Source organism: Cornus florida, unplaced genomic scaffold (genome assembly GCF_030987335.1).
Source record: "Cornus florida cultivar Cherokee Brave unplaced genomic scaffold, ASM3098733v1 CherokeeBrave_3.0.0_Hap2_Chr01, whole genome shotgun sequence".
Taxonomy (NCBI): Eukaryota; Viridiplantae; Streptophyta; class Magnoliopsida; order Cornales; family Cornaceae; genus Cornus; species Cornus florida.
This window is the reverse complement of record NW_026775571.1, coordinates 103,881,223-104,003,118: the sequence shown is the minus strand read 5'-3', so window position 1 is coordinate 104,003,118 and position 121,896 is coordinate 103,881,223. Positions and strand designations below refer to the sequence as shown.

General features: G+C 36.0%; 9 protein-coding genes and 3 non-coding genes across 29 annotated transcripts in view; 5 read left to right on the top strand and 7 right to left on the bottom strand.

Annotated features, from left to right (window-relative positions):
• Positions 1 to 2,579: 2,579 nt before the first annotated feature.
• Positions 2,580 to 32,411, top strand: LOC132311005 (carboxyl-terminal-processing peptidase 1, chloroplastic). 10 transcript variants are annotated; one of them, XR_009482798.1, is made up of 13 exons: positions 2,580 to 3,054; positions 4,783 to 4,902; positions 6,078 to 6,215; positions 8,340 to 8,444; positions 8,548 to 8,716; positions 10,975 to 11,051; positions 11,823 to 11,867; positions 30,016 to 30,099; positions 30,907 to 30,945; positions 31,032 to 31,094; positions 31,223 to 31,490; positions 31,623 to 31,917; positions 32,116 to 32,411. XR_009482798.1 is itself a non-coding variant. In XM_059808740.1 (13 exons), exons 1-12 carry the CDS (start codon positions 2,677 to 2,679, stop codon positions 31,481 to 31,483), a joined length of 1,404 nt encoding a protein of 467 aa, XP_059664723.1. In that variant the 5' UTR covers positions 2,582 to 2,676; the 3' UTR covers positions 31,484 to 31,490; positions 31,736 to 32,045. The 10 variants fall into 10 exon arrangements, 9 of the variants coding, with proteins under 9 accessions (XP_059664709.1, XP_059664711.1, XP_059664710.1 ...); XM_059808740.1 differs by lacking the exon at positions 32,116 to 32,411 and having other exon boundaries at positions 2,582 to 3,054; positions 31,223 to 31,352; positions 31,428 to 31,490; positions 31,736 to 32,045; XM_059808733.1 differs by lacking the exon at positions 32,116 to 32,411 and having other exon boundaries at positions 2,582 to 3,054; positions 31,223 to 31,352; positions 31,428 to 31,490; positions 31,623 to 32,045.
• Positions 32,412 to 33,370: 959 nt separating this feature from the next.
• LOC132311060 (cold-regulated 413 inner membrane protein 1, chloroplastic-like) lies at positions 33,371 to 37,702 on the top strand. Its single transcript, XM_059808775.1, has 6 exons — positions 33,371 to 33,697; positions 33,798 to 33,914; positions 35,560 to 35,655; positions 36,688 to 36,752; positions 37,235 to 37,304; positions 37,397 to 37,702. The coding sequence occupies exons 1-6, from the start codon at positions 33,558 to 33,560 to the stop codon at positions 37,560 to 37,562; spliced, it is 654 nt and encodes a 217-aa protein (XP_059664758.1). The 5' UTR covers positions 33,371 to 33,557; the 3' UTR covers positions 37,563 to 37,702.
• Positions 37,703 to 40,703: 3,001 nt separating this feature from the next.
• LOC132310973 (PLASMODESMATA CALLOSE-BINDING PROTEIN 2-like) lies at positions 40,704 to 43,358 on the bottom strand. Its single transcript, XM_059808723.1, has 4 exons — positions 42,920 to 43,358; positions 41,714 to 42,253; positions 41,298 to 41,340; positions 40,704 to 41,213 (listed from the first exon to the last, which is right to left on the bottom strand). Exons 1-4 carry the CDS (start codon positions 42,978 to 42,980, stop codon positions 40,982 to 40,984), a joined length of 876 nt encoding a protein of 291 aa, XP_059664706.1. The 5' UTR covers positions 42,981 to 43,358; the 3' UTR covers positions 40,704 to 40,981.
• Positions 43,359 to 45,574: 2,216 nt separating this feature from the next.
• LOC132310989 (large ribosomal subunit protein eL32z-like) lies at positions 45,575 to 49,736 on the bottom strand. The gene is made up of 4 exons (XM_059808724.1): positions 49,620 to 49,736; positions 49,409 to 49,516; positions 45,964 to 46,145; positions 45,575 to 45,856 (listed from the first exon to the last, which is right to left on the bottom strand). Exons 2-4 carry the CDS (start codon positions 49,496 to 49,498, stop codon positions 45,727 to 45,729), a joined length of 402 nt encoding a protein of 133 aa, XP_059664707.1. The 5' UTR covers positions 49,499 to 49,516; positions 49,620 to 49,736; the 3' UTR covers positions 45,575 to 45,726.
• Positions 48,587 to 48,672, bottom strand: LOC132284447 (small nucleolar RNA Z196/R39/R59 family). The gene has a single exon (XR_009472278.1). It is a non-coding gene; the product is annotated as a small nucleolar RNA Z196/R39/R59 family (small nucleolar RNA).
• LOC132284433 (small nucleolar RNA Z195/SNORD33/SNORD32 family) lies at positions 48,762 to 48,839 on the bottom strand. Its single transcript, XR_009472270.1, has one exon. It is a non-coding gene; the product is annotated as a small nucleolar RNA Z195/SNORD33/SNORD32 family (small nucleolar RNA).
• On the bottom strand, positions 48,967 to 49,047 carry LOC132284599 (small nucleolar RNA U31b). Its single transcript, XR_009472321.1, has one exon. It is a non-coding gene; the product is annotated as a small nucleolar RNA U31b (small nucleolar RNA).
• Positions 49,737 to 80,207: 30,471 nt separating the features above from the next.
• Positions 80,208 to 92,221, top strand: LOC132310889 (uncharacterized). 3 transcript variants are annotated; one of them, XM_059808719.1, is made up of 7 exons: positions 80,208 to 80,313; positions 81,469 to 81,712; positions 82,795 to 82,916; positions 84,786 to 84,888; positions 85,795 to 86,355; positions 86,604 to 86,941; positions 91,878 to 92,221. In XM_059808719.1, exons 2-7 carry the CDS (start codon positions 81,553 to 81,555, stop codon positions 91,884 to 91,886), a joined length of 1,293 nt encoding a protein of 430 aa, XP_059664702.1. In that variant the 5' UTR covers positions 80,208 to 80,313; positions 81,469 to 81,552; the 3' UTR covers positions 91,887 to 92,221. The 3 variants fall into 3 exon arrangements, with proteins under 3 accessions (XP_059664702.1, XP_059664700.1, XP_059664701.1); XM_059808717.1 differs by lacking the exon at positions 91,878 to 92,221 and adding an exon at positions 87,470 to 87,992; XM_059808718.1 differs by lacking the exons at positions 80,208 to 80,313; positions 91,878 to 92,221 and adding exons at positions 80,326 to 80,432; positions 87,470 to 87,992.
• Positions 91,878 to 95,041, top strand: LOC132310946 (membrane protein PM19L-like). 2 transcript variants are annotated; one of them, XM_059808722.1, is made up of 4 exons: positions 91,878 to 91,926; positions 94,232 to 94,451; positions 94,588 to 94,633; positions 94,723 to 95,041. In XM_059808722.1, the coding sequence occupies exons 1-4, from the start codon at positions 91,896 to 91,898 to the stop codon at positions 94,810 to 94,812; spliced, it is 387 nt and encodes a 128-aa protein (XP_059664705.1). In that variant the 5' UTR covers positions 91,878 to 91,895; the 3' UTR covers positions 94,813 to 95,041. The 2 variants fall into 2 exon arrangements, with proteins under 2 accessions (XP_059664705.1, XP_059664704.1); XM_059808721.1 differs by lacking the exon at positions 91,878 to 91,926 and adding an exon at positions 93,613 to 94,148.
• An 887-nt stretch (positions 95,042 to 95,928) lies between these two features.
• Positions 95,929 to 99,704, bottom strand: LOC132310925 (uncharacterized). 2 transcript variants are annotated; one of them, XR_009482771.1, is made up of 5 exons: positions 99,421 to 99,704; positions 97,989 to 98,917; positions 97,766 to 97,864; positions 96,177 to 96,293; positions 95,929 to 96,063 (listed from the first exon to the last, which is right to left on the bottom strand). XR_009482771.1 is itself a non-coding variant. In XM_059808720.1 (4 exons), exons 1-3 carry the CDS (start codon positions 99,509 to 99,511, stop codon positions 97,772 to 97,774), a joined length of 1,113 nt encoding a protein of 370 aa, XP_059664703.1. In that variant the 5' UTR covers positions 99,512 to 99,704; the 3' UTR covers positions 95,929 to 96,293; positions 97,766 to 97,771. The 2 variants fall into 2 exon arrangements, 1 of the variants encoding a protein (XP_059664703.1); XM_059808720.1 differs by having other exon boundaries at positions 95,929 to 96,293.
• Positions 99,705 to 104,410: 4,706 nt separating this feature from the next.
• LOC132310857 (SH3 domain-containing protein 3) lies at positions 104,411 to 113,773 on the top strand. The gene is made up of 11 exons (XM_059808716.1): positions 104,411 to 104,694; positions 105,849 to 105,971; positions 107,371 to 107,440; positions 107,598 to 107,743; positions 111,407 to 111,508; positions 111,660 to 111,857; positions 111,951 to 112,013; positions 112,103 to 112,192; positions 112,591 to 112,665; positions 113,310 to 113,449; positions 113,555 to 113,773. The coding sequence occupies exons 1-10, from the start codon at positions 104,635 to 104,637 to the stop codon at positions 113,427 to 113,429; spliced, it is 1,047 nt and encodes a 348-aa protein (XP_059664699.1). The 5' UTR covers positions 104,411 to 104,634; the 3' UTR covers positions 113,430 to 113,449; positions 113,555 to 113,773.
• A 280-nt stretch (positions 113,774 to 114,053) lies between these two features.
• The window catches only part of LOC132310784 (ABC transporter B family member 9), a 9,318-nt gene continuing 1,475 nt past the window's right edge, over positions 114,054 to 121,896 (bottom strand). For 2 of the 5 annotated variants that reach the window (XM_059808709.1, XM_059808711.1), the window contains exons 2-12: positions 119,667 to 119,721; positions 119,052 to 119,227; positions 118,637 to 118,858; positions 118,295 to 118,533; positions 117,548 to 118,073; positions 117,042 to 117,315; positions 116,292 to 116,943; positions 115,971 to 116,199; positions 115,534 to 115,800; positions 115,178 to 115,441; positions 114,054 to 114,989 (exon numbers count right to left, since the gene is read on the bottom strand). In XM_059808709.1, coding sequence (XP_059664692.1) covers positions 114,348 to 114,989; positions 115,178 to 115,441; positions 115,534 to 115,800; positions 115,971 to 116,199; positions 116,292 to 116,943; positions 117,042 to 117,315; positions 117,548 to 118,073; positions 118,295 to 118,533; positions 118,637 to 118,858; positions 119,052 to 119,227; positions 119,667 to 119,721 — 3,546 coding nt within the window. In that variant the 3' untranslated portion in view covers positions 114,054 to 114,347. Of the gene's footprint in view, positions 114,990 to 115,162; positions 115,442 to 115,533; positions 115,801 to 115,970; positions 116,200 to 116,291; positions 116,944 to 117,041; positions 117,316 to 117,547; positions 118,074 to 118,294; positions 118,534 to 118,636; positions 118,859 to 119,051; positions 119,228 to 119,666; positions 119,722 to 121,896 lie in introns of all 5 variants that reach the window. The other 3 variants (XM_059808713.1, XM_059808710.1, XM_059808712.1) reach the window with 3 other exon arrangements.

Here is a 121,896-nt window from a genome sequence, read left to right as displayed (position 1 = left end):
CCTTTATTCTATTAGTTGTTCAACTTGTTTGGGCCAGGCTTGGCCCAAATATTGTATAGAAAGCTATAAATTGTAAAATACAAAACCCTCATTGTTATTAGTTTATTTCTATTACAAAAATTTAGAAACGGGAAGTCACAGGGGAGGAGGCGGTAGTGCAGAGGCTCAGAGAAAGCAATCGGATCCATAATTATTTTAATACAATATATTATTTTATTACTTTTCCTTTTTTAGCTAAGCATCTTTCTTCACTGAAAAAATAGCAAGTAAATTTTTTTTTTTTTTTCAATATATAAAATTGCTTCTTATCGCTACCTTATTTTATTTTGTTCTACATTTTTTTTTTCCCCTTTTTCCTTTTTTGTTACTATTACTTAGGTCTCAATTCTCAAGTGCCATAGGTCACCTATTGTTTATATATATATATATATATATAATATATAAATAATACACTAATATGCAAACAATTAACTGAAGTTACTAATTTATTCTATTCAACTTCAAATCGGATTCCATTTGCAACACATCCACTCAAAGTTTGAGGAAAAGAATAATAGATTCACTTTGACAAATAGATCTATTTAATGAATATTATGACTCATAATTAAAATTTAATTTTTTTTCTTAAATTTAAAATTTAATTTAATTAAAGCTTGGAGTTAAATAATGATTTATGGAATGAAATTATTACATACGTGCTATCAATCATTTAATTGCCATTGAAAAGTAGTCAATGCAGTCCCAATTCAACCTTTTTTGAGGTTTTTTATTTTATTTTTTATCTATGTATTTTTTGCTCCCCTAATAATAAAATGCTTCATAATAGAAATGTGAACGAGGTTTTTTATTTTTTATTCATCTATATAATTTTTTTAAGTGTAATTTTAATTGTGCACAATTTTGGAGAGGGTAAAATAATTTGGAGGAAGTCGTTTTACTTATTCACGGGGCAAAAAAATATTTCTTAAATGTCAAATTTTATTCCTTGATAGGCTATGTTGAGGTTAGATATATTTAGTTGTATGTTTTGGCCTTATTTTTGTTATTTTTTACACATCTTATTGTTTAAGAAGTTAGTTTTAATTGTTTTTTCACAATTTGGTAGAATTTTACGATTCACGATCCAATTCCACAAGTCCGATTCTACCAAAACCAAAATGATTCTATGTAAAATCTCGATTTTAATAACCTTGGATTATGGATGATGGCATGAAATGGTAAAATAATGGATCAATTTGGTCCATTAAAAATAGTTAGAAAATGGGCATTCAGGTAATTTCACGATCAAAAGTAATTGGTGATTAATTAAAAGGTATTTAAGTAAGTATTTTTTTTAGGTCGAAAGGGGGAAAGGGGGTGTGGATGCAAGATTTTAAAACCCCAAGGGGTGTGACTGCAAAAAAAAAAAAAAAAACTTTGACTTGCATCTAAGTGACATTGACCAAATTTTCAGGGATTGTCAGTGCAATTAACCATAAAATAAAACAATACTTTCACATAAGCATGCAATATGCATAAATACTTTGAATTTGATATGAAATACCAAATAAAAATAAAACTATGAATTCTATATGCCACCCAATCAGATTCTTATAGGAGATTCTAATAAGTCATAACTCATTGGTCATTATGGGCGTTATTTAATAGTCTAGTTGATAGAGTACCTAATTTTTCAAATGGGTGTATCTATATTCAAGTCACCTCCCCCTATTTTGCGAGGGGATTTTTATTTTTACTTTTTCACTACTAAGCATCCTATGTTATGTTCGATGTACAAAGAAGATAAAAAATTTAGTTATGATAATATATATAATATTAAATGTAATCATGCTTGGAAAAAAGAAGATGAAGAAGAAATAAAACTATTTTAATAAATTTGTCACTAGATATTTTCATATTTTAAAAGCCAAATATATAAATAAGACGTGATAAAATAGATACAAATAAATTACTATGACAACTACCTCTTTTTTCCGTTTAGGAGTTTACGTGCACGATACACAATTATATCAAAGTGCAAAACACTTGTATCACAAAATAGAACGATTTTTAAAAATTACATGGCATATTCATATCAAGACGTAGCACTTGTGCAACATATTATATGATAAAATATAATTTTAAAAATTTGTTTGCATTGATAAAATATAATCGTGTTGATAACAATTAAACATAAGATGATCCGTGCTCCATGAGATTAACCTTAGGATTACTTTAATTATAGAAGAGGATCCAAGGGCGGATCTATGTTGTATGTTTAGGTGGGCTAAGTCCAAAAAAAAAAATTTACTATAACTAATTTTAGCTTAGTCTAAATTTTATTTTTATTTTTATTTTTTATTACTAAGCATTAACCCATTCAAATAAATACCAACTCACCTCATAGCAATTTCTGTATCTCCAGAGGATCATTGCCCCAAGAAGAGGTTAAACTAGATTAGTGGATTGTTAGCGGCTATATAAACATAAGTTTGTTGGAGTATTATCAGAAAAAGATTCATTTTTTCTATTTTCCCTCCTAGTTATCCAAACACCGTTTTTAAGCCATGAAATTCCCTCAATTTCATTTCATGTCCACGCAACTCTACAATCCAAACACATTCTTAGTCTATCACGTACACACTATGTGAGGAACAGCCAAGTACACTGGGAGGAGTGGAGGACACTGGAGAGAGGATGAAAAGTTTCCTCTGCAACTCCTCAACTCAATTTCATGCACCACCAACCACAGTCCCTCACCACAAATATACAGTTACCAACACTCTCAATTGGCCTCAGAAAACCCTAATTGGTTCTATTGCTGGGACTATCTCCTTTGGGCTCCTCATTTCTTCGCCTAATTCTTCCATAGCGTTCGAGTCTCCCTCGTCTATCCAGAGCTCATCTTCTTCAACGACGACGGAGTATTGTCGCGAAGAGGAGATTAGAGAAGAGAGGTATGAGAAAGCTCCTGAATTGGTGACGAATGAAGAGATTGTGGAGGAAGCTTGGGAGATTGTCAATGACAGCTTTCTCGACACCGGTCGCCATCGATGGTCCCCTGAGATATGGCTGGTGACAACCTCTCTCATCCTCCTTTTGTGTAATTACACATGTTATATATATATATATATATATATATATATATATATATATATATATCATACTTTTTTATCCCTTGAACCTGATGTTATGAACGATGAATTGAACCGAAGCTGGCCATTTTGCATGCTTGAGGTTTTTGTTTTGATTAATTATTCCAGCCAATGTTGAATGACCCTTTTTTTTTTGTTCCTTCCCTTTCTTGCTCAGAATTGGTTCACTCTAGGACTTTTGGCTCTGGTTTACTCCATGTATCCATTATCCTGAATATGTGGGTTTTGATTTATGGTCATTTTGTTTATCATGTTCATTTTTTAGAAGCTTTAAAGCAGTAAACATATTTATTTGTGATTCTTATGTTCCAATAATTGTCCAGGGAATAAGTTGTGGCAGTCTATGGGTTACCTTAGATGCCTGGGGAATGGGTATGTTGAAATATGTTCTCTCTCCATTAAAGAAGAAGATGTTAGGATATCCTTCATGGTGGTTAATGTCGAAGTACCTAGGTTGACATTGTATTATGTTTGCTGTTATTTGTTTAGTAAATTGCACCAAACATGTGAAGTCTGGGAAAGGCAAAATTTTGGTTGGCATAGACCAGTAACTAATTTCACTTGGTATTGTGGAGGATGTTTCCAGATTCTGTTTGCTTGGTGACTTGGTCTGTTAATTCTTTAGGTTTTCCCAAAAGACGCGGGGATAAAACATCTACTTGGATAACTAATTAAATATTATAAGTGCTTAGGAAAAAAAAAAAAAATTATAAGTGATCGTTGATGTGATATAGATCAAATGAAGCAATCTTGCCATATATATATATATATTTTCTTTCATCATCATCATCATATTATCTTTTGTAATCTCACTTTTATGGTTTCATGATCTCTTCAGCATGAATTTTTGATAATCTTCTTCTTCTTATTAATCTAGTTGTCTCACAGATTCACTTTCAATTTCTTTTTACCATGTTTGTCAAGAAGTGTTGATGTTAGTACGGTAACTTTAGACAAATCAGAAAATAATATAACTTATGTGAATTTTTTACCGCCTCTTTGTCATTTTTTGTTGTTGTCGATGATGGTGGTGTTGGGCCTCTTATAGCATCCCATAGTTCACCACCACACATATAAAGACCCCCTGATCCACATGCACCGCGAACTTACTGGAAAATTCCCTAGGAGTGGTCCCAAAAGGATTTGAAACTCCCTAACTCCAAGATGTGAGGTTAGAGCCTTGTTGCTACCCCCTTGGGTTGCCTTTCAGTCAGATATAGTGTATATTTGGAGGGGAAGCCAAGGTTTAAACACCGCTATTGATTAAAATTATATATAACTAACAGTATGAGGGCGAGCCTTGGTGCAACAGTAAAGTTGTTCCATTGTGACCTGGAGGTCCCGGGTTCAAAACAAGGAAACAACCTTTCTGCATGCAGAGATATTGCTGCCTACGTCTGACCCTCCCCAGACCCTACAATGGCGGGAGCCTCAGTACAGTGGGTTTGCCCTTTTTATACCGAACAATACAAGTTTAAAGTTTAAACCTGCATTACTATCTTTTATTCTCTTTGGTTGTCATTTCACATATAGGCATTGCCATCTTGTTATTAATTTCAAGTTCTTGTTTGTCAGTTCTCATTGTCTGGCACTTTCGGGTTGCCCAATACTGGACTATTTATGGTATATTTGCCTTCTCTACTTCCAGCAAAAGAAAGAAGATATTTTAGGCACGTCCATTCAGACAAGATCAAAAGCTCATGATATTATCCGGCGGATGTTGGCAAGCTTGGGTGACCCTTACACACGTTTTCTTTCTCCGCCGGAGGTAATTAGTCTTCAATTTTTTATTCTTTCGTTTCCCTTTTTTTTTTTTTTTTTTCCCGTGCATTTTTGTAATTTTTTGCTTCATGTAAAGTCAAATATAGCCAACTTGTTTGCAAATGCTTGTTCTGATATAAAAAATTTCCAAATTTCATATTAAGGCAACCATTGAATTGCATGTTTAAAAATGGAAGAATTTCATAGCTATCTGTCCTTATAAGCTGTTCCCTATTCTGCACTTGAAGCCAAGTGGTTTTCTTTGTCCTGTGGGAGAATCTGTATTTTTTTTCCTATTTTACGTCATTTTTGTTTTCAAAATTAACATTTCAAAAACTTGTTTGTTTCTTATTGACAACTTTTATTCCTCTAGTTCTATTACTTGGGGTAGTACAAGCCTTTTAAATAACGGCCAGACCTTCAGTGAAATACTCCTTAATACAACTAAACATTCCTCTGTTGCTGGTCCTGCATCGCGGGAGAGGAACATGCAGAATTCCAAGTAGCTACATTTCTTTTGTCGGAGGATTACAGTCAGGTTTAGGAAAAAAGAAAAGGGAACATTGGAGTGGAGTCTGATATGTTTTATCTTTCATTTTTTTAACGACTCTCATATGTTTTTATAAATTATTTTGTTGTTGTTGGTGTAAGGCTAGTTTTGATGATTATGAAAAGTGCAAGTCTAAGGTCTAAGATGAATTTGGTCTTATCGAGATATACTTTCTCTCTGGTTGCTTCGTAGGGACAAAGAGGCGCATCTCATTTCTTAGATTTTTTATCTTTTTTGCTTTGCCTTCTTTTTTTTTGGGTGTAAAAACCTTGCATGTACTGTTTAAATGGGCTTTAACCTCTGGAGTTTTGTTATTTCATCGGGAAAAGAAAAAGAATTGTGCTCTTAAAAAGGTGACTAGCGGGACGCACCGTACCACAATTTAGAAAGACGATAGTTATTCCTCACAGTTTACAGTAGTTCTCTTCCCCTTGTTGTTCATGCGATCCATTAAACATTACGATATAGGCTAGTGATTTGCTTTTAGAATAGTGACAGTTTGCTGATGCTAGATCACTCCTGAACTCTTCTTTTGCACCTGACTTTGATCCCTTATATCAACATGTTGTTTTTACTTAATAGACTTTGCAGTGTTCTTATTCAGCATATGTTACTTTTATCACTATTGAAAGTTCTCCAGGATGGCGAGGTATGACATGACTGGAATTGGAATAAACCTCAGGGAAATTCCAGATGACAATGGAGCTGTGAAACTAAAGGTTTTAGGGCTAATATTGGATGGCCCTGCCCATACTGCGGGTGTGAGACAGGTAGATGAAGTCAAAACTCAGATGCAAATGCTAATGTTCGTTATGCTTTATCCCTATCTCTGTGCTAAGCTAAATGTTTCTATTTAGCCACAAGTTGATGTAATGCTACAAATATTTCCGTGCTTTAAGTATGACTGTTGATATGTGTTTTCTTGGGATGGCTAATAGGCTGTCTTGTTATTTTCTTTTAGTTCATCTGGTGTTTTGTGTCTACAACCATAGCCTGTGAAGGCCACTTTAGGAATCTTTATTTATTTATTTTTGTTAATTAGTGAAAGAAAACAGCAGAACGAGGGCAAACTAAGGCAACCCCACAACAGAATACAATTTTGTGAAGACACTGAGAAAAACCTAACAAAAATAGCCTAAAGTGGGGTAAAGAAAGGACCAATTTTCAAACAAAAGAGAGACCAAATTGAATACACCTATTAAATAAACTGAACAGAGCTATAAAGCAGCAATAAGAACCTGAATTTGGAATATTCATCAATTATATATATTCTTTTGGAGATGACTTATCTTATGTTGCACTCACTAAAGTATTTTTTGGTGATTTTCATTATTCTCAAGGCAGTTTTCTATCCATGGTTAAAGTTATTGGCTTAAAGTGAATCGTAGTGACCAGTATTGATGTTTTGCACTGAGTTGGGCCACTATATTGGGGTCCTACAGTCCATCCAAATCGAACTGCTACGAACCAAGACAGTGGCAACCTGTCTGATAGGACATTTAGGGCATGGAATGGAATGGATCCATGTAAATTATGAGTCCAGATCCATGAGTTAATGTTAAGATCTGTATCTAGATCCTAACCTGAGTTGGATCATATGCCCATGATCTATACCAGGCCCACATAATCCAAAGAAGCCTAACATGGTAAATGGGGTTATTTGGATAGATAATTGGTTTAACCAAAATCCAACTTTCTTGATTTTGGTTCTGGTTGGATCTCAGGACAGACATGATCAAATTTCATGGCATAAGTACATGTCACATAGCACCTCTTATACCATGGCTTGAGTCATATTTCCAGTGGTGGCATATCTAGAAATATGATCAAGAAAATAGTGATTCAGAATTTGCCACCAATGGATCATAATGAAGTGAGGTACTAAGATCATCTTTACTATTTCGGAGGTTTAGCACGAACATGTCTTCCTGGATTGCTATATATATATATATATATATACACACATCTATATTTATTTATTTTTTATTTTTATTTTTTTACAAAAAACTAGGAACAAGTGGAGGGTCTGGTCTGCAATCTTGCCTTTGGAAAATAGCTACTATCTTGTTTGCTATCTTAGAGATGGATAACAGGCTTTGTGTATTGTATTCTGTAGATGATGGTAACATTGTTATTTTGCCAACTTCTCATGCAGTTACTGCCCCTTCACCTCAAAAGACTTACAATTTTGTTGCTTTAACAGTTTAGCCCATTCCTGGTAAACCTAGTTGAGAGCAATTCAATGTTCCTATAAATTTAATTTACAGTCGTTGGAAGACATGTTTCAGTTCAATCAAACACTGTGCTGATGTGAAGATAGTGTCAGGATTCAGGCCTTTGTGGGAGCAATATCGCAACATCATGACTTTTCTGGACGTGTTTGCTAATTTAGTTTTTCCCTTGTATTCTAAGCCGTTGTTTTCATATTTTGATCTTTCTATCACTTTGATCAAGTGGATGTAGACTACAAGGTCAAACATGGAACATAGTGTGGCATGGTATTTTCAACACACAAACAAACTCTTTCATGCGCACGCATAAACAAGAACATGTGTGCAAATTCAGATTCAGAAAGCCAATAATCCCAACTATTTGGTCAACATGGTTGAAGATTTTTCGCAATATTAAGTTTGACATGACTAGATGGTGGTCCTAAGTAATATGCATTACCACTATGCAAGTTCCTTTTTTGTCCCAGAAATAATGGTAATATATGTGACCTGAATTCTAATGATTTCGTCTTTCATCTGTATCAATTGTATTCCTTCTTTTTTATGTGTGTGTGTGTGTGTGTTTATCCAGAATCATAGATATTTACATATTCTATTATCTAATGTGATTGGGTTTATGAAATGTTGTAATATGTTTTCTTGCTTGTTGTCTTCTTCTGGTAGGGAGATGAAGTCTTATCTGTTAATGGAGTGGATGTGAGGGGGAAATCTGCCTTTGAAGTCTCTTCTCTATTACAAGGCCCCAATGAAACATTCGTGACCATGAAGGTTGTGATTTCAGATCATTCACAAATATGGAGCGTTGTCATGTTAATTATTTTTTCAATACATTCTCAGTATTGGTTCATAATACTCATTGATGGCTTTTTAGGTCAAGCATGGAAACTGTGGGCCTGTAGAATCTATTGAAGTTCAGAGGCAGCTTGTCGCTCGGAGCCCTGTCTTTTATCGGTTGGAACAAATGGACAGTGGTGCAACTTCTGTTGGTTATGTTCGCCTAAAAGAGTTCAATGCATTGGCTAGAAAAGATTTGGCTACTGGTACATGTTCACCTCGTTTAGAATTATTGTGCTTAATTCATGATAATATCTAACGTTTCAGACCGTGAATGCTTATTCTGTTTATGTAGATTCCAGTTTCTAAACATTAGTTGAACTCAATGGTATGCATGAAAGAGATGGTGTTCCATCACTTTATTTATCCTTTAAGACTTAAGAAAAGTATACACTCTCCTATCACTCTGTCAGAATTGCCTGAACCAGTGTCCTAGTGGTGATATCTCCAGAAAATGTTTTTTCCCCTAAATTTCTACTTCTAAATTATTCTCTATACATTGAGTCGTTAACATTCACCTAAATCATCAAAAAGCCACTAACACATCTTCTTGTGTTGGAAAACAAGTAGGTGTTTGATGCGAGACATTTGGAAATTCCTGCACTTCAATGAAGATTAGGGTTATCATTTCTGTAAAATAGAATATAAATGGTCAAAAATTGGTAGAATAGGGGTTTGGAAAGAGAAGTAAGGTCCATGGCCCCATGCAAATGTTCTTTATTGTTGAAAGTGCGGTATGAATATAAAGACGACAACTTTCTTCATTGTAGAGAAATAATGGGAGTAGAGGTAACCAAGATTGCAGCACTTGAATTCAATATTTACAATTACAACTCCTTTCCTAAACTTTAACCCTAAGAACAATTAATAACAAACAATAATTCAAACCAATCTCAGCACCTAACTAATATTTAAATTGAAGAAGGTCAGAAAGACAATAACAACTTCACTAGTTTATTCCTAGTCTGCTATTAAAGCATGACTAGTATTGCTACAATTTCTGTTTAGTGATATGATACATTACTGTTACTTTCCCAAAAGAAGGTATAATACATAATTGTTAAAGTAATTTGTTACCGAATCCATATAGTAACTTAAAATTATAATACTCCAAAATATAAAATGTTACTAATAAATAAAATTCTGCAGATAGGTCAACATTAAAATTACTAGATGGCTGAAAACTACCCAATAAATAAAGTTCAGCAGATACTCAACATTGAAATAAAAAACTACCTGTGGATTCTCTCTCTCAAAATAAAGTAAACTTCTAGATTAGTGTGGAACCTAAATCGTTAGTAATAGGCCTTAAGAAAGGGTATGTCTTCTCTGATGAAGGAATGTCCATGGGAAGGTTTCTTTCTTTCTTTCCCCCAACTTATGCTGTCAGAGGTATTATTTGGCTTTCTTTCTTCTCAACTGATGGGGTTAGGTTATTTCTTCTCTCCCTCCACCCCAAACAAAACCACTTATAGGCCTCCAAAAAGAGCATGTGATAAGAGACATCATCGCCTTCTCACTTGTCTTATTTTTTGACATGGTTTGAATCACTTCAATTTCTTATACTTTGGTTGGTATAAAATCATTTGAGGTCAACTCGGTTGGTTTAAAGTTCATATAAATTCGGCTAAAAAGATTCACGTAGTTGATCTAACTAGAAACTGTGGTGGCGCAACCAATTTCATTTATGCTATTATAGTCAGATATGAATAGTTCCCTGAACATAGCTCACTTGAGAGGCTCCAAACCTACATTTGATACATTGGGATGCTGCCTAATTGCCACTGCAACTCTGGGAAAAGGAGTTCTAAAGGAATTCAATTTATATTTTAAGTAGGATAACTCATCAAATGGTAAGTGAAAAAGAAGAGTTTTAGATGAGAGGTAATACCACATATAAATTTGAGCATGATCCAGTCTTTTCTGGCTTTTCATACGAGTTAAGTTTGAAAACTTGTTTTTAGTCTCAGATTCATCTCAATAATGTAAGAGAGCACCTGGATGTGCTTAAACTACCAAAATCACAGTTGGGATTCTCCACAAATTTACCCTTTTTTCTCCTTACCAGAAAATTTATGAATAAAAGAAAGAAAAGCTTCTTCTATAGTTGTGGAAACATGAAACAGATTAGATACTGCTTACGGACATCATTAAATACTTGTCTTCCACATATGTCAGCAGCTGTATCTTTTTTTTTTTTTTTGCAAAAATGTTAACATTAATGCCTGTAGTTATTGGGTGGTGGGTGCTACCTCCTCTGTGAACTTTGTTGTATGTTAGACATTTTATTCTACAAGATCACATTTGGTTAGCTGGTCTTTTTGATTTTTTGCAACAAATGATAATTTTGCTCTCATGTTGGAAACTCTCTCTCTCTCTCTCTACATATACATATATGTAATACTAGCTATGTTTCTCTCTTGCTTTTATGGTTGAATTGGTAATAAAAAAAAAATGTTTGTAGCAATGAAGCGACTTCAAGAATTGGGAGCCTCATTCTTTGTTCTTGATCTCAGAGATAATCTCGGTGGACTTGTACAGGTTTTTTGCTTGATCTGGCCTACATTCTATTTTTATTGGTGTATAAGTTTGATTTAATTATTCCATCTGCTTCTGGAGTTCACTTTATTCATTGTGATAGAAATGGCCAATTGTTAGCTTTTGAGCCTTGTAAAGATAAACATCCATTGTAGATGCTGCTCCTTATTCCCTTTTGTTACTTTCTTTTGTCCATATATGCTGTGTACATGGTTTCACCCAATTTCAGCAATTTTTAGAAAAATCTAGCAGGTCATCTTTACATTGCCTCTTTGTTTTTGGTGAATAGTCTCACATGCTCTTCTTAAATGAATAATTTCTATTGTAGTATAGACCATAACTTTCTCAATTATATAATAGAACCTGATGTAATATCATCATCATCTACGAATCTGTATGCGATCCTATTATGGAAGATATAGCATTCGTCTTATTTGTCCTAAGTCCCTATTTCATGTATTGGCTTGTGTTTAGATTTTATTTCAGGTTTTTACTCTGACACCAATTTGATTCCCCTTGTGAAATTCTACCTGGTTATCCTTTTAACATGGATACTATGCATAAATTTACGTGTTAACCGTATATGACTTACCCTTGAAAAATACATTAAGGAAAAATATTTATTATACTAGGTAGCTGATTTCGCTCCATATATATATGAGAATCTATACTCTCTCTCTCTCTATATATATATATATATGCATACTCTTCGTAGACTTTGTCAATGTTGAGTTTTTCAATTTTGTGAATTTGGCTGTACAATTTTGTTTTCAGGCTGGCATTGAAATTGCTAAGCTCTTTCTAAATGAAGGGGAGACGGTATGTGAATCCAATCATTACATTATATTGAAAACTGTGAAGTGTATGTCTTTACTATTTACTGCTATTCTTTTTCTTTGACGTATGCCTTGACCCAAAGCATGTTCCTTTATGTTCCCACCAACCCCTTTGTGCTTTGTTTCATGTTATTATTGACTCCTGAGAGTTGTTCGCTTGTCTATTTTTTATTTAAAATTAATAGTTTGAAGTCTGAATCTTTCCGTGGCCAGGCAAAGGGTTTGGAGTTGGGTCGAAGGAGGCCAACTAACACGGAGTTTAGTCTAAACTGCATAGTTTAGAAACATATTTTTACATGTTTAAACTCACATTAAAATTATGGGGTTTTAATAGTTTATGCTCTTCAATTCTGGACATCTGAGCTGTTTAGTTTTTTCATCAAAGTAAAGTAGTATAAAAGCATCATTTGAGTCCCCCCCCCTCTATATATATATAAAAATCTTTTGGACATCTTCACGGGCTTATCCAAAGAGAGGACAAAGATGCATAAACAAAATAGTGGGTACGGTTATATGTAAATATTAAATTTTATTTATATACGTCTATGATTATATTAGACAAGTATAAAGCCTTTTTTTTATTTTTTATTTTAAAACCATAAAGTTCTATGATAATAATAAGCAGTGATGGACCCAGGAAATTATGTCAGGGGGGGCGGCCTTTTAATAACAACTAGGATAACAAATTGCAAGTGGATACTATGTTTGTGGGTGTCGTGTATGTGAGAGGGAGACATGGATTGCTGGATGGAGGTGTTGGAAACGGGGTAATTAAAAACATAAACTTTGGATGAGATTTTGAATAGATTCCGCTAAGAATTTTTTGCGGATCTATAGACGAGTGCGTTCCTCTCCGCAAGGAGATGAACTTGGTATATTTACTTTTTCAAATCCATTTCCGGGTGAATGAGAAATTAGCTTCAAAGTGAGGTGTTTGATATGCCTAAATGGGTTTGCAATACGTGGGAAATGCTTGTCCCACATCGGAAAAATATTAAAACCATTTGAAGTATAAATAAGCCTAGTATGGGATTTGGGTTTGGGCCTAAAGGCACCCAAGTTTTTAAGAGGGGGAGGACCTAGGCAAGCTTGTGTCCGAACCAACTACCACATACGCGCGCGCTGCCCGCTCGACCCGGTCCGAGCTTGATTGTGATATATATTTAATTTTTTTATTAAATGAAATTAGGCTTGTGTGATTGGTTTTTAATTTTATTTTTGCTGGGCTTATTTAGATGGGCGAAATTGGGCCTGCTTAATGGGTTTTTCAAAAAAAGGTTGCACCCATTCTCTTTAAACTGAACCAATGCATTCAGTTTTTTAACCACCTAACCTGAACCATCACAACCCATGCAAGTGATGGTTCAGGCCATCCGAAAAGGCACCATGAGGCCTATATAAACCCCCCCCTTGGGTTCATTCCAAAGCACTCCAATTCAGAATATTTCTCCTACTTCTGAATTCTCTCCTTCTTCTATAATTGTCTGTGGGTTCGAGCCATAGTCTTTGGGTTCGAGCCTTGGTCAGGGGGTTCGAGTCAGAGAGTACTACACTGAGCCGGTTCGCCTATTCCTTTGGTTTGCAATGCTATTACCGAAGAAAGTAAAAGTCATTGTATCCTGGGAGATAGACGCCACTGAGTCCGTTAGCACCATAGCGGGGCGAATCTGTCTTAAGGACATAGAATCAAATTATAGCCTCGACTTCTAATCAGGTTCTTTTATCTTATAGTTTTATTTTATTATATTAAACTATATAATATAAGAAATTATATATATATATATATATATATATATATATAGTTATTTTATAATAATAATTATACATATATAATCATTATAATTTTACATTATATTTAAATAAATAATACTATAGTATATGGTATATAAACCACATATTTTGGACAATAATCTTAAGATAGATTCTGCTTATACTATAGTTTAATTATTTAAATATTGTTGTTATTTTATTTCTGTAAATTTGACTGTGGTCTGTATATTTAATATAAATCAGATGAATGGCAAGTACAAGTACTACTATGCCTAATGTTCCCGTCAGTTATGGGGAGAAGCCCGAAAAATTTAATGGGGTGGAGTTTAAAAGGTGGCAACAGAAAATGATGTTCTACTTTCAACTTTAAATCTAAGCAAGTACTTAATTGAGACTTCCCCAGTGCTAGATAAGGGAGAGACTAACATTACCAAGCTAGGAGCTGTTGATACATGGAAGCATGGAGACTTCCTATGCAAGAACTATATCCTCAATGGATTGGACAATACTTTATATAATGTGTACAGTCCAATAAATATTGCTAAAGAGCTCTGGGAGTCACTAGACAAGAAGTATAAAACAGAGGATGTTGGCTTGAAGAAGTTTGTGGTCGGACGATTTCTGGACTTCAAAATGATAGACTCCAAGATAGTCATGAGCCAAGTGCAGGAGCTCCAGCTGATCCTATATGAGATACATGCTGAGAAGATGACTTTGAGTGAATCCTTTCAAGTAGCTTCAATCAATGAAAAGCTGCCACCTACCTGGAAAGATTTCAAAAACTACTTGAAGCATAAGCGCAAGGAAATGGGGATCGAAGACCTGATCGTCAGGCTAAGAATTGAAAAAGATAGCCGTACATCTGAAAAGAAAACCGGGAATTCTTCAATGGTGTCAAAGGCGAATGTAGTTGAAGCTGGATAGAAGAATAAGAAGAGGAAGTACTTTGAAGAAGGTCCCAGCCAAGGAAACTACAAGAGGTTCACTGGGAAGTGCTTCATATGCGGCAAGCTAGGACACCGATCTAAAGACTGTTGTAGTCGCAAAGCACAACATAACCCCAAGAAAAAGACCACTGAGGTGCACATTGCCGAGGAAGATAAGTTGATAGCTGATGTGTCAGAGCTAAATCTTTCAGCTGTGGTTTCTGAAATTAACCTTGTGAGCAACAATAGAGAATGGTGCTCAGAAAAGATGATGTTCACTACCTATGAAGCTATAGATAATGAAGAACAACTCTACATGGGGAACTCTTCTACAACAAAGGTTGAAGGACAAGGAAAGATCAAGCTACCAATTTGAGAAAAAGAGATTTGAAAAGGAACAAGATATCAATATTTTACTTACACAGCTGTTGATATTACTACATTTTTTCAGTTATATGCTCAATAGTTCATCATATGCCAAAGTATGAACATATATTGTAATAAATATAGGTCAGATACCTAGCAATGAATAGTAATGTCGTGTCATGAGCTGGTGGTAGGGATGCGGTAGGAGTCTTCTACTCCGACCAGTCTCCGGAGTCACAAACTCCGGTGAAATCTTTTGCCACTTTTCTTCTGTTTTCTTTTGATTGAGTTGTTTGTTGTTTCTGGAGTGTGCTTGTCTGTGTTCGTTTCATCTTTATCATGCGCTCGTTCTTGGAGGTTGCCAGATTGCCTCGATTGTTTCAAGGTGGTGTTGCGAGATCTGCAAATCCGTATAGGGGACCATCGATTTTTTTGGATGACGACTCGGTTGGAAGGAGAAAAGAAGACCTTAGGTCGTGTTTAGTGGGTAACTTTGATAAGGAAGTGGGTGATGGGGCTCAAATTATGGCGTGGGCTTCGAGAGCTTGGAAGGTATCCTCTGGTGTATCGGTTTCGCCGCTGCCGGACTCGCTTCTTTTGTTTCGGCTTCCCTTTACGGCCGAAGCAACTCGTGTCCTTAAAGAGGGTCGACGAGACTGGGGGAAGGCAACTCTTTGTGTGGATGCTTGGAGCTTTAGGGTGGGGTGTTCGGAGGTCTTGAAAGAGAAGTGGTTGAAGAAGGTGACGATTTATGGTCTTCCCCTTCACCTGTGGAGCCATGCTCTATTTGTGACGGTTGGCGATTTATGTGGCAGGTTTATTTGGGTGGATGCCAATGAGGCCATTGATGCAGAAAGAGTTCGTATTACAGTGTCTGATGGAAGGGTTTGTCCACCTTTTGTTTTCATTCGTGACGATCGGTACTGTTATAAGGTGGTAGTTTGGGAGGAGAAGCACCCAGAGCTTGTTCCGACGACGTATAGCTTGGAAGGAGGTGATGGTTCGCATCTGCTAAAGGAAAAAGAATGGTTGAGGTGGGAATCCATGGGGAAGAAGGGGATGGCAGAGTTCCAGAGATGGAAGATTTGGAGAGATGCGCTGTGGATCCGTAATAAGGAATGTTTTAGAAGGCTTTTTGTTCAAAAACGTAGGGATGGGCTGTCGTCTTGGTTGAATTGTCGTCGGCAAGAAGGTCTCCGGCAGATGCAGTGGAATGGAGGCTCCACTAGGATTGGTCGGCGGCCATTTTTGAAGCGGTGGGATCAGAAAGGGTTTCATGGTGGTGTTCACGCGCAGCAAGCGCGTGGGAGTGGGAGGGGAAGAAATGCTGACCAACCACATGGTTGGCTCCCAGGAGTTACCCGTTCACAGTGGAAAACAGCTGTATCCACAAACTTTTCAAATTCTGGTAAGTTTGATTCTTCACTTTCTTGGGTTGGTAAGAATTCGAAGCCCACACGCGATGATGGGCCTGGCATTGGGCCGGGGAATGGGGCTTTAGTTGTTTGTGAGGGTTGCACTTCTTCTGGTGGTCTGTTGAGAGGCATCCGGTTATTGGAAGGCCCGTTAGCTGTTTGAGGATGGATGGTGGAAGAATCAAGGAAGATCGGCGATCAAGGGATCTGGTGCAGCGAAGACGTTTGCCTAAGAAAAAGATCTTTCTTCCTACTTTCCGCAAACGTTGGATACGGAAGGATAAGCAAAAATGGGTGGCGTCCGTGCAGTCGGATTTTGATCCGGGTAAGTCCACTGTCGTTTCTGGGGCACCTCCTCCTTGCTTCTTCTCTCCCTCTGCTTTTTCTCCTTCTCAGGGGGGTCGAGTAAGTCCTTGGGGTTGGTGAAGGGTGGGGCTGACACTAGGGATGACACTGTTTTTTCCTTGGCTCCGGCAGTGGAGAAGGAGTCGGAGTTGGAGGGCATTCATGATGGGGGCTTTGTTAATAAGGTGGGTTTCTCTCGACCACGTAAAAATAATTGTAAGGGGGTGACGGTTTGTGTGGGACATGATGTGAAGGTGAACATTAATGATGATACGGCTAATGTGTTGTTGAATGAGATTCGAGATTATTTGAGGTTGAAAGGTGTTCAGTTTGATGCTAGAGGTGTGCTGTCTGAGGAGGAGATTGATACGCGTTTTTGTTCACAATCCTTTTCTGCCCTTGATGATTAGGAGGGCGCTGCAGGTTCCTCCATGGATGGGGAATCGGGCTTGATTCCGTGGGAAGATTTAGAGCAGGCAGTGAATTTGGCAGTCCTGTTGGCTGCTGTTCTTCCGGAGGGGGAGTGGGTGAGCGGCCAGAATGATGTCGATTCAGGGCATGACTCTGAGGAGGAGTGGGTGAGGGAGAATGGTATGGATGTGGGGTCTATGTTGGGAGTGTCATTCGAGGGCAGGGAGGCTGAGACAAGGAGTTTTTTCACTAATGTTCTCGATTCTCATCTCAGGAAAATGGAGGGTGGTAGGGAAGGGGTGCAGGAGGAGGTGGAGGAGTTAGTGATGCAGGGATCCAATGATTTTAGCACGTATGAAAGGAGGAATAGGGGATCCAGGGAGAGGGTTGGTGGAAGGAGGGGTGGGTTTGCTTCTTCAGCTGTTTCCCTATGAAGCTACGCATCATTTCATGGAATGTTCGGGGTCTCAATGACCCAGTTAGAAGAAAAGTGGTGAAGTCGGTCATTCGTAAAGGGGGAGTTCATGTGGTTTGTTTACAGGAAACTAAACTTGCATCGATGTCAGATAGGATGGTGCGAAGCATATGGGGAGGGAGAATTGTGGAATGGAAGGCTTTGGATGCTGTTAGGTCTTCGGGGGGCATTCTGATCATGTGGGATAACAGATGGGTGTCTCTAGTGGACTCTCAGGTTGGGAGTTTCTCTGTTACTTGTGTTCTTTCTCTATTGGAGGATGGTTCTCATTGGGTTTTCACTGGTGTTTATGGTCCTACGGAGGATAGTGAGCGCCATTTGCTTTGGGAGGAGTTGGGGGAGGTTAGATGTTGGGTTCTACCGTGGTGTGTTGGAGGGGATTTCAATGTTGTTCATTCTCCGTTCGAGAGATTTACGGGGGGGAGGTGGACTTTTGAGATGGGAGTCCTTTTCGGAGTGTATTGATGAGTTTGGGTTGGTGGATTTGCCTTTGGTTGAAGGGCCGTTTACTTGGTCTAGTGGCAGATCTCCTCCTACCCTTTCTCGGCTTGAGAGATTCCTTGTGTTGGGGGAGTGGGAGGAGAGATTTTCTGATGTTGTTTAGGCTACGTTAGCTCGTCCTATCTCTGATCATGTTCCGTTGATGTTGGATTGTGGTGGATTGCGTAACAGACGTTCTCCGTTCAGATTCGAAAATATGTGGCTTCGGGCTGAAGGTTTTTTGGAGAGGGTTCGCCTTTGGTGGGAGGGATTCGGGGTGGTTGGCATCCCAAGTCATGTGCTTGCAGGCAGTTTACGTCTTTTAAAAGGGGATCTTAAGATTTGGAACAAAGAGGTTTTCTGGAATCTGGAATGGAGGAAAAATCGGGTTCTTGCTGAGATTGCTAATATTGACCGGATGGAAGGCCGAGGGGATCTAGTGGACTCTCTGAAGGTCAGAAGGGCTGAGTGCCAGGCTGATTTTGCTGAGATTGCTATCATGGAGGAGATCTCGCGGAGACAGAAATCTAGAGCTTTGTGGCTCAAGGAGGGGGACAAAAACACAATTTTTTTTCACAGATTGGCCAATGCTCATAGAAAGGGCAATCATATTGGGAGAATTCAGGTGGAGGGATTGATTCGTTGCAAGGAAGATGAGATCTGCAAGAGATTTGCTGAATTCTTTGAGAAGTTATTCATAGTGTCTGTTGGGTGGAGACCTTTGCTTGAGGGGTTGCAGTTTGCCACTGTTTTTGGAGAGGAGTGTTCGGGTTTGGAGGGTCCCTTCTCTGAGGAGGAAGTCTTGATTGCTTTGAAGAGTTGTAATGGGGATAAAGCCCCAGGTCCAGATGGGTTTACCGTGAGATTCCCTTTGGAATGTTGGGAGGTGGTTAGAGGGGAGGTGATGGACTCTTTTCATGCTTTCCATGCTCAAGGGTCTTTTGAAAAGAGCTTGAATGCCACTTTCATTGCTCTCATTCCGAAAAAAGGGGAGGGGGGGGGGGGGGGGGGGGGGGGGGGTTGGATGTTAGGGATTTTTGCCCTATCAGTTTAATGGGATGTTTCTACAAGTTGTTGGCGAAGGTTCTTGCTTCTCGACTGAGGAAAGTGTTGGATGGCATTATTTCGAATTCTCAGAATGCTTTTGTAAGAGGCCGCCAGATTTTGGATTCAGTCCTTATTGCTAGTGAGTGTGTGGATTCCAGGTTGCGTGGTGGGGTCCCGGGAGTTTTGTGTAAGCTTGACATAGAGAAGGCTTATGACCATGTGAGTTGGAGTTTCCTTTTTTACCTTATGGAGAGGATGGGGTTTGGTGATAGGTGGAGGTGATGGATTTTCTTTTGCATTTCCAGTGCTCGTTTTTCGATTCTTGTGAATGGAGCTCCTTCCGGTTTTTTCTCTAGCTCGAGATGCTTAAGACAGGGGGATCCGTTCTCTCCCTTTCTGTTTTTGTTTGTGATGGAGGCCCTTAGCAGATTGTTGAGAAGGGCGATTGAGTTGGGCTTTTTGAGAGGCTTTCTGGTGGGAAGGGATGTTGACTCCCAGTTGGAGATTTCTCATTTGATGTTTGTTGATGACGCTTTGATTCTTTGTGATGCGAATGTGTCCCAGTTTAGATATTTGAGATGTGTTCTGATTTGGTTCCAAGTTATTTGAGAGTGTTTTGGTGCCGGTGGGGGAGGTCCCTGAGTTAGAAGCTTTTGTTGACATTCTTGGTTGCTGCACGGGCTCTTTTCCCATCTCTTATCTTGGGTTGCCTCTGGGAGGTGTGTGGGGGTTTGGGACCCAGTGGTGGATAGGTTTGAGAGGAGATTGGCGGGGTGGAAAAAGCAGTATCTCTCTAAGAGAGGCCGGGTCACTCTGATCAAGAGCACCCTATCATGCCTTCCCACTTATTTTATCTCTCTTTTTCAGATTTCCTCTTCTGTTGCGGAGAGGATTGAGAGATTGTAGCGGAATTTTCTGTGGGGGGGTAGAGGAGAAGAGTTCAAGTTTCATCTTATTCATTGGGAGCAGGTTTGTAAGCCAATTTGATTTGGAGGTTTGGGTCTTCGTAGACTAATGCCTTTCAATCAGGCCCTCCTTGGGAAATGGCTATGGAGGTTTGGTGTGGAGAGGCACTGGCTTTGGAGGCGGGTTATGGCGAGCCGGTTTGGGGAGTTGAGAGGTGGTTGGAGCTCTTTGGAAGTGAGGGGGTCTCGGGGGGTGGGGATTTGGAATTTTATTCGGAAGGGGTGGGATCTCTTCTCCAAACATGTTCATTTTTGACTCAGAGATGGGAGGAGGATTAGTTTTTGGGAGGATGTTTGGTGTGAGGATGTTCCTCTGGCCCGTGCTTTTCCTCAGCTTTACAGAATTGCTTCAGATAGGCAGGCCTTGGTGGTCAACTGTTATCATCTTGATAGTGGAAGACTGGTTTGGGATGTTCGATTCAGGTGATTGTTTAGGACTGGGAGATTGAGAAGGCCATTCATTTCTTGGAGTTATTGTATCACCAGAAGATTGTGGTTAAGGAGTCTGATAGTTGGACTTGGACTGCCAACTCTCAGGGGCGGTTTGAGGTGAGATCTTTCTTTAGGTGTCTCTCAGATGATCCTAGAGTTTGCTATCCTCGGAAGTCTGTTTGGCGCTCTAAGGCTCCTCTCAAGGTGGCTTTCTTTGCGTGGACCTTTGTTTTGGGAAGGATCTTAACCCAGGATAACTTGAGAAGGAGGAACCAGGTGGTGGTCAATCGCTGCTATATGTGTCTTTGAGATGAGGAAACAGTGGATCACCTTCTTATTCATTGTACCATGGCTCGTGATTGCTGGGAATTAATGATTGGGCTGTTTGGGATGCTATGGGTTATGTCGGGAACCGTTAGAGGGTTTCTCGAGGCTTGGAGAGGTTGCCAAGTGGGGCCCATATTCGGGATGCCTGGAGGGCTACACCTCTCTGTGTGTGGTGGTGTTTATGGCTTGAGAGGATTAGAAGATATTTTGAGGGAAAGGAGATGTCGAGTTCTTTGCTTAAGTTTTCTATTCTTTCTACTCTTTTTTGTTGGGTTTCAAGGAGAGATCATAGAACTTTAGAGGAGATTATCGATTTCCTGGCCTCTTTGCAGGCTTAGTGGCCCTTTGTGGGTTTTTGTATTCCTTTTGGGTTTCGCTCCTCTTCTAAGTGCTTTTATATGATATTACTTATCAAAAAAAGAAAAGAAGATCAAGCTACTAATGACCTCAGGAAAAGAGTTCACTCTTAATAATGTGCTGCATGTACCAGACAGGAAGAACTTGGTCTCTGGGTCACTCCTAAGCAAGAATGGGTTCAAGCTGGTCTTTGTATCTGACAAGTTTGTGTTGACTAAGAATAGGGTGTATGTGGGCAAAAGGTATCTAAGTAATGGACTATTTTAGTTCAATGTAATGACTTTTGTACCCAAAACTATTAATAATAATAATAAAGCTAATGCTTCTTCTGCTTATATGATTGAGTCATCTGATGTGTGGCATGGTAGGTTAGGACATGTTAATTATGATACGATTCGTAGATTAATTAACATGGATTTTATACCTAAATTTAGTATTGATTTAAATAAAAAATGTCAAACATGTGTAGAAGCAAAATTGACTAGAACCTCATTTCACTCTATAGAGCGAAGTACTGAACCTCTAGCATTAATTCACAGTGATATCTGTGACTTTAAATCTGTGCCAACTAGAGGTGGGAAAAAGTATTTCATTACTTTTATTGATGATTGCACAAGATACTGTTATGTATACTTGTTAAGAAGCAAAGATGAAGCCTTGGAAATGTTTAAGAATGAGGTTGAGAATCAACTTGGCAAAAAGATAAAGGTGTTTAGAAGTGATAGAGGTGGTGAATACGAAGCACCATTCGCTGACATTTGCTCAGAACATGGTATTATTCATCAAACTACCGCTCTTTATTCACCTCAACAAAATGGTGTTGCTGAATGCAAAAACCGTACCTTAAAAGAAATGATGAATGCTATATTGATAAGTTCTGGTTTAACCCAGAATTTATGGGGGGAAGCTTTGCTTTCTGCTAATTATGTTTTCAACAAAATACCTCAAAAGAAAACAAATGTGACACCTTATGAATTATGGAAAGGTAAAAAACCTTCCTATAAATTCTTAAAAGTGTGAGGGTGTCTAGCTAAGGTTGCGGTTCCTTCTCCTAAGAAAGTTAAGATAGGACCAAAAACCTTTGATGGTACTTTCATAGGCTATGCACAGAATAGTAGTGCATATCGTTTCCTTGTGCATAAATCAGACATTCCTGACATCCATGTCAATATAATTATTGAGTCAAGGAATGCTTGTTTCTTTGAGGATATATTTCCTTGTAAAAATCCTCTTAGAAGAATAGCAATATACAAGAGAATGTAGACCAAGAGTCTATAGATGATGAAAATAAGAAAGAACCTAGACGTAGCAAAAAAGCTAGAACGTCTAAGTCATTTGGTCCTGATTTGCTGACATATATATTGGAAAATGAGCCACAAAGCTATAAGGAAGCTATGTCTTCTCCCGAAGCTCCTTTATGGAAAAAAGCCATAAATAGTGAAATTGAATCCATCATGCAAAAGCATACTTGGGAGTTGATGGATCTTCCTCCTGGTATTAAACCTTTAGGGTATAAGTGGATTTTCAAGAGGAAGATGAAGCCTGATGGTTCAATAGATAAATATAAAGCTAGGCTTGTTGCCAAGGGATACAGGCAAAAAGAAGGCTTGGATTATTTTGATACATATTCACCAGTCACAAGAATAACATCCATTAGATTGTTACTAGCTATTGCGGTATTGCAAAATTTAGAAATACATCAAATGGGTGTTAAGACTGCATTCTTGAATGGTGAATTAGAAGAGGAAATCTATATGGAACAATCTGACGGTTTTATTGTTCCAGGAAAAGAAAAGGTGTGCAAACTTGTAAAATCCTTATATGGATTAAAACAAGCATCTAAACAATGGCATGAAAAATTTGACAAAGTGATGTTGTCAAATGGTTTTAAAGTTCATGAGTGTGATAAATGTGTTTATGTGAAAAACACTCAAAATGGATATGTCATTGTGTGCCTATATGTGGATGATATGCTAATAATGGGTAGTAATGGTGTTATAATCAAAACTACTAAAAACATGTTGACCAAAAATTTGATGTGAAAGATTTAGGCATAGCTGATGTCATACTAGGAATCAAGATTTCTAGAACATCAGATGGTCTAGTATTATCTCAATCTCACTATATTGAGAAAATATTAGAAAAGTTTAATAAAGAAGATAGCAGTCTTGTAAAGACAGTTGATGTAAATCTTCATTTATTGAAAAATACTGGTCCTAGCATATCACAACTTGAGTATTCTCGCATTATAGGAAGCTTAATGTATTTGATGAATTGCACACGACCAGACATAGCATACTCAGTTAATAAATTGAGTAGATATACAAGTAATCCAAGAAAGAACCATTGGACTGCAATAATCAGGGTTCTAAGATATTTAAGATATATCATAAGTTATGGATTACATTATTTTAGATATCCAGCAGTACTTGAAGGATATAGTGATGCTAATTGGATATCAGATACAAAGGATTCTAAATCCACAAGTGGTTATGTTTTTACTATTGGAGGAGGTGCCATATCTTGGAAATCTTCAAAACAGACTTGTATGGCCAGATCCACTATGGAATCTGAATTTATTGCTTTGGATAAAGCTGATGAAGAAAATGAGTGGCTTCGTAATATCTTAGAAGATATTCCAAATTGGCCTAAACTTGTGCCCGCTATATGTATACATTGCGATAGTTAATCAGCAATTGGAAGGGCACAAAGTAATATGTATAACGGTAAGTCTCGACATATACGTCGACGATATAATACCGTTAGACAATTGCTCTCAAGTGGGATAATCTCAATAGATTATATCAGGTTAAAAGATAATTTAGCAGATCCGTTTATAAAAGGTTTGACAAGAGAGCAAGTGTATATAGTTCATCGAGGGGAATGTGATTAAAGCCGAAAGCTAACGAGTCATCTTAATGGAAACCCAACCTAGTTGATTGGAGATCCCAAGATTTAGGTTCAAAGGGACAACAGAAATTCTGAATGGCTCATCAGAAGCACTGGGAAGATTTAATCTCCTACCTATTACTATGATGAGACAGTTTTACCTACAACGATGAGTAGGATAAGCTGCCATGCTTTTAATGACTCTTATACCTTGAAAATTCAAGTGGGGTATAGTTGGATACTCTTAATAAGAAGTCACCTATATGAGTGTGAAGTGGGGCCGCTTCTATGAGAACTTCTAAGGCTAAAGTTTCTAGAGCACTAATGAAATACTAGGAGTTGTTTAGGGCCATATGAACACAACCGTGAGCATAGTTGTTAAAGGCGTCGGAGGTGCAAGGTGCCTATAGGCGCCAACTTGTCGCCTGGAAAGGCTTAAGGTGCTTAGGTTGAACAGGGCGCACGCCTTTGTAGAACAGGCACAAGGCCACAGGCGTATAACATGCGCGCCTGATTGAAAAAGGCATTTTTTTAAAATTGTTTTGTAATTATTATTATTTTTTGTATAGTTTATTATTACTTTTTTATTTGTTTATAAACTTTACAAAACTTACAAGTTACAAAACAAACAAAAAAAAGAAAAAATAAAACCAAAAGCGAAAAGAAGCAAAAGGAAAGAAGAGACCGAGGCTAGGGCAGTGAAGGCGAAGGCATCTCGGATTTGCAAAGCAATCTGCCGGATCTCTCAGTCTCGGATCTGCCGACTTCTCTCACGACTCACGGTAAGTCCTCCTTCTCTTCTTCTTCTTCTCTCCTCCTTCTCTTCTTCTTCTCTCTTCTCTTCTCTCGTCAGATTTTTTTTTTTTCCTCTCTTTTTCTTCTTTTCTTCTTCTTCTCTCGGCTCTCTCGAGTCTGACAAAATTCTTTTCTTTTCTCTCTCTTCTTTTCTGTCTCTTTTTTGGTTCTTTAATTCCATAATTGGCCAAGGAAAATATTTTTCCTAAAAGACCCTTCTTTAATTCCATAATTGTAATGTCTGTGCTCGCAAAAACGTTTATTTGTGTTTGTAGAAAATCAGATTGATTTGATTTGAAAATGTAGCACATCCTTGTGGTTTTTGCAAGATAAATTCATAATTTCTATTTAATGCATCCAAACATGGTGCTTGCAAAAACGTTTTATTCGTGCTTAATGAAAATTAGATTTGATTTGACTTAAAAATAATAATAGCACATCCATGTGATTTTTGCAAGATGAACTCAAATTTTCTATCAATTAATGCAGCATCCAAACATGGGATAAATATATATATATAAGTTGAGATCGAAATAATTTCCATATATTAATAAATAATATTCTGCTCTCTGCATCAACATTGCTTTCCGCATCAACATGGAGTCATGGATAGATAGATGCATTTTTTATTTTTGCATGAAATAATATTCTGCTTTTTGCATTCTGTCAAAGCTCTGTATTTTTTTTTTTTTATCAGAGTTGTTGCAGACACTGATTATATGATGCTATTATTTTGTTATCTTGAATTTGATTGTAGTTTGTACTTTAAAAGATGCCTAGTGATGGCTCAAGTACTTGATTTAGTTGGCTTTGGCATCTTTATGTTGAATATTGAACTTAAGTAATTCATTTAGTTGACTTTGCATCTTTATATATACTATTGCATCTTTAATACTTTATTGGGTGGGTTTTGATTTTTTTTTTTTTCAATGTGCGCCTTGCTTTAGTCGGGCGCGGGCCTCGCCTTGCGCCTCAGGTTCCAAGAGGTATTTACGCTTTGTGCGCCTTGAGCCTTTAACAACTATGACCGTGAGAACGGATTTTGTGCGGGAAGGAACTGTGTGTTTGCTATTGTCTTGGTTTACATCAACGGCTGAATAATTCAAGACATCATGTTCACTGGTTAGCCAGTAAATCCGACAGTAATACACTAGGGAAGGTTCAAGGTCAAAAGCTACCTATCCCGATGCAGTTACTTTTCAATAGTACTCTCTCAAGTGTCTGTATCTTCTTCATTTGTAATTTACGCAAATTTCCATTCATGTGGGGGATTGTTGAAAACGGGGCCATTAAAAGCATAAACTTTTGATGAGATTTTGAAAAAATTCTGTTAAGAATTTTTTGCGGATTTATAGACAAGCGTTCCTCTCCGCAAGGAGATGAACGTGGTATATTTACTTTCTCAAATTCGTTTCCAGGTGAATGAGAAATTAGCTCCAAAGTGAGGTATTTGATAAGCCTAAATGGGTTTGCAATATGTAGGAAATGCTTGTCCCACATCGGAAAAATATTAAAACCATTTGAAATATAAATAAGCCTAGTATAGGATTTGGGTATAGGCCCAAGGGCACCCAAGTTTTTAGGAGGAGGAGGACCTAGGCAAGCTTGGGTCCGAACCAACTACCACACACGCGCGCCGCCAGCCCGACAAACCCGGTCCTGTCTGGGCTTAGACTGGGGCGGGGCGGGGCTTGATTGTGAAATATGTTTATTTTTTTATGAAACGAAATTGGGCTTGTGTGATTGGTTTTTAATTTTATTTTTGTTGAGCTTATTTAGATGGGCGAAATTGGGCCTGCTTAATGGGCTGGTTTTTTTAATTTAAATTAAAAACCAGATTTCAGTTTTTTCAATAAAGGGTTGCACCCATTCTCTTTAAACTGAACCAATGCATTCAGTTTTTTAACCACCTAACCTGAACCATCACAACCCATGTAGGTGATGGTTCAAGCCATCCGAAAAGGCACCATGAGGCCTATATAAACCCCCCCTTGGGATCATTCCAAAGCACTCCAATTCAGAATATTTCTCCTACTTCTGAATTCTCTCTTCTTTTATAAGTGTCTGTGGGTTCGAGCCTTGGGCAGTGAGTTCGAATCAGAGAGTACTACACTGAGCCGGTTCGCCTATTCCTTTGGTTTGCAGTGCTACTACCGAAGGAAGTAAAAGTCGCTGTATCCTGGGAGATAGACGCCACTGAGTCCGTTAGCACCATAGCGGGGCGAATTTGTCTTAAGGACATAGAATCAAATTCTAGCCTCGACTTCTAATCAGGTTCTTTTATCTTATAGTTTTATTTTATTATATTAAACTATATAATAAAAGAAATTATATATATATATATATATATATATATATATATATAGTTATTTTATAATAATAATTATATATATATAATCATTATAATTTTACATTATATTTAAATAAATAATACTATAGTATATGGTATATAAACCACACATTTTGGACAACAGGAGGTAGGGGCTAGTCGGTGATGGAAAGAACTGCCAAAGCCTGAAGGCTGAAGCTATATTGTCTGATATATCATATATATTTGCGCATGAGCCAGAGATGAGAGAACCAAAGTGTGAAAGAGGATAAAATAATATTTTGAGAACTTATATAGTGGGGGGCATTTGTGAAATTTCGCCCGCGGGGGGGGGGGGGGGGGGGGGGGGGGGTTGATGGTATAAAAAAAAAAAAAAAAAAAAATCAAGTATATAATAAATAAATAAAAAAATTCCAGAGGGGGCATTCGCCCTCCCTAGTCCCCTTACAGGTCCGTGGCTGATAATAAGGATGAATTACTCTAACACCCCCTCAGGTTTTCTATTATTACTTGCAACTTAAACTTGTAAAAAAAAAAGTTGGTCAACCTCCCTTGAGGTTTGGTTGACTTGACTCTATCCTAACCTCCCCTTCAGTTAACTAAACCTCAGTCAAGTTAGAAGTGAGTGAGATAACAAAATGAAATGCCCAGACTACCCTTCTTTATTGTTAAGTGACCAAATAAGCCTTGCTCCCCCTCTCTCATTAATATCTTGGGTTTAGTTATAAAGTGCAAATAAGTTAGTATAATATAAATATTAATCAATTATTAATTATTTTGAATGTGAATATTAATTATATTAACCTTACTAATATTCCTTTTAAAATGATAATTTTATACATTATATTAAAAATAAATTACGGAGTAGTATAGTTTATTTATTATTTTTTTCCCGAAAATTACGGAGTAGTATAGTTTCTCCCTCATCTCTTTACTCAACTGGGATTTATGGAAACTTTTCAGCACCCAAAGTTCAAAGCAAAGACGTAATTAGGGCTGGATTTTAATAACCGTAAATGGGTCATTAAAACCCAACGCAACAAGATTTTAATGTCAATAGTGAATTACAGGAAGAGGGCAGAGCGAGTGTGAGAGACAGTTAAAATATTAGGGTTCCTTTTGACAAAAAAATATGAAGTGGTGAAGACTTGATCAGTTGAATTTGGTTGCAAATAGGGCTTGATTTGGGAGAATTAGGGTGGAAAAAGTTGATAGTGTGAAATAGGCTTTGAATCGGGTTCATGGGATGGGAAATGTTGTTACATTAGAAATTGTGTATTTGTGCTTGGCCAAGGATCAACATATCTGAGATTACCCATCATCAATTGCTTCATTGCCGACAACCATGGTGGCAAAATAGTGGAAGAAAACCCCCATCTTAGCAAACCAAAAATCAGTGCTTGCAATTGAGCATTTCTGCGACGCTTCCCTCCGCTCCACCACCATCGCCGACCTCCGACGCTGCCCTCTACTCCACCACCGTCACCGATCTCCGACGCTGCCCTCTACTCTGCCACTGTCGCTGACCTCTGACGGCTGCCCTCTGCTTCGCCACCGTCTTTGAGCTCTGTCAATCCACACTCTCATGAGTCTCAGACGAAGAGTGGATTTTTTAATTTTTTTTGAAAGGTTGACGAAGAGTGTGGATAGAGAGAGGAAGAGACTGTCGTGTAATTTCCTTTTGGGTCTGTTGTGTCAGCATTTTGCATATTTCTTATATAAAAATGAGTGTGTAATGGTAAAAGCAACAACATAGTTAACAAAACTAACTTCGTTAAACTCTGATAATAATTGTGTAATGTGTGAGCAAGTATCATGCATAATTTTATTTTATTTTGACTTTTATTATTCTTGTATTATTTTTTGTTCTATATTAAATTTTGGCCATTGCAATATTGGTTTGGCCATGTGAATAAATATTATATTTTCTTAATTGAAAGAAAGATTGGACAATTTGGGGTGTGTGTTCATCTTCTCTCCAAGATTGTTGGACATTGCTCTCTTTAAGATGTATTTGTACTGCATAAGGCATGGGTTAGGAAGGAATGCGTAACATGTGTTGGCCAAGTGTCTGAAATAATAATATTTACTTCTGAATTATGGACATGTCTATGAGGTGCAGATATGTGTGTTGAAGTGTCCATGAAGTTTTAGTGTCCAACATGAGCACGTCATCTTTGTAGAAGTATCAATGCTTCTTAGCTGTGCATTACGGAAGGAGCAGAATCCTTTGATCTTGATGATGGTTTGAGTATCACTAGTGTTCTCTCAGGTTGCAAGATTCATGCTCTCTGGTTTGAGGCTTTGCCAAAGAGATATTTTGCCATTTCTGATTGCAAATTTTTCTTTTTTCTTTTGTGATTTAGTTCTTCTTATTAACACACACATTTCAAGATGACAATAATAATACCAATGGGCAATGGTTTAGAGCACCTTTTCTTGTCTTTGGGTCTTTCCATCTTAGATGCTTAGGAGCTTGCCCTTCTTTCTCATTTTGCCAAGCACTCTTTCCTGTTAATAACCTTTTTTGGTTTCTTTAGAAAAACCACAGTAACTTATTTTTTTTAATGCCCTTCTTTATTTTCCCCACAGTGTGCAATTTGTTCTTGCTTTTAGAATTATTCAATTGTCATGGAGTTAAAATGTTCTTTACCTCAACTGTCTCTACGTAGATAATTTATACGTGATTAGAGAACTGTCAGCTAACTTCTTAATGAGTTTACAATATTCACTATTGCTTTTGAATTCCAGAATTCTTGCCATTTTAATCATGGTGCTTTCTTATAATTGCCTTACGGACAGGTAATTTATACAGTTGGAAGGGATCCACAGTACCAAAAAAAGATCACTGCAGAGACAGCACCCCTGATCACCGCTCCCGTCATTGTAGGGATACCTTCCTCTCAACTACAAATACTTTTTGTCAGTTTTCTTAAGTTCTATATTTAGGCTTTCTACTGTAGGAATTGATGGGAAACTCTAATGCTGGAAGCATAGCTGTAATTTTGAATCAAATTGAGGTCTCTGTTAATAAGGACATGTGATAGATACATAGTAGTGATCTATCACACACCATCTGCAATACCTTCCCAAAACCAGAATGCAGTACAACAAGCATGTTACACTCCAAATAAAGGGCTGAAATGGGACTCTCCTTTTCCTTTGTTTGTAATGAAACCTAAACTGCTTTTGATCTAGTACTTTGTGCATACATATTGATTTAAAATGGTTGATCCAGATGAGCCTCATGTGCTTAACTAGGTTCTAGGTTTGAGAAAAGTTTTGATAGGGGTGAATATGTGCCGGTCCAATGAGAGTGTTGGATTGGTTTTTCAAAAATAAATTGTTGTTAGTCAAATTTGTTTCTCTTTTTCTTTCTCAATTGCTGAACAAGATCAACTTGGTTGCAAGTCGGTTTCCCAAAAATAAATGAGCGATGAGTTTGATAGGATGTGATTCATGTTACATGCATTATGTTCAGATGATATAGGCTCAACCTGGACAAAATTGCACTCCTATGTACAAGCATGAAGTAACCTGATGTTGAGACTGATTCCTTATAATAAATCTAAGAGTACTTTTAAACTGGACAGATCTTATTAGTTTGCCATATAGAAAAAAGTTGCAAAGTTTTCTGTGGCCATGTTATTCTCGAATGTACTGGACTTTCTTACACAGTTACTTCCAATACAGGTTTTGGTGAACAAAAATACTGCTAGTGCAAGTGAAATTGTGAGTTGCTTAGATTGTTATTTTACATGTGATCTATACTCTGGTATTTATGACGATATTGTTGTAAGCCGTGCTTCTCATTTCAGGTCGCTACTGCACTTCATGATAACTGTAGAGCTGTTCTTGTGGGGGAAAGAACTTTTGGCAAGGTCTAAATATCTGCTCATTCCTGAATTTTTATTTTTATTTTTTATTTTCTTGTGATGGTGTAGTTTTTTCCTATTGTGCTTTTTCTATAAATGGTGTAGCAAGATAAAACTTAGTCAACCTGTAACAGGGCCTGATTCAATCTGTATTTGAACTTCATGATGGGTCTGGTGTGGTGGTCACTATTGGGAAGTATGTAACGCCAAAACACATGGACATAAATGGAAATGGAGTGGAGCCCGAGTTTCTTAAAGTTCCTGGTAAGAAACTTGCATGCTTTTTTGCCAGAGAAATGAAATTGGTTCCCACTAATCTACATAACCTCCCATTTGCAGCTTGGAATGAAGTCACGAAGCATCTGTCTGAATGCCATATGCAACAACAGGGATAAAACAAAGGTTTGTGCTACCTCGCTATTTCAGTTATGCCTTTGCTCAGCTAGTCATGGTTTGCCACATATTGTTGCATATTCTTACATGTAGCTATTTACACTGCCCGAAAGTGACTCTAATTTTTTTTTTTGTGAAAAGAGAAACATGTGCAAATTTGGTATGTGATTTATTCAGCTTGCTCATTGGTGCTCTGATTCTGAGCTGATATTTGGCTACGATGACCTGATTGATACATGTACTTCCGTATTCAGTCTTTTGATCCTCCTCTTTCCTAAGAACCAACAACGAAGAAAATACGTTGATGGATTCAGAGTCTGGGGAGTTCAGTCATACCAGCACCGACCAAAAAAAGAGGATTGAATATTTCATTAACTGATTCAATGAAATAATTGTAAAAACCATCCTAGTGTATTACAAGAACCATTTAAAGAAGGTATTAGGTGTATATCTTCATACGTGTTGATACAAAAACGTATTTTCTTCTCGACTGTTGTCTTTATCAATTCCTCACACTTGATATCTTGTACATATTCCTCATATCTGGGTCATCATTTTTTTCCACGATTGATTGGTTTTATAGGAAGAAAGTCGAACTGAAAATGATCATTTTTCTTTCTTCTTGTTGTTGCAGGTGATACTAACTTTAAAACCCAACAAACAACAATTGGTTCTATATTCCAGCACTTTTCTAACCTGGTACTTGAGTAATTTCAATTTAGCCGAGGAGAGCAATGTGATGTATAATGTACATTCGTAGTGCATTAGAGTTATAATAGTCTGACTAGTTGTTATCCCATAAATTTGAACATGTCATTTTGATATATATCACGTGTCTAACCTCAGGGGCTTCATGGATTTGAGTTCCATTTAAGTTTAATTGGATTTTGTAAAGTAAGATGCATTCATCAATAAATTTCAGTTCTGACACGGAATATTGGAGTCTGAATCACAAATCGTATATACATACATACTGTTTTATGGATCACCTTACTTTGATAAATAAAAAAAATAAAAAAATTTCTTAGAACAATTTGAAATCGAAATTCAAAAACAATTTGTGATCATAAAAACAGAAATGCATGAATTGTTCAAGTTCTTTTGGTTAAAATGCTTTTTTACGTAATAGAATAGAAAATGAGAATTCATGAATTTTTTTTATAAACTTTTAATCATAATTTAATGATAAGGCTGGATTGAGTAAAGCGCAAGTATTTAAGGAATCACTAATTCTTCTCTCTCTATTAAACCCTTCGATCCGTCGTCGTAGGATCAAGAACGCAACACGTGACTTGTGGAAGGATTAGCTTTTGTGAAGCTCAAATATCAAGAGGTCCAAATAGTATGTGATGAAACAGGTGAAGTTCAGTCAACGAGAGCGCAAAATCAACTACATGCAGGATCATCGTCATCAGAATAACTTACTACACATTGGTGCTTATTCAGAATTAATTCTTCAATTTCCCTGTCATTATTCTATATATATATATATATACACACACTGTGATACACACTAGTATGTATCATAAATTTGACAATATGACTAAAATTTTTCGATTTGTTGATTCCTCTTGGCGAAAATAGGCTTGCTAGATTTGCCAGCCGACAGAAGTTTAGCAAAACTAGACCCAGCACTGACACATCAACACAAGCGAACAATTGATCTGGACTAATAAACAATTGATCTATGCAAAAATAATGAATCGGTGGACTTTTCACGTAATCACGATAAAAATAACCATTTTTTTACTAAATCGTGGATCCCACCGTACATCGTCTCAATAACAAATTCCAATAATGCCAACAGTTTAATATTACACACTTCATGCGGATCGAATTGTACACTTCTTCATGTGTTCGAAACTTGTATCGATTAATATGTTATTAGGTTACATTTCCAAAAAAAAAAAAAAAAAATTGTATCTATTAATTTTTACGGCTGATTTTTCTGCATAGAAGTGAAGTGCCTTCTCTTCTTCTACCTCCAACTCTCTCTCTAGATATTTCTCCATAAAGCTGCTGGTCTTTCTTTGCCGGGAAAACACAAGGACGTTAGAGAACAAAAAAAAACCGGAGATGCTGACTCTTTCTCTCTCCTCCGCGTACTCTCCCTCTTTCCACAACAGACACACTCTCTCTCTACAATCTCCGCCTCCTCAGAGTGGGCTTCTTCGTCTCACTCAAGACACCCCCTACCTTCGCTTCAATCCTCCTGGGTAAGTTTCACTGTATTTGATGAAAATCGTAACCTAATTTTGAAGGATTTTTCAGTGTTGTCTGATCAGCGTTTATGATTTTTGGTTTTTTTTGTTGCAGAGTTTCGGTTAATTGTAAGGAGGTGATGAAGAGGAACCGCCGAGGGTTTGGTCCTGTTTGTTACTCTGCGCCTCTCACTCCTCGAAGCCTCCAGTGGATCTCCACCGTTTCTTCTGCGTAAGCCTCTCGCTTTCTCTCTCTAAATTGTATTTCCAAGTGGCCTTTCTTTTTAAGATTGTGTGTAACACAAAAGGCTTACATTTAAAATTCCTTTTAAAAAAAATTTATATATATATATTTAATTAAAATTTATCAAAATTTACTGATGATGGGAAATAATATTTTTAAATGTTTTATTTAAATTGGATGATTTAATTCACTGGATCAAAGCTAATAGGTATGACATCCTTAGTTCCAAGACGACTCCTTTTTTCAGCATCGGGGCAATAAACGATGGCTTAAACTATTCTTAAGAAAATGATGGCTCAAGAAATGTATTTGAATTCCAACTTTTGGTTATTTTGATTTGGAGATCAAGTTTTAAAGGTTAATAAAGTTTGATGACTCTAGAAGTATCTTGAATCTGTCAAAAACAAGGTTTGAAGTTGATTTGACTTTTAAAGTTGCCTATGGCCGGTATTAGGGGTGGTCACGGATCGGATTAGGCATCAATCCTAATCCGATTTGCTCCCAACGGATTAGAGAATTTTTAATTCGCCACCGATCCGTTATCCCATGGATTAGATTGGATCGGATCCTTGTAATAACGGATCGGATCGGATTGAATCCACGGATTAAGTTTTATTTAAATTATCTATTATTATTATTTTTATTTTTATTTTTATAAGTAATATTATTTATTATTTATTTATCTTTTAACCCTAACCCAATACATAAAATTTTAATTTATTAATATTAATTCATATATTTAAATAATTATTAACTAATATACATTAAATTATCAGTAACTATTTAAATTAACTAATATATTTTTTGAAAATATATATATATATTTCACGGATCAGATTTTTAACAGTTCAATCCGTGAGCTACGGATTTGATTTTTTTGAATCCGCCACTGATCTGTGGGAGTAGCAATCTGATCCGATCCGTACGGATCGGATTAGATTCGCGGATTCACGGATTATTTGCTCACCCCTAGCCGGTATGGAGTGGAATTTAGTTGTCGGATATAACAGAATTTAGGATCATCAAGGAAACCCCCTGTGATAGGTTTTGCCACAATGCAAGGTAGAGTCGGTTGCAAAACTAAGAGTAAGCAGGTAAACCAGCAAAAAAATTGTAATCTATCATACATGCCAATGTGCCATTAGGTATTGCTAGACTACTAGTCCTGCCTACGTGGGACATTAGAAAGGTAGACTTGAGACAGGTCTAACCTTCGAGATTACTTTGCTCAAATTGGCTGCAAGCAGGCATCCTGAAGCATATCAGTGTGAATTTTACCATTGCACTAAGCAATGACTAAACTGTAAATTTATCATATAGATTAAAAATGAAATAGGGCTGGAAAATAGCTTATTCACTAAAGACTAGGCATCTCAATTTCCAGTTGCCTGTTAAACAGCTTGTTCTATTTTTCACCTGAAATTCAAATTGATAAATAATAGTGTCATGATTCAGTCTTTTAAAGTGAATAGGTCAACATTAAAATCTTAAGGGCCTTTCCAATTGGAACTTAGTTGTATGCCGCGTATGATTCATATAGAAAGTCTTGCATTTAAACTTAAGTTGGTATGTTGTTCCAAGAATTGATTGATTATACTATGTACTCTGATTTATAATTAAATTATTTTTCCAGGGTTTTACTGCTTGCTAGGGGAACTGGAGTTCAGAAATCCTTTGCTGTTCCTTTATTTGCCCTACAAGCGCCTGCAAGCCTCATCTCATGGATCAAGTAAGCATTTTATTTTTTATTTTTTTATTTTGATTTTTATACTGTCCTAGGAAGCACGGACACTCCTAAAAGGGCAAAAGAATCCGTGTCGGTGTTCTGTGTCAGACACCGACACATGCGTCTACACGCTACCGTGTCCAAATATTTTATATTTTTTTGAATATCTGGATGCGCTACGGACACGCCATGGATATGTGTCCAACACGTGTGTCCCATTCTTTGGGGAATTTTAAGAAAGTTTTAGAAACAATGTTGAGTTGAAGTGTAAACATTAGGAGTTGTTTAATTACATAATTACTTAAAAACTTTTTGTTTCATAAAACAATTTTATATTCAAACAATTAGATATTTATTCTTATATTTTAGTTCAAAGGTTTGATCTCTTGCACGATCGTCTTTGACTCTCTTGTTGTCCCTCCAACCAAGCTTTGCAACCAGTGAATGGTCTCTCTATCTCTATCTCTCTCTCCTCTTTCTCCTCTTTTCTCTCGTATTCTTTGTCCTTTTTGCTTTCTTCTTCTTGTTCTTCACAAACACTAAATAATTCTTTTTTTCCTTTCACAATAAATTTCTTTTAGTCTCTTTTTCCTTTTTCCTTTATTCCCCATGAACTTTTTTCTCTTATATGGATTCTTATCTTTATTTTTAACTAAGGCATAATTCTTTTTTCTAACAAAACCCTAATCGTCTTTGTCTCTCTCAGTTTTTTTCCCCCCCCTCTTTCTTAACCCTCTTTCTTTTACCCAGCAAAACACATATTTTTTTTTTTTTTTGTCATTATGAGATTGTAAAAAATAATATTACTCTTAATTTCTTAAAGTACAATATCATATATATATATATAAAATATATTTCTTATTTGCCGTGTTGCCATATCCGTGTTATGTCGTATCCGTGTCCCGTATCCGTTTCCGTGCTTCTTAGATACTGCCTTTTCGTTAATCAAATAATCATAGTCATGTTTATAGATTCAGCATAAAGTTTTAGTCATATTTCATGCCTTAGTGATTCTTATTTAAATTTGTTTTGCAGGGGTGAATATGGTATTTGGACTGCATTCTTGGCTCTTCTTGTTCGTCTCTTCTTCTCTATTCCTGGTAGGTTCTCTAGTTATCAGTATAATTTTCAATGTACAGTTTGATGAGATTATTGTTTCTTTTGTCTTCTGGATTTGGTTTTTAATTGCTTAATTCAACTAATTTCTGAGTAACTAACATTTGAACTTTTTGCATTGTTCTTTTGTTTATGTTTTCTGGATTGTTTCATAGTTGTTGATATCAACTTGAATCCTATGTGAAATAGAATTATCTAAGAACCCCAAGGGACAGAGAAGGTATCTGTTTCCCCTCCTGAAACTCATGAGTGCTTCTGCCATTTTCTCCATAATTATAACCTTCAACCTATGAGGAAAAGCGGAAAACGTAATTATGGAATGTAAAACAAATAAACAGTGGATTGGTTTGTTGTGATTATTATTGTATATCTCTGCAACTTTGCCCTGTATTCTATTTTCTGCTATAATAAATTGAGCATGCTAAGAATCTCAAGATATCTTATCTCGTGTCTTCTTTATATATAGGTGAACTGGAGTTGCCGTTTATAGCATTACTGTTGGTGATTGTGGCTCCTTATCAGGTTTTGAACCTAAGGCAAGTGGATGTGTTTACTAGATAATTGACACTTTTTTTTTTCTTTCTTTTATGAACTAGTTTTCATTATTCCCTTTAATCATTGGTGGCAGGGGTACAAAAGAAGGTGTCATGCTTTCGTTGGTGATTGCTGGGTATTTGGCTTTCCAGCATTTCACACGGGCAGGCAGCTTGCGGAAAGCTTTCGACCAAAGTTCAGTTGTTGCTACCTTGGCCATTATTTGTATCGTTGCTGTGTCATGCTTGCTTTTGATCTGACTTTAATACTGTAAAGAGCATTCCTGTTAACCTTCTACAAAACACTAAACTTGTGTGAAGAAGAAGGTTAGAGAATGACCGTCGTATCTAAACATTTCTTTTTCTTTGCTTAAAAACTTTAACTTATATTACTTTTGGTATTCTCGTTCCCTATGCATTACCCCTAAATGTGGATCACTTCATTCTTCCTCTGGTGTAGTTATTGTTCCTCACTGCACATGGCATCAATGATGAATAATTATCTAAACTCAAATTTATGGGCTCTTTAGAGGTCTTGGGATTAGTTGTTGGGATATGGGAAATCTTAGAAGTCCTTTGGATGATCAAGTCGATTAAAGAAATATATCAAAATCAGAGATTATGGCTCTTTGATTCTAGGCTTAGTTATCCTGTCATCTGGATATTTTTGTGAAGCATTTTTAAGCCTAATCAAATGTGGTGTCTATGGCAAGTTTAATTACCTTGTTTGGATGTTATGGTCTTATGGATTTTATATTCAACAAATCATCAAGTCAAGGATGTATTGTAATTTATAGCAGTGATTCTCTATTATTAATCTTATATAGTAGTGTCCATTGATGGCCTAGTACAACAAATTGTCATGTTCCTTCTAGCTTGCCCTTTCTCCTATGTGAAATCTAGTCACCATTACTCAAGGCTGTGGTTAGGTCAGAGTACGAATATTTAACTAGATATTATTTGAAACTAACCTTTTAAATTTCTGTTGATTCTTATTTATATTTCAATTATTTAGTTTGATTTCGTAAATAGCAATATAGCATGCATCTATGCAAACAAATAAAGCAAAAAATAAATAGAGTAGAGACACCAGATTTTTACGTGAAAAACTCTAAATAGGAAAAAAAGCAATATATAAATAATGCAAACAATTATTTAGTTTGATTTCGTAAATAGCAATATAGCATGCATCTATGCAAACAAATAAAGCAAAAAATAAATAGAGTAGAGACACCAGATTTTTACGTGAAAAACTCTAAATAGGAAAAACCATGGGACCTTGTCCAGCCATGAACAAATCCACTATGGAAAAGAGATAGTACAACCAAGTTACCAGATCCCCACCCTAAAATCCCCTAAATACCTCTTCCTCCACCGAGTCTTCAGGTTGTTTGCTTCGTTAACAGATCCACTCCTCATGCAATCTGCTTCTCCATGGTCTCTTTAATCTTTCTGCTCTTGTGTCAACATGTTGAATTGATCTTTGTTGGTAATTTTTATAAACTCCATGTATCACATAATAATGTCGCTGTAGGAAATCCTAGATTGAGAAACAGGGGATTTTTCTCTCTCTAAAATAAGGATTCTCTCTAGACCTCTTAGAGTTTTAATTAGTGACTCTAGATTGGCTATAGCCCCATATTTATAGCCAATATAGGAGACCAATGTAAAATGGCAAGTAAAATCCATTTTAGAGGTCTTATTTGAGAGAGTTTCCTATAAATAAATTGTTGCTGGGTTAAATTGATTGAGCCATTGATCGACACCTACTCGGAAATCCTCGATCGGTCGAGCCTTTGATCAAGGCGTACTGGTTTTCAAAACAATTTTAAGCAAAGCTTTTGATCTATCCATCTATCAATTGAGGTTTTCTAGAAAACATTCAATTGATCGATCTCTCAATCAAGTTTTAGTGTTTTTCAATGTAACCTACTTTTAAAATCTTTGAGAAAACTCAAGTTCAAGAGTCAAATATATATATATATATATATATATATATATATATATGTATGTATATAAAGAAAAGATCAAAACTATATAAGATAATTTGAGCCATTTCAAGAGCAAAATTAGACCATTTAAGGTATCTACAGTCTCATTTACCTATGTCCTAGGAATGTGATTGAACCTTGAGAGATTTGCGCCGTATTTTATGGTAATCTTTTTATTCAGAGGTTGTAGACAAACAACTCATGACATTTTGCATACACAACAATCCGTGTTTTAAACAGGAAATTGTCAACCCTCCCTCTACCTTTGGCAATTTTTATATTTATGTTAATCTGTAGAAGATGTAAATTTTCTAAAATTAATGATAGGAGTTGCACTAGGATATCAGCAGTTGATCACCTATCATTCAGATATAGAATCACACCAAATTTTCAATAAAAACCTATGTAGTTTATAATGTTTAAGTATGACATAACTTGTTCAGGGGCTTACCATCTTCAACGTTCACAAGGAGGTGCCTTTTAGATGGATGTCATGCAGAAATTATTTGGTTTGTGGAAATTGAGCTTGGTGTATGATTTTTGGGGATAGCAAGTCTGTGGAACCAACTTCTTAGAAGTTTGATTTTGACAGGTTCTCAAGTCCTGCACATTTTACTGAATGAAAAATAGAACAATGAAAAATAGAACAGAGAGAGAGAGAGAGAGAGAGAGAGAGAGAGTTAGTTTAGGAGTCATAAATATATTTTCCTGATGAAACCTACTTTTTTAGTTTTAATCACCTTTAGGTAACTCACAAGTGACTATAGTGTTTCAATTGAATGACCTCCCTAGGTTTACTTGGGATCATAATGCAGTGCTATCTTTGTGCTGCTATATAATGGACAGATCAGCGAGTTGAAGTTTCATTTGATTGATAGACTCTAAAAGTAGTTACTGGTTTTGAAAAGAAGTGAATTTCAGAATTGCTACATACGAGGAAATGATATATCACATGTAGCAAAATGAAGTGATTTCCAGTTTTATGAAACGACAAATTAAAACCTCTCCAATATAAAATCCATAAATTCGTTTTTCGGTGGGGTCAGGAGTGAATTCTTTTTTTTGAACTCTGGCTAGCAAAGCTATTTATTTAGTCATTGAAAATTTGATTAAGTTTTTATATGGCTTGGTGGATTTGCCTAATTAAACGGTATGACACAGGCACGTCACTATCATAATGTCTCATAACATACATCCATAATCATCTTTGTTATTGTCCATACTTGTTCAACTATTTAGCATCGCCCTTTCCATATTAGTATATTAGGGTGGTAGTTATAATAAATTTATCTAATACCATTAATCATGTCTAATGTTGAATGCAGTAATTTATTACTATTCTGGTCATTGAGTCAGTTCATGGCTATTGTACACATCTCTTCACTAAAACAGTCCTATAACCAGATAGGTGTGTCTAAAGATTTTATTTTGTTAAGAGCAGAAAGACTAGCTATAAAGAACCCACTAGATTACTTTTCTCTTCTTCACTTTCCTCTAGCTTCTAGCTGAACTAAAAGGCGCAAATAGATGAAATACATTAATGGTCTTGTGGTAAGAATGAGGTCTTGAAATTTATATCTTGCTTCTTATCCCAGTGCCTCCTTTAAACTGTGTAAAGTGTTTCTGGTGATTTGAGTGAACCGCCATCTCATTGTGGAGAGAGAATGACTTTACTTTGTTCCCATTTGTTTAGAGATAATTTGCTGCAAGAATCGAGAAACAACTTGTGGTGATGATCAGCAGTAGGTTGAGCGATGCAGAGTATGCTGAGTTGGGGGTCCCCGTTGGTTCTGCACCATAATCTGTTGGTACGCTTGGAGTGCCAGGATATATCGATGAGCTTGGGGTGGTAGGAGATGTATATAAACCTGGGGGTGGAGGACTATTCATTGAACTTGGAGGACTGTTCGATGAAGTTGTGCTGTCAATGAAAACACGGATACTTTTTTCAGTTGCTTTCCTTTTTGTCAGGAGAAATGAAATTAGAAGTGTTTTGGAAATTTACCTGGGTGTTGTGGTGGACATTGCAAAGTGACAACTTCCAGAACCTGCAATAATGGAGTAGTAGTTTGGAAGTTAGCCAAATTTTACCATATTTATTTAAGAACAAACATGTAATCACAGCTATAAAGTGGGGATCTTAAAAATATTCAGTGTGAGGATTGTTGAAATTAATCTGAAAAATATGGTAAAGTTGAGTAGTTGAAAAGAAACTAATTGATCAAATAGAAGCATAATTTACACACTAAGTACTCATAGATATTTTGAATCATTCAGAATCAACAAATTCAGGATATATAGTCACAATGATATAAATGATTACTTGGCGAGTAATCAGTAAATTAGTGATATAGAATTAGCAGAAAAATAAATAAATAACTAAATAAAAAGTTGATTTAGAATTTTGTGGACATATCTTACTTGGATCAGTGTTGGTAAGCTGTGCTGTTCCTCCAAAAACACAGCTAGTTGGAGATGGGTTCTTCTGGTAGTAGTTATTGAATGCATATGAAGCATGGTCATGAAGTGTGTTTGGATTATAACAACTTGCACCTGGTTGAATTGCTGAACAATCTGCTCCTCCATAGCCGCAAGCATAGTCAAGAGCTACCTGTAAAGCGGTTTCCGATGCAGATGGGCTCGCAATACACCAAGACCCGCCCGATGATGCAGGGGTGGTGGTTGGGCTTGGTTGCGTGGTGGTTGGGCTTGGTTGTGTGGTGGCTGGTGGTGGGGGGCTTGTTACAATAGGAGTCATTGTAGTCGGAGAACTTGGAGTTGTTGTAATTGGAGAACTTGGAGTTGTTGTTGGAGAACTTGGAGTTGTTGGGATGATGATGGGAATGGTTGGGGTGGAATCCCTTTGGGTGGTGAACTTTAAAGATGAGAAAAGTATTTGGTTTTCCAGTTCTCTCTTCTGTTGGATTGCTTCCGAGGGAGGTTTCTCTGCAATGCTTGCTTCTGAAGAAATCCAAATCAAGGTTAGTCATTCTTTTTCCTTTTTCCACCTTTCTCTTGAAGAATGAGAATTTATCAAGTTTGAATTGATTCTGTATAGTCATGATAAGCCCAGAAATTTTTACAAATAGCACTCTGTTAAAGTTATACAGATGTATGGTTTTAACAGATTAGTCTTATCAAATGAAGAATGATAATAATGACATAAAAATGCATTGATTTGATTTGGAATCAGCATTGAACAGGAGAATATGATAATTGAGAAACCAAAACACAATCTTGAAAAAATAATTACTCTATCCTTTATGGCAACATATCAATTCTTCAGGATATTGTGGGATTACAAAACCTTTGTTTCATTGCTAAATTTTTCCACAATATGTTAGATTTTCCATTGTTTGATAGAAATTCCTTTGTAACTATAGATGTTTCTAGTTAAAAACCAATCAGCAGCCGTAGAAAGTGAAGATTACAAAGTGCTTGCATTGCCTATTTGAAGATAAAACACATTGAAACTATTCAGGAAATTCAAATATGAAATACACTCTTTAGAATTTTTAGATTATAAAATTTGTTAACCACCGAATACAAATGCTCGGAATAGGAGGAGAAGCATGCGTTTAGCTGTAAACACTTCAAATCGAAAACTTTAAAGACAGTGAAGATTACCTGAAATGAGGAAAAGAATAGAGAGGAAGAACATGGAACAGTGAAGAACTCTAGAACCCATCTCTCCGAACTACTTCTACGAGCTAGTTCTGAATTTTCTTCTTCTTTCGTGGGAACAATAATCGGAAAGAAATGGAGATTTCTCTGGTAAGAGAAGCACCAATGGTGGGTGTCTCTGCTTAGAAGAAATTATCTTTTGTTACCCTTATTAGGTAATATATATATAAAGTTTGAAGAATCATAGCTTTCTTGAGAAGGAAAGGGAGGGGAGGAATATGAGAAAACTTGAGAAAGGAGGCATTTAGAAGTTGGGAAGTGCAAGCAAGAGGAGGAACTACAATAGGGGAAAAGGTGTATGAAGTGGAAAAGGGAAAAGAGTGATCTGCCTGGAATTAAATCTGATGTTTGTGCTGCTGATTAACTTGTAGTTTATTAATATGATGATACTGATGTGGTGGAATTTCCCTTTCACTTTTCTCCCCCATCTTTCTACTGTTTCATGGGACTAAATCAAAAGCTAAAGGTGTGTGTGGAGAGAGAGAGAGAGACTGTGTGTGTGTGTGTGTGGTCTTGAACCAAAAGTTTCCTCTCTTGTGATGTCTCTCTCTCTCTCTCTCTCCTCACTGGGTATGTCTTTTTTTATTAAGAGCTTGCATAGATGCATACTGCCTAAAGATATTACTGATTGCAGGGAGAGGAAACATATCAATATCACATTGCCTGATCTTTCCCTCAAGAAGTTCCTTTAGTTCTTTTACATTATATATTGTAATGCCCATTTGCACTTTTATGAATTCGCATACTTATGTATGTTTGTGTGCGCGCCTCCATATATGTATATAGTATAAGCCGTCATATTCACTCGGAAGATCAGATATCAAACAAGAGAGTGTGACGGTGGGTTCCACCATTGCACAATTGTGGGGGGTCTACAACCCTCTCTCTTGTTCGAGATTCGGCTTTTAGAGTGAGAAGAATTTTCAATATAATATTGACTCACCCAAGGTACATTTAGTACAAATTTTCGAATAGGAGAATTTGAACTGAGTGTATTTACAACACTCTCTCCTATTCAAGATTCGGCTCTAGACATTTTCATTGTACATGTTTTTACCGTCCCTTTATTTTGCTCCGACTATTTTTTTTTTTTTTTTTTTTTTTTGGGGTTCTTACGAGCAAGGCCCTCAATTTTGCATTTTCCTCGAGATGTAAATCAAACCAATCCCGATGTGGTTGTGCTTTCATGGGCTAACCTCTTTCAATTGGTCAAATATCAAAGGATTAAAAGACGTTTAATCGAGAACGGAGTCCCACTATAAAACAACAATCTTTTCCCTCACCTTTGTTCAATGTTGACAGGTCACCTTTTACTGCCAACACATTCTTCTCTTTGAATATATATGGTCGGGTCTCCGATTGGCAAAGATGATCAATGTTTATTGAAAATGGCGACTCCTATGTACATCAAACATGGCCTCCCATCAACAAGATGAGCTCTGAGCTACAATTTATGAGCTCCCATTTCAAAATCCAAATCATGAACAGACATGAAGTTTGCCATCGAAAGTGACATCTGATCAATGTACATCTATCGCCAACAATGATCAACATACATCCAAGATGGCCTCCAACTGTATTTTGATCCCTTCTCGGACTTTTTTTAAAGATACCCTTTAAGCTCCCTTCTCGGAATTTTATCTTTTTTGTTCTTACAACTTACAAGCAAGGCCCTCAATTTTGCATTTTCCTCCCCCCCCTTTTTAAATCAGTTTTTCAAACAAGGCTCATACTAGATGTAAATAAAACCAACAATAAATGGGCAGAGTACACAAGAAATGTTCTAACCTCTTAATATCAAAGGATTAAAAGATGAAAACCAACAATCTTTTCCCACATTGATTCAATGTTGACAACCAGGTCACCAGTTACAGGCAACGGATCTCCAATTGGCAAAGATGATCAATGTACATCAAAAATGGTGAGAAATATAATCAATGTACATCAAAGATTATCCAAGATGGCCTCCCATCAGCAACTTCAGCTACAAATGACGGTCCGTCCAAATCAAGATTAGCTACAATTGACAAGGTCGTCCATCTCAAAATCAAAAGCATGAAGGTTTCTACCTGAAGTGACCTCTGATCAATGTACAGCTAGTAAGATGGTGGCCTCTGATCGCCAGATGATCAACATACATCTGCAAAGATTGCCTCCAATCAACAAGATGAACTACAATTGACAAGGTCTGCCCATTTCAAAATCCAGATCACGAACAATGTGCATCCAAGATAGCCTCCAATCAACATCAGGGCTGTCCATTTCAAAATCTAGATCATGTGGAGCGAGGGGAAGGAGGGGGTTTAATCTGTTTTAAGTACTGTTGTCCATCTCTTGCCCACTCATTTTCAACTCGAGATATTCATCAATCCTCCGAAGGCTGCCTCTGATTGGTCAAGAAAGAAAGATGATCAATGTAAAGCAAAGATGAGCTACAATTGTTGAGAGCTGTCCGTTTCAAAATCCAGATCATAAACAAGCGGCTGAAGAATTTAAAGGGGTTTTAGTCCGTTCAAGTACAATGACAGTATCTTTTGCCATTATTGACGCTCATTAAATCCTATGCACCCACAAAACATGTAGTGTCTCCATAGACAATTATCAAGCAAATAGCTCATAACAGAGCCAAGGATCAAAATTATATTGTCGATGACATAACAAATAAAAATGATCCAATGCAATAAGATTGCATTAACAAAGAAGTTTACTACCAAAATGTAATGTGAAAAATATCTCAAAAAAAAAAAAGCTCATTCATCTTCCTGGCTGCGCAGCCTGGCAAGTTTGTTGGTAACAACTACATCAAGCTGGGCAGCTCGCTCCACGATCTCTTTCCTCTTCCTTGTTGACACATTGTGCGCAATCTCTGCACAGTAAGTCCTGCATAGCAAATATGAAATGTGAAGAGAGCAAAATTCAAGGGATTTTATAATAAAAAAATAGAAATAATGAATGGAAAGCAGAAAGGATTTCCTTAGCATTTTTACCTATTGTGCATCATCAGAAGTTCAAGCTCTTTAGCATTGTGTACAACAAATTTCTTGAAACCGTTGGGAAGATAATGGCGGGTCTTCTTGTCAGAACCGTAGCCAATATTGGGCATAAGGATGCATCCCTTGAACTTCCTTCTCACACGAGAATCAATACCTTTTGGTCTGCGCCAGTTCGGCTGACATAGACGCATTCAACCACACATTATTAATCCACTCAATAGAATGTCAAAACAATAACAGAAAAAAGGGAGAGAAGTAAACTGAAAGAAAGAATCATTACAATTTCTTTCAAGAACAGACAACTAAATTAAACATTAAACTCAATAAATGTAAGCAAATGTAAGCAAGCATTAAGTAACAGAGAGCTTATGATATAAGAAGCTAACTGTGTCGCAAGTCCTGTTTATCTTTCAATTTATGCCCTTTAAACGAGAAGTCCAGCAACAGAAATGAAGTATGGACATCAGATACCATGGGCAAATAAACTTTTTAAAATGTTTAATTTTTCGGAAAGGATAAAAAAAAAAAAAAAAAAAAACCACAAGTAACCATAATGCAAATAAAATATATACACTGATCCACCGCAGCTATCTCAGCCATAACAGCATTCCACCAACCATACAAATGTTTTCTTTTTTGGAAAGGAAAATAACCACAACCATAATGCAAATAACACACACACATATATATATATACTGATCCACAGTGGCAATCTCAGCAATAAGAGCATTCTACCAACCATACAGATGTTTTCTTTTCGGAAAGGACAAAAACCACAACCATAATGCAAACAACATATGTATACTGATCCAGAGCAGTAATATCAGCTGTAAAAGCATTAAACCATACATGATTAATCCAATCAACATAATGTCAAAACAACAGAAACAGATAGATAAAGAGATAAAAAGTAAACTGCAACATTACAATGAAAAAGTGAATCATTATAATTTTTTAAAGTACAGATGTCTAAATTAAACATTATACCAAATATAGAGAAAAAACATATAATGGAACAAAAATAATATATATAGATCCCAATAAATGTAAGCAAGCATAAAGTAACAGAGAGCTTATGAGCTAAGAAGCTAACTGTGTCGCAAGTCCTGCTTATATTTCAATTTATGCCTTTTAAACGAGAAGTCCAGCAATAGGAAATAAGCCTGGACATCAGATACCATAGGCAAATGAACTTTTTTCAATATTTTCTTTTTTCGGAAAGGAAAAACCACAAGTAACCATAATGCAAATGACATATATATACTGATCCAGAGCAGCCATATCAGCCGTAAAAGCATTAAACCATACATGATTAATCCGATCAACAGAATGTCAAAACAACAGAAACAGAGGTAAAGAGATAAAAAGAAAACCGCAACATTACAATGAAAAAGTTGATCATTATAATTTTTTTAAAAACAGATACTAAATTGAACATTATACTAAATATAGAGAAAAAAACAGATAATGGAACAAAAAAGAGGAAATATAGATCCCAATAAATGTAAGCAAGCATAAAGTAACAGAGAGCTTATGTATAAGAAGCTAACTGTGTCGCAAGTCCGGTTTATATTTCAATTTATGCCTTTTAAACGAGAAGTCCAGCAATAGTAAATAAGTCTGGACATCAGATACCATAGGCAAATGAACTTTTTTCAATATTTTCTTTTTCGGAAAAGAAAAACCACAAGTAACCATAATGCAAATGACATATATATACTGATCCAGAGCAGCAATATCAGCTGTAAAAGCTTTATTAAACCATACATGATTAATCCGATCAACAGAATGTCAAAACAACAAGAGAAACAGAGATAAAAAGAAAACTACAACATTACAATAATTTTTTAAAAAACAGATGACTAAATTAAACATTATACTAAATATAGAGAAAAAATAGATAATGGAACAAAAAAAGAAAATATAGATCCCAATAAATGTAAGCAAGCAAAAGTAACAGAGAGCTTATGTATAAGAAGCTAGGTGTGTCGCAAGTCCTGTTTATATTTCAATTTATGCCTTTTAAACGAGAAGTCCAGCAATAGGAAATAAGTCTGGACATCAGATACCATAGGCAAATGAACTTTTTTCAATATTTTCTTTTTCAGAAAAGAAAAACCACAAGTAACCATAATGCAAATGACATATATGTACTGATCCAGAGCAGCAATATCAACTGTAAAAGCATTAAACCATACATGATTAACCCGATCAATAGAATGTCAAAACAACAACAGAGATAAAAGAGATAAAAAGCAAATTGCAACATTACAATGAAAAAGTGAATCATTATAATTTTTTAAAAAAGAGATGACTAAATTAAACATTATACTAAATATAGAGAAAAAACAGATAATGGAACAAAAAAAGAAAATATAGATCCCAATAAATGTAAGCAAGCATAAAGTAACAGAGAGCTTATGTATAAGAAGCTAACTGTGTCGCAAGTCCTGTTTATATTTCAATTTATGCCCTTAAAACGAGAAGCCCAGCAACAGCAATTAAGTCTGGACATCAGATACCATGGGCAAATGAACTTTTTTCAATATTTTCTTTTTTGGAAAGGAAAAAAACAAGTAAACATAATGCAAATAAAATACATATGCTGATCCACACTAGCAACCTCAGCCGAAAGATGGTGTTAATTGTATATGATAATCACGAGATAAATCAGATATGATACAGTCTACATCACAGATTGCTAGAGCGGAAATTTAAAAGATTGTAAAATAAAAGACTATGCAAATGAAAAAAACGAAAAAGCCAACTTAAAAATATCTTGAGATGTGTAAAAGAGATCAGATGGTAGTGCATGTTTTATATTCATCATTCAACTGCAGAATAGATGGATAAGCATCATCACACCTCTTTTTTTTGCATATCTCAACTAAATACAAACCATAATTTTTAATTTTAAAATGTTTAAGAATCATAATATCATATTATAAATTATAAAATGAAAATAAAAATTTGAGCTTCCACTCAAAAAATAAAATGGAATCAGATACAAAATGTCCATCACCATGTTGCATCAAGAGATACAAGTAAGACTGGGGCGACAAAATTGTCATCATATTCCTCTGCAATCCAAATGGGATTGAAATATTTGGGAGGTTAAATTGAAAAAAATTGCAATCCAACAGGTCAAAAACTGCATAACAAAACCACGCAACACAAAAACAAATTAAAATTCTCTCAGACATTATATATATATATATATATATATATAAAGTACATATGTACAAATGAATACCAATGTCACAGGAATAACATATACTATGCGCAAATACAACAACAAAACATAAAAATCCTACAAACGGAGTATACATATTACCGGTAAACAAAGAAAACAACCTCATATGCAGACAATATCCAAGTACATAGATTTACATATAGATACGTGCGAATGATATGAAAAATGAATCGATCATATATATACCTTAACAGACACCAAGCGGTCGCTCCAAGGCCTCTTGAACTTCTTATCCCTCTTCTTCACGATCTTCTTCGTCAACAGAGGCACGGCCATCGCTTCGACCCTTGGTTTCTGCAAAATTCTTCACATTAGATCTATTGTGTGCGTATATATATATATTAATATACGTGTATATGTTAATATAAAAAACAGAGAGAGAGAGAGGGAGACTCACGACTAACTAGGGTTTTCTCTGCCGCCCAGCCCTTCGTTACAAAGGGTTGCTCGAGCTTATATATATAAGCAAACGCACATGTGAACTAGGGTTTCTGTGAGTGGGAGTCCATAGTAAATAGGGTACGGGAAAAAGGGCGGAATCGGAAACATATATAGTGTAATTCGATTTTTTTTATTAAAAATACAATAATAAAATAAATTTGTGAGGCGAATAATTCCACCACATTTCTTATTAACAAAAATACCTAAGCTCATTAATCCTTCACTCATTATTTTATACTAATATCATAACTATATTTTTATTTAAACTTTTTTTTTCTTCTTTTTTATCTTCTTTACTTCTTCTATTACTTTTTTTTTTTTCGGTTTCTAACAAATTTTTTTTGCATTTTTTTTTTTTTGGAAGTTAAAGATGAATATATATATATATATATATATATGAAATAGAATGTACAATCAAATCCCAAGCAAGGACCCAGTCCACGAATAATGGACGAGGCCCAGCAACACATCATACAAAAAACCCAATCACCAAATAGGGCCCAAGCCCACAGCAAATTTTTTTTGCATTGACCAACTTCTCAACTGCCCAACAACATTGAGTTTTTTTTTTTTTTTTTCTTAATAGCCACTTTGGGGCACGCCCGGGCCCAAGGTGGGGCTACTAGTATTTTGTATTCTGTTTTGCACTATATGTTTTTAGTTTCTTTATTAAATGTCCGCCTGAAATTTTCTGTTAGAAATTGTTAAAGGTATCCATTTTGGACCCAATATAATTAACTATTCAATATATATATATATATATATAGTTATTTACTTTATTGTATGTAATTTTTAAAAAAATTGCAAAATGTCCTTACGAAATTCTCTCTTTCTAAAAATTTCTCCAACTCTTTCTTCTTCTTCTTCTTCTTCTTCTTTTCTCATTTACTTTTTTGTTATTTCGAGTTTTTTTTTAATCCCTTTAAAAAATTACATTCACTTTCTTCAATAAAACCCTAATTTTCCTCTTCAGAGTTCGTTCAATTTTCTTTTCTTTTATTTGTTTTCTCTTCTTAAATTTTTGTTATTCTTGCAAAAATATATGATCCATACAGAGATAGCAACGGGTGAAGTTGGGGTGGAGTTAGCTAAATGAAACTCCACCCCGTTAGAACATTCGTCATACCAACTCCGCCCGTACATTAGGACAAGTTTGTAATTGGTATATTATTCTCGCCCCTATTCCAACAAATAAAATACCGACTTACCCCCACGAAGATGGGGAAAAAAATATAGGGCGAATAAAAAGCTCAAAGGCTTTCGATACTATGCTTCGTAGTTTACTGATTTATAAAACTCTATTTAATCGCTCAATATATATATATTTTTAAATAATAATAATAACGATCACAACATGAAAAAAGAAAAGAAAAAATACAATTTCTTTTGCCCAAATTGATAGTAATAAGATCTAATTCTTAAATTAAAAAGGAAAGGTTAAGTGTGCAATGGTATTGAAGAATGTATTCAATGTTAGCTAACAAAAAAGGGTGAGCAGGATGAACTAAAGATAAATTAGATTTTTTTGTTGACCCTTTATAAATGTATGTGTGCATATATGTATATTTAAATTCTCATTCATCGTTGTAGCAAATAATGGTGAATACGGGAGTATTCGAAATGTTTGCTCTCCCACTCTCTCCCTCTATTTTTCTTTATTTGTTTCAAGTGTATCTTAAATTTCTTTAATTTATTTCACTTTATTTTAGAGAGATAAAATGATTCCGATAATATTGGAAGAAAGATAAGATCGACAAAGTACAAGAGAGTAAAAAATGAAGAGATAAAATCAACAAAGTATAAGAGAGTAAAAAATGAAGAGATAAAATCAACAAAGTACAAGAGAGTAAAAAATGAAGAGATAAAAGGTGTAATTGAAGATTGTTTTTGTCATTTCAAATTTCAAAGGTGTTTTGTGGAAACCGAATATTATCTCCCAAAATGAATAAACCATGTTTTCTTATCTTTCACAATGATAGTTAAGCATCATCATCTAACTCATATTTTCTTATATTTTTGTAGTGGTAGTTCAAGCACCATCATCTCTTTTACCAAATGAATAACTCATATTTCTTATCTTTCATAGTGTAGTTCAAGCATCATCGTCTAATTCAGATTTTCTCATCTTATAGTGGTAGTTCAAGCACCATCGTCTTTTACCACGCTTCTTGAATGCAATGAACAGTATATTATTTATTTTCACAAAATACATGTTCTTGTGATCTTATTGCCAAAAGTGTATAAGACTTTTATCATCAATTAGGTGAAATTAAATATTCAAAACATCCCCAATTAATTCTTAAAAAATCACAAAAAAAAAAAAAAAAACCACAAAAGCTTACAAACATGAAAAGAAACTTAAGGCTCCGTAGTAAAATATTTTTCAGAAATCATTTTTCTCATTTTTCGGTGTTTGGAAGACTCCAGAGTTAGGAAATTATTTTTCATGTAAATTATTTTACCCACAAATGACTGAAAATGATTTAACAAAAAAATTTATTCAAGTCATTTTTTAGAGGCTACATTGAGTCATCTAACCATCCTTATTCTTATTGAATATCTATGTCCCTCTAACAAATAATCTTTTTCAATCCTCTAATCTAAAAATCTAATTTTCAGTCTTCTATCTATGTATGTATACATACAGTGAGAGGAGAAAGAAAGAGAGACAAAAATTTAGGTTTGGTTAAGGAATATATTTGGGTTAAAAGCATGGTTCGATATAGAGAGAGAGAGAGTGAAGAGTTACCCATCAAACTCGACGAAGAAATCCCGATTCTTCTTCTCTCTAATTTTGACTCCCTGTCTCTTTACTTTTGCATCTATCTCACATATATACCCTAACCTATCAATTTTGTGAAGGTAACGGGGTCTCTTGGTCATACTGATTTGGATCTTATTTGAAGAAAGAAGATAATAGAAGGAAAAAAAAAAAAGTTAATTTGAAAGGTTTTGATGGGTCTATTGGGCTATATGTTACGGAGAAGAAATAAATTTGAAGGTTTTCAGAGAGATATGAAAACAAAAGGATGGTGACAGTGAAAGGGTGGGGATGACAACGAACAGAAGGATAGTGGTGGTGAAGAGGTGGGTATGTGTTTACAATGGGTACTTGTTCCGTATTGAATCTGGATCTGTATGGGAAGTGAAATGGGTATAAATGGGTGAGTATGTAGCACTATTCAATAACTTAAGTTTTTGGGTAAATAAGTAAGCGTCCACTTCTTACAATTGGTTTCACAGCCATACCTAATTCTTGATCCGGTGTAACGCCAAATGCCCGCCCTGGATATGTCCAGGTGAGCCCACTGGAATAGGTAGGGTGGTTCAACTGCAATAAGGGTGTAATACCCCGATATTTTAAAAGATTTATTAATTAGAATTAATTACTTTTATTTTACTTTTAAATAATTTATTTGATTTAATTTGAATTAATTGCGTTTATTTTTAATTGATTTGTTTTATTGAGTGCTTAGATTAATTGTTTTATTTTACTTATATTTTGTGAGTTATTGATATGATGATTGTTGTGTGTGTGCTTAATTATTAATTGAATTGTTGGTGTGTTGATTTTATTGGTATGGTGTGACTTGGTTGTAATTTATTGTTTTGTTTATGTGCTTAGTGTAATTAGTTTTGTTAATTTAAGTATTTATTTAATTATTTGGTTTATTTAAATTAATTGGATTTGGGTTTAAGGGAAGTTAGACCAAAAGATGTGGTCTTGGGCTTGTATGAAGCCTTATTGGATTAATTAATAAAGGCTCATGGTAATTTAATTATTTAAATGATCATTTTTGTATTAATTATAAATATTTTTTATATATATAATTATATATAAATATAATTGTTTAATAATTGTTATGAAAAGATATATATTTATTGATATATATAAGTATATATGATTTAATTAACCAATGGGTTAATTATGAGAGGTGTGTACATATATATATATATATATATATATATAATATGTTTATAGATATATATTATTTAAAGATTATTATTTTAATTCATAGTACTAGTTGGAATAGGATTTGGATTTTAATGTGTATAAATATGCACATAAAACTTTAGGGTTAAATGTTGACACGTTAAAAAAATAAGAGAAGTAGAGAGAGAAGATGAGGTAGCTGACAAAGAGGAAGTTGAATTAGAGAAAAAAAAACGCTGGAATTGGAAGAGACAATTAAAACTTGAAGCGCTCAAGCAAGTTATTTTCTAACTCTCCTCTTAGGACCCATAAGTTTTTCACCTTGAATATCAAGGTTTTAATTAAATTATTAATTTAAATCATAGTTAGAACGGATTAATCAAAAACATGAATTATTATATCTTTATCCTTATTGATTAAATCGGAGTATTGAAAGTATGAATTATTATTTTATCATTTTTATTTTTGGAGTTTTGGATTTTGATTGTTATATATATGGGTTGTATATATATTTTAAATCAAAATAGTCTTGATCTAGGACCCGAGAGGTTAAATAGGGTTTATAGAATTTTTCGTAATTTTATGGAAATTTTCTGGAATATTCTGTGATTTTTATATATTTCTTGGATGTTTTAGAATTATATATTTAATTATATATGTATAAAAATATATGTATTTATATACTGTTTTCATACATATGTGGGGAGGATTAGCAAATTGCAAAAGGAGTTAGATTGAGTGCAGCGCAGTACACTGAATTATGGTGTACCGCGGATGTGAACCATTGATGTGGAATTGATGGCTAGTAAAGTAATCTGGTGTGATGCGATATATAGTAATGTGGTGTACCTTCGGATCTGGCCGTTAATGTAGCTAAATCAATGGCGGTTGATCAGGTGAGGTGGAGTGCACCTAATCTTGGTGCACAACAGATCTAGATTGTTGACTAGGTCTGGTCAACAGAGGAAGTGATCCACTGCTTTGCGGCTCACAAGATAAGAGAGAAACAGCTAACCAGAAGCAGCCACGTCCCCCATAATGAAGAATAGGCGTGTGGCAGCGCGTGTAGTGGGGGCGCGTGAATACACCTGCCAGCTATGGGTGGCGCGTGGAAGATGTTTGTGGGCGTGTGGCGGCTCGTGAGGGCGCATAAGGAGGTGTTTGGTGTCCCGAAAAGGTCCTGTGAAGTCCGGAGATGTCCTATAAGAAATTTCAAGCTTGTTAGGGTTGAAATCTGTAATGTCTGTGTCAATATATATATATATTTGTGTGTGTGGTGTAATTTAAAACAAAAAGAAAAAGCGAAAAGAAAAAGGAAAATGGGTGGGACCCACATGCATTTAAAATGGTCATGAGACCAATTTTTGTTCTAAATTTTTTTATTTTTCCCGTAAGTTTTCTCTCTCATTCCAGAAGCTCTCTGTTTTTTTTTTCTTTTTTTGATTTCAATCTTCAAGGCTTGATTGCTCCATCATCTCTTAGTTTTTTTTAAGTGCCGTTTGAGGCAAAACGAAGCCCACGACGAGCTTTACACATCCATACCATCAATTTCAGTTTTTGTACACCCTTTGGATTTCGAAATTCAAGACCTACTTTTAAGTGTTTTGTGCAAATTTGAGGTAGGGGCTCTTAATCCACAAGTTTCTTGCTCCTATGTGAATTACATCTTCTAATTTGATACTAGACATGTTTACTTATGCTAGTTGTAGTTTAAAGAAATTATAGCATGTGTATGTGGTTATGTGAGAACTTGTTTTAAATGTTTTATGTGAAAATTTTTGCTTATGTGATGATTTATATATGTTCGTTGTGCTAGATGCATTGTTGTACAAGAGCATGTTATAATCCCTTGATAAATTCTTGCAAAATTATGTCTTGCTACTTAAATAGAGTTGAATGTGAAATGATGATTAAGTTCATGGTATTGATGCACTCATGCACTTACATTGGGCATGAAACGGGAAGAATGAGTTTGAAATGAAAAATGAGAATTTGGGAAAAATGATTTGATGAAACGGTTTTGAAAAAAAACCTGATCGCCGCGGGGGTACCAAAGGGCCGAAGTGTTAACATAGCCTAGAAGGGACTAGGGAGTCGCCCTAGCGTGATTGAGCTAGCTGGGCCCCATAATGACGCCGCGGGGGTACCAAAGGTCAGGGACACTAGCCAATCCTCCTCTCGTGTCGCTGCGGGGTCACCAAAGGGTGGGTTATATTAACAGTTTGAAAGTGATGTTTGAGAACAGAAAATGGGGAGTGACATTGGCATGCATTTGCATTTCATGGCATCGTGTGGGTTGTACTTAAGTTTAGTTGGAATGTTGTATTATTTCTCGACATTTGTATGATCCTTATTTCCTATTGGCCTATTCTTTGTATGGATTCACAGAGACACAAGAAAAGTGTCTTGAGCGTCACCTACTGAGCATATTTGCTCACCCTACTATTTATATTATTTTTTTTAGGTCTTAGAAATGAACCGGTGGACGACAATCCACCTCAAGCTTGAAAGTTGTTAGAAGGTTGTTTGCTATTTTGTATTTTGACCGTTTTATGTATATTCATAGTTGTGGGGATGTAACTAAGTTAGTATTCATGGCCTTGTAACTTAAGAACGAACTTATCTTTTGTTTGATGTAAATGAAACTAATGGAATTATGGTATATGTTTCCATACAATTGTATCATGTAACGTTGTAAGACAGGGATTTTAAATATTAATCTTGTATTTTGGGACTGTAATTATGATAATTTAGATTAATTGGTGTGTGGATGTTCCACCATGAGAGGAACTATGTTGAGGTATAATGAACGGATGAATGGGATGCTAGATGATTTTATGTGTTTTGTGTATTGGGACAGGTTGTTGAAGGCCCATTTTTAGGGGAGGTTATGCCGAATTTTTTTTAAAATTTTGGCATCAGTTAGGGTCGTTACAAATTTGGTATCAGAGCGATGGTTCGAATACCATTAGGACGATGAGTAGAGGCTTACCTAGGGTTGTCTGGGAAGTCATTTGCATTGTTATTTCCTTGTTTGGAAAAGTGTTTTGCTATGTGAAAAAGCATACTCAACTACTTACTTGCTTACGTGCTTATGTGCTTATATGCCTATATTAATGTGTTCATTGCATAGTATTACATGCTAAATGTTTGTACAGTATCTTTTTGCGTTGGGTTGTTCACGGTTGGACCTTAGTGTTATCGTTATTGAATTGTTTCCTTTGTTTTATAGAACGATGTCACGGCGTGAGGAAATCAGGGAAGTTGTGTAACACCCCCACATTTTCCACGCATAAGTTGATCAGGCTTATACACGAAAAACTAGGGATATCAAAAACAATTGGCAATATACAAGCATGGAATACAAAATGATGGAATTAAAAGAATTTAGACAGGAAAGAAACATTAAATAATACAACATCCATCCATCCTTTATTTAATGTAGTACTTCATTACAACTTGGAAATCCTACGTCAGGGATCCCTAAATATAACCCTGAGAGTTCAACGTCAAAAGTAATTAAAAACTGAAACTGAAGTATTACATAAAACTTCTACCCTGTACTGGATCGTAAGAGTAGATGAGTTCGGATGATGGTCCCACACTGCTAACCTCAGCCTTGAAACGGGTACTGACCGTATCCTGAAATAACAACAATGGTGGGTCAACCCCACGAGCAAGTCCTCTCTACTATGACCCAAATCAGAGAATCAAATAAATTAATCATTATGAATCGGTTGAGTACTATATCTGTATACATCCTACGGGAACTATCCGATGTATAACATGACCTCAACCAGAATAGACGGTGATCACTTAGACTCACACTAGGTGGTCAAGTGTCGCCTTTCCCTACCCGGGAAATCAGCTATTATACATGGTGTACGGTACTGACAACACAGACTATAACGAACTACACAGTGATAACACCTCGCAAAGTACTGATGAATATACTGAGCATATAAATTAGGCAACACATGCCAACGATATTAATAAATGTACCGAGAATGTCAATTTAGGCAACACATGCCAATAATATTAATAAATATACCGAGTATGTCAATTAGGCAACACATGCCAATAATATTAAACCACATACCCCGACAGCCACACATCTGTCTATCGCAACGAATGCATAAGGTATAAATGAGTCTAAACTTATTAGCCAGCTCATATGGTTCTATATGGCAACACATCCATATAATATAAATGCGACATAATTAAACAGTTCATTTATTTCCTGAAATGCACACAGCATAATAATCATGGTTTATATATCAATTAACAGTATAAACATCCTATAAGATATCGTGGATAATTTATCTGACTAAAACCATGGCCTTATTTAATTTAACAGTAATGTTTGATACCATTAAATACGATAATAACACTATTTATATTTAACAATGTCGTTAAATAAATCACATTAGTATCCGTACTGCGAACGAGCCAATAAATGCTTAGAAAAGATTAATCGGCCATAAGAATAAGTAACGGGTGTTAAAATAATAATTTCGTGGCCCGTTAAACCCGTAAATACCAACACAGTACCTAAAAATCCAAGTTTAAGGTTCTGGAATTTACAAAACAAGCCCTAGGGGTATTCTGGTAATTTCCAGCAGCTGTAGGGACCCCACACGCGCCCTCACGCGCCTCCCAGAGCCTCCCCACGCGCAGCCAAGCTTTCCCCACTCTCCCACGCGCCTCCACGCGCGTCTGGCATCAGCCACGCGCCCGCACGCGCTCCCACGCGCGTCTGGAGAGTCCCACGCGCGCGCACGCGCTGCCACGCGCGCACTAAGAGTGCCTTGCTGACGCGGCGTCCTCCGGTTGGTTGGCTGCATCAGCTTTCCTGCATGCGCGCCACACCGGATCAATCCACCTGCATCTCCTCCATCCAACGTTCCCTGATCCGGGTGTACCGCGGTATCATGGACCGCGATGCACCGGATCAATCAGACTCCATTAATGGCCAGGATGCGCGCGTACACCTCCTATGGTGCGCCGCGTCGCACCGGATCACTCCGGTCGTCTCCCCCACTGCCGGCGACCGGAAAACTCGCCGGAAGGTCGCCGGAAATTGCAGAAAATGCCCGGAAAAATCTAGAAAATTCTAGAAAAATCCCTAAAGTCTTATTTAATTATTTTTAGCCATTATAAATTTCATAGGACATTAAATAAATATATACCATCCTATATAATTAAAATTCCATTAATTGAATAAAATAAAATTAATAATTTATTAACCTCTAAACCTTGGCTCTATGCATAAAACTAAGCTAAACAATTAATTTATTAATTCAAAGGGGAAAAGTAGATAATAACTTGCCTTTTTGGATTTAAAATAAATCCGCCGGTCTGCGCGTAGTCGGGTAAAATTGCCTACACCGGTCCAAGCTTCTTTCTCTTTCTCTTTTCCTTTCACTCTTATAAAATAGCTCTCTAGAATTTATACTTTGCTTCTAACTCCCTTTTATTTTTTTCTAAGGCAAGCTAGTTAATTTATAGACAAAATATATAATATAAATATTACAAATATCTAATTTATAATAACTTCTCACCCATTTCTCATATTCCTACCTATATGGCTTTAATTCCAACCATAACCATTGATGCAATCCTATCCTAATCTCTAATTTCATCATGACTTTGGTTTAATACTATTATTATTATTATAAATATTATTATTATTATTACTAATATTATTATTAATAAACTTTTATAATAATTATTATTATTATTATATTATTATTATTATTATTATTATTAAACTAATATAATTATTATTATTACAAAATAATACATTATATCATCATAATACTATATAACACAAATATAATACTTTAATTAACTAATAATGATTAATTTAAGCATAACCAACAAATGAAATTATTATTAATAATACATGCATAATTAAATGAATAAATTTACTATTTTAACATACACAATCACTTTACATGCACAATTAAATGAACATAATATAATAATGTAGCATGCACAAATAAATAAAATTAATTAACCTAACACAAAATTAATTTAAATACATTTTAAAATTACGGGGTATTACATTCTCCCCCCCTAATAAAGGAATTTCGTCCCCGAAATTCACTACATACCTGTAGTAAAAAGTTCTGGATACTTGGCACGGATAATATCTTCCCGTTCCCAAGTAGACTCTGTAGCACTATGATGACTCCACTGTACACGTACTAATGGAATAGTCTTCGTGCGCAGTATCTGATTCCTACGATCGAGAATACAGTAAGGTTGTTCCAAATAGGTTGCATCAGGTTGCAACTCAATCTCACCCACATCAATGTGTTGATATCGATCTTCGTCCCGTAGAAATTTTCGCAGCATAGATACATGAAAAACATTATGTACCCTATGAAGATTATCTGGTAGAGCCAGACGATAAGCTACTGCCCCAATCCGATCTGTAATCATAAAAGGACCCACAAAACGAGGCGATAACTTACCCTTTGACCCAAACCGCATTACCCCCTTCATAGGAGAAACCTTAAGCAAAACCTGATCACCAACCTTAAACTCCAAAGCACGAGTTCGACGGTCAGCATAACTTTTCTGTCTGCTTTGAGCTGTACGCATCCGATCCCTAATGATAGCGATCTTTTCTGACGTGTCCTTAATAAATTCAGGACCCAAAAAGCTGTTCTCACCAACTCCAAGCCAACAGACAGGAGACCTACACGGTCTACCGTACAAAGCCTCAAATGGTGCCATACCAATAGTTTTCTGATAACTATTGTTATAAGCAAACTCTGAAAGCGGCAAATATTCCTCCCAATTGCCCTTAAAATCAAGAACACATGCCCGCAACATGTCTTCTAAAATCTGATTAACTCGCTCAGTCTGTCCATCTGTTTGAGGATGATAAGCAGTGCTAAGATAAAGTTCTGTACCCAAAGCCTGCTGAAAGCTCCTCCAAAATCCCGATACAAACTTCGGATCTCTATCTGATACGATGGACAATGGTACTCCATGAAGTTTCACCATTTCTGCAATATACAGCTTAGCATACTGTTCTGACGTAAAGTTTGACCGAACAGGCAGAAAGTGAGCGGACTTGGTCAATCTATCAACAATGACCCAAATAGAGTTGTGATTATGCTGTGAAGTAGGTAATCCCTCTATGAAGTCCATGGAAATACTCTCCCATTTCCACTCTGGTATGGGAAGTGGCTGTAACGATCCTGGCGGTCTCTGATGATCAATTTTAATCATCTGACAGGTGCTACATTTAGAGACAAAGATAGCTATATCTCTTTTCATGCCGGCCCACCAAAACTGGCGTTTCATGTCCTGATACATCTTGTCTCCCCCTGGATGTACAGAGAACTGAGAAGTGTGTGTCTCTCTCATCACAACATTTCTCAAATTATCAGCTGAAGGCACAATTAAACGTCCCTTGTACCTCAATCCTCCATCAGTCCCTATAGAATAAAAAGGAACATCTCCGGAGGCTAACTCCGAAACCCGATTAATACACTGTTGATCTGAGAGTTGCGCTTGAATGACCTGATGAATGATAGAAGGAGTTACTACCACACATGCCATAAAAGCGTCTGCTAACTCATCAACAGTCTTCAAAGCATCCCACTCTGTTGTAAACAAAGCTGAAAGGCTGACATATGGTCGGCGGCTGAGTGCGTCTGCTACAACATTCGCTTTCCCTGGATGATACTGAATAGAGAAGTGATAGTCTTTCACGAACTCCAACCATCTGCGCTGTCTCATATTCAGTTCCCTCTGTGTGAACAAATACTGTAGACTCTTATGATCGCTAAACAATTGAAAAGTCTCCCCCAAAAGATAATGTCTCCAAATACGCAAGGCAAAAACCACTGCGGCGAGCTCTAGGTCGTGAGTCGGGTAATTAAGCTCATGAGGCTTAAGCTTCCTAGACCCATAAGAAACTGGTCGCTCTTCTTGCATCAACACACAACCCAAACCCTTCAGAGAAGCGTCGGTAAATACTAAATACTCGATTCCACTCTGAGGTGTGGCTAAGACAGGTGCAGAAGTTAACTTACTCTTCAATTCAGCAAAAGCAGTCTGACAAGAATCATTCCATACAAATGGTACATTCTTCTTAGTCAGATGAGTAAGTGGACCCGCAATTTTGGAAAATCCCTGGATGAACCGGCGATAATACCCCGCTAATCCCAGAAAACTGCGAATCTCTGTCGGTGAGGTAGGCTGTCCCCACTCCATAACGGCCGCAACCTTGGCTGGATCTACTGCTAACCCTTCTTCTGACACTACATGTCCCAGAAATTTGACCTCTTTCTGCCAAAATTCACACTTCTCAAACTTCGCAAACAACTGATGTTCTCGAAGTGTCTGCAATACTGTGCGTAAATGTCTGGCATGGTCCTTCTCCGACTTAGAGTAAACCAGAATATCATCAATGAAAACAATGACAAACTGATCTAAGTATTCTCTGAATACTCTATTCATCAAGTCCATAAAGACAGCTGGAGCGTTCGTCAAACCGAAAGGCATAACACGAAACTCATAAGATCCGTACCTCGTGAGAAATGCTGTCTTTGGAACATCTTGTTCTCTGACTCGTAGCTGATGATAACCAGACCTCAAATCGATCTTTGAAAAGTAAGTAGCTCCCTTCAACTGATCAAACAGGTCATCAATTCTGGGCAACGGGTACTTGTTGCGAATAGTGACCTTGTTCAGTTCTCTGTAATCAATACAAAGACGAAGAGATCCATCCTTCTTCTTTACAAACAGTACTGGTGCTCCCCATGGTGAAGTACTCCTGCGAATAAATCCCTGGCTGAGCAACTGTTGAATTTGATCTTTCAACTCTCGCATCTCCACTGGTGCCATTCGGTACGGCGCCTTAGCAATAGGCGTAGTGCCTGGAGCTAAATCAATAACGAAATCTATCTCTCGACTCGGTGGCAAGCCTGGAATTTCCTGGAATACATCCTGGAATTCCTGTACTACCGGGATGCTGTCAAGAGATACCGCAGTCGCTTCCTGTGAGTCCTCCTCAAGAACGAACAAATAAGTGCTAGGCCCTCTATCAGGTTGTGGTACAACAAGAAGATACATCTCCTGTCCTGGTATGGAAAATACAATAGACTTTTCGTAACAGTTAACCTGAGCATGGTACTGAGATAACCAGTCCATCCCAAGTATAACATCATACGAATGCATATCTAACACTAACAAATTTGCAAGAAATCGAAGCCGGCCCATATCTATAAGGATATCACCGCTATACTCTCGTAAAATTGCGCCAACTCCCAATGGTGTATAAATATTAAGAGGTTGGTCACATAACTGAGTCGTCATACCAGATAAGATAACAAAAGATCTAGACACAAAAGAATGTGATGCACCAGTGTCAAACAGTATACGAGCAGTTCTACCATGTATAGAAAACATACCCTCAATAGCCTGAGGAGCCTGCGTATTATGTGGCATGAAGTTATAAACTCTGCCATGATGCAACTGCTGTGGAGGTTGTCCCGGAGGAAATGGTGGTGCTGGAAGTGCCGGAAAATTCTGAACTTGCCCACGTGGCATCGGTGGGGCCGGTAGAGGTAACGGCTGATTAGGTCTCGGCTGCCCATACTGTCCCTGCTTAGCTTTGGGACACATCTTGGCCGGATGCCCAATCTCTCTACAGTGATAACAACGTCCCGTAAAAGGACCTGCCTGCCTTCTCTGTTGATTTCCCGACCACTGTTCCTGTCCAGTCTGAGGTATCCCACCTTGTCTACCCTGATTAGGGACTCCATCCCTCTGCACATCTAGGTTTCCTTTGTTTTTCTTCCAAGGTTGATGTCCTTGAAATCTGCCCCGATCATTGGACCTGGTACCACTGCTGCTTCCTTTCTCCACTGTCTGGTAGTCTCGGTTAGTCCGCTTATCTCCCTTGGATTTCCGGTAATCACTCCTCATCTGGCAGTGCTGTAAGGCGGCATTAACCACCTGGATATAAGTAGTATATGCCGGACTACCTAAGATCACCACTTTAATCGGCCATATTAACCCCTTCACAAAGCGGTCTCTCTTCTTTTCTTCCGTATTGACCTCCTCTGGTGCAAATAATGACAAATTTATGAACTTCTGTTCATACTCAGCCACAGTCAGATCTTCCTGTTGCAGATCCAGAAATTCGGTCTTCATCGCTGATCTTACTGACATAGGAAAATACTTGCCGTCAAAGCGAGTCTGAAATTCAGCATATGTCAATCTGGTCCTCTCATCGACAGTAGTAATAGACTCCCACCACTGCAATGCATTGCCTATCAACATAAACGTAGCTAGCATCTGTTTCTGCACTTCGGTACAGATTACCATCCGAAGATGACGCTCGCTCTCCTGTTTCCACTGATATGCTAACAGGACATCTGTGGACCCCGCAAACGTTGGTGGATTTCCCCGGATGAACGAGTGACGAACTTTGTCCCATGACATTGGCTGTGCCACTGGTTCAGGAACAGGTACTATCGGAGGAGGTTGCTGGTTTCGTAGAGCAGATGCTACTCCTGCTGCCACAGCTCGTGCAATGATATCAGCAACTTGAGGAGAAAATTCCTGATTCTCATTTTGAGTTGGGGAAATACTGCGATGACGGTTCGCATTCCTTGTCCCACGCCGAGACATCCTTCTTTTAAATTCAGAAAAATCTAACGTCAGTACATTATAATGGACCGACTAAAAGAATACGAAGAACCCTAATACTTAGGCTCTAATTATCAGAATACACAACGCGGAAGTATAGTAATCACAGATCCCTAAGACACTCGAACCTGGAATGCTCTGATACCAACTGTAACACCCCCACATTTTCCACGCATAAGTTGATCAGGCTTATACACGAAAAACTAGGGATATCAAAAACAATTGGCAATATACAAGCATGGAATACAAAATGATGGAATTAAAAGAATTTAGACAGGAAAGAAACATTAAATAATACAACATCCATCCATCCTTTATTTAATGTAGTACTTCATTACAACTTGGAAATCCTACGTCAGGGATCCCTAAATATAACCCTGAGAGTTCAACGTCAAAAGTAATTAAAAACTGAAACTGAAGTATTACATAAAACTTCTACCCTGTACTGGATCGTAAGAGTAGATGAGTTCGGATGATGGTCCCACACTGCTAACCTCAGCCTTGAAACGGGTACTGACCGTATCCTGAAATAACAACAATGGTGGGTCAACCCCACGAGCAAGTCCTCTCTACTATGACCCAAATCAGAGAATCAAATAAATTAATCATTATGAATCGGTTGAGTACTATATCTGTATACATCCTACGGGAACTATCCGATGTATAACATGACCTCAACCAGAATAGACGGTGATCACTTAGACTCACACTAGGTGGTCAAGTGTCGCCTTTCCCTACCCGGGAAATCAGCTATTATACATGGTGTACGGTACTGACAACACAGACTATAACGAACTACACAGTGATAACACCTCGCAAAGTACTGATGAATATACTGAGCATATAAATTAGGCAACACATGCCAACGATATTAATAAATGTACCGAGAATGTCAATTTAGGCAACACATGCCAATAATATTAATAAATATACCGAGTATGTCAATTAGGCAACACATGCCAATAATATTAAACCACATACCCCGACAGCCACACATCTGTCTATCGCAACGAATGCATAAGGTATAAATGAGTCTAAACTTATTAGCCAGCTCATATGGTTCTATATGGCAACACATCCATATAATATAAATGCGACATAATTAAACAGTTCATTTATTTCCTGAAATGCACACAGCATAATAATCATGGTTTATATATCAATTAACAGTATAAACATCCTATAAGATATCGTGGATAATTTATCTGACTAAAACCATGGCCTTATTTAATTTAACAGTAATGTTTGATACCATTAAATACGATAATAACACTATTTATATTTAACAATGTCGTTAAATAAATCACATTAGTATCCGTACTGCGAACGAGCCAATAAATGCTTAGAAAAGATTAATCGGCCATAAGAATAAGTAACGGGTGTTAAAATAATAATTTCGTGGCCCGTTAAACCCGTAAATACCAACACAGTACCTAAAAATCCAAGTTTAAGGTTCTGGAATTTACAAAACAAGCCCTAGGGGTATTCTGGTAATTTCCAGCAGCTGTAGGGACCCCACACGCGCCCTCACGCGCCTCCCAGAGCCTCCCCACGCGCAGCCAAGCTTTCCCCACTCTCCCACGCGCCTCCACGCGCGTCTGGCATCAGCCACGCGCCCGCACGCGCTCCCACGCGCGTCTGGAGAGTCCCACGCGCGCGCACGCGCTGCCACGCGCGCACTAAGAGTGCCTTGCTGACGCGGCGTCCTCCGGTTGGTTGGCTGCATCAGCTTTCCTGCATGCGCGCCACACCGGATCAATCCACCTGCATCTCCTCCATCCAACGTTCCCTGATCCGGGTGTACCGCGGTATCATGGACCGCGATGCACCGGATCAATCAGACTCCATTAATGGCCAGGATGCGCGCGTACACCTCCTATGGTGCGCCGCGTCGCACCGGATCACTCCGGTCGTCTCCCCCACTGCCGGCGACCGGAAAACTCGCCGGAAGGTCGCCGGAAATTGCAGAAAATGCCCGGAAAAATCTAGAAAATTCTAGAAAAATCCCTAAAGTCTTATTTAATTATTTTTAGCCATTATAAATTTCATAGGACATTAAATAAATATATACCATCCTATATAATTAAAATTCCATTAATTGAATAAAATAAAATTAATAATTTATTAACCTCTAAACCTTGGCTCTATGCATAAAACTAAGCTAAACAATTAATTTATTAATTCAAAGGGGAAAAGTAGATAATAACTTGCCTTTTTGGATTTAAAATAAATCCGCCGGTCTGCGCGTAGTCGGGTAAAATTGCCTACACCGGTCCAAGCTTCTTTCTCTTTCTCTTTTCCTTTCACTCTTATAAAATAGCTCTCTAGAATTTATACTTTGCTTCTAACTCCCTTTTATTTTTTTCTAAGGCAAGCTAGTTAATTTATAGACAAAATATATAATATAAATATTACAAATATCTAATTTATAATAACTTCTCACCCATTTCTCATATTCCTACCTATATGGCTTTAATTCCAACCATAACCATTGATGCAATCCTATCCTAATCTCTAATTTCATCATGACTTTGGTTTAATACTATTATTATTATTATAAATATTATTATTATTATTACTAATATTATTATTAATAAACTTTTATAATAATTATTATTATTATTATATTATTATTATTATTATTATTATTAAACTAATATAATTATTATTATTACAAAATAATACATTATATCATCATAATACTATATAACACAAATATAATACTTTAATTAACTAATAATGATTAATTTAAGCATAACCAACAAATGAAATTATTATTAATAATACATGCATAATTAAATGAATAAATTTACTATTTTAACATACACAATCACTTTACATGCACAATTAAATGAACATAATATAATAATGTAGCATGCACAAATAAATAAAATTAATTAACCTAACACAAAATTAATTTAAATACATTTTAAAATTACGGGGTATTACAAGTTGGCCCTAGACCGACTAGGGGTGATGTTGGCGAGAGCTCCAGCTCCAATCCGGAGGAGCTAAATGATGAGGACACACTTCTTAGGGACTTGATTCCCCCGAGAGTTGTCCCCACAAGGAGGGATAATGTTGAAGCACCCGTCGAAGTGGGTGAAGGTTCTGTGGCACTGGAGTTGAATCGTTTGTTGCAAAATATCGTGAGGGCAACGATTGTTGCTCATTCGTAGTCGGCACCACAACCTACAGTTCAAGTTGAGGAGACGCCAGCTCAGAAACGTTTCAAGATTATTAAAGGGTTTTCTCAGCTGATGCCGGTTATGTTTGAGGGCGGTGCGGATCCAATGATAGCAGATGACTACATGGAGCAAGTTGAAACTCAATTGACTTCTATGGATGTGACGGAGGATCATTTGAAGATCATCCTAGCTACTTATAAGTTTGCTAAGGATGCCAAATTATGGTGGAAGTCGGTTACGAGCCGGTACAAGGTAGAAGAGATGAGTTGGGACAAGTTTAAGGAATTGTTTTATGAAAAGTACTTTCCGCTTTCCAAAAGATGGGAGTTACAAGACCAGTTTCATAACCTTATCCAAGGGAGCATGTCAGTGGCAGAATATGAAAACAAGTTCACTTCACTTTCTCGTTTTGCTCCAGAAATGGTGAAAGATGAAGCTAACAAGACTCGGAAATTTGTTTCTGGTCTTAATGATCGGATGAGGCCGTTGATCACGGCACAGTTCATTAAGGTTTACTCTGAAGCAGTGGAAAGGGCTTTGATGCTGGAAGCTGATAATAAAAAGAAGGATGCAAGAAGAGAGCAGTTGAAGCAAAAGAGGGGTGCAGGGCCATCTTCAGAAGGATCTTCTTGGAAAAGGAACAGGAGCTGTCCATCTTAGTTTCAGGGACAGCAGTCTGCACGATCTGCTCCCTACCACTCCGTTGCCAGCTGGGTCTGATAGGAGTGTAGTTGTTTGCTTTCAATGTCAGCAGCCTGGGCATTACAAGTCCAGTTTTCCCATGAGATTGACTTCAGTTTCTTCAGCTCCGAAGGCTTGCTATGGGTGTGGCCAGCAGGGCCATTTGATTCGGGATTGTCCAAGTTAGGGAGCAGGCACCACTAGTGGCAGAGGGTCACGGCAGAGGCCGTTACAGTCGACTACGGTTCAATCAGGTTTCAGACCACCGCCGCCACCGCCACAGCCTGCCTTGTCTTCTCAGGGTTTACGACCAGCTAGGAGGGATACTCCTACTGTGTCGACACAACAGTCTAGTGTTCAGATTAGTAGTTCACAGGCACAGGCACCACAGGGGCGTGTCTTTGCCCTTGCACCGATTAATGCATCTCCTGGATCTTCAGTTCTCTGAGGTATATTTCCAGTGTTTGGTTCTTGGACCCGTGTTTTGTTTGATTCTGGTGCATCTCATTCTTTCATTTCATCATCATTTGCACTTGCATTGGGGTTAGAAGTCAGTTTTATGGATCGGGCGTTGTGTGTTGATACGCCAGTTGGAGTTTCAGTGTCTTTGAGCCGAGTCGTAAGGGATTGTTCCATTGTGATAGCTAGGCGGACTTTTGTGTTTGACCTTATCCTCCTGGAGATGACTAGTTTTTATGTCATTCTCGGGATGGATTGGTTAGCTTCCTTTCATGCCACGATCGACTGTTACAGAAGAAGGGTTACAGTTTGTACTCCCGAGGGAGACTGTTTCTTTTTCGTGGGAGATCGGAGTGATTCCCACATTTCATCGTTTTATGGAATTCGTGGACGGAATCGTGGTGATTACTTTTTGGCTAGCCTTATAGCCGAAGAGGATGATGTTGTGGAAGAATATTATCCTGCAGTTGTTCGTGATTTTCTGGATGTGTTTCCGGAGGATTTGACAGAGTTGCCTCCATACCGAGAAGTGGAGTTCTCTATTGAGTTAATGCCAAGTACCGCGCTGATTTCTATGGCACCGTATCGTATGGCACCAGTTGAATTGGAGGAATTAAAAAGACAGCTTGATGATTTGAGGATGAAAGGTTTCATCCGACCGAGTGTGTCACCATGGGGGCGCACCGGTCTTGTTTGCTAAGAAGAAAGATGGTTCTTTGAGGTTGTGCATCGATTATCGGAAGTTGAATCGCCCACCATCAAGAACAAGTATCATTTGCCAATGATAGATGATTTATTTGATCAGTTGAGGGGAGTCAGTTGTTTCTCCAAGATTGACTTGAGGTCTGGCCATTATCAGTTGCGGGTTAGGGATGAGGATATCCCGAAGACAGCATTCCGTACACGGTATGGACACTATGAGTTCCTTACTATGCCTTTTGGCTTGACTAATGCTCTAGCGATATTCATAGACTTAATGAACTGCGTCTTTCACGATTACTTGGACCAGTTTGTGGTAGTTTTCGTGGATGACATTCTTGTGTATTCACGATCTCGGGAGGAGCACGAGATCCATTTAAGTATTGTTTTACAGATTTTGCGGGAGCACCGGTTGTATGCCAAATATGAGAAATGTGAGTTTTGGCTACAAGAGGTGAAGTTTTTGGGACATGTTGTTTCAGAAGGCGGAGTGTCAGTTGATCCATCAAAGATTGAAGCTGTTTTGAATTGGGAGCAACCCAAGAATGTGTTTGAGATCCGTAGTTTTCTTGGTCTAGCGGGTTACTACCGGAGATTTGTGAAAGATTTCTCCCGTTTAGCAGCGTCTATGACCCGTTTAACCCATAAAGGGATTAAGTTTGCATGGAATGAAGCTTGTGAGTTATCTTTCTAGGAATTGAAGACAAGATTGACTACGGCTCCAATGTTGGTGATACCTGAGCGTGGCTTGGGTTATGTGATCTATTGTGATGTTTCACGTGATGGTTTAGGGTATGTGTTAATGCAGGATGGTAGAGTAGTGGCTTATGGGTCTCGACAGTTGAAGACTTACGAGTACAACTACCCTACTCATGATTTGGAGTTGGCGGCAGTTGTGTTTGCTTTGAAATGTTGGAGACACTACTTGTATGGTGAGAGATTTGAGGTGTACTCGGATCATAAAAGTCTCAAGTACCTTTTCTCCCAAAAGGACTTGAACAATAGACAGAGAAGATGGGTTGAATTCTTGGAAGATTATAATTTTGACTTGCAGTATTATCCGGGCAAGGCAAATGTGGTAGCAGATGCCTTAAGCCGAAAATCTCGTGGACCTTTGGCCTGTCTGGCTATTCGGAAGTGGAAGATGCTTAAGGATTTGGCAGAGATGGGATTGTATTGTTTTGATGACGATGTTGACAGTGAGCCAGCATTCTTGTTTAGTCTTGTGGCTCAGCCTACTCTTGTTGTACGAGTGATTGAGTCACAGAGACAGGACCCGGATTTAGCAGTGGTGAGACAGTGAAAGATTGGGCCTTGTATGCAGATGGGGGTCTGCGGTTCAGGGGTTTGTTGGTGGTTCCTACGGTTTGTCGTGAGGACGTTTTACGGGAGTTTCACACTTCCCGCTTTGCAGTTCATCCAAGTGGTACCAAGATGTATCACAATTTGAGACGTCAGTATTGGTGGAACGGGATGAAGAAAGATGTTGCACAGTTTGTGGCTAGATGCCTTACCTGTCAGCAGGTGAAGGCCGAGCATCAGAGACTAGTCGGTTTGTTGCAACCATTACCTGTAGCGTAATGGAAATGGGAGCATATTACTATGGATTTTGTGACAGGTCTTCCAAGGTCACGAAGGGGCAATGAGTCCGTATGGGTCATCATTGACAGATTGACCAAGACGGCTCACTTTTTGCCTATTAAGGCAACAGATTATGCAGAGAAGCTTGGTGTTCTTTATGTGAAAGAGATTGTAAGGTTGCATGGAGTTTCAGTAACCATTGTTTCAGATAGGGATGCTAAGTTCACTTTGAAGTTTTGGGAAGAACTTCAAGCAGCGTTTGGCTCAGCGTTGCACCTGAGTACGACATTCCATTAGGGGTGGCAAAATTCGACTTGACCCCCTAACACAACACGTACACGACACAAGTTAAATGGGTAATGGGTTTACCATAAACGGATTCGTGTCGTAAACGGGTTGACACGAATAACACGTTTAGTTAAACGTGTCGTGCTCGGGTTTTTGGGCTCAACCCGTGTAACCCGTTTATACCCGTTTAATTAAATATGTCACCCGTGAACCTGTCTAACCCGTTACCTGTTTTGACATGTTTAGCAGGGGACATTTTAGTCATTTCATGGTTACTTAAGAAACCCTATTACACAAAAATATATTACACACTTTAGCATTTACTCATTAGACTCATTACGCACGCCTCTTTCTCTCTCCTCTTTATTCTCTCTCTCTCTGAATTGGTAAATCCTTAACCAGTAAGTCAATAAGCCAAACAACTCCCTCTCTCTCTCAAATCCACACCATACTTTGAGCGACCAAAATCACTACAGTCTACACTTCGAGCGACCAGCGAAGAAGACAAACCTTGAACAATCAAAGTAAGTTTTCTACTTTTCTCTAATTTTTTTGTCTTTCCTCTTTCAGATCTACTTTAAAACAAGTTTTCTTTCATTTTTTTTTTTCTTTCAGATTTACTTTGAAACAAGTTTTCTCTAATTTTTTTTGTCTTTCCTCTTTCATTTTCTGTAGATCTTGAGATCTAATCTCCTGTAAGCTCGTCAATATCTTTCTATTATGATTTTATTTAAGCTCATTTTCTGCTTGATTTAGTTGATTTTATTTGTTTCTGTTTTGTTATTATTTTTTTTTTTCCCAAAAATTTAAGAAAAAAATATTTAGATGGATTCTATATGTTTTGTGTGTGTCGAACGGATTTTGATGAAGAACTTTGTTGAGATTTTGACATGTGGAAATTGTAGTGATCTTGCGTCCGTGAATTTTCCACTTTCTGAAGATAGATATTTTGAATAATATATAGCAAAATAACATGTGCAGAGTCTTGGGTATTCATTATTCAAGTTGGGAATTGGGATTGGGAACTCTCCAGTAAATTCCAAGGAAACTTTAATTGTCGTGACGAAGCATGGTCTGACTGTTTATCTTGTTTGAAGAAAGCTTAATGACAAACAGAAAGTGATCATGGTTGACAGTCAGCTAGGATGCATTTTTTTAATTCTTTTATGTTGCTGTATATAGATTAAATGTAGTTCTGTAAAATCGATGCACATGTGGTTTATCATATGCAATCCCAAAACATGACTAGAAATAACTTCCAATTTCCAAGAGGTACATACGGTACCTTCAACACCAATTGAATGTGCATTTTCTAGAATTGCTAAGAAACTATTTAGAGCTGTAACAACAACATAGATGGAGAAAAAATCATTGAATTGAAGTGATTGAATGTGAGGACTTAAAACGACACGACTAAATACAAAATAGAAAAAAATGAAGAAAAAAACAAAACAAACTTTTATGGATCCCCTCCGTTTCCAACTTTCCATTACATGCATTCTTTTATATTTCAATCTTTTTTTTTTATTTTTATTTTATCTAAACTTATTTTACACTTACTTGTTTTTGTAGGAATTTGTACTTTTGGGTGTTTCAGAAAAAAGTGCATGCAGAATGCAAAAGGAAGTTTTTGAGTTGTGGATCTTTGGCTTTCAAGAATATTGCATATTACCCTGACATTTATGTTCAACATTTTTATTTTGGACTGTAATAACTTATGACTTATCTTTATTTCGGCCTGCAACTTATGACTTATGACTTATCTCTATTTTGGTCTGTAACTTATGACTTGTGACTTAATTTTTATCTTTGGCTTTTAATCTCTCTTTTGGACTGCAGTACAAAATTTCTAATAATGTTTGCTAGTATTTTAATCTTTGGCCATCTTAAACAAGTTAAGTGGATAAACACATTAAACATGTTAAGCGGGTACAGAGGTTAAATAGGTTTAGCGGATAAACATGTTAAACAGGTTAAACGGGTAAATATGTTAAACGGGTCTTTAAATAGGTCGTATTTGGTGTGTGTAACACGACTCGTTTATTAAACGGGGTACACGTGTCGTGTTACCCGTTTAATAAACGAGTCGTGTTCAGGTTTAAGATATGTGACACGATTATTAATTGTGTCATGTTCGGGTTGACATGTTTAGTGTTATACCCCTAGTCCGACACGACACGATTATGACACGCGAACCCGAATTGCCACCCCTACATTCCATCCACAAACTGACGGTCAGTCGGAGCGTACTATCCAGATTTTGGAGGATATGCTTCGGGTATGTGTGCTTGACTTGGGTGGTAGTTGGGAGGATCACCTTCCACTTATTGAATTTGCCTACAACAATAGTTATCAGGCGAGCATTCAGATGGCTCCATTTGAGGCATTGTATGGTAAACCTTGTAGGTCTCCTGTTTGTTAGACTGAGGTAAGCGAGATAGTCGCCTTAGGACCCAACATTGTACTCGAGACTACTGAGAAGATTAAGTTGATAAGACAGAGGTTACTTACAGCTTAGAGCCGGCAGAAGAGTTATGCGGATAAGCAGAGACGGCCGTTATCCTTTGAGGTGGGAGACCACGTTTTTCTTCGAGTTTCTCCATGGAAGGGTTTGATGAGATTTGGGAAAAGTGGCAAGTTGTCGTCACGATTCATTGGACTATTTGAGATATTGGACCGAGTAGGAGAGTTTGCCTACAGACTTGCTTTGCCACCACAGATGGACAGAGTCCACAATGTTTTCCATGTATCGATGTTACGAAAGTACGAGCCAAATCCATCTCACATTTTGAGTTGGGTTGATGTAGACATTGATGAGGATGTTTCCTACGAGGAAGGACCAATTCAGATTCTTGACACACAACAAAAGGTGTTGAGGAACAAGACGATACCAATGGTGAAAGTCCTTTGGATATACCACGGAGTCGAGGAGGTTACTTGGGAGCTCGAACAGGAAGTTCGCTCCAAGTATCCAGAGTTATTTTTTTCCTCAGGTATGGCTTGATTTCAGGGACGAAATCTTTTAAAAGTTGGGGAGAATGTCATGTCTGTGTCAATATATATGTGTGTGTGTGTGTGTGTGTGTGTGTGCATATGTGTATATATTTGTGTGTGTGATGTAATTTAAAATAAAAAGAAAAGGGGAAAAGAAAAAGGAAAATGGGTGGGACCCACATGCATTTAAAATGGTTATGAGACCACTTTTTGTTCTAAATTTTTTTATTTTTCCCGTAAGCTTTTCTCTCTCATTCCAGAAGCTCTCTGTTTTTTTTTTTTCTTTTTTTGGTTTCAATCTTCAAGGCTTGATTGCTCCATCATCTTTTAGTAATTTTAAGTGCCGTTTGAGGCAAAACGAAGCTCACGACGAGCTCTACACATCCATACCATCAATTTCAGTTTTTGTACACCCTTTGGATTTCAAAATTCAAGACCTACTTTTAAGTGTTTTGTGCAAATTTGAGGTAGGGCCTCTTAATCCACAAGTTTCTTGCTCCTATGTGAATTACATCTTCTAATTTGATGCTAGACATGTTTACTTATGCTAGTTGTAGTTTAAAGAAATTATAGCATGTGTATGTGGTTATGTGAGAACTTGTTTTAAATGTTTTATGTGAAAATTCTTGCTTATGTGATGATTTATATATGTTCGTTGTGCTAGATGTATTGTTGTACAAGAGCATGTTATAATCCCTTGAGAAATTCTTGCGAAATTATGTCTTGCTTACTTAAATAGAGTTGAATGTGAAATGATGATTAAATTCATGGTATTGATGCACTCATGCACTTACATTGGGCATGAAACGGGAAGAATGAGTTTGAGATGAAAAATGAGAATTTGGGAAAAATGATTTGATGAAACGGTTTTGAAAAAAAACCCGGTCGCCGCGAGGGTACCAGAGGGCCGGAGTGTTAACATAGCCTAAAGGGGACTAGGGAGTCGCCCTAGCGTGGTTGAGCTAGCTAGGCCCCATAATGACGCCGCGGGGGTACCAAAGGTCAGGGACACTAGCCAATCCTCCTCTCGTGTCGCTGCGGGGTCACCAAAGGGCGGGTTATATTAACAGTTTGAAAGTGATGTTTGAGAACAGAAAATGGGGAATGACATTTCATGGCATCGTGTGGGTTGTACTTGAGTTTAGTTGAATGTTGTTTTATTTCCCGATATTTGTATGATCCTCATTTCCTATTGGCCTATTCTTTGTATGGATTCACAGGGACACAAGAAAAGTGTCTTAAGCGTCACCTACTGAGTATATTTGCTCACCCTACTATTTATATTATTTTTTTCAGGTCTTGAAAATGAACCGGTGGACGACAATCCACCTCAAGCTTGAAAGTTGTTAGAAGGTTGTTTGCTATTTTGTATTTTGACCGTTTTATGTATATTCATAGTTGTGGGGATGTAACTAAGTTAGTATTCATGACCTTGTAACTTAAGAACGAACTTATTTTTTGTTTGATGTAAATGAAACTAATGGAATTATAGTATATGTTTCCATGCAATTGTATCATGTAACGTTGTAAGACAGGGATTTTAAATATTAATCTTGTATTTTGGGACTGTAATTATGATTATTTAGATTAATTGGTGTGTGGATGTTCCACCATGAGAGGAACTATGTTGAGATATAATGAACGGATGAATGGGATGCTAGATGATTTTATGTATTTTGTGTATTGGGACAGGTTGTTGAAGGCCCATTTTTAGGGGAGGTTATGCCGATTTTTTTTAAAAAAAATTTTGGCATCAGTTAGGGTCGTTACAAAATCAATCCTTAGAGGAGGTGTTCTTGTTTTTCTAAAAATTATAGAGTGTTACTAAAATATTTAGTAGCCTTTAGTTGGTGTAAATATAATAAATTAATGATTTATTACGGAAGGAAATGAATATATATATATATATATATATATATATATATATATGGTTTATTTAACTTGCAATTAGGATGGAATGAAGTATTTATATATATATACATATGTATATGTATATATATATATATATATATATATATATTATGACACATGTATATTTTATAATATATGTGTAAATGTATGTCATTTAAGATGATTAATTGTATTAGTTTTACTTGGTATATCTGGATAGGTTGGTTATTAATTAATGATATGTTAATTATATGCATATGTATATGTATGTCATATAAGATGATTAATTGTATTAATCTTACTTGGTATATCTGGATAGGTTGGTTATTAATTAATGATATGCTTATTATATGCATAAGATGTATACGTATGATTTAGCTCATTAATTAAGTTTAACGTTGGTACATGGTTGAATTGTAGGCATGGATGAGTTGCCAAAGGCTTAAATATATTGCCTTATTATTTGTATGGATAAAATACATACATGGAAAATATGGATGAATTGCCAATTAAAATTATAAATATATACTTGAGGAGGCATGGTTGAATTGTCAATATATAAATAAATATATTTATAATGGCATGGTTAAATTGTTATAACATAATTAAATTGCTATGTGTATTAGATGATTAAAATTCATCTATGGATACGGCATGTATAAGTTGGATTAAGATTAGATATTTTTAAATTATAATAATCTAGTGGTTACATGTCAATGTATTATTTTATATATATTGATAAATAATATTGGTGGAGATATGAATGATTTGTCAAAGCTTAAATTTTGGATTATTCCTTTAATTGTGATTTATTGCTTAAATGGTTAAATTACTATTTGGGATGGAATTAAGGTAAGTGGAGTTTATTTTATAAGAAAATTATAAATGATGGATTTGGTCTAGGAATAATTAATAATTAATCGTTGGTGAATGGTTTTAACACTTTAAATGAACTTATTAATAGATAGGATTATTGTATTATATATAAGTAGTTATATGTATTAGTAGCCTCGTTTATTAAAGTTAAAGCTTTATTTGGGATGATTTTGGTAGAGATGATCTATTTATTGGTTTTCAGAGGTCTGGTAGAAAGAGCTTGCTCGTAGAGTTAAACCCACGATTTATTTTTTAAGTTATTAGAAGTTCAAGTCTCAAGGTTGAGGATCCGCAGCTGGAGGACTTATCTATTCTTTCTCTTTTATTTCAAAGTAGGATATTATTATTTCAGCAATTAGTAACGGATTTATGAATAGTGGATTTTGGTTAAGGGGTCCTTGAGTTACGAGATTCCCGAGTTGTAACCATTCCAGAGTTATTAATGGAAATTTTTGTTTATTAGTTTTGTTCAGCGTATTATTTATTTATTTTTATTTCATTTGTACTCTGTGCTTGTTTGAAATACTTTAATTGCTTTGATATTCCCTGGTTTTGTGCGCGGATTTGATCAATCCGTGTTCCGAAATTAGGGGGTATCATAGAGGGCGTTGCGAGTTGGAACATTGATAAAATATCATATTACCTACCTGCCGCACTGCAGCTGGTAAATAATTGCTCATTTTGTTTTGTTTGGATTGTAGAAAATGTTAGAGACTGAAAATATAATGGAAACAATCCATTTGTTTGTGGTAAAGTCAAAGGTGTGATAGAATATCTTGTTGAAATATATATATATATATATATATATATATATATATATATATATTTGGAAAAGTGGGAAAGAATATAATTTGATAGATATATTATATATATTTATAATTGTGTCAGGATTATATATATATATGTATATATATATATATATATATGTATATGTATATATATATATATATGTATATGTATATATATATACATGTAAATATATATAGTATATACACGTGCACTGTCAAATTTTAGAAGGGCCAATTATACAAATATAAAAATCTCTTCGTATAAAATTTAAAAAAATTAAAAGTTCAGTGGGGGCAATTGCCTCCACTTGTCCCTATGTGGCTACGTCACTGCTTATCCCCTATCGAATCAGGATGAAAAGTGAAATGTGTATAAAATGAATGAGTATGTAACACTATCCAATAATTTAAACTTTTGGGTAAATGAACAAGTATCCATTCGTTACGCAAAAGTATCACAGTCCAAATGGTATGTTTGATTTTGTGGATGAATTAACATGTTCAAAGTCTATATGTTTGATTTTGTTGATGAATTAACATGTTCAAAGTCTATTTTACAACCTCTTATAAGATTGAAAATTTTTTCCATTAAAAAAAAAAAAAAAAACCAAATTAGTTCCATATAAACAAATTTCCATGTACATATATTTTTAGGGCAGAGAGTTTTAACGAGGTTCAAGCCCCTATGGTGCGAAGAGAATCACCTAATAAGGCTGGTTTGGGATTAAGTTTACAGTATCCAAACGCATGTTGAATTTTAAAAAATAGCGTTTTGTGGTGTTAGGTGAATAAAAAACGTGTTTTTAGGACGTAGAAGTTTAATGAAAAAAGCGCATAACGATGAAGCTGGAAATTGAAACTTTTTAATTGGGTTCTGGGTAGAGGTTAGTATCTCACGTTTTTGGACAATATAATCCCTCATTTGTCATTATTATTTTAAGTGCATCCGGGGTAAAAAAAAACGTTCAAGTAAATAAAATACTAAGAAGTTTAAGTAAATAAAATGCGGCTCTATTACCATCACTTTGTATATCATAATACATTATATATGTGTATATATATATGTACCCAATTTCACACTTTCAACACTAAGCTTATAATATTATCGATTCTAAATTTTGGTGTGTATTACATCTACTTAAGAAATTCTAGCTTAGAATTTTCAAAGACATTGGTAGTATCTCCAGATTTATTTGTTAGAAATTTTCTATAAGTGCATCTTTAACCGTTTAAGAGTGCTTTCGAACTATTGAGTTAAGAAAAATTTTCAGCCTCATGATGAAATTACATTAGGATAATGAACTCGTTTATTACTGTAATAAAATTAGTAATAAAAGTGTTTTAAATAATAATATTAACAAACAAATTTAAAATTGTAGTACTTTTATAACAACTCTACTGATAAAAGTAACGTCAAACGAGTTCTAAATAAATATATAAAAAATAGTAAAAAATTAAAAGATTGTATATATTCAATCAACCCGAGTGTAGTGTAGATTACCTTATGGTTGGAGTGACAAATTACAACACGATACGAGTTAAAAGGGTTTGAATTTGACAGAAACGGGTTTGGGTCTACAAGAATCTACACGATTAACCCCATTTACTTAACCGTGTTGGGTTAGGATTGAGGGGTTCAACCCATGTAACCCATTTATGATCCATTTAACTCAACATGTTATCATAAATATTACCTAAGTAATATATTATTTATTTAAACCCAATTATTATGGATAGTTAAGTCATTTCAATATAAACCTTGTATATGACTTATGATTTTTCTTCTTATTTTAAATTTTTTATATTATTTTGTGTTTGATTAAATATTAAATGTCTCGCTTTGATAAACAGGTCATTGAACGTGTTAACACCTTTACCTGTTTAATAAACGGATTGGGTTAGTGTTGAGGGTTCTTGATACGATTATTAAATGGGTTGAGTTTGAATTTACTTATTTAATATAATACCCTTGTATCGATAACACACGATACGATTATGACTTACGAACCCAAGTAGCCCACCCTAACTCATTGGTGTGAACCTTGTTCGCACGACTACGATGGAAAGAATGTCCCATTGTTTTAGTGTACAATGGTTTTAATTCTTGCGCAAGTGTTGTGTTGGGCTGCATGATGTATGCATACCAAAAGAGCACAAGCTCATACGGATGGTCCGCTGTGGTGTGTGAGCCGAATAAGGATTTTCTTGTAGGGCCCGGGAGGAGAAGATCCAAATTCATATTCAGCAGCCCTCAATTGAGGGATGTGTCGTACACGTGCTACGAAGCGCCGTGGACTAGTCGCGTACCTTTGACAACTCATCTCTTTCCGCGAAACACGTGTCAATACGTCATGCTGATCTGGGTGGACTACAGTTGACGTGGCAAACTTCTATTGGTGGAACCCAAAATTCGAAGGTCCGATCACAGCCGTCCATCTCATCTTTCTTAAGTTCGCCTCTAATGATTCCCTCGTGACCGTTCCCTCGTCGAAGTTATAAGGGGCCTGATTAGAGAGAGAAAATATGGAAACAGAGACTTTTAGAGAGAGAAAGCGCGTATTGGGACAGAGATAGAGAGAGATTGTTGCTACACGGGTATGAATTAATGTTTACGTTTGTCTGAAATTCACTGTATTTCATACCTCAATCAGCTTAATATGTTGATTTTCTGTGTGTTTCGATGTGTGTGTATATGCGTATCAACTTTACAACTGGTAATTCAACTGTACGAACTGCCAGTTTCACGTTTGTTCTTTTTTCTAGGGTTTATGTTGGTAGATTGGTTAAATTCTGATTTGATGTTTGTGAATTCTCGTGAGCTTTATGAATGTTGTTACTCTTGTTGTTTTCAATCACCTGGGTTGACTTCAGTTGAAATATTATTGTTGCTCTTTAATTTTTTTTTCTCTCTTTGATATCTCTCAACTGTCTATGAAGATCGTTTGCTGTTTTCTAGGTCTTTCGTTTTCTTTTTCTTGGTTTTATCAGGTTTTTTTTCTGGGATTCTTATATATACACGAGTGGGTATATATACACACCATTTAAATAGAGGGCGTGTGATTTCTTATTACTGCAAAAGTTTTGCGCTTTTCTTTCCCTTTTTTCCCTCTTTTTTGATTTCATCCCGACCATGTCGAGCTCAGCTCGGGATTTTGGCAAGCTTGAAAAGTTGAGCTCGGGCTCCGCACATAATTATTTTGAAAAGCTCGGTTTCAGCTTGTCTTGTTTAATAGAAAAGGCCAACCTTTATGAACGTATGTTTTATGATGAACCTATAGAAGTATGAACAAGCCTATGTTTATGAACTTGTTCATGGAAGACATACGGGCCTACCTGATTTTAGTGTTCATGAGCCTGTTCAAAGTCGGCTTGTTTACTAAATAAGCTAAAAAAAACAAGATCGAGCCGAGTTTTAAATGAACTGATCCCAAGCTGTTCATGAACAGCTCAGTTCATTTGATGCCCTAGTGAGAATTAAGGTGGACATGAATTTTGCTCATATATATTGAAGGTACATTGTCTGATCTTATCCGGACTTAGGTATATGCATGAATGGTAGTGATTCTAGTATCTCTCTTACATATTTACCTGTTTGTGTGTTTGTATTCACATAGATACATGTACATTTGAATACTATTTCTATACAATTTATGAATTATGACTGCTGATGAATGCATCTTCCTTTACATATTCGACTGTTCTGATATCTCTGTTTCTTATCCTAGTTATTTCTCTGACAATTTCTTGCAGCTCATTTGATTAATTAAGTGGCATTTTGTTTCCCGTTAATGTTCTTAAATCAAGATTCTGGTGCATATCACAAGTACAGATCAAATGCCATCAATTAAAATGAAGACCAAGTCAACCACGGGCTGTTTAAGAGAAAGAAAGGGTCTCCATGTATGCCAAAAATCGAGTATGATATCCAAAAATCATTTCAGGATTTCTCAGCAAGCAGCAGAATTTGAGACTAGTGTTCAGAATTGTCAGGATGGTAGGGAACTGAACTTAGCAAATTTTTTAGAGGAAGAGATCTTTCTTGTTTTTTGCAATACGGGTGACGTTTTTTGTTTTTGTTTTTGTTTCTGTTTTTTTTTTTTATTTGTTCCCTCTCTCATATTGTCGTTTAATTTATTCCCCTTTCTGTTAGTATCACCCTAAATGTGGAGCATCTTACTTCTCCTCACCGATTCAGTTATTGGTTTCCATTCCACACAGCCGAATCATCTTAATCGGTTTAATATCTTTTTATCTCCAGATTCTCCACTTTAGAAAATTTAGTAATCACTGCTTGAAACATTATACAACTACAGCTCAAATTTATGAAAAATAAAGGCTGAAGATTATTGTTTTTTCATATCTTAATTTATTTTTGTAAATTGCATTTATTACCTAAATTTATGAGTCTATGGTTCCTGCCTTTTCTCAGACTAAATTAAATGTATTTACTTCAGCTTCCCTATAAATATCTCCAATACCTAGCTTGCTAAATTACTGTGTTAATAATCATCAAGGTTAAACTTGATTATTATTACCTTCGAGCGAGGGTTCCAAGTATAATAGAAGACCACCGTCTTTGGTCGACAGGAAGACACCATGATCCATTATCTCATATGGTATTCAGAGACCAATTAGGTTTCCAAGTATAATAGAAGACCACCGTCGTTGGTCGGCAGGAAGACACCATGATTCATAATCTCATAATGGTATTCAGAGACCAGTTAGGTTTCCAAGTATAATAGAAGACCACTGTCGTTGGTTGCCATATGGATCATGACGGTATTTTAATTGTGGTGGACATGATCCACCGTCGTTGATTACACCATATGTATATGATATTTAAAATTGTGGTCATCAGAAAATGTTGAGAGGCAATATATCTAAGTATCATTTGCATGGATATGTTCTCTTTCAGATTTCGTCAGTTTTATAGTTAGCTGGTTATCTTTTTTATGTATTTATTTTTACATTTTTCATGTGGGCGATGGAAAAAATACTTTTCATGTGATTTTTTTTTTTTTTTTTTCTTCTTTTAATTGCCATACTTATATTTTTTAGTTTCTTTATACAATATAGTACATGCTTTGGACATCGGAGGTGATGAAGCAATTGACCACCATGAATTGCTCGATGATGAAAATCTTCAGGTGCCGGAGCAGTTATCACCTTTAGTTGATTCTGCAACTATGGGGAGAATGGTAAGCTGTTAATTGTAAAGGCTCAACTGTTGTAAATGTTTGGTTATCTAATTACAGAAAAACATTCTTTTCCATTTTATTTGGGTTTTGTGGTATTTACTTCAGATTTATTTTATTTTATTTTATTTTAATGTCATTTTTGTGCTGGTACGTTGAATGATAGAAAATTTCCATGTGCACTAAAATATTTGCATGAAGTTCTTGCTTGGAATCTACCTTAAATCTAATCCATGTTATCTAGCCTTTGAGAAATATATTCCGTGCTGTGCTTCTCTGTGTTTTTCTTTAAGCTGAAAAGAAGGAAAACAGAAAAAAGAATAATTAATTGCCCAAATTTTTGGTAGTTTATTCTTTAATGCTTCAGTAGTAAATGTATAAAATGTTGAGATCATCAAGGTACCCATGCTACATATTCTATAATTATCCATTCATGTATATTATTATTGTTATTTAATATTCTTCATTTTTATTGCATTTATTGTGGTTTCTTTTTTATATAATTTAGAGGCTCTAATAATATCTTCTATATAGATACATTTATTGTTCTGATCTGTTATGTACTTATTTTACAAATATTATGATATCTATTAACCTCCATATGTCAGATTTAGTCTTTTATTGATTTGTAACTGCAGTTGTATGCTTTCCAAATGACTTTATTCCTTTGTTCTTTTAGATGTGATATTATGTTTGAAAAGTAGTCTAAGAAATTCTCAAGTTTTTTCAGAAATTCTCTAGCTTCACTTTACCCTGCTTAATAACATACTTTACTGGTTTCAGAGAAAGTGCTAACCCACTGGCAGTTATGTGAATTCTAAATTGTTTCAAATGGCAATAGTGTTCCATTTGTGCAAAAAATAGCTTGGCATAGTTTTTTATTTGTGCAATTTGGGCAAAAAAAATAGCTTGGGAAAGGCTAGAAGTGTTACAATGGAAATATGGCCCACTTGAGATGTTTGGCATATAGCTATTCATTTTATACATGTTCGTGGAAGATTTTGGGGCCATTTTTGCATTCAAAATTTTTCTTATTTGCTGCTACCCCACTGCAATTTTGTTCATCCTGCCAATGGTAAAAATTCATCTTAAATTGGCAACTCCGGATGATGATTGATCAGTTAGTGCACTTACTGATGGCAATTTTGTATCATTTTGTGTGTCGATCCATAGATTTCATACGTGAGCAAGTATGTGAATCTGGTGAATCCCATATTGACCACTTTTAGATCCTGCAATCAATTTTGGTTGGTCAGTTCTAGTTGTGTATTTAATGCAATTTCACTTCCCTTAGTAAGGTCCATTGTTTTGTTTCCAATGAAATACCAAACATACAATTTGCAAGCTATCTTTCATGTATAAACAATTGCAGATGTAACTTTGAAATTTTAAATGTATATGATACTTATTAGCCCATGTAGTCAGAATCTTCCATGTTTATGGTTTACCTTACCCTCACAAACCTTATCCTCCTTGTCGTGTTTCACTCGGTAATTGGCATAAAGAGAGCCTTTTCTTGTCTGCCTCCTTTTAAGGATCTAAGATCTCGTAATGATGCCATTAAAGTGGTTTTTATTTTTTATCTATCAAAGGAAAGGAAGATCGTTGCATGATTTTTGTTTTTGTTTTTTATAAATGTACATCGCCAATTGGTTTGTAGATAAATTGCCCATATAACTAAATGAAATACACCCAAATGATCTTTCCTTTGTTGTCTGTTCACTTAATCCCCCCCCCCCCCCAAGTGTCTTAGATTTTATTTGCTTCCTTCAGATGTTCTCATTTTGCGTAATATATCTGAAAAACTCTGATACTGTAATCCTTAGATCTACTATTGAGGTAATTTAGCCATGATGGTTCAATTGATTGCAGGGATCCACAACAGCCATCTGCCCATCAAACTTGCAGACAATTTTCTCTCCTATTCTGGAGTCTATTGAAGTTCCCAGTGAACGAAATGTTTACAGTGACACAGGTATGGCCTTAATTGTTGCTGGTTGAATCCTATTGAAATAATTTAAAGATTGGTATTCAAAATGCCTGTAAGATTTGAAATAAAAATGATGAAAACCGTTGAAAGTTTGTTGCCTGTTGTTCGTTTCTTCCCAAGCAGGATGTTGGAGTGAAATTCCAGATAGCTACTTTTTATGGTTCTAGACTACGGTCCGTCTGTGTAGAAATCTTCAGAACATACTGCCACAATTATTTGTCTTCTTTAAGTTCTTTTGGTACCATTGAAAACATTTCCAAACACACCTTAAGCTCTTTGTAACTCAATTTTCACTGCACTAACGGTCACGCGCGTGCACACATATTCTGGAGAGCTTGGTTTAATCAGAGTAAATTTACAGTATCATTGTTCAACAAATAATTAAATTTAGAAATAAGGAAGAAGGAAAGAGAGAAAAAAGCATCATGTTCAATCTATTTTTTTCCCTAATAAACGATGCCAAAAAGTTTTTATATAATCTAATTCATGAAATACACAATGCGTAAGTTTTTAATGTCGTATTTATATATGATACCCATTCCAAGCTTCTTTACTATATTGACTTACCATAAAGCTATACTGCCAATTCTGCTGTGATGCATTGAGAATTCTTAGGGGGGATTGGAATCAAATTTCTGCACATAAGGCTTAGGTGATAGTCAATGTTTATCTACAGGAAGTGTCAAATGACATGGATGTAGTGGTTTGAATTTGTTTTCTCTTTTTGAAATTAGGTTCCAATCTTATTTTTGGGAATTTATTCACTTCTATAGAAAAACAACATGAAATCAAAGTTCCATGTTCAGTTTTGAATTAGACAAACTAGAAGTGAAGTGACATTATTATATTCCTACATGTCTCTCATCTCACTTTTATTAATTTGTTTCATAGGTGTCTCTCATGCCACTATAGGAAGCAACAGAGATTTTGATTTGCCATGGCTAGGAGCTGAAGATAGTGATGAAAATGGAAGAAATTCATGTGAATATCTAACTTGGAATGTACCAGACCTCGACATATCTGACATGATTGTTGCTGGCTTACCCAATGAAGGCAACTTGATGTATGATGATATCACAGAGACTACTTTTCCTGATTACAGATGTGATGAACCTAGTATGTTACTTGATTTGACTGAAGAATACATGATATTGCCTTCCCTTGAGGATACTATGGTAATAAGAAATAGCCATGATGGCAGAACATGTGAAGAAGCCACCATTGCTTCAGATGATTCAAGCTTATATCTAGCAATTCATCAGATGAGATCCTGCAACCAGGAATCTGATCATAATCCCTGCCCTGATTCAGATCAAGCAGAGTTCTTTGATCCACACATGTTTATCAGAAATCCACCAGAGCTACCAGATGTGACAACAATAGTTTGCCCCACCAAATTACCAAAGGAAAAACTGAAAAGCAAACCTATCACTCTAGTACTTGATTTGGATGGTAAGAAAAATTTGTGCTCCTGAGTATATGCTTACTAAAAATCTTGAGAAAAATTTCATTTATTGATCTAATTTTTTATTATTAAATTTCTATATACGTCGGGTGATTTTTACTTCGAAATATGTGGGTTCTATGCTTTGCATCGTCTTTCAAGAATGGTTTTTATTTATTTAAAGTTATCATTTAAAAAAATATTTTGAGTTATTCTTGGTATTGAAATTTGGTTACATTGGCTTTCATTTGTGCAGAAACACTGGTACACTCTACGTTAGAACATAGTGAGGATGCAGACTTTACCTTTCCTGTTTTATTCAACATGAATGAGCACACTGTTTATGTGAAACAGAGGCCTTATCTCCTGACATTCCTGGAGAGAGTTGCAGAGATGTTTGAAATCGTGATTTTCACAGCAAGTCAAAGCATCTATGCAGAGCAACTTCTGGATATACTGGATCCAGATGGAAAACTTATTTCACGTCGAGCTTATCGTGAATCATGCATTTTCTCGGATGGAAATTACATTAAGGACTTGACAGTTTTAGGTGTCAATCTTGCGAAAGTTGCCATAATTGATAACTCCCCACAGGTGCAGTACCTGCCCATTTTGATGGTTCTGTCCTTTGCTAGCTTCACTATTTTTAAAACATATTTTTCCTTTTATCCTTAACTTCCTTCATCGGTCATGTTCTAAATAGTCATAATCCTGTTTTATTCTTTTTGTGATGAAGATGTATGTGTAAGATCAAATTAAGTTGGACTACTAACTTATATGTTAATTTGGACCAGTCCTTGTTGCTAGAAATTTAGGAACAACGAGGGGTTTGGATGATCCACTCGTAAAAAACTATTACTTCTTTTGGGTTTTACTGAGTAAAAGTCATGAGTAACTTTTCATTTGGATCAAATTTGAGAGTAATATTTTCCATTTCCTTTTTAGAGAGTAAACAAAGATATTAATTCCTCCAGTAGGTTAACAGTAACATTTGAAATATTGTCTATATGCCTAAGGGAAAAAGGAGAACAGAAAAAGAAGAATGAAGAAAATGAGAAAGAAGTCCATGTCTCTGTTAGAAAAGATCCTGAATATTGAGAATTTTTTTTTTTATGATTGCAGGTTTTCCAGTTGCAAATAAATAATGGGATTCCTATCAAGAGTTGGTTTGATGACCCATCAGACTCTGCATTATGTTCATTACTTCCTTTCCTAGAAACCTTAGTAGATGCTGATGATGTCCGTCCTATTATTGCGAAGAGATTCGGTAACAAGGAATAAGTGCCCCCTTGTTCTCTCTTTATTAGCTCAATTTAACAGCTCCTTATCCCTGTCATCTCATTTAAGCAAAAATTGTCGTCCAATTTGGATGCTCAATATCCATTCCTCTTTGATCTCTTTGTATCATGATAGGATGGTTTTTGCAATAAAATTTTTAGTCACATAGTCTTGTCAACTTTTGGTGTTCTTTCCTTTTGCGTTTCTTTCTCTTTCAGCAATATTGCCAAATGTTCAATCTAATTTTTGGAAGAGGGTAGTTGCCAAGAATGTCTCTATTTTCTCTACAGTTGTGCTAATATATGCACAATATTGTGCATATGAATTATTATATTGTGAAATAAATTTTTACTCTTTTTTCCACAAATACTAGTTGGTCCCAATTTGCAATCATATTTTGTCTTTTGAGTGCTCTTTACTATTCCTATGGCTAATGGTAAAAGGATGCCAAACGCCAAAAAATCTTGAAGAAATCTAAATTTAGGGACTCAACAATTGGAAATGATTTAGTCTTTGCATTACAATATGCTTAATTGGTACTATCATCCTTCAATTGTTTATGTTCATTAAATAGGATATGGATTTTTGTTTTTCAGAAACCGTGATTAGCAGACCAGTAAGTTGGGGCTTTGTTTTGTTTTGTTTTTGTTTCTTTTTATTATTATTATTATTATTTTTTTTGTGCAAGTCAATTTATGAAACATGACATGGGAGGGATAGCATTTTATATACTTGTTGATTTTCAAGAGTCAATAAACAGTTTAGGAATTTGAAAGGATTTCATAAACAGATGAGAACTTGAGGAAAATTAGGACATAACCTCTCTCAGCTAGGATAAGATAAACATATATTAAATTAAAACAATTATACACTTTTGCAACTAGTGATATTTCAGGGAAACACAGGAGTTGCAAGATGTCGTGAAATATTATAAAAGTTAAAAAGTCTGAAACTAAAAAACCATAGTTATTCCAATATACCACTGGGCTATTAGCCTAGCTGATTTAAACTCTCCTCGCTCAAGTTCAGTACAACGTTTTGTATGATCTTCATATGATTTTGGGGTGTTCATGGACCTCTATAATCTTTTCTATTTCTGTAAGGAGGGTGGAGGTTATTGGGATTGACACCTATAGTTATAACAGTAAGACTTGCAGGTTATCTAGTAACATTGCCTTTCCTTGTTGTTAGTGAGGAAATTTTTTCATACTTTTATGTTCTGGAAGTTCTTACTGTATATTAGTTAATTGTTTGGCTGCAGATGTCTTATTCATCTTTTACATGATTGAAAAGCCCTGATTACTTACCCCTTCAAAAAAAAAAAAAAAATCCTTGATTACTTGTGTAAATATTTCCCTCTTCAAGAATTATGATATTGGTCTTATGATATCAATATCTAATTGACTATATGGAGTTTCTCTAATTTCAGAAGCTGATGAGGCTTAGTTCAAATACCAAAATGTTAAATATCTTATTGATAGGGGTAGGATAGATTGTTTTTTTTGAAAAGTTCTTTTCATGTCTGTCGGGGTAGAAATGCATTTTTATATGATAGTATCTCAGAAAAATGTTAGTTAGAAAGTTTAAAAAGTGACTTCCTCCTTACCGAAGTACAATTGAAGGGTGTGGCAAAGTTGGGCACGCAGATGGTATATATATGTTGTTGAATATATGTACGATAGAGAGAATATCTTCAGGGGAAAGAGGAAAACTGAAAGAGAGGAATCCTTCATGGTGAGAAGTGAGAACTAGCAGGAAGTCCTTGGTGTTGTTTGGACAGAATATAGGGTCTGAAATTCAGCATTTTTTGCTTAACAAATTGATGCAGGACAGTTGAGAGATTGAGAGAGAGGAAGAAGAAGAGAGAAGAAGTAGAGGGAGAAGGAAATCACTGATAATAATCTCTGTAATTAATCAATATTCATGAAAAGTGCCCCACAATGTATCAATCACCCATATATATCGGCATAACAATAAACTCTAATGGGAAACATAAACCCTAAATAAATAAGGAAAGTAAAATAAAATAAATCCTAAATCATCCTCTGCGCCTACAAGACTACATCTATAGTACGTGCAGCTCAGGATCTCCATCACAAGTTCACAAATCATGATATTTACTATATATTTAGGATGCTTTGCTTTTTAGAAAGCTTTTATGAGGAGGTAACATGTCAGGTCTAGACCTGTAAACCTATTTTCGTCTAGAACTGTGCTAGCCTAACAGACAATGTCATTTCTTTATGGTGAAGGTGCACTGTGGGCTGAAAAGGCTTTAAAGAGCTTATATTTATAGCAATCTGCTCATAACTACTTAAACAGACTTCTCTTTATTTTTGAAAAAAGATGCATAGAAACGAAGTCCAAAAGACAAGTAAGCAAAATTAATAGGTTACTGATCTAATTAAATCCTAGTTGGATCCAAACTAACATTAAAATAATCTCGTCCAACGAAATTAAGTGCAAATTGATTAGGTATAAGTATAGAAAAATCAGAATTGATCTTAAAATGCAATGATCTTAAAACTCCAATAAAGAAATCCTCATATTGTTTAGATAGCCAAAGCAACAAAGGGAGAGAGACTTAATAAACACTAACTTTAAGTGCAAAATAATTAATTGTAAGTATAGAAAAATTAGAATTGATCTTAAAATGCAATGAATTTAAAGCTCCAATAAAAAAATCCTCGTATTGTTTAGGTAGGCAAAGCACCAAAGGGAGAGTGACTTAATAAAATACCAACTTTAGTTTCAAGAATGGAAGCTCTTGAGTTTCTGTAATATTTTATTTCCTTAGCTTTTATTTTTTTTGTCTATTCTGTAAGTGTGTGTCATTCTGGTATTTTTATTCAAGTTTATCTAGATTACATATTAGGACTTGATTGCCATTCATCTTTTTCTCAGCTTATCTCCTTGGCTTCAACCTTGTAGAAATGCTTGCCCTTAAAAGTCAAAGGTGTCAACAAAAGTCCTTCAAGCACAATTAAATCTTCGTCATTGGACTTGCCTCACCGTTCTTTCATGATACCGGCATATGTCATGTGCTTTTGACTTCAATATTAGGTTATGTTGAGCTATTGTGATCTATTTATTTAGTTAGTTAAAGGTCCATTGTGTAGCAATGCTAAAATCTCCTGCCAGGCATGATAATGGTTTCCGAATCTACGAGCAGCCACTTTGTGTAAAATAATGCCAAATGTTATGTTTGAGATTTACTTCACCCTTCCCAGCAGTCAGCATATAGGTGAGACTAACATGGGATAATTTTTTTATTTTATTTATGATTTGAATTTTGAAGAGAAGAAGATGTTCTTAACTAAGAGTCATAATGTAATAGTAAAAGCTTGTGTTGCCAAGTGTGAGAACCTGCTTCTAAGGTTGAGGGACCAAGGGTTGGGCTTGCGTTTGCTTCTCTCTTCCCAGGCCCTGGGGTATAGGCAGGACCAACATTAAATAGTAGTGTCTTCTACTGTTTTTTTTTTTTAGTGAGGTCTTTGTTGATCAGAGAAGTGGTCTTGTTACTAATTGTATCTGCTGATCAGAGAAGTGGTCTTTATGCATATTTATGCTTGTTGCTTTGCCATCTGCAAATTCAGTTGTATGTCTTTAAGTAATTCATGTAAACCAGAAGGAGAATTGCCTGGGTATAATTATATATATCTAGAACAGATTTTAGATATATGGAAGTAGTATGACTTAAATTCCAAAGGAGTTTCCTCATAACTAAGACAATGTATTGATTTGGGGCAGTACACTATATAGTAAGTGCTCTAGTGACTAAACCAGCAATGGCAGTACACACGCTGAGAATGTAAATTTGCTGAAGGTTACCAGTTCCAAATTATGGTTTCATACGACTAAAATTAAAGTTGATCCGGGAGTTGTAGAAGTTTCTAGGGGTGTGGAATTCTACTTTACAGTATATGGGCCAGTGGAACAAAGAGACAGTGGCATGCCTTTAGATATCGTTTTTCCAGGCTGCACACGTGGGTTGAAGGATCAAGATTGTTTCTGAAATGGAATGGCCCCTCAAAGGTTATGTTGAGAGTGCAAACAACTAGTTTGTGAGAGAGGGTGAGAGCTAAACTTGAATTGCCATTATTGACTACTTTAGAGTTGTCAGGAAGACAAAGATGATCGTTTTGTGGAGTTTTGTGCAAACCAGTTGACAATGATTGCTTGTCATGACATCCTTTGCTAAGTTACTATCTTCATATATTAAGTTGTAAACTTTTTGAGTTCTTATCTGCAGGTTTTGTGAAGATCTATAATGGATTGGCTGCCAGTTGCAATAACAATAGGTATGCAGTTTTGTGTTGCTAAGAATCTTTCTTGAGATTTTTCTATAACAACTAACCTGCCTAACGGCATCTTTGATATTTCTCCCCTGAAAATTGAACAAATTTCAGCTGTTTAGCCTGTTTTACTTCATTCGGAGGGCAGATATTCCGCTGTCATTTTTTTTTTATCCTCTCCAATCATCTCTTGTTTCTTCCTTGAATGATATTACAATTTTGTAACATAAAGCAAAAGCATATTCAGCTTTTATGTAATTTATAAGAAAGTAAAAGCATATTCGGTTTTTTGTTTTTTGCATCAAGTGGAGGTAAGATGGCATTGATTTAGTTATATGAATTTTCTACATTTGATGCATTCCCTGCTTGAATCAAAACTAAAGTAGGAAGTCTTACCCCTAGAACTGTAAACCTTCTAATGGGAAATTACAATGCAGGAGAGAAGTTCCCACTAGTGTGCTTAACTTGATGTTTGTTTAATCAAATTTCAACATTCCTAGGGATTACCATTTCAGATTACAATTTAACTTGTTTCCTAGTTTGAAGTAAAGTTTAGAAAAGATGGTAAATACTAGTGTTTCATACGTGCATAACACATAAAAAGATCTGTAGCCTTTTATTTATTTTTCTCTGTAATGACCGGGATAGTTTATGCTATTGAATCAAGAGCCTTGCCGGCATATTTTTGGTCCTTGTTTGCCTTTTTGTGTTTACATTGTAACGTTAATATTTTTTAATCGATAATGCAATAATTATGTAAATGTATTAAATTCTCTATTTAAAGGTACTAGAACACGATATAATATGTTACCGGGGTGTTGCATCTAAATGTGTTGCTAATTGTTGCGGTGAGTGCTGTAGTGCAGGATGACAAAGAATGTTTGGGAATCCTATTTACTAAACAAGTCGGTTCAAAAAATGGAAAATATAATAAAAAATACGAAAAACGATAACAATATTGTCTCTAGTAGGGCATAGACACGAACCTTTTCTCTCAGAGCGCAGCTTTCTGACTGTGATCTATTGGGCCAAACGTGAATGTTTTATCGGGCTCAACTTGGCTCAATTTAGTTATAGAAAATGACTTTTTTCTGATTAGAGAGACTGACCAACAAAGTGGAGGGTCATTGCAGCCTTTGATTATCCCATCACGCAACTAAAACACTAAGATCTCATACAGATGCATCACACGGCAGCAAAGCCACTCGGCTATGTTGGTCGGTTCATGTGGCAAGGTCCTTTAATAGTCCTGATGCATTCCAAAGGAGAAAACAAGTTTATAGAGGCACATTTTTGATTTGTAAAAAACGAGCATCTATAAATAGGAAAAGAATGTACCAATTATCTCTTAAAAGGATCCTCCTTTTATTTGTTCTCATGATTATGGTTTAAGTTAATAATTGGGTATTAATACTAAACACTCGCAATTTGATAACTCAATTCATTTCAGTAGTTAATCTTAAATAATTTCGCATTTATTTAGTCAAGTAATTTTAGTAACACAATAAGGATGCAACTTTGTCACTTAGAATAAATTAAAATTTCAAGTAATTGAAATTTCATTTATGATTGAACATTTAAAATTTATATATATATATATATATATATATATATATATATATAAATTTATTTACAAATTATCACTTAGATTTCATCTCTTATTTTTTTTATTTTTTATTTATTATTATTATTTTTTATGAATCCCCCCATTAGACATGATATGACAGATGGCGGGGTGAGATTGAGTATGTTGCCACATAGTTTGACACGTAAGCATCCTCTCCAATTGGCAACGAATATATTGTTCCCTCTTAGAAAGAACTACTGAAGCTTAATCAACGAATGTGGCATTAAAAAGAAATACTTAAGAAATGTGAGCCAACAGAGAATCTAAGTTTCGTGTCTTTGCCTTGAATTTGAAGCACTCTTTACAACCCCACAAAACCCTTTGGAACAGACTGACTTACAAGAAAAGAACCTCAAAACCCTTAAAATCCCATCTATAAGACCAACCCACCTAATGAAACACATGTTTGTGTCCAATTTTTCCTGCATTTCATTTTAGGAGCCCTAAAAAATCCTGAACTCCCAAGTCCATCAAATGGCTAGTGCTCAGTTAAAACCTGTTGCAACCCTGCTTTTGGCCCTTAACTTCTGCATGTATGTCATAGTTTTGGCCATTGGTGGATGGTCAATGAACAAAGCTATTGATCATGGTTTCATCATTGGTAAATCTCTCTCTCTGTCTCTCTTTCTAGACATGTAACACTGCATTTTCTTGACATACTAATGCTGAGGAAGATGATAACAGGTCCGGGATTTGATCTTCCGGCACACTTCTCACCAATATACTTCCCAATGGGGAATGCTGCAACTGGATTCTTCGTACTATTTGCTTTGCTTGCGAGTGTTGTTGGCGTTGCATCAGTCATCTCTGGATTCCACCACATTCGTATTTGGAGCTCTGATAGCTTCCCAGCTGCTGCTTCTGCTGCCACAATAGCATGGACTCTCACTCTCCTTGCTATGGGGTAAGTCCTTGTCCTTAACAAAGACCTCATCATCAATCACTAGTTAACCTTCCTCTAAGTCATGAGCTAACTTGTTCATTTTGAATTCACTTCTTATGGTCTTTCTTTCAATTAACAAGCTATATGATTTGTGCAGCTTTGCCTGGAAAGAGATTGATCTGCACACCAGGAACGCGCGTCTGGTAAGAACAAAATGCAATTACTACACTCTCATAAGTTTCATGAAAACAATATTTAGCTATATTTTACAAATACTTGTTCTGTTTTGCAGAGAACAATGGAAGCATTCATGATTATCCTTTCGGTTACTCAGTTTCTATACATAGCTGCCATTCATGGCGCTCCATCAAGTCAAATTTGAGGGTTGAGGCACATTGTTTGTGTGTTGGTGTGGTTTGCCTTTAATTTGTTTGCCCATTTTATTTTCTTCTATTCATACTGTACAGAGGGAATTGGCTGCGATGATTCGTGTGATATATATATACATATATATATAATTGTATTTGTAGGAAGGAACAATAATGAAAAGAAAAGAAGTGATGTATGAAGATTATGATTGAAATGAGCATTTGAATTTGTTTGCACAAAAAGATTGCATTGCTTCTTGATTCTGCATCACTACAAAGTCAATACAGTGGTATATAACAAGAAAATATTATTACTCAAGAAAGAGAGGTTGGAGAATAATAAAATTGCTCAGGAAAAATATTGGAGATTTGAGCATGAGCAGAGAAATGCATTGAATTAATTTTGGATACTTTCGTCACCCCGGAAGAATTTGAAGGTTTTGGAAATTAGTATTTAAATACTACTATGCAATTCCACACAAAAGCTGTGTTTTTTACCCAACTATACGGGTGTGCCGCTCCCGTTGGTAACTTAAATTTTCTCGCTTTTGCGCCCGCTTTTTTTATTTTATTTTCCTAGTTAAGACTCACACACACTACCTCCACTGAGGTTCAAACTCCTGACCTCCCTTTAAGAGGTAAGACCCTTGTACCGCTAATCGACAGGCCTGTTAGTTCTTGCACCCGCTTTATGTGACTTAGTTTTTGACAACTAGGGTGCGCCAAATACCAATCCCAGAGTTTGCAAATCATCTGAGAGTCCAAAGAGGCTAGTGGATGAATACCCAAAAAAAAAAAAAAAAAAAAAAAACCAACTCATGCATGTATATCATATCACAAAATTTTATTTCGGGACTGTCCATCAAAACAGCAAAGTAACCACCCAGTCCTATCCCTTTCTGTGACTTAAATTTACCAAATGACTAAACCAGGGACTCGGGCTTTAAGGTGCTGGTGTCACAACATAATTGATTACTTCCAAACTAGGGACTAAGGCTTAAAGAAAAAGAAGCTCATGATGAGAGAAGAAAACAGATTAGGAGAAAAGAGTGCGGATCCAACAATAAGCAATTCACAATGTGTGAAGACTCGCTTCATGCAAGCAATCAAACAGACGTTAAATCACTCCGTAGAACAAGCAAATTCTGCATTACGCAATTCCTCAATTTAATATGGAAGCATCTTCTGCTATATATGGATACAACACGCCAACAAACGGAAACAAGGAAAATTTATAAGAAAGAGAGGGAGAAAAACACTACTCGCTGCAAAAAAAAATAACAAGAAAGGAGTATTACAAAACTAAAGACATTTGAGTTTTCTTCTGAAGCACTAAAATTACTGAATATGTGAGTGTTTTTATCGTCAGGCCTCTCACCCATTATTGTTCAGGAAAGAAACTTCAGATGAGAACTATAACACACTTCTTTGACCCATGTACTTCTTAGAGTTCCGCAAACTTCACTGGTCCAATCAAGCTCATAGACGTTTTGTTCTGCATCAAAGGAAACCACAAAGAATGATATGCATGATTTAGAGTCTCTAGAGGAACTGTTGGTACATTGTTGCATACATGAAGTGCAGATATACAGGAAACAGGCATCAGGGCATTTTTTGAGTCATTTGCATAAACACATAAGATACTTATCAAGTAGAAACTAGATGCATAAGGAGGTAAGAATGTAGAAGAATTTCAATGCTAGTAGATATTAGGAAGTCATTGAATCAAACCCCTTTTGCAGAGTAAGAAAGAGGATCTAAAATATTCCCTAGAAGACCATAATACCTATGGAAACGATTCAGATCTTCAGAACTTCCATTTTATGGGTAACATGTCAGCTGTAGAGGTAACTGCATTGAACTTTCATTCCATGGCAACAAGTTAGCTGGAGAGGTAATTACAAACAATGGTCAGACGTCATGATAATGGGAAGGATCTTGGAAGATATTCCTCAATGTTACTAAGCATTTAGGACTTGGCATCCACACAGGCTCACATTACTACTTTAACTATTTTAGTATTTTAGAACACAGTCCCCCCCTTCTCATTTACACCTTTATTGAAGTAACTTTTTTGACGAATATGGTGCTCCCAAAGATGCAGAAAACCAAAACATAACAAGAAAAATACATACTATATACACACACACGTACATATATATAAAGGACACTGGTCATCTTCAACCTTGATACAACACAAACCATAAAGGGCTAGCTTAAAGCTCCCGCCATTGCAGGGTTTGGGGAGGGTCATATCAATAATTTCTTCATCATACACCCGTATCTCCAATGACAACCCTTACTCGCTTTAATTCCAAGGACCAAACAAGCAGAAAATGGAAAGAGGTTTAGACCTTCATCGTCCCTATAATGAAATAAACCTTTACAAACACATTTATAGACTTCTAAATGCTATATCCAACTCATTTTACTCCAAATTATTATTTTTCCAATTAAAATAAGGAAAATGAAATCTATGTAGATCTACGTTTTAGAAGTTAACCCTTCAATATTTTGGCAAGAAACAGCAAACTAGGATGGTAGGATTTGCGCCCAATATAGGCAGAGGCTGAACAATTCCCCAATGCAGAAGTTTATAAACCTTTGACATTTGGGTGCCTGTCCAGGTGGCAACCCATTAGACATCTGATTTTAGGAACAAAAAGGCTAATGCATCCTATAATTTGGTGCAGTATTTGACTGGTAAGCAAATATTGGAAGAATGAATCTAATTATTATTATTATTTTTATTAATGTCAAGAATAAAAATACTAATCAATGGATTTTAGAATTCATAGGGGTCATTCAAATATATAGAGGGAACAGGACCAGGCTGTCGGACCAATGATGTCTACATAGACAAAATGGAATGGGGGACTGTCTACACTGATATAAAAATGTGAAAAGGATTTCAGTCTTCGAAATCTTGATCAAATTAAATTTTGAAACTGTTAAAAGCTGCACCACCTGAATTTATCTATTGGAGCCTGTAAACACCTCAAACAATCCACAGCAACCCTTCCAGAAACTTGTTTGCACCGGTTGTGTAGTTGAAGCTACTTGAGGCTGCAAATAATTTCAACAAAACAGCATAATATAGCATCATTTGTTCAGTGCATAGGTGAAGTAAACAAAAGTCAAACTCAACTCCAAAGCCCAAAAACAAAGAAAAAAAGAATAGGGACCATACTTGATTATCAGAGCATTCAGGAATCTCTGAGTCTTTGATACATTCTGCACCATTACCATTTTCAACTCTGGCAGCATTAAGTGACAGCAACAGTTTATCTTCATCTTCTTGTGCTGCAAAGCCCATTGCATCAGAAGTTGCTGCAGCATTCTCATCTGATGTTAAAACCATTTTATCCTCTTTGTTCTGTGATCCTGAATCCACATAGATTGATGAAGCCTCAGCACTCTTGTCTTCTGAAGGCAATTTTTTTTCTGCATTTTCCTTTAACCCTGATTCAACCACATCAGAAGACACAAAATCCACAACCGGAGCACTCTCAGTTACTTGAACCACCTCTTCAACCAATGAAACCTTATCCGAGTCAATAACAGGGGCAGTTTCCACAACCAAATTATAAGCCCCCTCAACTGGAATATCGGTAATTTGAGTTACCAATTTGGACAAAGAATCAACTGGCTTAATTGTATCAACAAAAGAGGCAGCATCCAAACTTGAACAATAATTCTCCTCTTTCGACTCTCCAGACTCCACCACCACTACATTCTTCTCAACGACATGAGACTCATCATCGGAACTGCTACTGCTAGAGCTCCCATCATCAGTAGATGAGCCTTTATCATGCGATTCTATACTAATGCTTTTGCCCTCAGACTCATCCTCAGGTTTTAAATTACTATCAATCTGGACAACACCCTCCTCTTCCATTGCCCCTTTCTGCATACTCTCTCCGTTATTGCCAAATCCTTCAATAGAATTTTTCTCCAAGACAAATGATCGAGCAGATGAAGCGTCTTCTCTCTTCTCAACCTCTTCTTCCCCTCCCTCAGTAAATTGATGCTGGTGGTTAAGGTGGTCCTGAGACATTGGAGAGCTAACCTCACCTCCATCATTCTCGTTCTCATCATGGGTTTTCACACCATCATCACCTACCATAGTTTGATTCATTCACAAGTGTTCAATATGGTGAATTATTAACAAAAGATGTATTATTGGGACAAAGATGGGTGTCTACTGATTGGAGGATGAACTAGAAAAGTAGCAATAAACTAAGTAGCCATAGACAAAACCAAGAAAAATAAGACAAATTAACAAATAACCATCAAACCAATTTCGCAATTGCATACACACACACATACATACATACAATCAGTAGACAGTAAACCCCTCCAATATAAATCTGGACCACACTTATATAGATTATAATTGAGAGAGATGTACTTCGAAACTAAATCAAGTTAAAAAATAGATGTTACCACACACCTACCAAGCTTTTTTCACAGACAGATCGACATGAAAGATCATAAAGATAAAGGGGGTGACTGATTGAATGATGGGCACACATGGATCTGTTGGAAAACCCAAAAAAAAAAAAAAAAAAAAAAAAAAAAAAATTTTGAAAAATGAAAATTGAAGTGTAAAGAGGAAGTACCTTGAGAATGAAATGCAGGGTCAGTACTATTGTTGGATTCTTTTCCTTGCTTTTTCTTGGCAGCTTTTCTTTTCTTGGCACCTGATGGCATGATTGGTGGTTGTGGGGAAGGAGGTATAGGGTAAGCGGATGGTGGGTTGTCCTGTCCCTCTGAAAATCAAAGAGACCTCTCTCTCTCTACTCCTTGTGTGAAGACGGTAGATTTCAAATGGACTACGGGACTAGCAATGACTGACAGCCAAATGTAAAGGGATTTCTTATGCTAGGGAATCCAATTTTTAGAAACTTTAGTAGGCTAGCGTTCTTATAACGGAAAAAAAATACAAACAGATATTTTATCACTGGATTGATTTAATGAGAGGTAAAAACGCTGACTTAAATTTATATTTATCAAATTATATGTATATATATATATATATATATATATATACATACAATATACATGATGACAAGTAATATCTATTATTTAATGAATTGACTTTCCATTCAAGGGTCTAATGAGTTGAAATTTGAACATTCTCATTCTCAAAAGAAAAAAATGAATGAAAACCCTAAAGAAGAACAAAAAGATAGAAAAACGACCCAAAATAAAAAAATAACTACATGAAAAAAGATGCATATAGAGAGAGAGAAAATCTCTCTATACATATATACATATATATTATATACAGTATTTACTAATTTTGTTTTGATTGCCTTGATTTTCTTGGCACATATATTTGTGTAAATATAAGGAGAGAGGTGGAAAAAAAAAAAAATAAAATAAAATAAAAAAGTGGTAGAATATGGAATCGTATTAACAAGTTAAAAAAAAAACAGAATCGTAGTCACCTTTTTTTTTTTTTTTGGGTCAACCCTTCTTTGTAGAATTTGAGGTTAAGGAAATAAGGTTTAGTTTGTGGTGCAAAAATTAAAGTTGTTCAATTTGATCGAATCCTACCAATTAGGGTTCAAAATTTTTGATTTGAAGAAATTTTGAAAAATCGAGTGACATACAAACCTTAATAATCCATAATTACTCCGTATATAATTTGTTCTTCCTTATAATTTTGTTTGAGAAGCATGTTTGTATACATATTTTATTTTTTGTTGAATTGTTTTAAAGTGAGTTTATTTTGCATTTTAATTTTATTTTAATTTTAGTCCAAAAATAAAGATAAATTGTATAATAATATACTCTATATAATATATTATATAAAGTATAACATATACAGTGATATTTGTACATATGGTAAAACAAAAGTAATTTTTTTTTCTTTACTTGCTGATTTGGGCTAACTTGGTGATCACAATACTATGTTGAGCAGGTGGATTAACCACCACTGTTAGATACTCACGGGAGGTAACTGAAAATTATTTTTTTCCTCTCATAACTCTCTCTCTCTCTTTATTATAAAAATTTTTTAAAAAAAAAACCAAAAAGTGAAATAAAATGTTACTTATTCACTCAACTTGATGGTTTAGAACAAAAGAAAAAGAAAAAGAAAATTGATTATTTAGACATGTTGATTGAAATTTGTTTTTATTTATTTTTAATAAGATAGTTTTGTTTTAAAAAAAATTAGTTGACGTGTAACGTTCTGAAACATTGGATTGTGTATCATAAAAAAGTAACAATAAAATCCTTTTTAAAAAATAGTTTAATGAGGGTTTTGTTGCTATATTTTGTCCATTCTAATACAATGGATGAGATAAGAGCATGTCCAATGCAAAATGCGATATTTTCATGCTAAATTTATATTTTGAGAGAAAATACAATGTCAAAATGATATATTTTAATAATTCTTCTCCAATAGTGCATTCCATTCAAAATGCTATATTTAAATTAAAACTAACAAGAAAAATATAAAATTACGAGAGGTCTTTTGAGAGCTTTTATATTTGGTATTGGAGTGTATTATTTTTATTTACTTGCTATATTTTGAGTTTAAGAGGTCATTTGAAATCTACTATATCCGACAATACTTTTGATAATCTCAAAATATGAGAGGTCTTTTGAGACTCCATTACAGCGTCTTATTTTCATTCACTTGCTATATTATGAATTTTCATTCACTTGCTATATTTTGAATTTAAGAGGACATTAGAGATGCTCTAAGTTTGATAGTAAAACTCGGGGTGCAAGTTGGTAATCCAAATTTTTTGAGTCTGGAGTGATGGCTTTAATGTTTCGAGTTGCGTTATCTTTTATCAACGAGTTCATAGTAAAATTTATCTTTTATCAAGCACGTTCTACTGAATTTTCATGCAATCATCAATACCGTGAATTTGATATTTTGCAAGTGTATTTTATGAAAACAATTAGGTTGGACTCGGTCTAAATATAATCTCTAGTATCAATAGGGCCAAGGGGGACGAGGCACACAGTTAAGAAGAGTAGTAGTACTTGTAAATGTTGAGTGGGAAGTCGATAGGGGGCAGAAATTTGGAGAATGGCTGAAATAATTATGGGCAGATAAACATGAATGTTGGACAAATAAGTGGTGTCGGAATTTGCCAACCACTATTTTATTTATTTATTTATTTATTTATTTTTTGAGTCATTTGATTGATTGAACTCTACGTATGCCACGTGTCTAGATTCATCACTATTAAACTCTCTCTCTCTCTCTCTATATATATATATATTTATTTTTTCTGCTTAATAACATGGTTGTATTAATTTGTGACCTGTCTGTTTGATTCACTATGATTGGTCCCAAGTTCCTAACACATAAAGGAGTTGGTGTGTCGGGGGGCATTTAATTTCTAACCTTAACCTTTGAGCGGGATTTAAAAGTGATTACTACGCGCGCGCGCGGGGGGTGGGGGGATGATTGGTCCCAAGTTCCTAACACATAAAGGAGTTGGTGTGTCGCCGGAGACCGCGGGGGGGGGGGGGGGGGGGGGTTAATCTTAACCTTGGAGCGGGATTTAAAAGTGATTACTGTGGACCGAATTCGAATCGGATCGATTAAATTTATATTCAATTTGTTAAGCAAATAAATTATCGGATTCGGATCACTAACCGGTTCTTGGACTGAATGTCCCAATTTATATCCTATTTAGCTCGGACTTGAATTGAATCGACTTCAAACTCGGATTAAAATCATATTTACTAACATATATAATTATAAAGTTAGATGAAGTGGAAAATTGTTAATATATAGAATACTACATAATATAACTATGCAACTAAATGAATATAATGATAAATAATCAATATATATAAATTTAGTAATATATAACTAATATATATAACATTGATGAGAACACCACACTATTAGTATGTATATTAAGAGATTTATTAGCATGTGGATGAGAACACCACACTATTGTATATATAACATTATGATTTTTTTTTTTTTTGATTACCTCTAATACAATTCTAATAGGATTATTGATATAAATATGTAAAATTATTGATAAATAATTATATATATATAAAATTTTAATCGGATCGAATCGGATCAATATCATCCATATTCGATTTGTTAAGTTAACGGATTATCGGATTCAGATAGTAATTGGGTTATCGGATTTTTTGTTCAATTCATATCCGACTAATCGGATCGGATTCGGATCAGGATCCGCTCCATTGACAGGTCTACTTTTGAATTGTGAGAACTATCTTGAATGAACCCGGATGGTGCCTTCAGTTTTGAGCAAAGTTTCATTAATCGAGAGTGAAAACAAGTAAAAAAATCTAAGTCACCTAAAGGACGAATTGAGTGAGAACATGGGCAGAGTGAAAGCACAGCAAAGCATAAGAGCGGCACCAGTTTAGAAAGTCCTATGACTTACACGTTGCATCAATTTTAAAAAATTATGTGACTTAGGTGGCGAATGTATTATTAGTGTAAAACATTACATCACAGTGCAATATATATATTATGATGTTGTGATTCAAATTTGGTAACGCGACTCAACAAAGGGAAAAATTTTTGATCTGTTTTTTGCTCATGGACCAAAATTAGTCTCTTGTAACCCGATATATAAGGGCGCTTAGGATTTAGAGTGGTGTAAAAGAGACACTCCAAAATTCTGACAGAAACAAAGTGAGAGGTTGAAAATTTGTAACCTCCAATTTTACAATAGTGAAGACTTTCACTAGATCTTAACCGTGGATGTAGATTGTTGAACCACGAATAATTCTTTATGTTTTTTGTGTAGTGTGTTTATTTTTTTTTGTGTAGTGTGTTTATTTTTTGTTGTGATTCTTGATTTTATTTTGGGTGGTTGCGGTTGCCATAATATATATATATATATATATATATATATATATATATAAATGATGTAAAATTATAGTATAAACAGTGTAAATTATTACCCAATAGAGAAAGAAAAAAATCCAAGTTCTATCTTAAATAATTTTGGGTGTCAAATTTGTCAAACTCTTCTGACCTAATGATATGGATGAAGCAGCAATATTGTTGCTATTAATAATCGAAACTGTACATTATCCAATTTCAATCATTAAATGTAATAAAATCCCTTGTCTACCCTTTTTCTAGAATAATAATAATATTTTTTTAAATAATTAGTAATCAAACTTCATTCCTTTATAATGATTTAGATAAAATCACACTTTGTAGGTTTGATTTCGCAAATTTTTTTTACTAAATTGTACCAGTAATTATTTTTTATATATAATCACAATGTCCATCGAATTATGAGCATTTCCACTCAAACTGTTCAAGAATTAATTCCCCTCACTTCGTCATTTTCGAATTTGAAAAATGGATCATTGTTTTAATAAAAACTAAATTAATTTTTTTTAAAAATTCCTCAGTTTTTCTGTTTTTGTAGAAAGGAAAAACTGTCGGATGACAAATTATTAGTGACCCATCGCCATAAAAGTAGAAAAAAAAAAAAAAGAAAATCCTTATAAATGTGAGTTCACAATGACTGCAATTAAAAAATTGTGATTCAGTGGGCCCGTCAATCATGGACGTTGAATATAAATGATTTTTCACCGCGCTCAAAAGTCAAGGAAGACGTACTCCTTAGCCCCACACAATCCCTAAATCAATGCCAATATTCTATTGTATGATTAAACAGAGTGAAGAACAACAACAGATTGTATTGTACACGAAGAGTCACAGCAATCTACAATTTCATACTCGTCAGATCTGATTATCTGACAACATCTTCGTTGAATCGAAGCTCGAAACATTATCCGGTGACCTAAAAATCAGTTGTTTTTAGCTGCAAAACCACTAGGGAGCACTCACAATGGACGCTTTGAGGAAGCAAGCGAGTAAGCTCAGAGACCAAGTCGCCAAACAACAACAGGTACCATTTCTATTGCTTTTTTCCCGTTTGTTTGCTGAGAAAATATATGAAACGGAAAGAAATTGAAGTTGTGTAACCTATTGGTAATCCACTAGCTGAGGTTCGGTGTGGTTGTTGGAAATTAAACACGACACAAGATTCAATATTTTATCTTTGTCTAATTTATTTTCTGGCGACAAATTAATCAGATAACTTAGTTTTTATCTGCCCTAATCAATTTCGGATGAATCTGGTTATATTGGAAATTCACTGTGCAGGTTGAGTTATGCTTTATTATTGAAATATTACTATGAGGATTATAACTTGAAATAATGAAATTAAAGTTCTAGATTTATGGGGTAACTGCCCTTTTGATAGTGAGAATTGTGCTATGTAATCTTGATGTTGGTGACAGAGTACATTAGATTATATCTTATGTTTCAACATTTTATGTCCTTTTTGTTGATAGCTGTGATGATATAAACCCTACATGTTTTGGTTCATGTAAAATAAGAGTAATGCTATCAAGAGATTGCTTTCTTGAGCAGTTATCAAATCCCTTTAGTTTGACCACTGATGGAGAAGAATGTCGACATTTGTGAAGGTTAAGTAAAAGCCAAAAGGATGTTACTGAAAAGTGTTTCAATTCTACCGTTGAAAAGTGCTGTCGAGTTGTGATTGGCCAGGATCATGTAAAAATTTCTCGAGCTTAGGGCTCTTGATAAACCTCCTGATAGCATTCCTCATTAAATAATGTCACGGAGAGTGGGTGTTTATCTTATGTGCAAGATTGAAATATATATATATGTTGTTGAAAAATCTATGAACTAATGAAATTTTAGTTGACATCAGACTTGGAAAAATTTATCAGACAGAACTGAAACTTAATTGTTTGTTACTCTACATTTACTATAGTTTCATGGGACTGTCATAACAAGATTCCAATAAACAGGAGAGAGAAAGGACCGTTGTAGAACCAATTACCAACTAACGTTTAAGCAGTCCTAAGGTTTTCTAAAAATATATATATATATATATATATATATATATATATCATAAGAAATAAAGTTAGAGACCCAAACTGTGCTTGTCTTAAATCTTAGTAGACAATTTTCATTTTTTCATTTTAAATAATTATTGTTTATTGATTATTTATGAGAATATTGGAATTTCAGGCTGTAATAAAGCAGTTTAGTGGAACTGGTTATGAAAGTTCAGATGTGATTGTTATCGATGAAGTTGAGATGCATAGACACCAGCAACTAGAGAAACTGTACAGGTCTACTCGTGCAGGAAAGGTAAAGAAGTATGACTTGTTTATCATTAAGACTTCTTTAGGTCGCCAATGCAAACTGATATTGTTTACTTATTTGTATGTGGTGCCATAACTTATATTATTTCTTGGTTGCTAACTGAATGAAATTTCATTGTACATCATTTTTAGTGGGAGTCATGGTGGGAAATGTATATATACGCCTTAAATGTATTAAAGACATTTGGTGAAATCCTTAAAGCAATAGTTCTATATGCTTCAATGTTTAACTCTGAGGAATCTTTCCTAGGGTTGTGTTGCTATTGTTACCTAGTTGGCAAACATAAAGAAGGGGGATTTAGCTATTATATTTATATTTTGCTGAAATGCAAAGAGTTAAATCAAGTGATCTAGTGAACCTTACGAATTTGGAGTTTGATTCCTTATAGGAACGGAGCCTTCTCCTTCTCATTTAGCCTGTGGAAGCATTGATGGGCTTTGGTCCATAAGTGTGAGAGGTTTCTACAAGTTCCGTTTTGGTAAAGAATGAGGGATATGGACAATTTTGAAAAGGGTGGGTTACTTATGTGAAGGAAATGGAAATATATTGTCACTTTGAATGATATTTGGTGTGGTTGGGCTCTTAGCCTCATACTAGGGATTATTTCTAGCCTTATATAATAATTTTGTATATAAGGATGCAAAGATGGAAGGATTTTTTTGTTAGACTTGGTATAGATCATTGAGTGTGCATCATTTCATGACTTTGCAGTTGGTGCTGATGGCAGAGATTTTATCTTAGGTTCAACTTAGCTGGAATTTTTGGGGCATGAGAATTTAATGAATGGATCATAGTGAAATTTTTTGTTAGCATCCTGCATTGATCCCATCTGGGCCTTGGAGCAACGGTAAGGTTGCTCCACTTTGACCTGGAGGTCTCCTCTCCGCATGTGGAGGTAGGACTGCGCATATCTGACCCTCCCCAGACTGCATTGGCGGGAGCCTTGTGCACTGGACTAGCCCTTATCCTGTATTGATCCCACCACCATGAGAATGTAGAGGATAGTGCGGCATTCTCATATCCCCTCCAAAATGACTTCTTTTGCATGGATAGTGACACGTAACAAGAATTAAATTGTGCATCATTTCAGATATAGAATACGGTTGTTTGAATATCCCATCCAAAATGACCTATTATGTGAGTCATAGTGAGTACGGTTTAAAAATTGAAATATTTAATTGAACCCTGATTTTAATAATTCTTGGAATATATATATATATATATATATTCTAATTTTAAGAAGGGGAAAGTTCTCCTTCTCTGGATACAGGTCCCTTATCTTGCGTTCCTAGAATGTTTTGCTTGGCTTTATTTCCATTCTAGTGTGAACTTGTGATATTTGTTAGATTGATTTTCTGGATGTGTTACATAAACATTTCTGCAGGAATTTCAGAAAGAAGTTGTTAAAGCAGCGGAAACATTTTCAGCTATAGGGTATAGGCATATTGAAGCAGGTATAAGCATATAAGCATATTGGGACGTATATTTATTTAATTTGGTGAACCAAGAGATTAGCTCTGTATAAATCTTCTTTGTGGATTAAAGATTGTTGTTTCATAATGGTCTGTTTATGTATTTGAATCAATTCTTTCTGAGCATCATGGTTGTTAGGAAACAAGTTGTCCGAGGATTGTTGCAAATATGGAGTTGAGAATGACCACGACAACATTCTAGCTAAGGCTGCATCTATATACGGTGATGCCCGCAAACATGTTGAAAAAGAGCAAGAAGACTTGAATCGGCTATTATTTTCACAGGTTGGTTTTGTCTTTATATATAATTAACCGAATTGCTATTACTTTATTTATAGTTATTTGTTTGTTTTCTATTTTTATCATATAAGTATATATAATTTATCAGTAATTCTGGATGATAAGAGAATACATACAATGTTTTCACTTTGACTTCCTTTGGGATGCTAATTAGTTAAATATTAAGTAATTAGATCACTGGTTCTTCTTCTGATTGTCCAACTAGAGTTCCGATTTCCATCTTTTTAGTCGTGGAATAAGATGTTAGAGGGATACTTCTAGGTTATGTGGGGTTGAATCATATATGTGAGGTTGATCTCTTATCTAATATTTGTTAGAAGGAACCACGTTCGTGTCGGACACTTTTTTATACTCCCATGCACATGTTGAACACATATTTAATCTGTCCATAACTTTAAAATAGAATTCCTCATTTTGGACACGACTGACACTTTCCTGTACATGTAGTTAACACGTGACCAGTAAACCCTGGACATTTATTGGTTAATACTTAATGTTAGCATGGAAAACGGTAAGAATTGATAGAAATTTCAAATTCAAGGTTTATATAAAATCTATATAATGTATGACCATATTGAAAAGGTAAAGAAATAGAAAGGTTTTGTTGAAGGAGTGAGTATGCGAGTAGGAGAGGAGCCGTCAAATTGTGTGCATATATATACATATGCACATCTACATGCATATATAAAGACATGCATACAAATATATATCATGTATTTATCAAATCTTCCTATGTGCGACAGGGATGATTGTGATTATATTATTTGTAATCTATAAATTTCATGTTACAATCATCAATATTTATTTGTAGTATATAATACATTTTTATATGAAAAACGTATCTTTTCCTTGTCATGTTGTCCTACCTTTTTAAGATATGCGATGTTTGTTCATGTAATTTCCACATCCTGTGTCTGTATTCATGCTTCTTAAGACATTATACGTTTAAAATGAAAAGAAAGATTATAAGTTATTTTTGAGCTCACATTTTTAGATAAGATTACAGTTTTGGTTTCGGTTTCCAAATAGAGAAGCATCTATTCATATGATTGGCTTATCAACTTTACCTGTATTTTTTATTCATGTCAATATTGTTGAAAACTTTATTAGTATTTTTAGACCTTACTAAAAAAAAAGAGATTAATTTGTAAATAATGTTTTTTTACTGGCTTTTAATTTTTTACTTCAGTTTTTACTTATTGAAAAAAAAAAAAAACCTTACCATAATTGTTAATTTTTACTTCACTTTTTACTATCTATTTAATCTGAGAAATATATTTTCATTAAAGAAACAAAAATTAAAAGTTAAAATCTATGAAAATTAGAAGAAATTACACAAACACGATATTTCCGAGTCCATTGAGCTTTGTCTTTATCTATTTTTTATTCATCCATCAAATTATGTGAGTAGCATTTTAAAAATAGAAGTAACGCAAGGAACATTTTACAAATAAAGAGAAGTAATATAAAATTATAGAAAATTAAAAGTTAAAATCTATGATAATAAGAAGAAATTACAGAAACATGATATTTCCAAGTTCATTGAGCTTTGTCTTCATCTATTTTTTATTCATCCATCAAATTAAGAGAATAATATAAAATTATAGAAAAAGGAAGCACTATGCTAAGATGAGATACGTTGTACAATCAATTGACTTGAACCCAGCATCTTCAAATTTGAATTTTATTTATTCTCCATGAACTATGAGCTCCCTGTAATGTTGAAAAATTAAAAATTACTGAAAACAATAGTTTGTGTGTGACTTTGGTCCCTATATAGATATACTACTTATATATGCTTTGAAGTCCACTGTAAAAAGCTTTTGAGAGTTGAAACTAATTCCTGATCTATGATTCGTGGCCTGAATTGGATTGTAAATCTGTTAGCCCCCAGATATGGGTTGCTTTAAGTGGCAATGAAAAAATATCATTAGAAGTATGTGTGTACTGAAGTGGTGGAGATTTGTGTTAACGGGCGTATTCTTGTCGTGTCAAAAAAAGTATTCTATTATATGGGTTGACCATAACATGAGCGTTTAGTAAATGGTTCAGTGAGCCATGACACAAGCATGACCCGTTTATTAAAAAGGTAACATAACGATAACATGACCTGTTTAACTTATTTAATAAATGGGTCATATGACCTATAAGTTGTAACAAGACATGACTGATTTAACAATTTATTTACTATTTTTTTCTTTAAAAAAAATTAAAATTCAAATATATACAAAAAATAATAATTAAATAAAAAATTATGGAATGACTTCTTAATTTCATTTCAACATCACCTTTTTCCAAATGAATGGGGCCGGCCACATGGATTCTCTTTCTCCATTCTATTCTATTATACACCTTATCTCCTCTAAGAGTTAGATGTTTTAAAATATTAATTTCATTTTATCTATAAAATACACAATTACCAAGGGCCTTGTAGTCTAGCGGTACTTCCCCACCTTCCAAAGTAGAAGGTCGAGGATTCAAGTCCCCATAGGGGCAAAAAGTGGGTGTGTGGGTGTGTTTTTTGCCAATGAAAAAAAGATGCACAATTAACCAAAGGTTTCACTATAGTACCATACGAATTTGAATGTCATATCTATTATAAACGTTGAAACATGTGAGGAGTCGATTTGAGTTAACAATTAGTTAAATGGGTTAAATGAGTTGAGTCTGCGAACCTGAACACGACACAATTAATTTAATGGCTTAATCGGGTTGGCACAATTATGACTTTAATGTCAATCCAAATTTAGTAATTTCTTTTTGGATATGAGTTGTGTTGGTGTCATGTCAAAATTTGCCATTAATGTATAGAGTTGAGGATGAATATTAAGGCTAGGGTTTAAAATATAGCGGATTTGACATGGGATCCAATTCAATTTGAAGTCCATTTTAGCAGATTTGAATTTTAACTTTGAATTCGAATTCCAAAATGAGTCCGATATGGATATTTCGGGAAAGGTCCATCACTGATTCTGACCGGATATGAATATGGGTCATAAGGATTTGGATCGGATTTACCCCCGATCTGACCCTAATAAAGCATATTTAACTATATTAGGATCCTATTTGTACTATATCTATATGGGTTGGATATAGATCATGTCCATGCAGTTTGATTCAAATTCGGATCCGGCTATGGATCCTAAAAAAGAAAGGGAGATTCGAACTTGGATTCATATGATTCTGCTCTAGATCCACTCCATTCTAACCCCTAATTAAGGTTGTTTGGGTTCTTGATAAAATCGATCACTATTAAATTGGATAATTTATTGCTCTCATTTTCCAGCTGAAGCCAATGCGTATTACATATGCCTTGCAGTGTCGGATCCAAACGATACTTTAAATACTGTCTGAGTGTTCCAGGAAAACACTATTAGAATGGAGTTAATTGTTTTCTTGTCCTCTCTTTAAATGACTATATTCCCCTTCCCTCCCTCCCTCCCTCCCTCTTCTATCGTCCCTTTTTTTTCCCCATCTTTCCTCTGTCATTAAACTATTGGTTTTTGTGGAAGCAAATGAAACACTACCCAAAATGACCACCCAATAATTGATTTGTTTATCCCAATTTATTTTAGTCAGATTGAAAATTTGTCTAATCATTGTAACTATATAAATAAGAGCATGACCTCAACAGTTCTTATTTTCCAGATCTTAGAACCCTTGAGAGCAATGATAATTGGTGCTCCTTTGGAGGATGCTCGTCACCTGGCTCAACGTTATAGTCGAATGAGACAAGAAGCAGAGACACAGGTAATCAGACAGTCGGGATTCCTATAAATGAGAAAAGACAATGCAAAGTAAAGCAGCTGCATGAACCTACAGTTTATATTCACTTAATATTTAATCCTAGATCATTGGTCTTATAATCTTACAATTCTAATTGACCATATAAAGTAAACAGGCAGCAGAGGTTTCCAGAAGACAAGCACGTGTTAGGGAACTTCCTAGTCCTGAAAATGTGTCAAAGCTACATGCCGCAGAAGCTAAAATGCAGGAAATTAAAGCCAACATGGCAGTTCTGGGTAAAGAAGCAGCTGCTGCATTGGCTGCTGTAGAATCACAGCAGCAGAGGCTGACATTCCAGAGGCTTGTCGCAATGGTATATATGCACATTATCCTATGGAGTTGATATTCTCTTTTGGCGCAGATTATCAGTGGGATTTTATGTTAATTTAAGTTTGTGCTTTTGAAGGTTGATGGAGAAAAGACATATCATGAGAGAGTAGCTGCTATTCTTGGTGAGGTTGAAGCTGAGGTGAGTGTCTGTTTTCTTTCTTTCCAGCAAAGAAATAATTATATACTAAAGCAATCTATGTTTATGTGATGATCTGAATTTGGTGATAGATGGTCTCGGAGAAACAAAGGAAAGAGTCTGCTCCTCCTGTAATTCCCTCTAACCACTTCTCAGAGAAAACAAAGTACTTCTTGGCTGAGGTATCTTCTAAACTTCACAAAATTTGGACCATGAAAATATGTGTTCATCCCTAGATTTAAGAAAGTATATTTTATTAGCTTTTGCATAAAACTGTTAGAGCAGCTTTCTAGATAAATCTTCAGAACATATTTTGGTGTCATAGTGACGAGCAATTCTACTATGGAAGTAAATCCTCAAGGGAAAAGCAAAAGCACGTTTAAGAAAAAAGTAAAAAGGTCGTTTGATGGTTGAAAGGGTAGAATCCTATCGATATTATTTGACTACGTTATATTGTCATCCTCTTGTTGGTTTCCCCGAAAGGATGCCACTGAAATTAATCCTTGGCTACCCAGCAAACCACAAGGTAAATACTCATTTGAGCATGATTGATTAAAGTTTTATATTTTTCATCCTGCAGGCAGTGCATGCTTTTGATGCATCATCTGAGAAGGAACTGAGCTTGGCAGTGGGCGACTATGTTGTTGTCCGGAAGGTTTTCCTCATCTTCTTCAAGAATTTTTTTTTTTTTCCTTTCTTGCATTTACGCTGCCAAGTCACGTTGGTCCTTTGTTGGAAACAATGAAGGAATCTAACTTTCCTATCACTGTGTTGATGTGAAATGATTTTTCTAGGTGAAAACTTTTAAAGAAAATGATTAGCTTGCAGCACAACCATATATTTCCATATGATGTCTAATAGTTATAGCCTTTTTTCAGAACTGTATCCCGTTTCCACTCAAATTGTTGGGGAGCTCTCTTAAATTACACATAGGACTCTTATGACTCAAAAAACATTCAAAAGCTTCCATAAATGATTTAAGTCAAATGTTTAGTTGGAACTTACAAGAAACAAGTTTTCCTTCTTTACCCCCCACCCCCCCTCCCCCCTTTTGTAACGGAATTTTTTTCGTATTGTTATCCAATGCCTCCAATTTGTTTCAAGACAATTTCTTATTTTGTTTCTTTTCAAATTTACTTGGAATTTCCTGTATCAAGTCACTGACCCTTAGTACAAGAGCAATATAATTCCTGTGTGTGTGCGCGCGCTTGGTAGATAATTAATCAAGCTATCTTTTGCAATATTAAAGATTGATGGTTTGTTTATTGGGTATTCTGCGAACACCATGGATTTGCTCAGGTGAGCTCATCGGGATGGTCAGAAGGAGAATGTAAAGGGAGAGCTGGGTGGTTTCCATCAGCATATGTAGAGAAGCGCCACAGGATTCCCAACAGTAATGGGTCTGCTGATATTTACTAAATTTGTGCCCTAGTGTTTAGGTACTGTACTTGATCTCCTTAAATTGATCCTGACCGTGGCTCTAGTATATAATATATTCATATTTCATAAATTGTTTAGTAATTCTTGTGTTCTGATTTATGTAGGAGACTCTGGTTGATGCAAAAAAGTTTATATAGTTCATTATGCGCATGTACTCTTTCAAATTCCTTCTGAAATATACCACCACAATTGTTGATTTCTTTATTTTTTCTTATTGTTGTTGTTGTTGTTATTATTATTATTATTTTGGTAAATGATATATAAAATCTGGATCAATATTTGTATTATGATGCTTTGCGAAGGAAGGTAATTATTAGATGATTTATTATTGAGTCCTAATACTAGAGGAGAGATTTATCACACAGTACATACAGAGACTCTCTCTCTCTATATATATATAGTTTGATTTTCCTTGTAGAAGAGAACGAGTATTAATGGGGGAGAGGAGAGGTGGTGAAGTGGGTGTTTTTTCTAATAGATTTTTTGGGGTTTAAATTTAGTCATTATGTGAAGCTAATTTTCTCCTCCCTCTTGTTTTATGTGGTTAAAATAAAGAGAGGTAAAATTATAAGTAGCTTCAATTTCTTGGTTATTTCATGCTCTTTGGCAGCTCCAAAACTGTAAATGTTAAATCTTTAATGAGAGTCTATTCGTATCCCTACTGACAAAAAGACTCCTTGGACTCTATGCATCAGGGTCAAACCCAAAAAAAAATCAATTTTTGTGTCATTACTCAAAAAAAATAAAAAATAAAAAAAATGGTGTTACCTACCAAAAAGAAAAATAAAATCTGCACGATACATGGACTATCGTAGCAAAACTAATAATGCATTGTGGCAGATTTCTGCGCATTCAACAACAGAATGCAGCTGTTTTGAACTCTTCTTTCTGCTACTTTCAAGAGGTCATGTGAAGGGCTACAAGAGAAGCATAAGCGCCATCGTTTATATTCATAAGCACATCATGTGTTCCCTTCTCTGCAATCACACCGTTCTTCACAACTGCGATTATGTCAGCCCCTTTAATGGTGGTGAGCCGGTGAGCAACGACGACGGTTGTCCTGTGCACCATTACTCTATCTAACGCGTCCTGCACCACGCGCTCTGACTCTGCATCTAATGCACTTGTTGCCTCGTCAAGTAAAAGGATCCTTGGGTCTTTAAGGATTGCCCTTGAAATGGCAATTCGCTGCTTCTGCCCACCGGACAACTGCACTCCTCTTTCCCCAACCGACGTGTCAAAACCCTGTGGCAATGCTGATATGAAGTTGTATGCATTTGCCGCTTTTGTGGCCGCAATGATCTCTTCTTCAGTGGCGCCTCCTTGCTTGCCATAAGCTATGTTTGTGCGGAGTGTTTCATTGAAGAGTACGGGTTCTTGGCCTACCAGCCCCATTTGCTGTCGTAGCCAGCTTAGCTTGAACTTGCGAATTTCAACTCCATCGAGATAAATATGGCCGGAGTCGGGATCATAAAACCTCTCTATTAGACTGATTACTGTAGACTTCCCACTGCCACTCTCTCCAACAAGAGCAACAGTCTACAAACAAAATTTAAGCCATCAAAGAGAGAGAGAGAGAGAGAGAGCTGCATTTTGTAGTATGAAATAGATTCTGTATATCTCAACTTGACCATTCAAAGGTCCATTTCTGAATGGTCATATATATATGATAATGGATGAAGAAGGTCAATATGAGAAAAACTAAAAGAAGAATAGCTGGTGAGTACCTTTCCAGGGGGCATGGTTAAGCACAAATCTCTGAAAACTTGGATATCGGGGCGTGTTGGATAACTAAAGGAGACATTCTGCAACAATAAGTTACCGTTTACAGTTGCTAGCGTTGTGCCCTCGTCACTGCTCGAGTCAATCTTGGACTTCCTGTCGAGAATTTCAAAAATGGAGGCAGCGGATTCCCTAGCTTTGTTTAAGTCTGGAGTCAAAGCGGTACCCTGGGAAATCCCAAGTGCAGTCATTGTCAAAGCAAAGAAAACCTGTAGGCATAGGGGGGGAGGGGGTGTTAAAATTAGAAACAAAGGAAGTTTCAGTAAACAGAAAATTAGAAGAAAGCAAGCAGTCTTTAGACCCTGAAAACTTCGGCAAAAGTTGCTTTATTATGTTGCACAAGTATAGATCCAATGTAGAAACTGAATGCATTTGTGCACATCAGTGCAAATTGACCAAAGCCGAAACCACATCCACCGACAACTCCCAGCCTAATTCCTTTTTTCATGGGGGCTTGACATTTCTTTTGGAACATATCCATCACCTTCTCCTCAGCACAAAACGATGCAACTGTTCTGATGCCGCCAACGGCATCATTTGCAACTTGACTGGCTTCTTCATACATCACCTACAAACATTTACAACATTCTTATTAGTTGATCCAGCAGCAGCTAGGGTGTTAAACAGATGACAAGAAGCAATAAAAACTTAGATCCCTTCATTCCATTCTTCCCATTTAGATGCCATAGTGTTTGCCGTACAAGGCTTTGATTCCAATATTTGGCGGTTTAGACTAACCTTGGCATCTGCGCTGAACCCTTTATAGAATTTCATCTGAAAGTACCCTTGCACGCCCACCAACGGCAACACAGCTAGAATGATGAATGCCAATATCCAGTTAGCTGTGAATGCAATGGTAACTCCAGCTATTATTGTTGCTGCGTTCTGGACAATGGTGGCCAGGGAATCACCAACAATACTCCGCACCGTTGTAGCATCAGTAGATAGCCTCGCACCAACAGCACCACTGAATGTAACATAAAAAGTATGTATGGGTGGGTGTCACAAAGTGTTCAAAAATGGGAGGAGCATTTGAGCATTACTAATTGGTTAACGCACCTTGAATTTGCGGGGTCATCAAACCAACTAATTTCTTGATACACAACCTTCTCGAATGTGAGGGAACGAATTCGTTGGATCAATTTACCCCCTGCAATGGCAAACATATAGCTCTGCAGTGGCAAGACTACCAGATTAAGGACTCCCAGACCGATGAACATGAGTGCCCAGAACCTTGAATCTTTCTTTAATTCGTTTGGAGGTTCAAAAAATGTCTTAATGGCTGATGATATTAGGAGTCCATATACAGGGAAGGTTACACCATGTATGGCTGCAGCAATAGTTCCAAGTAGCAAAACTGGGACCTCAGGTTTATTTAGGCAGGCTAGCCATCTAAGGGAAAATTTGCGACGCTTCTGCTTAACGGTATCTTTTTTCTCAGTATTCTCCTCCTCATCTCCAGTGGGACCGAGAGTACCAAAACTTTGTCTGACAGAGTACCGCTGGCTACCTGATGAGCCTCTGCTTACGGATCTCCCCATCGATCTCGCGCTTCCAGACTTACCCATTGTTACATCTACAGAATCCAGACTTGTATTAACATCATCTGGATCGATCCCTTGTGCTTCTTCAGCTTGATTAGTCCCTTCTTGCAAGCGAACTAGCTGGGAGTAAGCCCCATCTGGATCTTTGATCAACTCAGCATGAGTACCTAACATTCAATTTCAAGAAAAAAAAACGTATACTTAGTGAACAAAGTGGCCAATGATGATCAACTTTTCAAATATGAAATAAGTGATATGGTGTTACCTTGCTCCACAAGCTTCCCAGTTTGCACCACTGCTATCATGTCTGCATTTCTGACTGTTGTCAAACGATGTGCAACTACCACAGTTGTCCGGTTTGACATGATTTTTACCAACGCATCTTGCACAATACGTTCTGACTCGGCATCCAGCGCACTTGTTGCTTCATCAAGGAGGAGGATTTTTGGGTTCTTCAAAATTGCTCTTGCTATTGCTATTCTTTGCTTTTGTCCACCTGATAGCGCTATTCCATGCTCACCTACCATTGTGTTCAGCCTCTGTAAACATATGTGAGCTGTAGTGTGATTACTTGCTCAGAAGCTAAAAATACTTGAATGGTGTGTGTTTGTGTATATATTATGTATATTAACAAGACATATCTTGTTTATCCATTATTCAGGAATAAAAATGGAAATGCCATTGTTGTCATAAACTGCTAAAATTGAACATCTTCTTTCATGACACAATATAGAAGGTCGTAAATTCCCAAGAAGAAAAAACTAGATTTACCTCGGGCAGCTTATCGATGAACTTTGCAGCATTAGCAAGCTCAATTGCTGTTCTAATCTCTTCATCGGTGGCGTTTTCCTTCCCATATGCTATATTCTCCCTTATAGAAGTTGCAAACAGGACAGGTTCCTGACCAACTAGCCCCATCTTCTCTCTAATCCATTTGAGTTTAAACTTCTTCATATCTACACCGTCTATAAATACGCCACCGGCATCAGGATCATAAAATCTTTCTAAAAGACTTATCACCGTTGATTTCCCGCTTCCACTTTGCCCCACTAAAGCCGCAGTTGATTCACTTGGAACATGTAATGAGAATCCAGAAAATATTTGCACGTCAGGTCTTGCTGGATATCTGAAGTACACATCTCTTAGTTCAATTTCACCCTTGATGTCTTCCAATACAATACCACTAGCGTCATATACATCAATTTTTGGTTTACGTTTGATTGTCTCAAACATTTTGTACGCTGCAGCTTGCCCTGCTGCAAATGCACCCAAGTTTGGGGTTGTCTGTCCCAATGACCTGATCCAAGAGCAAAACATATAAAGATGCATGAGAGAGAAACTGATAAGAGATGATCACATATGAATAAATATGTTTGGAGGGTAATGTTATTTAGATGTCCTAAAGTGCTATTGATAAGTGCCTTGAGTATGTAGAGCAGTAAACAGAATAAATCAGTAAAGTGTTTGTGGAAATAAAATATCATCTTACACTTTACACAAATGCAATATTATACTTACATTCCTCCCATCACGAGTGCCATCATGACATTGATGACTTTTCCGCCATTGTATCCTTTCTCTATGATCAACTTGGATCCATACCAAACGGCCAATCCATAAGTGGAGAACATAATCGCCAAGATAACACCCATTCCCCCTCCTGAGGCTAACCCTTGTCGAACAGCTGCAACATAGGCAGGTTGTAGGTTGCTATTGTACTTACTTATGGCTAACTTCTCCCCGGTGAAGGACGCAACCTAATACATTTACCAAGAGTATGTATCATGCAAGTCGAGGAGTTTCAGTAACAAAGTTATAAGCTAGAACATTCAAATTTGTGTATTCAATGTAGTGCCTTACCGTTCTAATGGCTCCTACTGTTTGCTCAACTACATTTCCAGCTTCTGCATAAGCAATTTGTCCACGGCTTGACATTCTGATCATGACCATTGTCATAACTCCTCCAGCAACAACCATAGCAGGAATGCACGCAATCACGACTATTGCTAGACGCCATCCTTGTATAAATGCAATTGCAAAGCCGCCAATGAATGTTGACATGTTTAGTATGAACCTCCCGACCTGTCATAGCTAATTTTATCACTAATTTTCATCTAGATTGCATGCTGTGTGTGTGTTTCAAGTAAAACTAGAGAAGACATAGAATAGCATGACAAACGAATGAAACTATGTTGTAATTGACAAACTAATTGTCACCTTGTCATGACATTCATGTAGCAATCATACTAGCATGTTGCAAAGAACAGATTCTAACCTTATCACCCATGGCTTCTTGAATTAGAATCGTATCGCCAGACATTCTCCCAATGACCTCACCTGTTGTTGTTTCAGTATCAAAGAATGCAATGTCCTGTCTTAATATTGTTTTCAAGTACAGTTCTCGTACGCGTGCTGCCTGTCTCTCCCCCGTTATTGTCCAACACGTCACCTCTGTAGTGGATGACAATAAGTTAATCTTTATTGAGTGTATAATCTAAATTTGAAAAAAAAGAGGCTTGCAACAAGCTCAAAATCAAGATTGTGGCATGTTTCTTATATGGGCTGCTTAGCAAAGAACACATTGCTTTCACATGACATGGAGTCAAACAAGCTCTCAAATTCATTGGCATAAAGTGTACATTCATATTCATTGATACCTATGTTAAAGCCTTAATCATGCACCAACCTTGAATCTAAGCATAGTACACTTTTGGTTTTATGTATCCCATGCCCAAATCTTTAATACACAAAAAGTCCAAAATTTTAACCAAAATATATTCAAAAAATTTTATCCCACCCACACCCAAGAAAATAAAAAATTTGCATTTGTGCAAGAGCGAAAGAGACTAAAATAAATGCTGCTGAGAGTAAAAATTTAATCTGCACTTACGTAGGAATGCAGAGATGCCGACACCAATACCCAAGTAAAAGAACCTGATGGCTATCTGAAAATCAAGTACATTGTTATTCATTATACACACACATAAGCACGTAATATGTATATAGACTAGTGTACATATTAAATCATATCATGAGACATTCAATGGCTGAGCCAGGAACACAGTAGTGCTCTGTCCTTGATGTCTGATTTTGCTCATTCCGTTTGTCAGTCGAAAAAAATTCAAGGGTAAAGTGCAAAAAAACCCCCCTAAACTTTACTCTCTCTCCCTAAAAATCCCCCTGAACTTTTATTTTAACAATAAACCCTCTAAACTATTTCAATTTTTGCAATAAACACCAGGCAACACTGTTCCGGCAGGTTTTGTCCGTAAAATGCGCACGTGGCCTATGCTGTAATTTGAAAATGGCAATTTTACCCTTATTTAATAAATTTCCAAATTGAACCCTTTTTTTCAGTCTACAGTAAACCATACCTCCCCATAACTTCCTTCCCTAACGCCATCTTTCTCATAAAGATCTCAGTCTCTGTAAACACTCTCCAACCATTAAACAATCAGTAACGTCCCTCTTAAAACCATGATACAGAGAGGAAATAAATATACAAGTCATATATGTGTGTGTGTGTATATGTATATATATAGTCAGTGACGGACCCAGAAAATTTGGTGAGGGGGAGCGAATTTTTAATTTGTGAGTACAAAATTATATGATGGGTTTATTTTTGTAATTTTAGTAGGGTTTTTTTCATAAATTTAAAAAAAATTTAAGTATAAAATGAAAAAAAAAAAATCAGTGGGGCAAATTATAATTATAGTGGGGCATCTTCATAAATTATCAAAATTTGAAGTATAAAATGCTAAAAAAAAAGAATCCAGTGGGGGCGAATTGTAATTTTAGGGGGGGCATTTTCATAAATTTTAAAAACATTAGGGTATAAAATGAAAATATTAAAAATTCAGGGGGGGCATCTGCCCCCCCTAGTCCCCTGCTGGGTCCGTCCCTGTATATAGTTACATAGACTTGACAGACCTGAGACCCATCTCATGGATCCCTTCACAAAATTCAAATACACCTTTCAAAATTGCCTATTTGCTTCTTTCTTTGACGTGCCTCCAAAATTTCTCTCTTTCGCTAGTCTCCACCGGCCTCGTCGACGCCGGCGCAATATCGCCTCCCCTTACCACCACTCAACAGAGGGCACTTTTCATAGCCGACCGTCTGAACAGAGGCCTTTTAAAAAGCTAGACCACGGATCACCACTCTTTTCTTCTCCAAATTCAAGTTCTCCAATTGGTGTCGCAGCCGGCAATTTGTTTGTGACATGGCCGTTGCTCGTCGAAGAGTTTTATAAGGAGAAGTTAATTACTCAGGTGTTGAAGATTGGAGTCAGAGGTGTGGAATTCCAGATTTAGGATTATTGTGGAAAGAGACAAGATAGAGAGAGTTATAGGGGGCGAATTGTAATTTTAGGGGGGGCATTTTCATAAATTTTAAAAACATTAGGGTATAAAATGAAAATATTAAAAATTCAGGGGGGGCATCTGCCCCCCCTAGTCCCCTGCTGGGTCCGTCCCTATATATAGTTACATAGACTTGACAGACCTGAGACCCATCTCATGGATCCCTTCACAAAATTCAAATACACCTTTCAAAATTGCCTATTTGCTTCTTTCTTTGACGTGCCTCCAAAATTTCTCTCTTTCGCTAGTCTCCACCGGCCTCGTCGACGCCGGCGCAATATCGCCTCCCCTTACCACCACTCAACAGAGGGCACTTTTCATAGCCGACCGTCACTATCGTAATATATATATATATATATATATATATATATATATATATATATATATATATAGTTGAACAGAGGCCTTTTAAAAAGCTAGACCACGGATCACCACTCTTTTCTTCTCCAAATTCAAGTTCTCCAATTGGTGTCGCAGCCGGCAATTTGTTTGTGACATGGCCGTTGCTCGTCGAAGAGTTTTATAAGGAGAAGTTAATTACTCAGGTGTTGAAGATTGGAGTCAGAGGTGTGGAATTCCAGATTTAGGATTATTGTGGAAAGAGACAAGATAGAGAGAGTTATAGGTCGATTGATGGACGTTCGGCAAAATCCAGATCTTTACTCTGCCAAATCAGGTTCCAATCAAAATATCCGGAGTCGGCGGCGGTTGTCGCCGGTGATGGTCATTGGCTGGTTCAATTGACGGAGGTTGTGATTG

What these genes read in the sequence shown, in the direction of transcription:
- LOC132311005 (XM_059808726.1), top strand. Translation starts at nt 2,677, where the DNA reads ATGAAAAGTTTCCTCTGCAACTCCTCAACTCAATTTCATGCACCACCA. An exon ending in AAACATTCGTGACCATGAAG is followed by an intron (nt 8,445 to 8,547) that starts GTTGTGATTTCA and finishes ATGGCTTTTTAG; the next exon opens with GTCAAGCATGGAAACTGTGG. An exon ending in GGGAAAGAACTTTTGGCAAG is followed by an intron (nt 31,095 to 31,222) that starts GTCTAAATATCT and finishes AACCTGTAACAG; the next exon opens with GGCCTGATTCAATCTGTATT.
- LOC132311060 (XM_059808775.1), top strand. Translation starts at nt 33,558, where the DNA reads ATGCTGACTCTTTCTCTCTCCTCCGCGTACTCTCCCTCTTTCCACAAC. An exon ending in AGCCTCATCTCATGGATCAA is followed by an intron (nt 35,656 to 36,687) that starts GTAAGCATTTTA and finishes TTTGTTTTGCAG; the next exon opens with GGGTGAATATGGTATTTGGA. An exon ending in TCTCTTCTTCTCTATTCCTG is followed by an intron (nt 36,753 to 37,234) that starts GTAGGTTCTCTA and finishes CTTTATATATAG; the next exon opens with GTGAACTGGAGTTGCCGTTT.
- LOC132310973 (XM_059808723.1), bottom strand. Translation starts at nt 42,980, where the DNA reads ATGGGTTCTAGAGTTCTTCACTGTTCCATGTTCTTCCTCTCTATTCTT. An exon ending in GCTTACCAACACTGATCCAA is followed by an intron (nt 41,341 to 41,713) that starts GTAAGATATGTC and finishes CCATTATTGCAG; the next exon opens with GTTCTGGAAGTTGTCACTTT. An exon ending in ATGTCCACCACAACACCCAG is followed by an intron (nt 41,214 to 41,297) that starts GTAAATTTCCAA and finishes TTTCATTGACAG; the next exon opens with CACAACTTCATCGAACAGTC.
- LOC132310989 (XM_059808724.1), bottom strand. Translation starts at nt 49,498, where the DNA reads ATGGCCGTGCCTCTGTTGACGAAGAAGATCGTGAAGAAGAGGGATAAG. An exon ending in ACCGCTTGGTGTCTGTTAAG is followed by an intron (nt 46,146 to 49,408) that starts GTATATATATGA and finishes CGTCTATGTCAG; the next exon opens with CCGAACTGGCGCAGACCAAA. An exon ending in CTTCTGATGATGCACAATAG is followed by an intron (nt 45,857 to 45,963) that starts GTAAAAATGCTA and finishes TTTGCTATGCAG; the next exon opens with GACTTACTGTGCAGAGATTG.
- LOC132310889 (XM_059808717.1), top strand. Translation starts at nt 81,553, where the DNA reads ATGCCATCAATTAAAATGAAGACCAAGTCAACCACGGGCTGTTTAAGA. An exon ending in AAATGTTTACAGTGACACAG is followed by an intron (nt 84,889 to 85,794) that starts GTATGGCCTTAA and finishes TTTGTTTCATAG; the next exon opens with GTGTCTCTCATGCCACTATA. An exon ending in TCTAGTACTTGATTTGGATG is followed by an intron (nt 86,356 to 86,603) that starts GTAAGAAAAATT and finishes TCATTTGTGCAG; the next exon opens with AAACACTGGTACACTCTACG.
- LOC132310946 (XM_059808721.1), top strand. Translation starts at nt 94,022, where the DNA reads ATGGCTAGTGCTCAGTTAAAACCTGTTGCAACCCTGCTTTTGGCCCTT. An exon ending in TGATCATGGTTTCATCATTG is followed by an intron (nt 94,149 to 94,231) that starts GTAAATCTCTCT and finishes AGATGATAACAG; the next exon opens with GTCCGGGATTTGATCTTCCG. An exon ending in ACACCAGGAACGCGCGTCTG is followed by an intron (nt 94,634 to 94,722) that starts GTAAGAACAAAA and finishes TCTGTTTTGCAG; the next exon opens with AGAACAATGGAAGCATTCAT.
- LOC132310925 (XM_059808720.1), bottom strand. Translation starts at nt 99,511, where the DNA reads ATGCCATCAGGTGCCAAGAAAAGAAAAGCTGCCAAGAAAAAGCAAGGA. An exon ending in CCCTGCATTTCATTCTCAAG is followed by an intron (nt 98,918 to 99,420) that starts GTACTTCCTCTT and finishes AAACTATGGTAG; the next exon opens with GTGATGATGGTGTGAAAACC. An exon ending in CTGAATGCTCTGATAATCAA is followed by an intron (nt 97,865 to 97,988) that starts GTATGGTCCCTA and finishes AATTATTTGCAG; the next exon opens with CCTCAAGTAGCTTCAACTAC.
- LOC132310857 (XM_059808716.1), top strand. Translation starts at nt 104,635, where the DNA reads ATGGACGCTTTGAGGAAGCAAGCGAGTAAGCTCAGAGACCAAGTCGCC. An exon ending in AAGTCGCCAAACAACAACAG is followed by an intron (nt 104,695 to 105,848) that starts GTACCATTTCTA and finishes TTGGAATTTCAG; the next exon opens with GCTGTAATAAAGCAGTTTAG. An exon ending in TTGGTGAGGTTGAAGCTGAG is followed by an intron (nt 112,014 to 112,102) that starts GTGAGTGTCTGT and finishes ATTTGGTGATAG; the next exon opens with ATGGTCTCGGAGAAACAAAG.